Source organism: Castor canadensis, chromosome 1 (assembly GCF_047511655.1).
Source record: "Castor canadensis chromosome 1, mCasCan1.hap1v2, whole genome shotgun sequence".
NCBI classification, from domain to species: domain Eukaryota; kingdom Metazoa; phylum Chordata; class Mammalia; order Rodentia; family Castoridae; genus Castor; species Castor canadensis.
The window spans coordinates 26671125-26815303 of record NC_133386.1 but is presented as its reverse complement, the minus strand read 5'-3'; the positions used below and the strand labels follow the sequence as shown (position 1 = coordinate 26815303).

At 40.7% G+C, this 144179-nt stretch overlaps 1 protein-coding gene across 1 annotated transcript; it reads right to left on the bottom strand.

Moving 5' to 3' along the window:
• Positions 1 to 94131: 94131 nt before the first annotated feature.
• Olig3 (oligodendrocyte transcription factor 3) lies at positions 94132 to 94950 on the bottom strand. The gene has a single exon (XM_020180406.2). It carries the CDS (start codon positions 94948 to 94950, stop codon positions 94132 to 94134), a length of 819 nt encoding a protein of 272 aa, XP_020035995.1.
• Positions 94951 to 144179: the final 49229 nt, after the last annotated feature.

Here is a 144179-nt window from a genome sequence, read left to right as displayed (position 1 = left end):
GGTTCATCTGCTTTGTCAGCTCAGTGAATACTTCTATTAGAGCTCTATTTGTCAATTCTAATCATTATGTATGACCTTGTTACCATTCCTATTTAGTGGACTCCTAATTAATATTTGCTATCTTAGACTCTAGTGACTCTTGATATTCCAGCTTTCTGAATTTGAAGCATCTGACTGTGACATACTTTCTCTACAAATGGGGTTGATTACATGGATTTAATCTTTGGCTTAGATGTGACTTTCTTCCTGATATTGCAACAATCAATCGTAATCCATATTAATCATAGAGCACCCTTTTAGGGTTCATAGTCATCTCATGTGTGTTACTTCTATGAAGATAAATAGATCATGTCCTGATTTTGCCACAAAATAAGTGGCAAAGGCATGCCTCAAAGCTAGGCCCTTGACTCCAAATCTAACAGTTCTTCTACCAACTAGTGTGCTAATTAAGTGCACCAGATATGATTCATGCCTTCCACAATTCTGCAAAAAGGATGCCATGGTGAGTGTTACTGGTAGACAGAATTGCATAGCTTTGTCCCAGATGACTTATTAAAACTGATCCCAAGAGTGACTTCCAGGGCTATAAAGGGCCATGGTCCTTCAATTCTTGAATGATGGGACACTACTGATTGACACAAAGCAGCTCAGACCTCAGGAAGAGTGGGGGGAAGACAAGGCAAGTCACAATCCAAATTAGTGCAGCCGCTCTTGCAGCAAGAGGAACACAATGTGGTCTTTGACTAACCTTTCAATGCCCTGTGTAGCTGGAGCTCTGAGGGCGGTGCCGAGGTGACAGCCTGGAACATTGACTGACAAGCTGTGACCGACGTGTAAATCACCCTTTGACTGGAGGTCCCAATCTGGAAATGGCAGTGACATCTTTGGACTTGCCCTACCAGGTGTGCATGCACAAGTGGTCCGCCAGGTACCTTGCTCCACCTTTGCAGACAAGTGACACAATGCAAGCAGTGATTACATTTTTGGAGTTTATTCCCAAGACTGGCTGTTAGTTTGAACAACATTCATTTTAGCTGAAATTTAACCACACCTTTTTTCATGCCACATCTTTTATATCTAGAGGCTGGAATGCAGAGACTATATCCTATATCCCTTCAGGAAGCAGAGATTGAGAGGATCACAGTTCAAGGCCAGCCTGGGCAAACATTACTGAGACCTCCATCTCAACAAACAAGCGGGGTGTGATGGCGCATGCCTATTACCCTAACTATGCAGGAGGTGTTGGTAGGAGGATTGCAGTCCTAGGCTGCCCTATTTGAAAAATACTGGACAATAAGCACTAGGGGGTGTGGCTCAAGTGGTAGAATGCCTGTTAGATAAGTGCAGAGTTTAAACTCCAGTAACTATATTTTATATATATCTATGAGAGCTTGGTTTAGGCCTCAATAGAACTTCTGGCAACACAATCTTTACCAATGGCCTCATCCCTACTTGTTGTTTAAAACAAATGCCTTGGGAACAGTGCTGGGCCTTGCCTCCTGGCACTATCAGGCTGTCTGACCTTCTTGGCATGGTCTTCCTATTCTCTCTTCCTCTTCACAGGCCTCTATTTGACTGTGAGAGCACCGCTGTCTTCTTGCCATTCCCTTGAGCCAACAGCTTCCTCTGATTGTGGCCTATGAGTCCTCCTCCCACACTGGCCAGGCTGAAATTCCTCTCTGCAGTCACTTCCCTTGGGGCCATTTCTCCTCCCAACCTCATTCTGCATCTCAGTGGCCCTCGGGTGGTCTCTTCCTGATCAAGTTTGGCCAAGTCACAGAGTCCTGAGACATTCGATCTATTCGTGTACTTGTGAATTGGCCTTCCTTTGTCCTCTCAGGAATTTCTTTGGTTGTTACTACTGAGGGAAACTAAAAGCCAGCCACACTGCTTGGTAACTTAAAAGCAATTCTTGGAAACATTAACAAGGATGATGTCAAACTGTATGAAGCATTTTGTCTTTTCTCTTTTTATTCCTATCAACTGTACAAACAAGAGTTGTCGATATCAGTGACTCTTAAATGTGTATTTGAATTTCCTGACCATTCTTTATTCTGTAGGTCTAGTGTAGGGACTAGGACACATCTTGATGATGCCAATGCTGGTGCTCCCTGGGCCACACACTGGGCATCAGGGATCCATGTGTTACTTTATAGAGACTGGAAGAGTAGAGAATGAGAGTGGACCAATAGGATCAAGGTCATATGATTCAGATTTTTCTAATAATTTCTAAATATATGGCAAAATAGAGCTCACAGTACTGGAAATTCAACCATGTCTTAGGAATTGGTATTAATTTAGAATCAATAGAATATGCAAATAGATTAAAATAAATATAACCTAAATTTTCTAATTCTTGTTTTCCTTAGTTTGCAAATTGCAGATAATTAAGTATAGTTTGTGAACAAAGTACTAGGCTGTTCTCTAAAACTGACTGTTGGCTAGGTGTGGTGATGTATGACTGTGATAAGAGTACTTGGGAGGCTGAGGCAAGAGGATCACAACTCAAGGCCAGCTTGACTCAAAACAAACAAACAAAACAAAAATCTGATTGCTAACAGAATTCAGAATGAAACTGTGAAAGAACACAAGCTACACTGGAACAAAAGACAATGAATACAGCTATGGGACTTTCATTATAACCTGGAGGGGTCTCCCCCAAGACCACTCAGGCCAAGTCAGCCTGCTCTGCCCCAAGCATGGAAGGGCCTTTCACTGACAACAGGAGTGTTGTTTAGAACACTGAGACACATCTTCTATGAGAAACAATCTCTGAAGAAAGAGTTCCCATCGCTGCTTCTAAAAGCAGTGCTTAAGGAACATCATTGTACTACATCAAATTTTAACATTATGTCCAGTTTTCAGGCAGGTACAGAATGCTTTGGAATTCAAATTATTCAACAAATCTTTTTATGCCAGGCTGTTTGGCTTGGGGCCAGGAATATGGAGTGACCAAGACAGACATAATCCTTGCTTACATTTTGATTTCACTCTACGTTTCATTATTCTCCCCTAGTAAATATGTTTTTAAATAACTTTTAAGGCCTTCTCAACAAGCTCCTCATTTTTGAAGTACAAAATTGAATCTTTCCCCCTCCCCCAAGTTCTGGGGATGGAACCCAGGACCCCGAACATGCTAGGAAAGTGCTGTACCACTGAGCTACAACCCAGCTCACAGAACTGAATCTTAACCTCTAATTCAAACTTTTTTAAAATGTGAGAAATTGGAACATTTATAAATGTTGCTACCATTGAAAAGATCTTAAATCTTTCCCACACATTTGCATTGCAATTACTTGTTTACAAATCTGTTTTCTTAACTAAGCTGTAACTTACTCATAGAACCACCTCTATCCATTTAGTTGCCAAGCCAGAAATGGTGCCTGGCTAGATAGGGTAGGGCTGCTAAGCCGTGTTGATTGGATTTCACAAACTCCTTTCAAATTTTCCCTTTCCAAGTCCTTGAAAGTCTCATCAGGCACATGGCTCAAGTCATAGGGTGCCTGCCTAGCAAGTGTGAGACTCTGCGTTCAAATGCCAGTACAGCCAAAAAAAAAAAAAATCATCTTCTCAGAAGTTAGCATATCCTCCTCACTTGCCTCGGCTCTGAGCCTCCCGCTGACCTCTCATCTTTCACTTCCGATCTGAAATCTGCAGTGCCCAAGGGGACTGCTCTGAAATCTTCATCTCTCCTGGCTTCAGAGAACTTTCATTACTATCAGAATAAAATCAAAAGCAGTATACAAGTTCCACCAGCACGTAGGTGTGGACATGTTGCATTCCACAGACCTCATCTGACTTATTCTGTGCTTTAGTACGACGCATTAAAGGTTCTGCAATTAAACAGACTAGTCTAGTTTTGCTTAATCCAGCATGTCCCAAGTTCATTGAACTATGGAATGTCTTTTCTTCCTCCTAGAAATGCCTAGTAGCACCTTCAAAGGCAATCCTTCTCTAGGACATATTCCTATGAGTTCATTCACTTGGGAGTTAAGGCCAGCCAGGTGGGAATCAAACTCTTGAATTGGAACCTGTGGTGGCTGCTTTCCTCCTCAGAATGTCAGCACTCAGTGTTTGAATAACCATGGCTGATCAGACTTAAGATTTCACAGATGTAGGAGCCTTTTGAAATCAGCAGGTACAGCTGGGCACCAGTGGTGGCTTATACCTGTAATCCCAGCTACTCAGGAGGCAGAGATCAGGAGAGTTAAAATTAAAGGGCCAGTCAGGCAAACAGCTCTCAAGACCCCATCTCGAAAACACTCAACACAAAAGAACTGTTGGAGTGGCTCGAGAGGTTGCTAAATATCCTATGACACATAGAATGACTCCCCCAGCAACAAAAATACATCTGGTCCCAAATGCCAATAGTGCCAAAGTTGGGAAATTCAACTGCAGAGAACTGGATGAAGCAGTGGGAAATTTTATTCTTCATGAAAGCTCAATACAATCTTAGTAGAGCTTCTATTACTGCTGGCTTCCTATGTGAGCGCTTTCATTAAATGTGATCATTGACCAGAAGGAGTGCAACACTGTATGAAGTGTGCAAATGGGGCAAACCAGGAAGGAAATGCAAATCAAAACAACCCCAAGATTCCATCTTACCCCACTCAGGCTGGCAATCATCAAGAAAACAAACAACAAATGCTGGCGAGGATGCAGGGAGAAAAGGAACATTCACACACCGTTGGTGGGAATGTTAACTAGTGCAGCCACTACGGAAGTCAGCATGAAGGTTCCTCAGAACACCAATCAGAGACTGACCTTATGACCCTCTGCCATATCACTCTTGGGCATAAATGTGTAAATCAACATACGAGAGAGATATCTGTATACCTATGTTTATTGTAGCACTGTTCATAATAATCAAACTGTGGATTAAGCCTAGGTGCTCAACAACAGATGAATTAATAAAGAAAATGTAGTATATATACACAATGGAGTATTATTAAGCCATAAAGAAGAATGAAATTATGTAGTTTTCAGGAAATGGATGAAATTGAAGATCATGATGTTGAGTGAGATAAGCCAAGGTCAAAAGCCAAATATTGCCTGTTTTTGCTCATATGTGGAATCTAGGCCTAAAATGATGATGACATGATGAAGTGGGACATGAGTATAAAAGGAGAACTGTCTGGGTTGGGAATCAGTGGAAGGGGGAGGTAAGAAGAACTGGGAGGTAAAAAGCATTGAAGATATTAATGAAGCCCACCAAATACTGCTTGTCAAAGGCAGAACAGTGAGGAGAGGCTAAGGGAATCTAATGGAGGGGGTGAACTTGTTCAAAGTACACTGAAGCATGTGTGGAGTCATCACAATGAACCCTGCCTGAACTATGAATATATACTAATAAAAAATAGTTTTTTAAAAAAGTAGTTGGGTAAGAAAACACTCTACTTCGATTGTGTTTTTATTCACAGTAGGGTTAGCATAAGGTCTTGCATATAGATGAGTGAACAGGAAAAATAAAGAAAGGAAAAGAAAGAAATGAAATGAAGGCAAAAGTAGAGAAATCAGAAAGAAAAGATTTTTGAAAGAACTGAGCTAATGCACTGAGCTGATGGTCTTGGAAGGAAATAGGAGAGGATGGAGGGGATGAAAGGGGATGGAGGGGGATGAAAGGGGATGGAGGGGGATGGAGGGGAATGGAAGGGGATGGAGGGGAATGGAGGGGGATGGAGGGGAATGGAGGGGGATGGAAGAGGATGGAGGGAGATGGAGGGGGAAGGCAGAATGCACTAGAAACTGAGTGACACATATAGAAGAATGAAGAGCAAACCCTGGCATCCTGGAGGCCATCCATATGCAGATGCTCCAACAGCCCAGGGTTCCCCCTCCATTTTCCACAGCTATTTCTAAAGGACCCTCTTGGTGGCTGTCTCCAACAATGGTTTTTTTTCCTTTATTTTTTGAGTAAAATACATTTACTTTCTGGAAGGATGTCAAGTTGCTCTACACGGGGAATGGAAGGCAGGCTGATTGGAGCTACGACAGGGTCAGTGTCTGGACAGCAATCTGTCACGAAGCCTGACACAGACAGCCCTTGAGAGGCAGACAAAGACACTCAGCCATTATTTTCCAGAGGGAGCTTTTAAAGCACCTTGGGGCCAACACTCTGCACAGGCCCAGAACTTCGGTGTTGGGCCACCTGCTGGGAGCTGTGTGTCAGGCTGACCTCTCCCACCCAACATGAATAACGCCCATCCAAGAGGTAGTCCCCACATAAGGCCACAGTCTGCAAGTGGGCAAAGAAAGAGAAGAGATTTATGACTCTAGAATACCTCTCCCTTTTGAAAATGAAACGGCACATTTCAGGGGAGAGGGACTGGGCTAAAAGGACTTGTCCCCAGGCCTGACCAGTGTAGCATTCATTACTCTGTGCAAACACTTGGGTTGGTCCAGGCAGGCCTGCAGAGAAAAGAAAGGCCTGGGCTGCTCAGTCATGGCTCCCTTGGGACTTCTCTGGTCCAGTTTTTAAAAACCTTCACCAACGTAATTTTTTTTCCCAGAAGGCAGTGCGTGGTGGGGCCATCAGCACAGCAGGTGAAGAATGATAGTGGCCTGCAGAAATGTGTTATGTTCCACTCTACGTGCATTGAGATCTGGAAAGAACATAGTATCCATTAAAATGCTCCTTGAAATCAAAAGACAGCTAGGTTTTTGCATCTTTTGCAGTCATTTTGGTTCTTCCAACTTTGAAGAAATTGTTTAGAATCTTGGAAACCCTGATGATTCTTTTAATCACCGATAAAGCCATTTTGGGAAATAAGAAGCTGTCTTTGTGTGGGTCCTTCCTGGACACCTCTCTGCTTTTTGATGAATCACAGGAAAATAATGGTGTTTGGCCTTCAGAAAATCTCTCATACTTGAAGGATGGCATCTTTTTTGGAGTGTTGAGAGGCACAGAGGAACTGTGAGCAGAAAGACTCAGGTCCCATTTCTGAGTTCCACCATACACCGTGTCTGAGGCTGTACCAGGGTGATCGGTGCACAATGAAAACACAGACAAGGGAGATTTGCACAGCTTTTAACTTAGGTCAAAAAAACATGTAATTTGTTAAGTAAGAGGGCACTAACACGTGCCATGTCACGCTGGATTTTCTTGAAAAAAAAAAATAACAAAGTTAAACTTTCAGTCAACCTGAAAATATTAGCTTTTTATGGGGGCAGGGCGGAACGAATGGAACAGCAGAGACTTGGCCTTTTTTTTTTTTTATTGCCCATTTTCTGAGTCTTCTCAGAGAAAGAATGATAGGGGATGAGGCAGACAGGAAACAAGGACAGGAAAAAAAAATCCTTGGAGACTATTTATTAAATACAAAGTGCCAAAAGAAAACAGGCCACGATTAAGGGTGACCAAACTACACGGAAGGGAGTGGCGATTGATAAATTGTTTTTCTGAGGTTGAAATTTGAACTCTTTTAATTGAAGGGGAAATGTAAATGAGTCAGTAACATATGGCATATTGCAGACAGTGTAGACTGAAGCAGTATTTTATTGTTTTTAACTCTTAAGGGGCAAATACTTTTCAAGAAGTATAAATTACACAACTTTAGGAAAAAGTTTTAATTAGAGAATTGTCCTCTTTAAACCCTGTCACAACGGTGAGGCGGAGAAAAGGGCTGTGTACAGCATGGTAAGGTCAAAGATTAGGATCCAGTGGGCCAGATTTGTTTCTATTAACTTAACCTCACAACCGTGAGAAATTTTTTTTTCTGTGCTGGGATTAAAATCCAGTGCCCTGAACATGCTAGGCAAGCACTCTTATCACTGAGCTACACCCTCAACTCCCACGAGAGACTCGAGGACTTCCACACCTGGACCTGGTTGTTCAATGCTTATTACATACTCTTCTTGATTGAAATATTTTACTAAATGAAATTATACCATCAGCAGCAGTCGTGGCTCATGTGGTAGAGTGCCTGCCTAGCAAGCATGAGACCCTGTGTTCAAGTCTCAGGACTGTCAAAAATTATACATTAACTTTTCCCTCTTTTTAAATTATTTTGGCTTCTTTATCATTGACTCTGAGCTTTTTTTCCTTTCTCTGTGCATCTCCTCTCAGACCTTCAGCTAACAATCATGTGCTTTCCAAAACTGATGTTTAAATAACAACGATGAGGATGGTGGTGTTGAAGAAGATGGTGATGGCTATTTAATGTCTTTTTTTGAGGTCGGGAGATGCTGGTTTAAATCTAAAACAAACTAATTCTCTATCATTCATTCCTAAAATCACAGAAAAACCTGGTCTCCAAAAATGTCAGTTCTATTGTCTGGGTTTTATGGTGGAACAAACATGGTGTGTGGGGGGGGTGGAGCAGTGGACCCATTAATCATCTTACATTTTTGCCTGGACCAAGGTCCAGGGAGAGCTTCTTGTACTTCCCTGAGAGCCCACTCTCTTCCTGTCTCATGGTGTAGGCAGGAATGGGGCGTGCTGGCCCCCAGGGTCCACACAAAGAGCAATGGACAATGCAGAAGGTCGGCTCTTTCTGTGCAGACCTGCCTTTGTGCTCCGGGTGGGGCTCCATCCCCGCAGCCCAGAGCTCAGTGGATGCCAGGGAGATAGATGTGATGTGCTTGCCCCATCCAGGGCAGCAGCTGAGCGACATTCACACAGCCGGGCAGGTACAGCCCAGCCAGTAACAGATGAGAACCCCTGGAGAGCCCTTCACTATGAAGAATGAGAAATCAAAAGAAACCATATTGGACACAGATACAAAAGGAGTCCTTGCTCTTTTTCTCTCCTCCCTTGTCGCCTTTCTCCCCTTTGGTAGGAAACAGCCATGAATGTGGAAAGCTGTCTGCCCCTGGAAGAGCATGAGGGCACAGGGACTCCAGATGCTATTCTATGCAAATGCAGTTCCTTTAGGCTGGCTCCATTTGGGAGAGAAAGGGAAACTAAGGGATGAAAACCACTTTCTTCACAACGGTTTTCCCTGCTTCCCTCAGCAGAGCAGAAAAGCAATAAGCAGAACTGATTTGAGGTGTGGTGACTGCTGGCATCCGCATGGGTGTTTTGGGGGTGGGGGTGCAGAACCTTTGAGAACAAGGCTCAGAGTGAGTCAATGAAATGCCAGTGGAAACCCTTAAACCTCCTAGGTGTTTTCCTCAAATTTGGAGTAGGGGGCAAGGACAGTTGAAAATACTTGGATGCCAAAACTATGTAACTACTTTTAATGTAATATAACAAAATTGTGTATTTCAGTGTGAAGGACCCACCTCCCGTTTCCAGTTTGCTTTAAAAGTACTGCAATGTGCTTTTAAGTATTTCAGATGTTTTTTAAATGCTACCTTTTTCATGAGTAAAAGCCAATATAATCAGATGACTGAAAAAAATACAATGAGTGGTAACCCAGTGCCACAGTTCTAAGGCGGTAAGTTCTAAGGGTACAGTCAAGCTTGGGGGAGTGCAAACCCAGCTACAATCCTGTCTGAGGATTCCCGGAGAGTTCAAGTTGCTCACTCACACTGACAAATCAAAACTAGAAATGAAGGTCAGATAATATTCCAACTAGCTTGATATACACCAGAATGTGTAAGGAATAGTTTTAAAGTATCATGTGACTATCACATGTATTTCCTTCCTTATTACATATAAATATAACTAATATTCTAATTAAATGGGACACATCTGTAATTTATTTTAAAACTTAGGATGCTCACATAAATTTTTGACATTTCCAATAGCATTGATTACCTGCCATTCTATGGTGATGTTATTTAATAGGAGTCGTTTACTGCAGAAATACATTAATTTTTTAAAGGGAATAAAAGTTTCCTTTACACATAAGACACACACAGCCTGTATCTTGAAACAGTAGGCTAGTATGGAGTTGTGCTGAAGTTATTCACCGTGTCTTACTATGGATTGGACTACACTCTTAGCCACATGTATATATGGCTCTGAAGTTAGCACAACATATAACAGAGAGAGGGAGAGAGAGTTGTGTGTGTTTTCCTTCTTAGAGAAGAGATGGCTATAGTTAAGAGTACTTAAGACCAGGGTAAGGGAATCTACATTCAGGTCCTGGATCAATTAAATAATAATGGACCAATTAAAAAATGCAAAGTATAGAGCACATGTGATTCCTTCCACACTTTTGGCAGACATCAATAATCAATCATGACATTTTGTGTCTGACAACAGCCTCAGAATGCTTCTGAACAATACTGTAAAGAAACACTGCTCTTGATTCAAGCTTACACATAGGATGCCCCCTTATTTGCCAACCTTAGACTAGTTTCTTACTTGTTTGTACCTGAGTTTTCCTATCAGGAAAATGATCACAGACTAGAGTCCCACATATATATATAGGACTGTAAATTTTTAAATAGATGATATCAAGATGACACTAATCTCTTTTTGAAAGTAAAAGTAAGAATAATGTCAATATAGAAGAGCTGGGGTTAAGTCCCTCTAAAATGAATTATTTATAATGTCTGAGGACATTGTCATTATTCTATTATGCCTGCCTTACCTTAAGAAACTGGTGCTTATTATGTTATTGGTAATCAAATTGTAAAATAAATCAGAGATTTAGTGCAAGTGAAGACTTGTACTAGGTAAAGAATACTTCTGTAAATACTTTTATTTCAGGAAGACAAGCTAAATGTATCAAGTTTCTTATTCAATGTCCTTTCTAAGCAATATATTCCTCTGTAAATAAAAATATGAGTCCTGGGATATTGGCCCCAAGGGATACTCTTTGTTTCTCTTTTCAGGTTGTCTTTTGCCTTATTTCAGATCTTAGCTGAAGTGTTGATTATTCAAAGCTCTTTTCTCATTTCCTGATCCAAAGTAGACTGTCGACATGCCTATGATTTTATCTCTTTTCCTTTATAACATTTATCAACAAACCCTCTATCGTATCTCATCATATCTATCATTATCTATCATAGCTATCTAGTTATCTAGCCTGCTTATCCATCTGACTCTCTATCTAAACTTATTTAGTAGCTGCGTTCTCTGAAAGGTGGGGAATACCCCACCTCTCTCAAATCCTTTGTATATTCCATAACCCTTGGTTGTACGATAAAATCTCCTGTGGAGCTTTCAGAAATGCCTGCACAGAAAAAGTGTATCTTAGAGGGTGTTTATTATTCTGCTCAGACCACCATTTTTTAAAAAGCCACAAACTGGTGGTGACTTCACCAAAGGAAATTTATTTTCTCACAGTTTGGAGGCTGGAAATCTAGGATCAAGGTGCCATCAGAGTTGGTTTCTCTCTCCTTGGCTGGTAGGTGGCTGCCTTTCCACTGTGCCCTCCTATGGCCCACTCCCTGTGTAAGCTCGATGGTCTCTCTTATAAAGCCATAAATCCTATAGATTAGGGCCTCACCCTTATGACTTCATTTAGTTTTAATTACCTCCTTAAGGCCATGTTTCCAAATCTGGTCATATTGGGGGTTAGAACTTTAATATATAAATTGGAGAGAGGGGTAAATTCTTCCCCTAACTCATGAAACAGGCATCTGTGTGCTTTAACACTCTCTTCCAAAGTCCAGATAAGACTGAAAGCCCACAATTACGTAGGGGGAAACATCAATATAAATTTTTCACAATAAGCTGTAGTGGGTTTTTTTAATGTTAAAATATGCAATATAATTTTAACAGCTTATTTGTAACCTTTTTTAATAGCTGCACTATAAATTATGAAAATCACAGAAAATATTGTGACCTAATCCTGCACCATCAGAAAGGAGTCGGGGGTTATGGAGACAGATGGACTGACTGCAAACTGCTGCTACTGTAGTATGTACCACTTTCATCCACAGGCCTACAAACAGCCGAACTCTCAAACACTCCTCTTTTCAATGAGCCTAGCAGTTTGCCAGGGATGGGTACAAAAGCTGGGGAAAGGTTTTATGCTCAGTCACAATTGGGTCTAAGCTGGTGGGATCCTATCTCTGGAAAGTGTGTCTGGAGGCGATTAAAAACAAGAGGAAAGATTTAAAGCTTGATGGCTCCCGGATGTTAATTGGAAGGGAGCTTGGGAGTTAATGCAAATGCAGCCACCTGCCTGGAAGACATGTGTTTAGAGAAAGGATTTATGCAAACCATCTGATTGTCTTTTGCTCTGAATACCCACCGAATCTCCAAGCAAGGAACTGGTAAACCTGGGAGGACGGCCCAGAGCACAGCCACAGTACACTGCAGGAAGCAACTGTGGAGTTGGGGACACAGGTCTGAGTGAGAAGAGTTACTTGAGGCACTGCAGTGCCAGGTATTTTCTTTGTAACCACAACCAGCTTATCCTGCCTTTGAGTTTCCACCTCCTCCATTTGGAAATGAGTAACATGGTGAGGTCAGCTGCAAAGCCCTATGGCATCTCTCTGAGCCTCCAGTTTTCCTTCCTACAAGGAGGGTAGGATTTACCTGCCTTACCTACCTCACAGGAATATTAGGTATATTACTAGATCGTACCTATCTGGCCTGCTTGGAAACAACCTTAGAAAGACCACATTTTGTCAAGTTAGTCAGTAAGGATCATTTGTGATTAGATCAAAACCATAAACTGAGCATACACTCTGGCCTCAGCCGCCCTCCTGAAACACTAAAAATAATAGATTTAAGAGAAAAAAAAAGCTACCAGATTTGAGAAGTTAGAAGTGTTGTTTGAGGGAGTATCAAAAACTCTGAGGAGTCCCTAAAAATTGAGAAAATTAAAACTGAATTGGGTTTAAAGAGAAAGCCAAAAGCAATTATCTATCTATCTATCTAAATATTTATTATCTATCTATTTATCCATCATCTATCTATGTAAATATCTATTATCTAGCTAGCTATCTAAATATATATATCATCTATCTGTCTATCTATCTATCTATCTATCTAGCTAGCTAGCTAGCTATCTGTCTGTCTACCTATCTATAGACCTGATAGGATTGGTACATAGTGAAAGAGAAGTCTTGAGGTGCCCAAGCTTGGATCTTTCAGATATGGGGGCTGCATGGGACCCTTAGGTGGCTGGTTGGGCATCACACTATAAGCATCTGGGCAAACTGGCCTTTCTTTCCCTTCCTTCTTGTTTCAAATAGCATGCAGGAGGCATTTTCTGCAAGTGGGGTTGGTAGTTGTGAATACCTGAGCTGGAGGAGTGAGACTGGACAGGGTCCCAGGTGGTTGGTAAAACTCAAGAAGAAGAAACCCCCTACATCAACAGGACTAACCACCAGGCCAACCTTGCCCAAAGTACTGGAGACTGGCTGATATAAATGATATGACATTTGTAGATATAGTGTTGATAGAGGACTTCCAAGTACAGAATGGTTTTACTTTTTTCTTTCTTGATGGGACTGGGATTTGAACTCAGGGCTTTGTATTTACAAGGCAGGTGCTTTACTGCTTGAACCACACCTCAAGTTCATTTTGCTCTGGTTATTTTGGAGATGGAGTCTCTTGAACTATTTGCTAGGGCTGGCCTCCAACTGTGATCTTTTCAATCTCAGCCTCCCAAGTAGCTAAGATTACAGTCATGAGCCAAGAGCACCAGGCCTACAAAATGGTTTAAATAAACCCTATACCAGGCAAAAGAGGTAACAAGCTCAGCAAATAATAAGGCAAAGCAGACAGAATATTAGAATAAGATGATTACAATTCCCAAAGTTGACCTGAGAATATTTAGCATGAGTGAAATAATTTCGAATAGCAACAAAATGAAAACAAAAGATATGTTAGATATTTGGGAAGTTAAATATTTGATTGTTGAATCAAATAGCTTCTCTGTTGACTGTCAATGTCTCTTGACATTGCCTTGGCAATGAGTTTTTGGACACTATACCAAAACAAAAAACTGACAAATGGGATTACAGCAAACTGAAAAGTGTCTGCACCTCAGAGGAAATAGCCAACAAAATAAAAAAGCAACCTAGGAAATGGGAGAAAAATTTGCAAACCATACACCTGAATCTAAACTATCTCATAGAAGCAGAGAGTAGAATGGTGATGGTTAGGAGCTGAGAGAAGGGACAAAAATAAAAGTGGTATATCCACATAATGAAATATTATGATGTCAGTAAAATGTTTCTAGGGGAGTTCAAATGACATAGAAAAATGCTGATAAAATGTTAATCAAGGAAAACAGAATGTGCAGTATAATCCAATTAAGTAAAAATGAATAAATAAATCATTGTGAAATCATAGAAAAACAAGCAGACAGGAATATATATATATATGTATAAATATTAGTAATTTTCAAAAATCTCTAGGGTTTTCTTTTTAATAGGTTCTACCCCAGGACCTATTTGCCTGTAAAATTAGTGTCATTTGCAAAGCCTGAAATACTGGCTTCCAGCTCCATCGAGTGGCTTTCCTCTTTCCTCTGCTCCTATAGTCCATAACCAGCTACTCTGTTTTAAGAGCCCTGCAAAAGAGAATGGAGGACAAAATACTTTGGGCTGGGCATGGTGGCTCATAGCTACAAAATCCCAGCTACATGGGAGGCAGAGATCAGGATGATTGCAGTTTGTGGCCAGTCTGCGCACAAAGTTATCGAGACTTCATCTCAAAGATCACATTGGGCCATGCTATAATCCCAGTTACGTGGAAGGCATAGGTAGGAGGAACATGGTCCAAAACTGGCCCCCAACAACAACCCTAGAATGTAGCTGAAAAATAATTAAAGCAAAAGGGGCTGGAGGTCATGGCTTAAATAGTAGACAAATTGCCTAAGCCCCAGAACCATCAAAAAAGTGCTAAGACGGTTCCTTCCTTTTTTTTTTGCCTTGCGTGGAGTATCCAGAATCATGGTGGACTGGCTTCTGAAAGGCTATAGTTTGACTCAATAAAACCCTCCCTCAAATTTCTTCTGGATTGAGTAGTTCTCCCTTCTATTTCCCCATGTGGAGTGCCTTTTTGCACCTCCTATGTACCTGCATCCAGTTACCAATGCTCTGTCTTTCCCCGCCCCAGCACACACATAATGGGCAAATCCAGGGAGCTAAGCCCTTGCTCGTGTACTCCTTGCTTTCACTGAGGCACCTCTGATCTAATTTGGCCCCCTATCTTCGAAGGAGTTCATGTGGGATAGCACTTCTGTTATCCAACCGAAGGCAGCCTCTTTCCCTTTGCCTTATATGGCATCAAGGGTGGGTATCACCATGTGACCCTGCCGGAAGCCCCTAACCCTGGAGACTTATGTTGGATCACTGCCCCTCCCCCACATTGCTCCTATCAGCAACCCCAGCAATACATCCCATGTGAAGCAGGAACTCCTTGAATTTCTCCCCTTACATTCACTCTGACACAAGAATACAGAACAGAATTTAATTAACAGATATAATTACCAATGATGGCAAAGTCTTATGTCTCCATGTCACTCAGGGTACCTGTATCCTTATAAAAACCACAATTAGAAGACAGGAAAGAGAGGGACATGAGAGATTTTCTGATGTCGTTCTCTGGCTGGGGATCTGTTTGTTTTATTCCAAGCAGGTGTTTTTAGGGGTTTTTGTTTGTTTGTTTGTTTTTGGCAGCATGGAGTTTGAACTCAGGGCCTCACGCTTGATAGCAGGCACTCTTACCACTTGAGCCCTCTGCCACTCTGCCAGTCTTTTTTTTTTTTTTTTTTTTGTAATGGGTTTTTTTCAAGATAGGGTTTTGAGAGCTAAGTGCCTGGGGCTGGCTTCAAACCTCCACCCTCCTGATCTCTGTCTACTGAGTTGCTAAGGATTACAGGTGTGAGCCACCAGTGCCCAACGTGGTATTTTTCTTTTGACAATTGCTAACTCTTTGTCATTTGCTTTTGGTTGGAAAAACCTCTCATTTTTTTTCCACTGTCAACTTTTCCTGTTCTTATTTTAGTTGAATTGGTTTAAACTCCCTTCATTATCATATAACATATATGAGTTTATGGATTAATACGCTCGAAATCTTTCCACTACTATCAAATCTCTGTTTTTGAAAGGACTATGTGCTTTTCAGTAAAACCAAAGTTAAGCCAAATTCAACTTTAAAATGTCTAGAGTTCTCTTGGTGCCTCACTTCTCCGTCGATGCTGGCGAGGTTACTTTATTTTACTGGGTTTGCAGTGGGAATTAGGAGGAAATGTGACTCAGAGCCCCTGCTTGTGGTCTCACTGCCTTGTTCATCTCCTGGACCTTCAAGATGAGGAGGAGTCAAGGAAAGGATGGGTTAGAAAAGACACAAGAGACAAGGAGAGGAAAGACAAAAACAGAGAGAAACACAGAGAGGAAACAGAAGACAAATGGACAAGGAATACATAGCCCTCTGTTACAAGAGAATAACACATGGAGCCAAAAGACACAAAATTAGAAACTAAAACTTTTATTTCATTCTGTGTTCACTTGCTGGGACCTAAGCATAGACGTTTTTAATGGGGTGTGTGTGTGTGTGCCATTTTTAGTCAGGGTAGATAAGTCCTTGGAGCACTCAGCAGCAGGCTGTACAAATTGTCTTAACTGCCTTGAATGCTTTGAGCAAACTTGCCATTTTTATTCATGGGCCTCTGAGCCATGGCTCCCAGTGGATCCATGAAGATTAAATAAATTATGTCTCTGATCATTACTGAGTGTCACTCTTTTTCATGGCAAAGGTGGAGGCTGCAGTAATGCTGTGGACAGAGCCTCTACTTCTGTAGTGCACGAGAAAAGAGCTTGTCTTGACCCCTGCTTTGAGGCAAGGCAGTCGGTAGAGGATGAGGGTGGTGTCTGGGACCAATCTTGGTCCACAGCTGATGGGGCAGGGTCAGGGCGTGGGAAAGCAATCCCTACAGCTGAAAGAGTGGCTGGGAGAGCGAACGCTTCTTCTCCTGCAGCAACTAGGCCCCGCTTCAACTGCAAAGATGTGTGTGGAGGAGACTGAGGGAGCCCCTCGGCATTCCTACAAAATGAGAAGAACAATGTTCCTGGGAAAGCCGTGACACCTCTGCAAGGGCCCTAACTGCAGACCAATGTCCCCTGCACATCTGCCTCTTCCCCTCCAGGTGGTGATGACCTCAATCCCAGTCCAACACTCAGGGTCAGGAGGAAATGGGAAATCTGTTCCAAAGACTGCCACTTTCCCTTCCTTTCTCTCCCCACCTCTGCCCTCATCCCAGAGGTGATTCTCCTGTTAGATGTCAAGTTGATGATGCTAAATCCCAGATGTGTCATGCTCAGTTAGTGAATAACAGACTGTCAAATAGAGCAATAAATCTTCTTGCTCGGTGGTGGCCATGCAGAGCTGCCCCACCGTAGCACTCACATACCCCCTAATTCTGTGTGATGAGTGAGGCTGGTGGCAGCCCCGTGTTCTCTGGGGACCAGGATCAAGGTGCAAACATATTGAGATGGGATGATTGCTGAGTCCATCCTGCTTTTCCAGTGCCCGGCTCAGGACTGGAAATCCAAAGGCTCTCTGCCATATCAGCTCTGTTAATTATGTTGGCTCCGTGCCTCTTTGGAATCTCTCTCCTTCCTGACATTCTGACAACTTTTTCATAGCCTGACGTGGTGCTAGCAAACTGGTCATTTGGATTATCGTGTGAGGTTGTTTTCTGCGACAAGGATTCCTTCATTTTTGTTTTTCTGGTGGTAAGAACTGGAGGTTTTCTTTGATTCCCTTCTCAGGGATTCAACATGAGAGCATTCCTTTTCTCTTCTATTGAGTTTGATCCCTCAGCCAGTGCCCTACAGAGAAAGCCCTGCAGAAGCATTAGGAATGGAGCAGGATAGGTTCATGAGGTTGGCCAGAACCTCACAGCTTTAGTACATAGGTACATTTTCGTGGGCTAGTCCATCTCCAGCGAAGGGAGTGATATGCCGTATTTACCCCAAAAAGAATATAGCCTCAGTAATGACAGCATGACACTCCTGTGCCTCTTCAAGCTGCAAGAAATAGAGCTCTTACCCGAATGTTCTTAAGAGTGTGATATCTGCTATTCAATGGCCAAGGTAGGGGTTCTAGACAGTCTACTGACATTTGAGTCCTGCCTCTACTGTGCTCATCATCCTCAAAGAGTATGCATTCTTACAAGAGGACTTCCTGCAACAGGTCTGTATGCTTCAGTGCCCACAGCCTAATTAGAACGTACTACCAAAAGTCAAATCACATATCAAATGATATAATGCATATAAAGTGTTCATGTCCAGAATGTGAGAGGAGTTATTACTGTAATAACACTGGATTTCAGTGTTAGTGTCTAGTATTGCTCTCAGCTTATTTTGCCTTTGACACTCATTGACTACTTCTGGCTGTGTGTATGCATGAGATGGTTTGCAAAATCAGCATTTCTATCAAAGTTGTGAAATGTGCTCCTGGCATTTGACTGTGCTCCCTTTTGGAGAACTTGAATGCTTGCACATTCAGCATGGCTAGGCATGATTTAGCTGGAAGCAAGTGTGAAGAAACCCCTTTAGATCCTCATAGGATGTTTGCCATTTCTTTTTCTCCAGCCCCTACAAGAAGAGATGGGAAGGGGTGCGAAAGTAGAGCTCCTTAGAAATAGCACTAATATTTACCCCTCTAGTTAGTAACTTCGGGTATGGGTAGGGAATTCACATCTGACTAGCTTTTCTAGTTACTGATCTCATCATTTCTGTTGGTTCCACAGAAGCTGCTACAGATGAAGTAAAATGTACTTTAAGCTTTGCAGTTTGGTTTCCTGGCAAGTTACTGGTGACTCACTATGTACTTGGATCCAGAATATGTCCTGTTGGGGTAAAAATCTTCAGTTTTCATGTAGGAACTCTTGCCAATGTATATTCGCTATTAAATGTGTTGCTTTTGAAACCATAAACTACTTGCTCCATGCCAAATTTTACTTTCCCCCATAGTTCCTACATACGCCAGACTGTGTCTTCTGTGGGTTCCCTAGTGAGCTGATTACAGAAAGGAATCTGAGAATTTCATTTGAATGCAAAATCCCAAAGACATCATGTTCCTTGTGTTTTTCCTCAAGCCTAGATTCTCTTGCAGATTTTGGCTCTCTCTCTGTTCTGACAGTCTGTGGGAAATCAATTATTCAAAAAGATGCCTTATCTTGGGCATCACCATCTCTATTTGCCAAGAGGAATCCAATGCTGGAGCTTATCTGTGGGTCACTGATGACCACAGAATTATGTAATTCTCAAACCAAAACAGTTACCAATAAGATTTCATTTATAGGAGGCCTGAAACAGTGACAGGAAAGTTCTGATTCTCACAGCTGTGTAACTCTGGAAGCCACTTACATTCTCTGAATCTCAGTTTCCTCCTCTGTGAAATGAGAAAGTGGTATTAAATGATCTAAAAAGCAAACTTTCTGGGCATATAAGATTTACTCAATAATAGCTATTATTAGGCTATTTATTTCATGAACAACAGTTACTTTAGAGACCAAGAAAAAGTCTGCCAAGGCAATGACCTTGTTATTCAGTAGTTGAGGAACCAGGAATGAGTTGCTTGTTTCATGTTAAGAGCTTCATGCTGGAGCTGGCTGAGTGGCTCAAGTGGTAAAGCATCTGCTTAGCAAGTGTGAGGCCCTGAGTTCAAACCTCAGTACTGCCAAAAAAAAAGAGAGGTTTATGTTGAGTGAGTACTCTATAGTAGAACATATTTGATAAGGTGAAAAGGAATCAGGAAATGGAAAGGTTTCATTTGGCAATGTGCCTTTTTCAAAGTCAGCATCCTCAAATCTTTAGAAGCTCTTTCTTTGAGAAGTGGGACTTTTTCCTAGTACTCAATGTGTTATCTATTCCTTGCATTGGTCCTTCGGTATTCATAGGATCTTAATGTAATGATAAAATTTTGAAAGCAACATGGATGTCCACTAGCAAAAAGAATGAGCAGATAGATTATGGTTTATTGATATAGTGGAACACTGTAGTGCTGTTAAAAATGAACAAGTTATATATGTCACACAAAAGATGTGTTGAGTGACTAAAGGAAGTTGCAGAATGCTAAAGAAAAATACAGTTCATGTAAAGGTTAAAGATAAAAGGTTATATATTGTTTATGAATCGCATAATCATGACGTAAAGAAAGAATGTGCCTTGAAGCACTTAGTAAAAATATAAAAACATGTTGGAGAAGGACATTCATCAGCTTCAGGAGATAGGTTTCCTCTGCAGAGGGAGGAAAGCACGTCATAAGGAATGTCACTAATCCAGCCTGGATAGCATTTCCAGTATCTCATTTCATTAAAAACGAAGGTAGGATCTGCAGAGGATTGGCCCAGGACCCTTTGTCGATGCCAGATCTGTGGCTGCTCCAATACCTCATAAAAATGACCTGGCATTTGTGTCCAACACACATGCATCCTCCTGAAAACTTCATATCATCTCTAGATTATTACAATATCTCATGTAGGTAAATAGTTGTTATACTGTATTGTTTAGGGAATAACAACAAGAAAATGTCTGTAGATGTTCAGTACAGCAATTTTTAAAAATGCTTTCAATCTGAACTTGGTCCAATCCTTGAAGGTGGGAACCAGCAGGCACGAAGGACTGAATATAACTGTACAAACCAGGGACTTTCAATAAAGGAAGTATTTCTTATAATAGGTTTTAGGTAGTTTTTGTAGATTTGTTTAATAGGTGGAAATAATGCTCAATTTCTGCTAAAAGTTCTGGTTCAGCATGTTTTTGACCTTTAAATTCTGGTTTGGCTAATGTTTGCAGATTCATGTTCCCAATAGCGAAATAGATACTTAGGAAGCCCCCTCCCTGCCCCACACCCTAAGATGGGCAGCCAGCCTCCTTCCCAGCAAATCGATGGGACGTTTGCTCTGTTTTCACTCTTGTCCTCTCCTTCTTTCTTGATTCAACTGTGTTCTCAACACCTGGATTTCTCCTTGTGCTTGTCATTTTCAAATGAAGACAGACTTGGTTATGGTCTTGACACTTAGCTCCATTTCTAGAATCTTAACTGTCATTGGGGACATCCTTGTTTTTTTCCTTCTGGGGCAACATTTCCAGCTTCTAGCTCCAGAGTCACAGTCACAGATTCCTTAGGCCCCTTGACCTCCAATCCCCATTTCTACTAGACCAGGAAGGGAATAATTCCTGAAGAACAGGTTCAAAGACAAGAGTCACAGATATAAGAAGGGACTTAGACCAATTTACAACCTACTTGTAAAGAACATGAATTAGAAAATGATATTTGTTATGTTTTCTCACAGATCAGACATACTAATTTGCACTTTCTGCCTTTTAGGAAAAAGTAGAAGGCAGGGGACAGAAGTGACAGGAGAAACACTGATCACTTTTTGGTCAGAGAGACAGACAATCAAAAGCAAGAGAAAAGTCAGTTTCAAAGCCATTTAGTGTCAACTAACTATAGCACTGAAACCAAAGAAGAGTTCTGAAGGTAAAAGAATTTTTTTACAATGAGTTATTGTTAGATATTTGAGTTGAAAAGCAAAATTTTTAAAGAAAATCTAGGAAAAAAATGGTACCCAGGAATTTTTACTGCTATAAATTTTATTCTAAATCATGTGTTATCTTTTAGAATATATTAATTGGTGATTAGTTCATCTTTATATGCAGGTACTTAAATAAAGGTTTCTACTGATGGGAGCAAACTGCCCAACTCTGGTCCGCTGATTGATCATGTCTATGAATAATTTAGCAGTTCAGTCTATGAGGACATAATTAAGGTGTCAGTAGCTGCTTGGAAGTAGTGTACCCTAATTGTACATCGGTCTCGTTATAATCAGTACTCCTGTAAAATAAGAAACCCTCCATGCCTCTTTAGAACTAAGGCTGAAGAGCAAATGCCAGCCAGTGACAGCAACTAACCTGTGTTGATCAAGGCTCTCATCTGAGTTAATCGCCCATCTGACTGAGTGAGAGATAGCTTCATTTTGACATTGCCAGAAGACACAGCAAATATGCTATCCACAAATATTTCAAAAATAAATTAAGCAACCTATTTTTGACTTAATGGCATTCCTCTTGGGCTCTGAGTTGCCTTTCCTCTTTTCAGTAGCCACACATCTGTGAAGTCTTACCATGTTCCCCAGTTCTGCATCTGTGCCTTCACTAGGACCACCCCAGCCGCTGGTTGGAAATTCTTTACAGCTGCTCTCTTTGATTCTGCTTTTTAAAGAGTTGTATCTGTAGCTTTTTATACCCTTGAGAACCAAGACAAGTTGGGAATTTGGGAGGAATGAGAAGTCCAGACTCCAGTGAGCATGAATTGAGATTACCATCTCAACAATTTTATTTAATTTAAACCTCTAAATCCAGCAAAAGGGACTCTACTACTCTACCCTGCATGGAGGTGATATCTTGATGTTTGTCCTTTTTTCCCTACCCCATCTGAGAGCTCAGCCACTGCATGGTGGGAGATGACAAGTTTGCCCAGCATTGGGACGTGGTGAATTCTCACCCATGAATGATTTATGATAGATCCAGTGGGGTTTTTTTTTTAATGCCCAGTTTTGGGGCTGGCATATACATTATTAGCGTTAGATTTAATTTAGGTTTTAGCAAATTTGGAGGGCCAGAATCCTGTCAATTTATAATTCATGTAAGAATTCATGTAAGATTTGATGGCAAGTTTATAGTATTAAACTAAGAAAAGATTTTAGGGGAGTAGGAGCTACAAAGAGCAATGTAGAGTTCTTTTATTTAAATTTTTAAAATATATTAAAATTAGAATTATTTTCTCCTTCTGTGCATACTTGTTTCTTTTTCTCCCTTCCTTTCTGGGATTGAACAGAAGCACCTGGGATTGAACTCAGGACCTTATGCTTTCCAGGCAAGTGCTTTGTCATTTAAGCCACACCCCTTCCTTTTGCTTTCACTTTGTTTTTCAGGTAGTGTCTCACTCTTTTTCTGGGGCTGACCTTACACCACTATCCTCTTACTCCTGCCTCCTGAGTTGTTGGAACTGCAGGCATATGCCACCACACCTGGCTCTGTTTGTTTCTTTAGAGGGCAAAAATAACATCTCTATAGTCAATATTATTCTCCTACAAATTTAACTTGGAGCTATATAACACCCCACAAGTTATTCAATCCCAAATTCAGATTCCATTGCAGCCTTGATGCTTTCCCAGATTAATACAGCTTTATGGATTCTTATTTATTCAACATTGTAGCTTCTGGTCTATGGAAACACTGAGAAGCAAAAGCAGCACTCACTCTCCAGAAGTAGCAAGCTCAGATGGAGAAAGTTGTTTTTCACCATGCTGCACACAGGAAGAGACAAAGCAAGTCTCTTTCCCAAGTTTGATTGCAATCAGCATTCATAACCTTCTTTTCCTCCAAGTCTATTACTAGCTCTAAATATAGCAAAACTGGTTTGCTTGAATTTAATCTTCCCCTGGCCTTTTAAGCTATTAAGGCAGTTGGAATAAGAAAATTCATCCAACAATTGCATGTTAAAGTAAATAATTCGGGGAGGGGGGAACTTCCATTAAGAGGAAACTCATGGTGTATGACTGTAATCCCAGCAGTCAGGAGGCTGAGGCAGGAGGATCACTTGAACCCAAAAGTTCAAGACCATAGTGACATCCTGTCTCAAAAAAGTAAAGTTAATAAATAAAAATTAAATATTTTTTAAAGAGGAAACTCATTAAATAAAGCCTTATTCAATGCCAATAAAAAATATGACCTACCGTCCTATGTTTTGACATGGAAGTAACTGTAATGTATTTTTGACCTCTGACCTCTTCCTCTACCATGCTCTCATTACTCTTCTTGTGTTAGTCACACTACTGTCCTTCTGGTCCTTTACACATGCTATGCTGATTGCCACCTCAGGAAATGGAAAATGTCCCGGGGGATGTGGGAAGAGAGCAGACAAGGCAACACACAGATTTCCATGAAGGGAAAAGGAATGGGAAGATGATTCCTGGTTAAGTAGCTTCAGTAACTGGGTGTCTGGTGCTGTTGTTTACCATGATGGGAAAGAACAATGAGGAATTTAAAGTTGGACAGGTTAAATTACAATTGTCTGTGACAGACAGCCAAGTGGATCTGTCCAACAGGCAGATAGAGATACACAGCTAGAGTCCTGGGTTGGATAAGCATCACCAAAAGAAATGGGAGACAAAAGGCACATGAGAGAATAGATACCTAAGTCGAAAGTGCAATTGTTAAGCCAGGCATGGTGGTTCACTCTTGTAATCCAAGCTATTTGGGAGGCTGAGGTTAGGAGAATTGCATTTGAAGACCAACCTGGGCAAATAGTTTGAAAGACATCCCATCTCCAAAATAACCAGAGAAAAGTGGACTGGAGATGTGGTTCAAGCAGTAGAATGCTTTTTTTAATAAGCGTGAAGCTCTGAGTTCAAACCTGAATTCCACCCAACCCCCCAAAAAGTTCAATGGTTAGATGGACTTTAAAAATAAGTATTTATATGATTTTTTTCAAATCATCCAGAGCAAGAGACCTTATTAACATCTCATTTTTATTTGTCATATTCTACTAACTGCCAGCTCTCTGCTAATGTCCGATGAAGACTGGTCACCAAGTCCCACAGCCAACCAGTTCTGTTCATCTGGCTGTGCTGTAAACTCCAAGCTGAATCCTGAGGTCAGTGATGGACCTCAGCAACATACACTCTGTCACTCAAATCAAAAAATGGAAAGATTGCTGCAGCTTCTGAACACCAAATTACTAAAATCCTTTATGCTTGACCTTCCCCAGAGGGGTGAGTCAGTCACACATATGTTCTGAAGATTGGGGCCATAAAAAAGGGAGGGATCTCTAACCCCATGACCAAGGTCTCCTCAAGAGTTCAACTCAGAGGAGCCTTTCTGGGACCAGACTGTGGGAGGAAGAGAGCTTTACATCCCAGTCGAAATCTTTGATGGGTCAGAGGAGTGGCTGGTTGTGTATAAACAAGGAATGTGGCATAGTATTCGTTGCCTCAGTTTTTCTGGATTTTTAACAAATCCCAAATTGGGTACTCAGACAAAGCCCTGGTGACTTTTCCTTAGCCACACAACCTCTCCCCCTTTCCAGAAGAAGGTATTCCCCCTAACATACTTGGACCAGAAGAGGAATAAATGCCTGTACCCGGAAACTATTCCTTTATAAATAGGATCTTGGTGCCCAGAAGACGTGGGTGGGCATTTGTCTTCTATTTTTCCTCCCACTGGATCAACCTAGGATGAGAATCATAATAGATGAAAGACAAAATACATTGGTTTACAGTCAATTGTGATGCCAATCTGTTAGCATAAATAATGGCTACAGTGTGGTGGGAAAGCCATCTGTCATTTTATGGCAAACATATAGTTACTTTTAAGAAAAGAAGCTCAAAAAAGAGTAAATGTATCCCTAGGCTCTCAAGCTGAGAATGCAGTTGAAGGAGCATGGCTGAATTCTCACCCAGAGGATAAATCATTGTTGTCATGATTGCAGATTTTTGCTTGCTTTTTTCTTTTTAACATCATATAGAATTATTCAGTTTAGGTCTTATGCCCTTGTGACTCTTCTGGTTACACCAGGATATTTGAGCAACTATCATTTTTAGTGGTGCAGCATATGGCCAGGTACTTTGTTTGCTATTTGCACCTACAAATACGTGTGTTTGCCCTAACACACACACACACACACACACACACACACACACACACACGAATATTTTTGGGTCTAAGTCCAAACACTCTTTCTAAATTATGTGAGCCTAGAGAGTTGGAAACACAGCAGCAGCAAAAGGCTGGAGCTCACAGCAACTGCTTAAAGCTGCATATGACACAAAACTGGATTATAATGTCATTCACTAACTGACAGATCATTTAGTGCCTTGGAAGAGCCTGTTTTCACACTGCTGAAGCCCTCACAGGGGAATTCCGTGTGGGCTCCTTATTGTCAGAGCTATTTTTCACCCAATTTGTTTCCAAATGATGTCTAACCTGAGGTCTCCCCACTGAGAGAGGTTTAAGCCATGATTAATGAGGAGTGTTTGGCCAGGCCCACCTGGGAAATGGCCCATCTGCAAACTCAGGTAAGACGCAGGGCCTACAAGGCCTCAGCCTGTGAGCACAGGCAGCTCCCGTGGCTCAGGCCCCACACAGCGGCTGCTGGAAGGTGTTTGCTGTTGGCAGCATGGCATTGCCTCAGGCCCTGGAGAGCTACTCTGCTGTGTTTTCCTGAGATGTCATGGGGCAAGTACCCTCAGTCTTGGTATCAAAAGAGAAATTTCCTCTTCCTCAAGGTTGTTTACCTTCTACAAAGCTTTCCCACATATGTGTGGCAATGTACGTGTGTAGGCATGGACAGAGCTTTGTTTCAAAGGATGAGATGCAGAACAACAGGAGTTAGGTTTATACCCTGACCTATTTTTGACGTGGTACATGAACCTAGGAGAATCATTCTTTTTTATTTCATGCACCTAAAATAAACTCATCTTTGTAGATTCAAATGTATTTGATATTCTTATCCATAAGACACTTAAAAATGAATCATTTTCTCTGTAAATTAAATGCTGGAATGTATTACCAGGTAGTATCAATCTTCTAATAGTGTGAATAAGTAGGAATCTTTGGAAAGGGATATCCTTCATTAAAAGAATCAAATATTTAAAAATACACTGAATGTAAAGCCACATTTATTCTAAGACAAACTCTTATAAGCACAAATTGGAGAAAGAATTCCAGATTCTTTTAAAATACCTACCAGAAAAAATAATGAGGAGTGGGTAGAGTTCAGTCAGTCTGTGTAACCAAGTCTATTCTTCCCCTGATTTAAGATGCGGAGGCATAGCTCAAGTGGGAGAGTGCTTGTCCAGTATGTGTGAGGCCCTGGGCTCAATCCCTAGTACTGAAAAAAAGATGAACTTTCTAGGGACTGTCTCTCTCTAGACTGTCATTAACAATGATATCCCACAATTCCGCCTGTCAGGACTAAAACCTAACAGATCCTACTGTCTCCAAATAAAACAGATTGTTTGTTGGGAACATTTATGATCCATTAAGAGTGAGAGTTTTTCTGGCAAAACATTCCTTCCTGTAAACAATCAACATTCCCTGAATCTCTCCAGCTGACTTTGAATCCATCTCTTTTTCACTTGGCGTATGGCTTCATCCAAACCTACTTTGATGGCATTTTGTATCCAACTGTTGTGTAAAAAAATTGCTTTTCATTGAGTTGGTTCTATAATCAGACACCAAAATAATCTCACACTTTCTTTAACTACTTCTGCTGCCAGCAACATGTTTAGCATGATTTAGATGTCTATTATACGCATGAATGACTTGTCTACTTAATTTCATCAAAAAAATGAACCCTCGTAAGTGGCACAGATGCTGGTATGATGGTAATCAAATTAGTTTTTGGACAGGTTTATGGCCACTTGCTGTCAGTTAAGCTCTCTTTGGCTATCTTCACTCCTAATACAGCTTTGATGGTGATTAATGGCTCCATTAATACACAGTTTGTGTTTTGATAGACCCAACATTATGATTTTGTGGATGACCACAGATGACAATACACTTAGTAAGATTCAGGTGCACACAATATTAGCTATGCATCTAATGTTAGACTCTTACTTCTTCGGCTTAATGTAATCATATCCAGACACAATAAAAATGAACACTCTACTTGGGTCAAAACTTTTTTTAAAGTTTAAATCCATTTCTATGACCCTTGTCTTTTCACTTCTTTGTTGTAGAGATGCTGTCTCTCTGTCTCTCTCAATTATTCTTTCTAACTCTATGGTCTACCCATACAGCTTTCATTCCTAATCTTACATACTTCCAACTCTAAATTCTCTAAATCTTTGCTTTAAAACTTTTTTTCTGTTTTTGCTTTATTTTTTTCCATTTTCTGACTGCTTGAATAGTTTTTTTTTTTTAATCTCTAATTATATCCTTGGATCATTGTTGCCTTTAACTTTTTTTTCCTCTGGACAGTATACCTCATCCGACACATGGCTTTTCCATCCTCTTCCTTCTATTTTACAGAGAGCACATTTTAAGTTGAAGTCTCTTGTGAGTAGCGCAAGTTGATTTGCTTCATTCAACCGGGCTGCTAAAAGGGTGAGAACAAAATGCGAGCCTTGTAGGCTAAACTATGGTAAACACATTTGGATTGTTTACACAGCTTTTTTATGTTTAAACAAACGTGGTTTTTTATAATGAAATTGAGTTTCCTCCTGCCCACATTTGATTTTTATGTTCATCTGTGCACTTGCCTAAACCCCACCCACTTGCTGCTATGCAAATACAGATTATGCAAATTTTTGTTTTGAATTGAGTGAGCTGAGCAGATGCCCGTTTCAGTCTAAATAGTCTTCAAAAAAAAAAAACAAAACAGCTTGAATAGACAAGTATCATGATAAAAATACCTAAAAGGATGTAAAGATTAATGTTTATTTTCACACAAACAAAAATATGAAGGGTGTCTTTTTCACTCTTATGAGGACAATCTAAGGTCAATTTATAATAAGGCTAAATGCTGAAATTCAATTCCCCATTCAATAGCAAGTTTCCAGACTAGACCCAATCTACTGTGGTGGATCTTTGAACCTATTAATTTATTGTAATCCCCCCTTCACTTCAGCAAATATGATCCCAGCTGTCTAGTAAATTGCCTTTAGCTAACACTGGCATCTATGTTGGCTGCTTTTCTTTCTTTTTCTTCACTCTTTCAGTTGTTACACATAGATTTACTAGCACATAAGTAGCCTCATCCGTATAATGATGAATAAACCTCTTAAAATAAACTTACTTAATAAACCTTTTAAAATGCTTTAAAATATAGAAATTGTCTTTCATTCTATTTCAGACTAAAATTGATAATAATGGTAGAGTGTGTTCATTTACATCTATCTTATTAGAAAGAACACTGAGTTTTTTTTAAAGTTAAAGAAACCAAGCAAACGGGATAACTGGGCAAAGCAGAACTTTGCAAAAAGCTTGGAAGACTTAAGAGGTACACAGGAGAGAAATACACCTACACAGAAAGGAGTTTGTAACCTTACATATAGTACCAGTATTCTTCTGAATTTTGAGGATAGCATCTGACTGGTCTTTGAGGACCTCTGAGAGCATGATTGTTTGATTTGGTCAGTGTCACATGGTCAGAGGATTAAGACATTTAACACTCATCCAGAGTACATTTGGAAGAAACAATTCAGCATACTATGGCAAAATTTATTTACTGTATGCTACAAATAAAGCCTCTACCCTTCTTTCCATTTACTAAAGTCATTAGCAATTTAAAAAAAATCTGGATGACTGGGGGCCCTTGGAAACTCCCTGATACAGGACTATTTGAATGGCTCTATAGCAAAGGATTTGTACTTCTTATGTTTTCATGTACAGTCATGGACCATACTAGATGGTCAGTGAATGACCAAAAGGACATTGGAATATCAGAAAATACATCTGATGTACAAGGTAGAGTCTCTAGTGGGTAGAAGGTCCAGGAGTCAATATCACTAATAGTAGTACATGTTGGCAGCTAAAGACCCCTTAGGATGTTAATATTCTAAGATACAGTGTGGCCCCTGTCTTTGCTCACTGACACTCAGGAGCCTTGGGTCCTGAGGATATTTCTTCAGGTCTGGGGATATTTCCTAGTGCCTTTTTGGTCTGGAACCAAAAGTTCTTTGGAGAACTGTTGGTTTAAGAACTTTGGGCTGGTGGACTAGCTCAAGCAGGAGAGTGCCTGCCTAGCAAGAGTAAGGTCCTGAGTCCAAAGAACTTATTTATTTATGTGGCCTTGGTTTAACAACTTATGCATTTACCAAGTGATGCCTACTTCTTTTCTGGTTCCTTGAGGGTCCCTGTAAACATGTCTCAGGCTCATTGTTCATTCAGGTATCCATTCACTAATAACCAAGCACCAGGCCCTAAGTTGTAGACTGGGGACTTAAAAGGGAGGATGGCACAGTCCCTGGCCTACAAGAATTCAGTGTTGGAGAACACTCAGCAAACAAGCAAATTCTAGTAGAGTCGTTTTTATACTGGAGTTGTGTGCCAGGTGCTAGGATTAGGAAATAAGAAATAAATCCAACTCTCTTTGGGGGAATCAAGGCACTTTTCCTGGGGGAGGGTACCTTTGAGTAGAGAGTGAGTAGGCGTTCTCTAAGTAAGAAAGGCTATAAAGAGTTTACCCATTGCAACACCCTTCCCCATAAACACCTTCGAGGATACCAATTCATTCAAATAAACAGAGATTTGGGGTAAGTGAAGGACTTGATCCAATATTATCATGTTTCTTTACATTAAATGAAATGTTTAAAACCAACTTTTTCCAACCTGCACTAGTCTGGAGCTACCTTCCTGGTCTGTCTCTGGTCTGCTGTGTAAGCTGACAGCAAGGCTAGCAAATGGACCAGGGAAGTGCTTGTTCTACTAACACCCTGTCCAACCATGCATCATGTAATAAACTCAAGGATGGTAACTGTTGCTTAGATGTCTCATTTACCTGACAAATCCCTTTACAGTGCCTTAATGTGGACTTGTTGGTTTGATCTGGGGTTTATAGTGCTCCATGGTTAGAATAAGCCTATTAAAAGAATTGAACAGCAGTTCAGTAAATGATGTTTTAGTAGCCTGAAATTGAAGTGCATTGTCCAATTTTGTTTCTTTTCAATTGCACAGAAGGCAGAAGTAAATTAAACTCAGTGAAAATGAATTGGAAGTGCAGCAAAAAATTCCTTTCCATTTTAAAAGTGCTGTGGTTCCAAGTAAGCACTCTAATAACTTATAGGAAAATTCACACTAGAAGAGTCACTAGATTATGAATCAGTGGGTTATGAAGAAAACGTTCACTGCCTTCTTCTCTTAATGTTTACTTTATTTGGTGGGGAGTAACAGTCTCAGAAATGTTTCTCTTCATTAGATATTTGATCCTGTGGCGTTATATTTGGTCTTTGAGCTTGAATGTAGTGCTTTATTTCATTGATAATATGCTTTTCCTGTTGTACTCATTCTGATGTTCTTCTGAAGACAACTAAATCCAACCCAAATCTCTGTGAAAGTCAGTCTCTTTGTCAAAAGCTATAGAGTTCTTTCATAAGTGGCCAAACTGAGCAACATGTTCTCCCAGCTCACACGACACTGTGAGCTGGTGGTACAAGGAGTTTTTCTGACAAAAACAATGGGGTGACCAACCCTCATACTCAGAACCAAGCCACCCTTCATTGCCAACGCTACCTTTTTCTTTTTTCTTTGAATTCATAGCCTTGTTCTTGCTAAGCAAGCACTCTACCAAGTGTCACAACCTTTTCTTGCTTTTAGCTGTTTTTCAGATAGGGTCTTGGGCTTTAGCCTCAGCTAGCCTTGGGCAGTGATATTCCTACCTCTGCCTCCCATATAGCTGGGACTGCAGGTGTGAGCCTCTGCACTCCTGAGGCTGCCATCTTTCTACTGAAGGGCCTCTACTTCTGCTTCCTCCCTGAATAAAAGGAGAAACATCATAACTGATAACGTGTGTGTGTATATTAACTCAGCATATTTCATCAAAAGGTACAATTGTCAGGATTAAGATGACACACTACATTTTCTTTCCATATTCCCTTGCATGCGCACACACACACACGCACACACACACGGACTTGATACACTTCCTCATTTCTACTCTTTGTGCCCATCTACAAATAAAATATTTGCCTTGAAGTTTTATTAGTGTTTGCTAATTTATAGTCCATCAGGGCAATGAAAGGGTGCTGTGATGTGCTATTAACTGTTCTTTGACTAAATCTCAACCAACTCACTCACTTACGTTGTTTCTGGCTTTGATTGCCCTTTAGGGTTTTAGCCTGGACATCTTATTGAATTCTCCCTGTTAAAATCTGCAGTGCAGTGGGAGAATCTGTCAAGATACCATAAAATGAACCTTAGGCCAATTATTCTTAAGGAAGTTAGTTGGATAAGGGAGACAATATCAAGCAAGAATGAGAAAATTTTACCACTTATGACACCAATTCTGAAAATACTGTTGAAATGGCTCCACTATGAAGCGTCGAGAAACTGTCACGGTTGTAGTGTAATCCCATGCCTCCCAGGTGCTAAGGCAATCGTGAACAATGGACCAGATCACTGGAGGTCCAAGGCACAATATGCTTGTGTTTGGGGAGCTGTCTGAAGGTGCTGTACAAATGTGATGAAGCTGATTTAATAGTAACTTCCTAGAATAATCAGCAACCATCCAAAGATGGGTATCTAGCCTTCAGGACAACAAAGGCGACAAAGGGATCCTTTGGTTCCTAAGAGCATCTCATTATTTCTCAAAAGCATATGAGAGTAATGACAGAGTATGTGTGACACCATCATAACCTAAGATCAGAGGACAGAAAAGAGGGAATTTCCCTCATCAAGAAGGAAGAAATGGCTGGGTGCCAGTGGCTCATGCCTATAATCCTAGCTACTTGGGTGGCTGATATCAGAAGAATCACAGTTCCAGGCCAGCCTGAGCAAATAGTTTGTGAGACTCCATCTCCAAAATAGCCAGAGCAAAATGGACTGGATGTATGGCTCAAGCAATAGAGCATCTGCTTTGCACGCTCAAAACTCTAATTTCAAACCCCAGTCCCACCAAAGGAGGAGGAGGAGACAGAGAAGAAGACAAAGACGAAGACGAAAACGAAGAAATAATGAAGAATTCATGAGAAGCTAATGCCTGTACACATGCAAAGCTCCTCATGCATGTGGAGGTTCTTACCTGTGTGGCTCCCATAGGAATTCTAAGTGAAGTCAAGTGGAGTCATCATACTCCTGCATCCTTCCTTGACTGCCTATAGAATTGTTCTGCCTTGTTTACCAAACTCCATTTTAAAGACATTAGGATTATTATCTTTCCAAGAAGATTAATAGAGGAGTGAACAAGGCACCTCAAGATGGATCATGTAACAAGGGTGGGAGCTCAACCCAGCCAGAAGTCTGTCCTAAATCATAAGACAAGGAATACAGTATAGGCACAGGCTTTATCACCCAGGAACACCCGGAACACTGCAGAGAAATGCCACCAATACTTTGCCATTTGGAAAGGATCTAAAATAAACAGCAATAGTGAGTCAATTGAAAGATTCATTTTCTCGTAGTGTTTAAGGCCAGGGAGCATTTCTGTCACTGATATCCCACCTATGTTGGTAGCTGTGGGTCTGACTTAGTCCTATGGCTCCCCTTTCTTGGCTTTCTGTTCTTCTCTCTACATCCTCTCACCACCCTCCACATAGCCCTCTTCTTTCACCAGCAGGGTCCTCCATATTCCTCTGCCCATAAAAATCCCTCTGACTACTCAGGACCAAGTCAAAACCTCCTCCATTCTGTGAGGCCCTCCTTGACTTCATCTCATGACTGTAGCTTCAGAACTTGGGTGCCATGTTTTATCTGTGTTTTCATTTGATGTTAATTGTATACCCGTTGACTAGTTTTATGATTTCTGGAATGCTATAAATTTTATGCTCATTCTTTCCAACAATATGGAGACTTCTTTGAGATCAAGACTAAATCCTCTGTGATATCTATCCTTCCTTTGAGAAATGATTACTCCCTTCCCCACAGAACTTTCAGTCATGGCAAAGTCCTAACTACAGGTTGATTGGCATATCCTGTGGCCACATGTGTATAGTTCAATGGCCAAAAACATTTAATAACATTAGGAGGATAGTCTCTGGCAGCCTTTAAGGAAATTTGGCTGCCCAAAGAGATTGACTCAGATCCTAAACCTGTTCCTCCAACGATGTGCCAATTGTGTCAGAACTGATGTTCTATTTAATTCATTCTCTGTCACCCAAAATCACTTCTGCGTCTTGGATTTGGTTCAGTTTTATTAATCTGCCTTAGTAAGGATAACTTTAGGATGCATCAATGGATCTGGAAACTGATATTGAACTTCTCTAGGAAATTATTCTAAGGTAAAACTATGAATGCCATTCAAGACCCAGATGTAGACTGGTGCCTGGATTCCCTAAAGATGCAGTCAATAAGTCATGGCAGGGATTGCAGACAAGCTTCAGATCCAGCATGCTTATAAAGCTGGTGATTAGTCCGAAAGGCTTAATTTACACTCAGGGAAACCTTTATTCACTACAAGTTTCCCTTTTGGAGTATTGAACTAAACCTTTTACTTTGGCAGACCTTGCCAAACGATGCCCATATTAACCAAGAAATAAGACATAGAATTCACAGTCAGGCTGGTTAGTTTGGTAAAATGTCTTAGTAACAAAAGCACAGCAAGCAACAGACTGAAGCAAAGACATATCAATAACAGGGACTAGATTAGGAGTTACCAAAATGTCATGTGTGAAGGAAGTTGCAGATATAGTTAACCTAACAACATTCACGTGATGACTGCTCCTGTCCTCTCCTAACCTCAATGTGCCTGAGTAAGATCAGGAAACCCACGGAAGTGTTTTGCAAAGTACATATACGAAGAGAGTGTAGGTAGGGAGGGGCTCTCAGCAAGCACTGCTCCACCCACCTTACTGCACATGACATGATTTATAAAGCTTTAACAATTATGACTGATCTAAGTTCCCATCTTGGACAATAAAACAAGCAAAGCAAGCAGGTACCCATGAAGAACAGCAGCTGGGTGAGCAGCTCCTTGAGTCTCTAGTACATAGACACAAGACACAGAGTACGTTCTATGGAACCCAGTGACACACTTATGGATGGGAAGGAAGTTTTTAAAGGTGCTGAGTCAATGTGTACAGAGTACTGGTTTTGCTATTTCTTTTTTTTTTTTTTTTTTTTTTTTGCAGTACTGAGGTTTGAACTTAGGGTCTTATGCTTCTTAGGCAGGCACTCTACCACTTAAGCCACTCTACCAGCTGGCTCTACCATCTTACAGGTTTCCCATTTTCTGTTCACTTTCCTTCTTTTCCTCCTTCAGAATACTCTCTTCAGAGACTCACTTGGACCTTAATACTATTCCCTTCTTAAGAGTAGATACTCCTTTATTTCCTTCCAGGTGTTCTCAAGAAATTCATACATAATTTAATATTTGGAAAAAAAAGATGTATTTCTTCAAATTTATCAAATTTTATTTATTTTCTTAATATGAGACCATTACTTCATTATCCTCTCTTTCTTGCATTTGTTGAGTAAAGCATTTTGGCAAGATCTAAAATGGTCCCTTGACCAATGTACTTTAGGAGTCTCTGTGCATAGCATTTTATAGAACTTTTTATGAGTCTTAACTCTGAAATTTCCTTCCCTTATATTAAAATTATGTTAGGTAGCACACGAAGTTATCCATTGACTTTGTTGTTTTATGGTTTTCTTTACTAACACTAAAATCTGTATTCTTAATCATATAATTAAAACAGAAACTACCATTGTCATTATATATAAATAACTCTAAGAACTTCAATAAAAAGCTCTGGTTCCTTCAGAGCATGAATTAACCTGAGTTTTCATTATTTAATCTACTATTCATAAAAAATCATCTTTTACTTTTAAGTTCCTTTTCTTATTTTCCTTCAAGTTAGAAATAATATTTAATGCAGTAGTCTGTCAATGATGATTTGCTTCAAAGGCATCATTAATAACATCAATTTGATGTATATAAAAACAGTACACCTAAAACAAGTAATAAATTTAGAAAGTGACCCCATATTAAATTTGCTCATAATTAAAATATTGAACACTTTGCTTATATTATGTTTTTTGAGCTTTGAGTTAAGGACTTCCCTATTTCTATCTACATACAATAGTCATAACAACTGATTTTTTGGCACTTCTGGGGTTTGAATTCAGGGCTTCATGTTTATGAGCCACACACTTCTTGCTGTAGCTGAGAGGACAAGCATGCATTGCCACAAGCACCTTTTATTATTGAGACACGATCTTGTGGAATTTTTTGCCTGAGCTGGTTTGAAACCACGCATAGCTGGGATGGTAGGTGCAACAGGCGTGCACCACTGTACCCAGTTAAAACTGATTTACAAAAAACAAAACAAAACAAAACTATTTGCCTTAAACATGTCTTAGCAAGCTACCTGGCTTCACTGCTTTATTGTTTCTTAGGTTACTTGGTTTAAGAGACCTAAAGTTGGTCAGTTTTTTTTCTTAACTTTCAAAACTATCATTGGGAATTCTGTCACCTTGAAAGATTCTGGATACTTCTGGAAGTATTGCTGGTTTTTAAAATTTGTTTGTTTTCAGCTGGGCATGGTGGCACATGTCTGTAATTCTAGCACTTGGGGGGCTGAGGCAACATAGCAAGATATTTATTTTCCACGGAGGCTTCTAATCACCATCTTATTAATACTTGGGAATCTGAGTTCTTTCTACAGTCCTATAAAGCAGTCTCATCATTTTGACAGTCCAAGTATATGAGTGTTTTATCAATGTCAGTTTATTTGCAGCATAAATGATTCATAAATTGGTCTTGCAGATGGTGAATTCAGGAGACAGGAGAGCAGCCTCTATCACTCAGCCATCTCCTCCACTGGACCAAGCCTTAAAGCTGGGCTTCCATGCTGGCCGTGGCTGCTGGCCAACACAGGGGGTAAGGAAGCCAGGACCCTGGCAGGAGATGAAAACTCTTGGAGATTTTTCCCAGTGCCTGTTGAGGAAATCTACGTAGCAACATTTTCTTTCACCTTTAGCAAGGGTGCACATGTTTTATAATCTCCACTTGTGGAGTGGAGGCTTTATGCTTTGTCTTTTATAAAAGGCATTCCCTTCTAACATTTTTTTTACCGCCCTAATGTCTGAAAATGTACTTGAATAATGATGGTACTGGAATTAAAAAAAAAAAAAAAAACTTTTCTGTATTCTCTACCTGTTTTGTCCTAAATTTATACAGGGGAAAAGTAAAGAACGCTATTCCCAAAGGCCAAAACAGATCTCACGTTCATTATTATCTTTATTCTTCTCTTTTCAGACATGCAATTTAACACAGTACACATCGTGAGTAGCAATTGATATGAACAATTCATGATTTAGGTTAATCATGAAGGAGGTGCATGTGTGTAGCCTTGAGTCTTTACTGAGTTGTCTCTTTGTCCCAAAGATGATGATGTCTGCTGAGAAGCCAATTTCTAAAATATATTTCTATGGACTGTTGCTATCCAGAGCTGTACGTAAGCACAGGAAACCGTCAAAACATTTCTTAAAGTCCAGGAAAATCCCTCTCAAATTGCATCTAATGACAAAAGCTTTAACATCAGGTTCCCAAAGACTAGTTTTTGCTTCTTCCATTGTCAGCCCTGGTGGTTTCATCGCTAATATGTACGCAGCCTGGCAACAGCTCCAAGAGTGGGGGAGGGGCGCAAAAACTATAGCCCCTTGTTAGTTGCAGTCCAAACTTCAAAGGCTTTGAGAACATTGAGCAGACAGGTTTCAGCAGCCGATAAAGCAGCCAGGCAAACAAAAGGCAGCTTCCCTCTCACTGAGGTGTCTCCTGATCCAGGGAGATTTCAGTCCACTTTTTTTCTTTTATTTACGATGAAACTCCTGGCAATGAGAAAGACTCATTCTGCCCACGGTTGTGTGCCCCCTTGATTCAGCATCAGAGGGAGAGATGGGCATTTATGGCACCATAAATCAAGGGATAAACCATACATGAGCAGCTGGCACATGTGCTAATAACTATAATTATTAATCATGTCAATTTCACACCCTTCAAATTTATGCTATGTGCTTTCTGTAGGAAAGCCATCCCTGGCGCCTTGAGCTGTTTATGGTATGAAAATATGATGTGCTGATGGTCTTTGATAATTGTCCTATGACAGTATTGATCTGCCTACAATTGGGTTGTGGGGCATGGAAGCCCTGCAAAGTGGTTGTCCTTGTCTCCTGGTATATATCATTGTCACACATACCCCATTGTTAGTGAGTGGCGTGAATTACTTTCAGCATTTGGCCAAGTCTCTAGCTGCTAGGTCACCATTATTCTATCCTTATGTCACTGTGAGTACATTTTCTTTGATGTTTCCTTTGTACCTCTTCGAAGGCAAAAATCCTTTAACTTCAGAATGGTAGCCTACAGAAGGGTTTCAAAGAGAAAAGACTACAGGTTTGGGGTGGGTGGAAGCCAAAAAATGAAAAAAGAGGAAAAATGCAATTCCCCCAAAAAGATGTTATTTGACTTGACTTGGTTGCCCATCAAGCTTGTCTGCATTAAGGAGGTGTGGCAAACCAGGAACTGGAGAGTCCAGGAAGTTGACAAGTGCTGTGCTCATTAAATAGCTCCTTTCAAGACACCCCAAAGTTGCTGACACACGTCACATTATGAAGCTGTGCTATTGCACAGATGGTCAAGCTAAGAAATCAGCCTGGCCCTGGGCAAGCAGCTACCCAGGGTCAAAATGGCCAGTTTACTCCAAGTGATCCATCCTTTTGAAAGCCTCATATAGATCTTTGAAACCAGCACCTCCAAGAGCAAGAGCAGGCTGCACCTTGCTGTGGATTTGCATATTCATATGACCTTGCAGCCAGGGTGGGGAGGCCAGCAAAGCGCAGAGTGCACCGGCCTCTGCCCACTTGTCTGGAACTCTACACAGTGTCATTGGACAGTGTCAAACCCACTCCTGCTGTCTCTACAGCTGCTCGGTTCCAATGACCCCCGGAAGGTTCTCGGGATTGTTAGAAGGGATTTCTATTAATCAACTACAAACCGACTGTTACAATTTCACACTTTTTTTCCCATCATTTCACACATTTAATGAATTTGGGTGTCTTTTAAATTCAAAACATTTACAATTGGGCCAAAAAAAAAAAAAAACCCCACACAAAACCCCCTTTTCAACACAATAGGCAGCAGCAAGACAGCAAATGCCACTTTAAAGATCGCCTTCTTGAAACTGGCCATTTAACTGAAAGTGGTCGACATTTCGGAGACACTAAAATTGTCACCAGGCAGCAGCAGTCCCTGCAGCATTTTATTAAATTCTCAGTAAGGAAACATAGAACTTATCTGAAGCTGCCATTTGTTTGTTCCTGGTCTAGTGACTTCAGGGAGTCATTTTTTACGTCTGACTAGAGTTCCAAATCAAATCTTGCCTTACTCAAAAACAAACACAAAAGAAAACACAAAAGCTACCCCCAAAAGAGTGGCCTGGGAATCAGCATTTCACCAAGACACAGGTTCCCAGTTGTCTAGGAGAGTGATCTCAGTCAAATTGCTGAGATTTCGCCTCTCCCAGACCTCCCCGGGCTGTGGGTTCACAGGAGACAGTGGGCCCCGGAGCTTAGATTCATGTGTGGCTTATGAAGATGCCAACAAGAAAGGCCACTTGTCATAATAAGCCCTATTTCTAATCTCTAAATCATCTCCATGGCGAATGGAGTTTTTGTTTGTGTGAGGCTGTGAAGATACCTAACTCAACCAAGGTTTTGGTTTGTCTGGGACCTACTTTCTTCAGCTATGCAGTCACTTCTGCCCAGATACCAGACCTGGACTGTTCGCTAGCAACCCCTGCTGGTTGACACTGAAGGTAGGAAACTAACCCAGCAACATTAGTTCATTCTCACAATGGAGGTGGCGAAGCCTGTCAGGATTGTAGTGAGCAGGAACACGTGGAGAGGTTGATGATATGGCAGGCTAAGAGCATTTAGCGTTGGCTTCTTCTAAACTGCCAACAAAAGAAGAGTGCAATTAGATTGATGAAAATAATAGTCTGTGGAATTCTGTTCTGATTTAATATAAGTGTCATTAAATTTCATTATTGCTGACAAGCTACTGAATGCAATTTTCCACTTACAGTTTACTAATTTTATCTTCCTTCAGTCTTGTATTCTCTGTGCTTTTAAAGTTTGGCTCCTCTTCAGGCCCACATTATTACTTTCCTGAACGCTGATCACTTTGATCTTTGTGGGTCCTTATCTCCCTAACAATACCGAATATTATTACGTATTTTTTTCTCTTTGAGGTAAAATATCATCCATTTTGGTGTGCTCCTGAAAGTATCCTGCACCGTGGCTCCGTGCCCATTGAAGATGGTCCACAATGTTTAAGCATTTCCCAAGGGCCCTGAACACTTTCTTCTTCACGTTGCCTCCTGTTTGAAGATACTTTTAGCACTGCTTTACTTATTAACATGAACACTGGCTCTAAATTCTGCTGCTTTATGTTTCCTCATATGCCATAGTATGTAACTTTTCAGCAAGACATTGCTTACTGGTGAGGAAGCCCCCCAAGCAGCCAGTTCGTTTGCATACAGCTGGGTTTTGTCTTGGTGCTTGAAGATCGAGACTTCATTTCCTGCATCCATTCCACTGTACCTGGAGATATCCATGCCAAGCTGCCTATGTGTCACACTTACATTCATACGCATAACTTACTCTGAAAGAGTATTTTATTTCTCGTTTAATTTTCCTCCAGTTAAATTGCCACCTCCAGGACCTAAAGAAATTCAGAGATTTGATTTCCTGGGAAAATTTTCCAGAGGTAAATTAAGAAAGCAGCCTGGCTAGTTGTCTGAGCTGCTGTTTTCTATGAGGAAGGCTTGAGTTTAAAGGAATTGTACATCCAAGAGTCAGGATTAGATGCTTGCACCATTCAGCAAAAGCAAGCTCCCAAGGGTATGAGGACAGAACCAGTTGGCCCCTGGAGATGAGACCGCCAAATGCAAAAGGGGCTTTTTTCTTCTTCTTCTTTTTGTCCTTTTGAGGATGGCTCTCCCTGACAAGAAATATCAGAGAAAAGCACAGCTTCTTTCAGCTGTCCCCGTCTGTGGGTTTTCCCACACGAAACTATGCTCGAGCTGCTGCTCACACTTTGTTATTATGACAGGAAAAAAGTGAATTTCTAATGTGATACCTCTGCCAGCTGCAAGGAGCTTGTGGCTCTTCAGTGACACCCCGAGGGGACTGAGCCTGGGTTAGAGTGGAGGGCCTGTACAGGGAACACACCCGCTAGGTAAAAAAGCCCTTCTCCTCCAGTGTCAGCTCAGAGATTTTTCTTTTTCTTTTTTTCGAGACGGAGGGGCGGGTCTTGCTATATAGTTCATGCTGGCCTTAAACTTTCAAATTTGTGATCCTCCTGCCTTGGCCTCCAGAGTGCAGGTATTAGAGGTTGGCACCACTCTGGACAGCACAGAGATATTCTTAAGAACAAAGGCAAATTTACAAACATACATAGGAAGACAGGAAGGGACAATCTATCCTGCTGAGCCCCTGACTGTCACAAAGGTTATTTCATTAATCCTCATAATTCAAATAGCATTAGTCCCATGTTGGCAGTCAGAGAGACCAGGAATCCTGCCCAAGGTTGCACAGCTAGTAAGCTTCTGAGCTCTGGCAGTTCCCTTTTTGACACTTTTTAAAATTATGGACTGTATTGTAGCAAGTAGAGTTTACTACAGAATGTTCTGTCTGCTCCTGAAAGCATTGGTATTTTATAAACACCCACCAAGACCATGTATGTAGGGAGGCTGTCCAGAATTAGTGACCCATGGAAGCAAGCAGCTATATAGAAAACAGATGCAAAGAGAAGGAAAGAGGTAGAGATATTTCAGCCTTTGCTTTATCTCTGAGGAAACAGTTCAAACCTTCAACATTCCACATCTGAATGAGTGCCACAGCTTCCTAACTGTTGATTCTGGGTTACCTCAGTCCTCTTCTTCAGTCCATTCCAGGGGAATTTCTCAAACCTAAATCTGATCATCTCATTCCACCTCTTTGTTTACCAAATAATTCTACCAGTTTTTGTTATTACCCATGGCAAATTGCTCTTTGTCCCTCAAAACCCTTCTTGAGCCCCTATGCCCCACTCCAATTCCAGCCTACATTTTCCAGCTTCCCTTGTGGCTATGAGATCATATGACCAAAGTCTTACCAATGGAATGAGCTGAAGTGACACTTATAAGGAAATGTTGTCCTGACCTTTCTCTCCTTCCCCTGCTGTCAAAGCCTCCGGGGACTCTGGAGCAACAGGAAAACAGGAAGGAAGACAACCATTTCTGAATGATTATGTGGAGTAAATTCACCATGTTCCTCAGAGATGCTACTTGAATCAGAAATAATTTCTGTCTTCTTTAGGCTTCTACAGTGCTGAGACTCTTGGTATTTTAGCAGTTTAGTGGGCCTTCTCAATAGGATTCTTGTCTTCTTTTGATCTTATCGGTGGCCACACCTCTGAATGCTCCCACCCTCCAAGTATAAAACTTCTAATTCAATGATAAAACCACACATAAAAACACTTTCCAACCTTCCTAGAGAGGACACTGTGAACATCCATTCTCTCTTTTCCTGACAACGATATTTTAATGCCCCGTTTAAGGAACATAACTCGCCCCCATTCTTAGCCATGTGACTAGGATGGGGGTGACTCACCTCCACCCAAGTTTCTGATATAGTTCTTGATTGGCCAATGCCTTTGAGGTATCTCCCTCCTTTGAGGCTCAGAAAATGATACCACGAAGTATGGCACTTTGGCATGCTCAGTACTTCAAACTAAGGGAGATGGGAATCAGAAGGAAGAAGATCTCTCTGCCATTCCCTTGCCTTCCTCATTCCCCTCATTCTTCCCCAAAAGTAGGTTATACAAACCAGAGTTCCTCTTCCCCAAGGTGGGTCACAGAATCTAGAACTCCTCTTCCCCAAAGCAAACTCTAAAAAGTGGAAATGTTACCTCTGACCTTCTTCCCTGTAACCCCTGAAAAGCCCCATGTGAAAGATGTACAACTGTGTACCTGAAGGGGGGGACTGTCAGAGAGGTCAGAAAGAATCTGTACAACATAGGCCTTGCTGGTTCCCTCCTTATTTTGTTACCATTAGATCCTATCCTTTTATCCAATCACATTTCCATCTGATTGTTCATTCTTCATCAAACCTAAGCATGAAAATCATTTACCCTGGGCTTGGCGGTGTTGGGGGCAGTCTTCATTCCTGAAGGCTCTTGTGTCATAAAAACCTTATTAAATAAATTGGGTATACTTTTCCCTTGGTAAATTTATTTTTGTTGTTGTTGTAGAAGATCAGCCACGCCAGTATACTCCATTCACTACAGTGATAAATCCAGAGATGATTACATAACCTAGTTAGGCCCAATGGGTCCTAAGACTTCAGACACAGTTCCTCCAGAGTGGTGGATGCACACGTGAGGTGTGAGACTGCTTTGGTCACTTTGATACCATGAGTACAGCCAGTGTGAAGATGAAGGGATGCAGAGTGGAGAGACTCACGGAAAAGTGGAGATGGAATTTGGGTAAGACTATTTGAATCCTGAATCTACCATGTGCACCTAGACATACCTACTCATATTTTGATTTTCATCAACTTGAGTTGGGTAGTCTGTCACTTTTAGCATAAAGAATTCTAACACACACTGGAAATGACCTTCTCTTGGAACAGTTTGTTTTAAATGCTCTTCCCTGACAGCAAAACTCCTATGCATTCTTCAAGGTTTAGGTTATCTCTCACCTGCTCTGTGAAGACTTCCACAACTCACCAGCCCCACATCCTTTTGTCATCATTAGGTCAGTGCTAGTTGCTTCTCTCAGTGCTCCTGACATGCTTTGCATAGATTTTGTCATTTTTATCATATCATAATTATTCCTTAAAAGGTGTATCTCTCTGAGAGGACGTAGTGACTGAGCAATAAGATATGACTATTTTTTCCATAAATTCTAGTCTAGCAGAATACTTGGAATGTAAAATCAAAAGACCAAAATGCTGGTGATAGTGAAAATAAGCTTTGTTAAAACCACTATATATTTCACAGATTTACTGTGAAAATAACATATATTTTACTCATGTGTTCTCTTCTTATGTAGAAAATAGGTGGGTTGGTTCTGTATAAGGAGTGATCTAGGAGATAGTTTTAGGGAGTTGAGTTAAGCAGAAGAAATAAAAGCAGAGACTAACAAGAGCCATCCTGATGGAGAAATGCAGCACTTCCCTAAATACCATCTATTAGGGACAGCTGAGTACCTTCACGGGTTTTGCCTTATAATGGCAATGATTTCAAATTTATTTTTAAGTCTCCATCATAGGACTAGGTTTTGACATGCCCTGACTGTGTTTATATATTAAATTAAAGTAAATGTGCAGATTTCTTTCTTCTGCCTTCCCCTCAATGTTGGGCTTGCTGTACTTATTTCACACTGACCTCTCTATGGAATAGGAGCCATGGTAAGTCAGACTCCATTGAAATTTTACCAAATATACTCGGACGTGAGTAGGATCTTGTTCTCTTGTAATAATCTGTCATATAAAGTCTTACACTCCTCTCCCTAAGATTAGATAATCAATTCCCTGTTTAGAATGGAAGCTCTGTGAGGGTTTGGTTTGTTTAGCAATTATTCTAAGAACAGAGTCTATGCCTATCATACAGTACTTACTCAAAAGACATTTGCTAAATAAATTTCAGTGTTGGCATTGGGGAAGAAGGGAAAACTTGTTCTTAGTTACATTCTCTTATATTTTCTCCTCTCCTTGATCTGTTTATTAATACCATGTTAAGTATAGGAGATTTAAAAAATCTGTTATGACTTCAAAATTATTGAGGGAGTTTTTCATGAATTTGAAAGAAGTGAAACACCTACTATAAACAAGATGTCGAGCAGGCACTGGGAGAACTTCACATACAAAAAGACTTGGACCTTGTTTTGCTTTTCTGAAAGTTTTTTTATAGTCTAATAAAAGAGATAAACTATTCCTAAGTTACTTGAGTATGGGGTCTTTCGAATTATATGATAGAAAAAAAAGCAAATAATCCATGTTGTGACCTGGGAGGTGGCTATGGTGATGTGTACATATGCAAAGAGTCACAGCACCATACTCTTAAAATTATAAATTTTCTCTTACATTCAGGTATAATTGATATGGCTCAACTTAAAGAAAAAGATGCATTAATTCAAGATTAGAGGAAGAGAGAGTAAATGACAAAGTCATAACTAATTAGTACTTTGTCTAATTGGATAGCTAGTTGCCATGATTTAGTATAGATTTGCTTGATATTAAAGTCTTGACTTTAAACAGTATGCTTGACACGCATGAAAGTTCCTATCGTGTCTGCCTAAATTACCCAATATTTGATTTTGTATGATGACCCACCATAATTTTAGGCTTAGGGGAGTAAAATCACCAATATGCTTAGTAATTCTGAAGGTGGACGGTTTCCTACAACTCATGTATAGTCTCAGCAAAAAAGATCCACCCTAGAAAGCTAATACCTTGGAAGCTCAGAACATAACTCCCACCTGGGACTGATGGCCAGCTGTCAGGCCTGAGTGACCGACTACCCATTGGCTGAGTCCCTGCAGGTGGTGGTGACATTGATGGAGGATGATGGATGACTGTGACACAGCCCCATCCCACCCACTTACCCATATGCATGACAGAGGGGCTCAGCCTAAAGCCCTGGTGACTGCCTCCAAGTAGGCATTCAGATGTGTGAAAACAATGCATTCACATCTACTAGAGATTCAGCTAAAAACATGGAGGCATTTAACAACTTGCTAATGTGGAAATAATTTTCTTTTCTGACTTTTGAATTATAGGAATAAAGACAGGAGGGAAGCCATACAACTGGTAATGGTTCTGCTGAGAAAAGAAAAGTGGCTTTCAGGAAATGTGAAAGTGGCTTTCGGGAAATGTAAAAGAGGTGGGCACACCTCTGTCAAAAGTTGGTAGGAGTTTGTTGACACATCATGCCTTTACTTTTCTTCTGCTTTCTTTTTCTTCTCATCCCAACCCACCTAGTTTGCATATGAGTTTTTACTACCCAGTCCTTCCATCTGAGCTGAATTCTCTCTTCCTCTTTGGAGCACTGTTCTCTTCTTTCCTTCCTCCATATTCATTCCTTCCCCTGCTTCCCCTCTCTTCTTTGTCATCCCTTCTCTTAATCTCTCTCCTGTGAAAATGTTTTTCTTCCTTTTTTTCCTATTCCATTATCATTTTTGCAAGGATTTCAGGAGAAATGTGCATTTAGAAATACAAGTCAGGAAATTTGAAGAACAAAAGAACAAGGAAAACCAAGGAAGGATTTTTTTCAACCAAGGCCACCTTGGAAAAGGAGAGGGAAGAGGGAGAATTCCTTGTCCACTTAGGAGACCTTTGGGGCAGCCTCTAGAGATTGCAGTCATAGGATGACATGGAAGATAAGGTGATGCTTACATTAATGGTAGTATGTTCCATGGGAGAACCTGCATGTGACAGTGAGTCTCACCAATGAGAACCAATTTTCTGCTAAAGTTATGGCTAAATTTAGGCAAAATCTGATTTCTAAAAGCTGAGGCTTTATTACTTACAAGTACAGTACACACAGTGACAAAGCTAGGTGCTTCTTTGATGATGGCATCTAGAAATTAGTTTTGTTGACTAGAGATTACATGTTAGCAATAATAAAATCTGACTGTGACAAATCAACTGTATGAAAATGAACATTTCTTCCTAGATTGTTTCTGAACGTTGAACCTGTATAATCAACTGAAAAAAAAAATGCTTCCTTCAACTTTGTTTACAGTATTAATGCATTTGGCAAACTTCCCCTTAGAGAAACATTGGGTTAAATTTTATCCCAGGTACTATTTTGAGCAATCACTAACTCTGATTGGTGAGAGGCCCATATTAATGCCTTTATTATAGTTAAATAACTGTGGGTATAAATACTTCTGGACCAGCAATGATGTGACATCTCCGTAAGCTCTAAATCCCTGAGAAGCAAATGGAGCCATGTATTACAAACACGTGAGAACAAGTACTGTGCCTTTGGGCTTCTTGATTTTGATCAATCTGATGGTCACCTTTGAATTGTTGCCCTGTACAAATAGGACTTGGGTAACACTTTCAGAATAACTTACACAGAGCTACCAACTGGCTATGTTCTGAGGAGCATGGCTTTTGGTCTGAATCTTGGACAGCCACTTGTGACTGGCCCATGATTTATCTTCTGAGTCCTCATCTCCAGCTCACGTCATTGGGAGTCTGTAAAAGAAACACAGAATTACCAGAGCTTCTTGGACCATCAGACAAAGAAGAGATTGATAACTTGGAGGAGAATCTTGGAAACATTGGGAAGCTAATTTTGAAGCTTTTCCTATTGGTTGTAGGAGAGAAAAAATAGTATCTTTTCCTTACCCATCACAAGGTTCATGACTGACACCCCTATAACAAAAGACAGATTAAAGGGCAAAACCATTATGTATTTGATATAAATTTCACATAACATGGGAGCCTTCAGGAATGAAGGCCCAGAGATATAAGAAGAACTGTGCATTTTAATAGACATAGCACAGAAGTGTGGCCAGAGGACAAAGGGGCTGATCTGATGGTAATAAACTGGGGAGAACAGCAGGGCCTGTTTGCTCAGATTCTTCTTGGCCTCCAGGTCTGCTCTGGAATGAGGAACTGATGACTTCCTTCTCGGGGAGCTATGGGTAAGGTGGGAGGCCAGAGAAAAAGAAATACAGGGCTAGGGAGCTTCCTGTTTCTGTGGTTTTCTTTAGCTTCAAATGTTCAGTGTGCCAAGGTACCATATTTTAATATATCATAGTCTGAGCCTCCAGCATGGTAGAAGATGAGAATAGAAAACACAAAAAGGATGTGGTCTTTGCAAGAAGAAGAAACTCAGTGAGGCTTCTCCTGTTTTTTAACCTCCAAAAGCTCTTGAACAGATACAGAGAAATCTTTCAGTGTTCTTGGCTACTGAGGATCTTTTTAGTTTGGTCCACCCAGATCTACAGCATATAAAGACTCTTGGCACTATCCAAGATATTGGAATCATGACAACTGGAGCATTGGCATGAGAGCATAAACTCAGAGAGCTGCCAGCAGCAAGCCATGAGTTCAATGTCAGTTCTACCACTTACTGGCTCTGTGGCCTCAGACAAGTTACTTAACTTCTCTGTGCCTTAGTTTCCTCATCTTTAAAACAGAGTTATAAAAAATAAAGTGACATATTACCTGAGATTTGGTTAAAGATGGAGATGGGGTGGTAGCAGTAAATAGGTTAACCAAATTGGCCAAGAGTGGGGAATTATTGAGTTGGGTAGTGAGTATATGAAAGCTTATGATACTATTCTTACCACTTTGATGGAAATTTTCCACAGTGAAAAACTGGGAATTCTCTATAAAGAATTTTGAAAGTAGCAATAACTGTACCTACCTCATAAGATGGTCGTAAGAATGAAATGAATCAACATACGTAAGGCCTGTGCAACAGTATAGTAAACACTGAATAGGTGTCAGGAATTTACATTATTAGTGTCATTACTATCTAACCTAGGTGCACACTTAGCACCGAGGGGCTGTAATGGTAACTCGAATAACGTCAGATATAGTAGCTCACACCCCAGAGTCGTTTCTTTGTTTTCCTCTACTTTAGTTACCCAATGTGTTATTTAGTTCTGGTCCTGTTTGTCTCTTTCCCAAAGATTTTCAATAGCTTCTAAACTGTCTCCTTGGCTCTTGTCTTCCCTTCTACCTCTTCTAATGCAGCCAGAGGCAGGGCAGCATATGCCAAGTCACAGAGCTTCAGAGCAAGCCAAGAGGCAGGTGTCTTCGTGAAGGTTGGTATTGATGGAGCTTAGGATGTGTGGAGGGACAGGAAGCTGAGGAGACATCCTAGGTCAGATCCTAGGCTAGAAGGAGAGAGACTAGAAAGGTTTTGAAGGCTGTTTTGAAGGGTACAGTAATTTTCCACCAATGAGAGTATTTGATGAGAGACTGGTCTAGGTCAGTGGCAATGGGAAGGAAAAGAAACTGAGGGTGGTGGTGAGGGTTGGAAGTGTAGAGGAGAGAGAACTAAAATAAAGACAAAAAGGCAACTTCACCTGAGTGGAAGGGCTAAGAAAGAGACAGAGCACAAGATGACTTCCAAGTTTCAGGTCTAAATAAATGGGAGAATGGTGAAGGCCTCCATTTAGATAGAACCACAGTGTTGTATGCAGAAATTGGAAAGGTCAAGAGGAAAGATGGGGATTTTTTCTAATGAACTAAATGTCAGTACCTCAAGATGACCATGGAAAACTGTCAAGAAGGCCAATAAGAAAGGTGGATTTGGCCAGAATATATAAGGAACTCAAAAGATTCAGTAACAAGAAAAGGTTAAATATTCCAATTAAAAATGGAAAAAGATATGTTCATATCCTCAGCTATTTCTCAAAAAAAAAAAAAAGGAAACTCAATTGATCAATAACCTTATGAAAAAATGCTCAACGTCATTCACTGTCAGGAAAATGAAAACCAAAACCACAATAATACATCCAACCCACTCCAGTTATAATGGATAGCCATCAAGAAAATGGAACTCTTATACATTGTTGACAGCAGTGTAAATTAGACTAGCTACCATGGACAGTCATAGGTAAGTTCCTCAAAAAACTGAAAATAGATTTCTATACAATCCAGCTATCCCATTTATGGATCTATACCCCATAGAAATGAGCTTAGCATCTCCATCTCTAACACACACATGTTCACAGCTGCACTATTCGCAATAGCTGAGATATAGAATCAGCCTAGATGCTCATCAACAGGTAAGTGGATTAAAAATGTGGTACATATACACAATGGAATAGTCTTCAGCCAAAAAAAAAGAATGGTGTTGTACACTTGCTGCAAAGTGTATGGAAGTGGAGGGTTTTATGTTAAGTGAAATAACTCAGACACAGGAAGACAAATACCACAGATTCTCACTCGCAGTTAGATGTTGATATCATGGATCTGAATGAAGAATAGTGATTACTAGAGGCTGGGAAGGATGGAGGAGATAGGAGATAAAAGGAGGTTGGATAATGGGTACCAAAACACAGATAGAAGTAACAAGTTCTAGTGTTGTATGTATAAGGGGATGTATATGCGTCACGATGGCCTACCTGCTATATATTTTATGGATGACTAGAAGAGTTTGAAGCCACAAAATAAAAAGAAATAAGAAAGAGGTGGTAATGTTAATTACCCTCATTTGATCAGTAGATACTGTATGCATGTATTAGAATATCACGTGGTGCCTAAGTATGTATGATTATTGCAGGTTAACCATTGCACATTTATCACAGTGTACCTCATGAATATGTATAATTAAAATAACAATTAATACAATTTTTAAAAGAAATAATGCTTTAGTTTATGACTGGGGCCTCTGTTTATTCATTTTTAACACATAATGTGTTTATATATATATATAAAATCTTAAAGTTGAGTGAAATTTAGAATAAATGAAATAAAGAAAAATCAAAGATTTAATTAAAGTTCTCAATATATCAATGCTGAGTACAACTGAATCAAGACAGGAATTTAATTCTGGGAGATATACTTTTAGGTAATAAATCGACTTGTGTGTGTGTTCATGTGATCGACACATGCGGATTCCTCCCTTTCTCAGAAACTATTTCCCTATTTGTTAATGTAGCAGAAAGAAACCATGGTGTTGAAGAAGGAGGAGATGATCACATCCAGCCTCCTGGTTTGATTAATAAGCGACAGACTCGTGTCCCTGTTTTTAGGGCACCTTCCTCTCATGGCTATGGTCTCCGGAGAACTCTCGCCTACAAAGCGATAACATCTGGTGCCCATTATTTCCCCAGATCTGTTGTGATTAGCCCATATGATAAGCTGGCCAATTGCTGTGGGCAAAGGATTGCTGCAGTCCCCCCCCATCAGGACACTGGAGCTGTCACTTCTGGTTTGTGGCCCCTGCTAATTTGCCACCACAATTTCCAATATCTGCTAGAATTCCACAAGGAGATCTCAGTGCCTTGCAGGGGCAAGGGGCTGTGTGGCTATAGACATAAGGCTAGCCCTAATAATCAAAAAGAGAGGTTTATCAATTAGCTCAAGCAGCACTGCACAGAAAGACAGGTTGCCCATCCCCCACTTCTGTTCTGCCCTGCTGATGAAATGGTCCAGGAACACTTCAAATTTGCTGATGACAGAAACTGAGAAGCACCCAAAAGTTAAAACAAAAAACTCAGAAACTCTGCTATTTGAATAAAATGAATTATTTTCTGGCTTTTCAAATGCTTTCCATTCTTCCTCCTTTACTTTTTCTCTCAAGCTATGACACACAAGGATAATGGCTGGAAGATCTCTAGGAGGCAGAATGGCTTGTCATTTCAGATTGTGGAAGAAGATTCCAGCCCCTAAAAAGGGCAGTTACAGCACTTGATAGAACTCATCGTACTTTACTGCATTGCATGTCTTGTGAAAACTAACCTAAAGGACACTTTTGAGCAAGTTTTGCAAATTTATTTAAAATAACAATAGATTAACTATAAAAACAAAAAATGCCGTAAAAAACTGTAAATTTTACAGAACTGATAATCATTGGATAATGTTTTCACTGAAATGATTGTTAGTGTTGTCTTTAACTAAATTCTAAAGCTAAAATCTGAAACATTTTACCAAGCTCAGATTTGAAGAGACAGAGATGAATTATTTCTACGGTTTGCTTTTTTTGTAATCTTAGGAATCATTTAAAAATGATTTGGTTCAAATACTTCTAGAAGCATATACTTGTTTTGATGCTTTTGAAAAAATTCTGTCTAATGATTCAGAATATGCAATATTATAGTAAAATGTAACAATTTGCTACCACTTATTCAAATATATATATAGGTCTTAACTAATCACATGCCAAATGCTGTGATTAAATGTTATTGTAAATAGCTTTTGTTCACCTGCCAGTTAAATTTGCATGAGTAGTATGGCTCCCTGAATATCCCCTCTGCTATGTAGGTGTTCTGCCATTGTTCAAACCTGGACCTACAATGGAGAATGGAAAAAGGTTATCTTGGAACTAACATTAAAGATGTTAGATGCAACAAACTGTCAGGTGCTAAATTTCATGAGCAAAGCCAGATTTGTACAACCAGAATGATTCAGTAAGTGTAAAGATGGGTGAAATAAAATAGCGGGAGAAAGACAAAGGGAATGTCTAGCCTAAATTATCAAGTAATTTTGTCTCACTCTTTCCCCCATTGGTAGCAGTGTTGGGGAAAAAAAAAATGGGCATGGGTGCTGGTGGCTCATACCCATAATTCTAGCTACCCAGAAGGCAGTGATCAAGGAGGATCATAGTTCGAGGCCAGCTCAGGCAAACAGTTTGCCCTATCTGGAAAATACTCAACACACAACACACACAAAAAGGCTGGTGGAGTGGCTCAAGTGGTAGAGTGTCTGTGTAGCAAGCATGAGGCCCTGAGTTGAAAGCCCAGTACTGCCAAAAAAAAAAAAAAAAGAAGTGCTGGTTTAAGGACAAAAATACAATGTCTTCTGGTCTAACTTTGCTTGAATTCATATAGCCTTTTTCTTTTCCATTTTTTTTTACTAATGCATTTTTTTATTCTTGCTCATAATGCCCAGAGCACTTTTAACCATGGACTGCTGTCTGACCTTGATAGACATCCGTTCCTTTGATTTCTCTTTCCCCTCTCAATCTCTGGCCTTGCTCCAGGGCTCAGAGCTCCCTTCCCAACCAATGTCCAAGTCTACTGGAAGGGGCAATCAAGCCTGGTGGTGAAACTGAATTGTGGTACCTAACAACTTAGTCTCCAGTTGGATTTGACAAGTCCTGGATGGTATCTGTTAGTCATGTGCGAACCACTTTCTTTTAGTAAAGAACTTTCTTCTACTTCGCTTTAAAAGTTGGTGTCTTAATCAAGAGGTATCCTGTAGACAAGTCAACAAAGGGAACAGAATGAAAAATCTGTCACTAATGAAGTCTCCCAAGGCAGATTTACAAAGACAGACTGTATCCATCTCAACCTGAATTAAAGTCAAAGTCCAGCAACTATATGCCTTCCCCAGTCATGAATTTGAATAGTTGAAGTCCCAAAGTCTTCCCTCAATCATGAACCTCTTTCCATTATTTTTTCATTGCATTTTAATTTATCATTTCCTTCAAAGTAGAATTATCTGAAATAGTTTTTTCTTGTTGAGTTTGTCTTTAGCCTGGCTACATAGTGAGACCCTGTCTCAAAACACAAAACAAAACAAAAAAGTGTTTTGCCATTAATATGAGTAAATCAAAGTATAAACTGATCTACAGAAGGAGTAAATGATCAATAAAAATGTAATCAAAATGCTACATTTTTTCTTTATGTTTCTCTTATGTTAAAAATGATTGCACAATGCTGCATTTCAGATCGTCTATGCAGGTTACATTCATGTCTTTTTGTAGTAGCGTTCATTCAGCGTACAAGATCAGTGGCTCCTGCATAAGTTTAAAAATCCTAGGAATCAGAATATTCTGCAAACTTTCATTCACATAAATTAAATTCTGGGTGCAGTCATGTTGCCAAAAGTAGAAGGTGAGTATACTTTCTTGGATCTGAGTGGGTTTCTTTTAGGCTGTTGTCAAAAATATTTCTTTTGTAGAATTTCCCTTTTATTTAATACTCTCCTTTTATTCCATATATTTTTCCTTCCTTTCCTTAAAAGGAAACAATTAGTTTAGCAAATTTAAACATAATAAAAAATAAAGAAAACCTAGAAATTGTTTTCACAGTGATGCTAAATAACATTCCCCACTTTTCCAACAAAGGTGCTTTTCCAGATCCTCATTTATCTCAAGAAAACAAAGACCGACCTTCAGAACAATGAAGAATAAATCTGACTTGTGTTAGTGCCAGGGCAGTTTTGAGTGCATCTACAGCTTTGGTGTGATAAAAACATGGTCATTCTTCTGGTTCGAAATATTTTAAATGAATGAATAAACGGACTGTTTACAACAATTATTAAAGTCACGTGTATTTGGGTGCATGAATGGACTAAGTCTGCTAAATTCATTCTTCAAAGTGAGTTTCTTGCCTTCACATGTTATGGATCATAGTGTAAGGCAAGTCCCTTGGGCAAAGAGACATGGCCTTTGAGTCACAGCACAGCCACAGTAGTTCCACTTGAAAAGGTTTACAGAGGAGCCCTCTCCTCTGTGACAGGTCAGATCCTCTCCATTGACACTAATGGACCGTTTTATGCAAAACTATTCATTTTCTGGAAAGGACCATGTCTGACTGGTGGACCGATTCACAAAAATCACTTCATTAAAAGACTACTCTTCATGCACAGCCTTATTCCCTTCAGTGGGGTGGACATGGAGCCAGGCATGGGCTCATTTCCACAATGTGAGCCACGAGTTCCAGTCCCCACACTCAGACAATGACATCCTGTCACTGACACACAAGAGAACACAGACCTCATGGCTCCATTGGTCCTGGACTGCCTACTAAACACTGCACATGGTATTAGGGAAGCCAGCTCCCAGGAAAGTCCCTGAGAGCCCCTGTCCCCACACTAATGCTTGTTTTATTCTTTTTCATTCTCCATGGAGCAGCAAATGATGCAATTCATGGAGAACTATGGCCAATGGGACTCACATGTGCTCTTGAAAGGACTGTGAGAGCCCTGGTCAACCTGGGAAACCAACGCAGCTGAACATGCTATCAGTTTCTGAGGCTGTTTGCTCCCAGAAATCCTCTCATGGTCTCCCACAACATGACAGTCCAAAGACAGAACATTGTGAGAGGAAGAAGGCACGTTCATCTGGGAAAGGAGAAGGAACAGGGCTTATTGAGGTTAGTAAGGCCGGACGGACACAAGAAGCTGAGAAGCTGAAACATTGGTTAAAATATGGTGACAATTCTGGAAGGTTCTGGTACAATTTATATAAGCCCTTTGAAGTTTCTGCAGATAACATGATTTTTACCCTTGGGTCACTGCTTTCTGGAAATTGCCTGCTTGGTTTAAGTCAATGTGTCTCCTGCAAAATGCCAGCTTCTTATCTATCTGAATGGAAGTCACTTACACTCATTTTAACTTCTGCATGTGTCTGGTAATACCAGATTTCCTTGAATGCTCAGAGTCTAAACTTTCAACCTTTTCAAATACTAAAAAAAAATGAGTTCTTTGCCTTTAAGAGTGTGATGACCAGCGGGCCATGAAAGGTCCGTTTTGCTGTGATTTGCACAGCCCAGGACTGCTCAGAGCTCAGCTGCAGCAGGCTCATTTCCATAAGCATCACATGGTGTTACAGAAACCACATTTTGCCAAGCTGTCAACGATGCAGCCTTCTCTTTGCTAAACAGACTCCCATTAAAACTGTCTGCACAATTTGTCAGTTAAATGAGGTACAAGAGGGACGGTCTATTTGCCCCTAATTAGCTGCGCAGACTACCTTTGTCTGTTTGATTAAGCATTCACATTATCAATTTTGTTTAATCTGATTCATTTCACACACCTCCCCTGGGACCCAGCCCATACGGTTAACTAATCTGTGATATCATCTCTCATATCAGGCAGCTATCATCTCCCCCAAACACATTCTACCCACAGGCACCATGATCGTCATGCTCAACAGAGGGGAGTGGGTCTGGTGAGGGGCAGAAATTTAACTCAGGAACTGGAACTGAACCCTGACATGCTTAACTTAGAGTGCAAGTTCTTCCATGGCACCATCTGTCTGCCATTAGCCATCCACTCATTTGTTCACATTCACTCCTTCATTCTTTCAGGCACTAACCATATTGTCTGCCTACTACGCACTAGGGGCTATAGTGGGAGTTGGGAGGGACACAAACTGTAGAAGATAAGGCTCCAGCTCTCTGATTGCTTATTATCTCAGCCCAGGAGAGTGCTGTGAAAAACCAGCATAGAGCACACACCAGTCCCTTAGGCCAGTTGTCTAGGATCTGTCACACGGCCTATTCGGCTCAGTGACCAAACAACTCTCTAAAGAGCTTTTGGATAAAGGCATTATCTGAGGCTGGTCACAGTCTCACAAAACCATCTCCCCTCCCGTTCCCAGTTTGGAAAAGTGATCAGCAATCAGAAAGGAGAAGTTTTAGAAATTAGAACCAACAAATTACTTTATGATAGATAGCTCTGAAATTTCACTGCATTTAGTGATTAAGTTAAAGCTTAGCAAAGCCAAAGTGGTTCAAGTCAACATCTCAGACAGATGAACGTTACTTTCAACAACAGCAGAGAGAATATTAAACACTAGAGGAGCACAAATGAAACATTTGAGAGAAAATGTGATTGGTTAACGGAATGGAAAGTATGAAACCATTCTGGGAACTGGACCACTTGGAAAAAACACAGGTATTTATGACTCATGAGCTACTTGTATTCCCTAAAAACAGTGTTAAAACTGTTTGCTGATTAAGAGTTCAATCTTAGAAACATGTTCTCCCTGAAAATTGTGCATCCTGGCAGGTGACAAGCACTTGAGAGTGAAGGTTGGAGCTTCAGAGTAGCAGGGAAGCTTTGGAAGTTATCTAGGGCAACCCTCCACTGCATCTGGGGTCTTCCCTTGTAGACAAGGGAATTGTTGGGTCTGCATGAGTGCCATCACAAATGGGTCCCACTGCTGTGCACAGCTGCCTTTATCTGATTGGTCAATCCTGACAAGTACATGCTAAGTAAAATCTGTCCTCCCATCCCCAAAATGCATACTCCCTGACTCCAGGGAATGGATCATCTTTTCTTCATAATGTTGAAGACATCTTTAATGCTCAGCCCAACTTGCTTCTCCAAGCATAGCCCCCTCAGTTCCTTCAGCGGTTCTTCCTATGGTGGTTTCCAGTTCTTCTGCCCTCTCCTTTCTTCCTCTTCCAAACATTCTTTGATTAGCAACCTTTCTCTCAAAACAACATCCCCAGAACCGAGCCCTATCTCTACATATGTCTGGCCTATGGAAATTGGAGCAGGAATCTACCTGATTCTAAGAAAGTAATCTAAGGCCATGTTGACTCTCAATGGCCCCTTACTCCATGGATCCCTATTGGTCTAAAACCCTTAGGGTTTGTTTCCATGTTGCTTTTATTCAGATCACTGGGTTTGCTTTACTATACAACTTTATGTAAACTCCTACTACATACTCTCTTATTAACTAATATCAGTTCATCCTTTTAGTTTGTGTATTGAGATGGGTTCTGGCCTTTCAACTTTGTGTTGCCTCCCAATTTGATAAGGACAGTGTCACTGTCTTCATCTGAGTCACTGAGTAAAATAGTTCAAAGGGCAAAAATAAAAGTTGGTAAGGAAGTCACCAATGTTTCTAGAATAAAATAAATACAACTATTCCTAAGATATATGAGGTAATTATATATGTCAAACACTACACTAAGTATTTTAGATGTCTCCTGCCTTTTAATATCCACAAAACTCTATTCAGTGTCATTAGTACCAGATTATAGATGAGAAAATTGAGAGTGGGAACCTAAGAAAATGTCTGCCATAAAGAATAATAAATAATAGTTATAGACTGATAATACTTAATAATTAGGTTAGAGGGATGTAAGAGTGGGGCTCATTGTACAGCACATGCTTAGCCTGGGCGAGGCCCTGGGTTTAATTCCCAGTAACAAAAATAAATTATTATTATTATTACATGGATTTAAAATTTCAACCAAGGACTACCTGATATCTGAGTCCAATTTATCAATCACTTCACTGCATTCACTACCTTATATCTCTAAGAAAAAGGAATCAGCCAGGCACCAGTGGCTTACGCCTATAATTCTAGATAGTCACGAGGCAGAGATCAGGAGGATCATGGTTTGAGGCCACCCTAGGGGTGGGGAAGGAAGCAAGACCCTATCTCAAAAATATCCAACACAAAAAAAGGGCAGGTGGAGCGGCTCAAGGGATAGAAGCCCTGAGTTCAAACCCCAGTACTTCCAAAAAGAAAGAAAAAGGAATCAGACCATAGGCAAAGTCAGTTAACCTTTGCTATTGGTTGTTAGTTTCCCATACATCTCCCTCAACAAGAAGGGGTTGGGTCTGTCACACTCTTTTATTGGAGGCATACTATCATAGAGCTCTCTCCATTTTATTTATTTATTCTTTTGATACCACTTTCCTCTTCCATTCCTTCCCCAAAGGAAACCTTTCCAATGTGTTTTATCTGTATCCTTGTAAATATGTAGTGTTATTGTTTTGGTTGTGTTTATTTATATAAAATACAATGAGCTGTGGGCCGCTTTCTGTTTCTGATTCTTCCTGTGTGCTAAGTTTTTAGTCTATCTTGCTGGACAAACATCTAGCTTATTGCCTCTAACTGCTGCATAGCGTTCCATGATTTGCCTCAACCCTGTCTCACGTGTCTGTTCCTCAGTGACAAAGATCTGGATTGCTGCCCATTCATTGCCATCACAAACAAGGCCCAGGTGAACTCAGAGGACATTACACAAAGTGACACAAACCAGAAACAGAAAAATACTTGACCATCTCACTTACATGTGCAATCTGAAAAGCCAAATTCAGATGCAAAGAGAAAGATGGTGGTTGCCAGGGGCTGGAGTGGGGGAAACTGGGGATGTTGTAAAGGCAGGATGACTAATCTGGGACCCTGAGGTACAGTACAAGACTTCAGGTAATGCTGTGCTGTATACTTGAAATTTGCTAAGAGGGTAGATTATAAGTATTCTCAACACACACACACACACACACATACACACACACACACTCTCTCACATACACACATGCACACAAAGGGGCTGTGAGTTGATGGAGTAAATCATCCTGTAATATGGCTTAAATATAGACAATTTTTATTTGCCAATTATACCACAATAAAGTTGGAATAAAATAAAATAAAGACATGTAATTATGATGTATAGAACTCTAGTCTAATTAAATAAAATATAGAGATAAATGCAATGATTAAAAATTCTATCTTAAAAAATATATAACATATGCATTTTACTATAAGAAAAGTAAACTAAATAAAGTAGAATATGTAACAGTTTCCATATTTTGATACCAAATTTTTTTTCCCTTTTTTTTTGTGGTGCTGGGGATTAAACCCAGGGCATTGGTCATGATAGGCAAGTGCTCTGCCAATGAGCTATATCCCCAGTTCTTAATTTTTTTGAGACAGGGACTTATAATGTAGCCTAGACTGGCCTCGAACTCTTGATTCTCCTGCCTCATTCTCCTAAGTGCTAGGTGTACAAATGTGAGCCACAATGCCCAGTTCCCAAACAAAAGTATCATAAAATAATCAGAAAAATCTATAAGGAGATAAACCAAAATGTTAGTATGCTTTATATATTTTACATAATAGTTCTTTCACATTTAAAAAAATTAAGACCAAGGGACATCCAGTACACTAACCTTATCCTGAGAAATTCTCTGGGTTATAGCCAAGGAGCGGAAATTCTAAGATAGACAGCGAGTGCTCCATGGCTGCTCCAGGCAAGGCAGGATTTTTGCTTCCCTGCATATCCATTTTTCCAATCTGATGGTTGTGAAGGACTTTTTGCTCATGTATTTGACCAATTATTCATTGATTTGAGCATCTGCTAATGCACTTGGTAGTCATTTGAATTTCCCCTTCTGTAAAATGCCTTGTCACTGCATCTCAGTTCATTTTTCTATTTGGTTTCTTATACCCAAAGATGTAAAGTCTCACTTAGACAGCAAGAATAATTTTGTGAGATCTATTGCAAAGATGACTATAATTAAAAATAATGTATTTTATATCTCAAAATTGCTGAGAATAAATTTCTTATGTCTATGTGTAATGATAAGTATGTGAGGTAATGGTTAGGGTAGCTAGTTTGATTTAATCATTCCACACTGTATATGTACATTAAACATCACATTATATTCCACAAATGTTTGTAATATCAACTTAAATAATATTAATAATAAGTAAATTAAAATGTACATGAATGCTTATTATATTTTATTATTTTCTCTTTCTTGGTTATTTTTCTTAATACATATTTGTTCCATATGGTGAATAGAACCAAAAGATTCCATCCACCACCTCAATAGTAACGTCTCAAATCTATGATTGTCCCTACATCTTTACCTAGATGGTAGGTCCCAGAAATTCAGTGTATCTTATACTCAGCATTTTATTTTATTTTATTCTGCCATCCATCTTTCTATGTTCTGAGGATGTAACTTAATGGCTCTGTCTTCTACCCAGTTGTCCCATGAGGAACATCCTTGATTTCTTTGGCTGTAATGCCTCCCTAACTCATCACAAGTCAATTCAACCAACCCTCTCTCCACATCTCCAATGTTCATTACTCAGTGTTCTAGCTCTCAAATGAGCTCCAAATTGGTCTGTCTCAAGAATCCCCCTACTTCATACCTTCCTTACCCTGTCATCAAAGTGCATTATAAAAACCAAATGTGGATGGAGGGGATAAAGGAAGGTGAATACGGTTGACATACTTTATATACTTACATGAAATAGAATAATGAAACCTGAAAAAGAATAACAAAACCAAAACTAGTGTGGGGTTTCAGGTGGGGAAGATGAGTAAGTTCTGCAGATGTTTGGTGGTGCTGATGGTTGCACAAAAATGTGAGTATTCAATCCCACTGAACTTTCCACTTAAAAAAGTTTAAAATGAAAAGTTTTATGTTATACATACTTTACCACAATAAAAATGTCACTCTCAAGATTATATGCCTCCTTTATAAACTCCACTGATTTAGTACTATGTACTATAGAAGTAAGCTCAGATGTCTTCGCAATCTGACCACAACCGTCCTCTCCAGGCCATGCTAGTCATTACATTCCATATATAAGCACACAGTCTTATTTTCCAAATGGTCCAATTGTACTTTTCCAAATATTTTTTCATGACCTTTCATAGTCTATCCATCTCTCCACCTCACCCTCTGGTAACCAGTCATCTGTTTTCTGTTCTTACAGTTTTGTCTGTTCTAGAAATTCATATAAATGGATGACAGAACATGTGGTTTCTGTGTCTGACTTCTTTTATATAGAACATGCTCCTTTATATTTCTGAGTAGTGTTCCATTATGCAAATATATAATAATGTATCACAATTTGTGCATTCACCACTTTGTTGTTTCCAGTTGGAGGATATTATGAATAAAGCTACTATGAACATTTGCATTCTAATCTTTGTGTGGATGCATGCTCTTGCTAAGATTGGGTAAGTAACCTTTGAGCAGAATTGCTGGGTCATATGCAAATACATGTATTTAACAAGATTAGAAACTACCAAACTGTTTTCCAGTGGTTGTACTATTTTACATTTCTGTAAGCAATAGATGAGAGTTCCAGTTATTTCCATCCACACCAATGCTTAATAAGTATTATCAGAAATATTCATTTGTCCTTTGAATGAATTCTAATTTTCTTTTGCAATCCTCTAGCTTTTATTCATTTTGTCCATTTTTTACTCTATTTTCTCTAGTAGATTAATTGTAACTATTTTTTAGTTCTTTGCTATTGCCAACATCTTGATCATCTCTGAGTCTGCTTCTATTGACTATTTTATGTCTTCATTATGGGGAAATGTTTCTGGGTTTTTTGTATTTTTATATTTTTAAAAATTGTATGGCAGGCAATTTGGGTGATACCCAGTAGAGACTACAGTTTATTATATTCCCCACTAAATAATGCTAGATTTCTTTTCTTCTGATAGACTATTAAATTACTGTTTTATTATTTTGATCTGTCTAATTTCATTGCTAGTCTTTACTAGGGTGGGTCTATTTTGACTTTTCTTTATCCTAGGGTGCAACCCTTACTCTTAATATAGGGTGTTTACTTAGGTCTATCTCTTCTGACTGAGGCCCCTAAAAATTTCTGCAAAGCACTCCAGCCTCCCACAGTCATACTTTGCTAAGTTTCCAGAATCTTTCTATGGCAAATGTAGCTTAGTACATTTTTGAGACTCCTTATCTGTAGCTCCCTCCTCCATTCCTCTCTCCTAAATCCAAGCTGCCTGCAACCTTGAGTTCTGCTCTGTTTCTTCCACCCAGTGAGACTCTCACTGTGCTTGGAGTTTGTTGCCCACACTACAGTTTGGAATATGTTCTTGGGGAGAAAGCTAGGGTGAATGCCTCAGTGATTTCTTTTCTCAAAGATTGAAACCCTGAGTTAGTTACTTGCAGACAATCTATATGCAAGAATTTTGAGATAATTTATGTTAACTTTAAGAAAATCTGACATTATGATAACCAGCTTTGATCAAGTGGGGAATATTTTAACAAGGTAAGTGAACTTAACATTAGAAAATCTGTAATAGATTAAAGGAGAAAAGCCATATGATTATTTCCATAGATGAAGGGAAAACTATTTAATAAATACTGCATATCTGTTTATAATTAAAAAATCAAACAAATGTTTTTCCAGATGATAAAATTCTCAAAGCATTCAGTATTAGAAGGCAGGTAGAGTGCCTGCCAGCAAGCGTGAAGCCCTGAGTTCAAACCCCAGTAGTAACACACACACACACACACACACACACACACACAAAAGAAAACCTGTCAAAATGTTAACAATGGTTTCCTCCAGAATCTTGCCTGATATCTCTGCTTTCTTTTAAAGAGATTTCTATGCTGCTTAATTTTTGAGACACATTGATTAGCTTCATATGAAGAATTTTACAAACACTATACAAAATTAATTTTTACTATCATACTTTTATGTCGACTGTTTAGAGCTGTCAGAGAGTAAAATGTAGACATGTACCTAAAAGTCAATGTCAGTATCTATTACACTGCCAAAGCTTCTAATTGGTGAAAAAAAATCCATCAGAATAACTTCACATCATAAACTCTAACTATTGACTTACTGATTTAGTATTTAAATCCAAGCAGTGTTATGAATCTCTTTGAATATTAAAGAATCATCTAATTATCTATACATTGTCTCAAAAATCTAAATGACGTAAATGAAAATAGGTTTTTCATCCCTTGGTCAAAATGACTGAAAGGCTTAGTTAAGAGACTTTAGCTATTAGTTGTTTAAGAAGAATGTTTTGTGATCATTTAAACGCACCAAGTGGATTTTATCCCCATATTTACTTGACTTTCAGTGTTTTCCTGATATCTACTTGTATGCTTTAATTTTTAATTTTAGCATTTTAAGATCTCTTATTTCCCAATAAACAACCTGACTGGTTTACATTTAAGACACCACCAGTTCAAAGCTCTGACCTCATGAATCACTTGACTATTCTTCCTGGAACTAAATTTCTGTGATTTAACATTATGTGGAATGCTTAACACAGCCAAGAACATCTGGCTTATGGTCTTCATAAAATAAGCCTTAAGTTGTGTATAGATTTTTAGTAGATGCCCAGAAAAATCTATCTTCATGTGGACCCTTTTTCCATCCCACTTATTTAAAAAAATGAAATAATTGTGGGTATAAGATTAAATTAATTTTAAAATTAGTACAAAAATGTCTATATGTTACAAAGGTCTAAGTCAGATGAATGTAAATGGATCCTTATATAAAGTTCGTGAACTTCATGGCAGTGGCTTATGCAAATCATTCTCTCATTAACAAGGTTAAGTTTTTCAATAGCTCTTTCTGCTCTGCTTTGGGAATCATTCTTACTCATTAGTTTTTTCATTTGATGCTATGAAGTATCAATACTTATTTATGCTCAGTGGCTTTGCCATTAGTTTTGTATCAATCTAATTAGTATCCTTATAAGTAGTTGTGTTAATTAAGAAGGATATCAAATCTCAAAGATGGAAATTTTGTTCTCCTTCATAGTGTTTGGCTTGAGATTGTACTTACCAGTACAAGAATATAAATTAATCTTGCAAAGGAAAGCAACTATTGGGAGGTAGCTACGTTCCCTGTCCCTTGGTGAGGGAAATGATCTTGTAGAAGAAACATTAATTTATTTTGTGTGGAGATATGTACAATGAGGGAAATTGTGGTACATTTTTGATTTATATAAAAGATGTATTTGAGGGCTGGGTGTGGTAGCTCCCCCCTGTATCCCAGATACTCAGGAGATGAAGACTGAAAGGATAGGGTTTTGAGGCCAATCCTTGTAAAAAGTTAAGCAAGAACCCTATCTCAACCAGTAAAAACCTGGGTTCAGTGATGCACACCTGTGATTCCAGCTATTCAGGGAGTGTAAATAGGACTGCCATTTAGCATGGTCTAAACATGAAACCCTATTGAAAAATAACTAAAAGCAAAAAGGGCTGAGGGCATGGCTCAAGTAGTAGACTGTCTAGCAAGTGCAAGTCCCTGAGTTCAAACCCCAGTACCAACAAAAATAAATAAATTAACAAAAAACCAAATAAAAGATGTACAGAGTTACCGCTGTAAAGGACAGATATGGTTTTTTAATCACAAATAATGCATGATGTATATTTTTCAATGAAATTAATTAAATGGTTTCTGGATCTCCCCATTTGCTTTTTGCTGTTCATTCATTATTTTATTTTTTCATTTATTGCTAGATGATTACTTGATTCATTCATTCATTCACTTGGTGAATCAATGTACACAGAATATTTACTAGGGAGATGATATTTTCAAATAACTGAGATCATGTTCATTGAGCCAGATGGCCTGGCTTCAATACTACCTCTGCTACTTAATATTTTGTGCCACAAGTTCTTCATTTGCAAAATGAGGATAAAATGGGGAAAATCATAGTAATACTACCAACGAGTTCAAATATCCCTATTTCTATCATTGTCATTGTTAGCCTGTCATGTTGTAAAAAGTTAATAAACGTAGCCATTGTAACATGTCATAGACTCAGACAATACTTAATACTCAGTAAATAAGTAATAAAAACTTTAAAACTACTTTTCAGCTGTGTTATACACTGAACGCTTTCTAAGTATTTTTACTGGCATTATTACTCCTTCTCGTGCTCTATCCCCATGTAAATCTACCTCTCTACTCACGGTATGCGTGGGTTTGGTTTACATGAAAGTTTAGTCATAATTCTTTTCTCCTAAATTATGAGTTCCTTTAGTTTCTTTGTTCTTGGGTTAGTGAGGTAAGTGCCTCACTTCTCTCCATTATTTGAATGAGTAAATGAAAAATTATTTGCCTGGCTACAAGTGTAGGCTGTTGAAAGTTTGGTCTCCTGATAGAGCAGAACTTCTTAACCACAAACAGGTGTAAGAGGCAAAAGAAATATCCCGTGCCACAAAAGAAACCACATACAGGCTTGTATCCCTATATTGTATGAACGAATATGCTTCTGTGTGTAATTCATTAAATTTCAGGCAGTAGTGATTCAGGCTGTGACAAAATATATAAATTGTGTGCTGAATGTTAATTAGGAGACTCGTGAATGGCTTTTTCAGTGAAAGAGCTCTCCATCTATGATCCAATATGATACCCCAAAACATCCTCCAGCATATCCCCGGGCTGCTTCTTATTTCTTATTTTCTATATTGGATTTGAGCTTGCTGGGCAAACACTCTACCACGTGAACCACACTTCTTTTCAGAAGAATAGAATCAGGGTTCTCCAGAGAAACAGAACCAGTAGGATTATCTATCTATCTATCTATCATCTGTGAGAGAAAGGGAGAAAGAGATAGAGAGAGAAAAAGAGAGAGAGAATAAGGTATTGGCTCACATGATTATGGAGGCTGAGAAACCCACCATCTTCAAGCTGAAGACCCAGGCAGGAGAAGAGCGAAGGCCTGAGAACCAGAAGCACTGATAATATAAGCACCAGTTCAGGGGCAGGAAAAGAGCAGTGTCTCAGCTTAAGCAGCCATGGAGAGAGCAAATTGTCCCTTCTCCGCCTTTTTGTTCAGTTGCCGCCCTCAGTGCATTGGAGGATGCCAGCCCACCATCAGCTGCATTCATTCTTCCAATTCAAATGTTAATTTCATCTAGATACACCCCCATAGACACACCCAGAAATAATGTGTAGCCAAATATTTTGGCATTTGGTAGTCCAGTCAAGTTGATACATAAATTTAACCACCATGGGTAGTAATGATATTATTTCAGCATTAACAATTATCTGAGCTTCTCAGTAAAAACTGTTCAGGATCTCAGATCCTGAGCACTTTTTATTTTCATAATATCCTGATGGAAAAGACAGGGTCATTTACTTTGAGATGTCAGGAAATGACTGAAGAACTATCCAGGTGCAAAGGCACACACCTATAATCCCAACACTTGGGAGACTGAGGCAGGAGGATCATGAGTTCAAGGCCACCTTGGGCTACATAGTGAGTTTGAGGCCAACCTAGACTACAGAGCGATTTCCTGTATCAAAAACCAAAACAACAAAAAATAATTTAAAAGGAGTGTTTTTTTCCGCCAAATATATGCATTAAGAAGACTATTCTTACAAGAGCAGACCAATTACCAGGAGGACCAATTAATTAGGAGATCACCGAGGCAAGAAATGTTTGGGCCATCGTCTAAGTAGAGGTTGGCACACTTTCCTGTAAAGGGCCAGACAACAAGAATCTAAATCTTCCAGATTCTGCATGCTGTAAGTTTCCATTGCCACTACTTAACTCTTGTCATTGTTCTGTGAAAGCAGCCACGACAGCACATAAAGGATGAGCATGGCTGTGTTTCAACAAAACTGTATTTATAGAGTCTGAAATTTGAATTTCATATAATTTTCATGCATCACAAAATGTTATTTCAATTTTTTTCCACCATTTGAAATGTGAAAACCAACTCTTGGCTTTTAAGCCATATAACAGTAAGCATCCCCCTGATCTGAAATAGCAGCAGAGGCACTAAAGAAGTGAGAAAAGAATTCTCGATGTTTTGGAGATAGGATATAGGCTCTGGTGACTTACTGAATCCTGGAGGCTGAGAGAAGTGTGATTGGCCTTGGATGAGTCCCAGCCGTGTGGCCTGGTTAATTGATAACGTGATTCATTGAGGCAGAAACCAATGCTAGAGCCAAGGGAGCTAGAAACTAGGCTGAGACTCGCCTAGTTGATATATCAGTAGGATGTCCGATGGGAGACAGCTGAGGTTCTTCACCTTTTGAGCGCTGGCAGTAAAATAAAAAAAAAGGAAAGCCTTGAAAGCAGACTTTAAATTGTGCATCATTTTACTAGAATGACTCACAAATATGTAGGTACAATCTAAAAGATTATTTTATTTACTTATTGGTGGTACTGGGGTTTGAACTAAGGCCCTTGTGCTTGTTAGGCAGGCGCTTTATCACTTAAGCCACACCTGGAGCTCTTTGTGCATTTTTGTCTAGGGTCTCAGGTTTATGCTCAGGCTAGCCTGGCCCTCCATCCTCCTTTGTATGCTTCTATGTAGCTGAGATGACAGGAACACGCCACTACCTCCAGTTTTTATTGGTTAAGATGGAGTCTCATGAAATTATTGCTTTGAGCTGGGCTTGAATTTTGATCCTCCTGATCTCTGCCTTCTGAGTAGCTGGGATTATAGGCATGCATGAGTCACTGGGCCTGGCCTAGAAGATTAGTTTTTACAATTCTTCTGATAACAAATTGAACATATCCATGTGTGAGTCTAATGAAATATTAAAAACTAAATCACAGTATTTGAAGGCAAAAACAAACAATGCTAAATAGCAAATAATACATCAGGACAAACCAGGGAGGACAAAGCAGTACAGACCAAGAGTGGAGCCCAAAGGATTGATATGAGTCACCAAATCAGCGTTTGCTGAGTAACCAAGAGAAGCAGACGGACATGAATCAAGCTCTTAAGAACACAGATTGTCAGGGATCAGAGCTATCACAAGCCTCTCCCAGGCTGCTTGCTCACAGAGCAAGGCCTGGTAATAGCTGGCCTCTGGTTCTCAGGGGGAATGAGATGATGTCAGTTAACTCAGCACTTACTAGGTTAAACCATCCTTGTATGCCTGGGAAAAATCCACATTGCTGTCTTTGTTTCTATGAAACATAAATGAACATTTTATATCATAATCTAGATATCTGTGATTGAGTAGAAGAAAGCATGATAGCTAGCTAGTTATATCAGTGGTGTATATGCATAGTTGCTCTTTCATAAGCATGAATCAACTGTGCATTTAAAATATCTGGGAAAAAAATTACACCTGAGCTGAGTACCTACAGGCTTTTTTTCTTGTCATCACTCCCTAAACAGTACAATACAACACTATTTACATAGTATTAAATTGCATTAGGAGTTATAAGTCGCCTAGAGATGGTTTAGGGTTTATGGGATAATGTTCTATGCACAGGTTCTATGCACAGACTCTGCCATTTGATGCATGGCACCTGGTCACTCCCAGATTTTGGTACCCTTGCGATTCTTGGAACCATAGATATCAAGCCACAAGCATATGTGTTATTTGAATATTTGGAACAATCCACCAGTAAAATTATTCTGATTGGATTCTTTTTATGATATGTTTAAGCTATTGATTGAATAGCTTGATTAAATTCAATTGATTGAATTGAAAAGTTATACTTTTTGAGTCAGTTTTGGGAATATGTAATTTCTGCAAAATTAACTATTTTATAAAAGTTTTGAAGTTTATTCTCATAATATGTTCTACATCATTTTCAAATTATATTTTAATCTCATATTCGGTTGGGATTCCCTCCCTCCCCCACCCCTGCTTTTTTTTTGAGGCAGAGTCTCGTTATGTAGATGAAGCTGTCCTAGAACTTGAGATTTTCCTGCTTGGGTTTTTTTTTTTTTTTTGTGGTTGTTGTTATTGGAGTTCATCAAACTTCTTGGACCCATGATTTTATATGCTGCATCAAATTTGAATATTTTTAGCCATTATTTCTTCAAATATTTTATTAGTGCTCTCTGTCTTTCATCTCTTTTAAGAACTCTAATTACATGTATAGTTCACTACTTGAAAGGGTCCCACATTTTACTGATATTTTGCTCAATTTTTTTCAGTCTTTTTTTGTTTCATTTTTGAAATATTAGAAAAAGTCATTCCAACAGGAGTTAAATGATACTTGATAGAAACCTGGACATCTTGAAGGAATGAAAAACACCAGAAATGATTTCTACAAGGTTAAATAAATTTTTTCTTATTATTTAACCCTATTAAAAAGATATTCGACCATTTAAAACAAATTGTGGAGTTGTTAACATAGAAATAAAAAGTGAGACAATGGTTCCAATGACTAAGGAGAAATAAATGGAGGTATTTCATATGTTTCTTATCCTTGATGTGTGAGACTACAATATCACTTAGATTGTGATAAATGAAAGATTTTATTGTAAATTCTGGAATAACCACTGAAGTAACACAGCAAAGAGTTATAAGTACTAAGACAACAAAGGAGATAAAATAGAATTGTTTAAGGCATCCAATCCAAAAGAAAGCAGAAAAAAGAAAAAAAATGGAGCAAAGAACATATAGGACAAATGAAAAACAAATAGTAAGGTGGAAGATATAAATCAAACCACATTAAAATTCACATTAAATATGCTTGGCCTATGTACCCCAATTAAAGAAGGCAAAGATTATCAAGTAGGATTTTTTAAAAATTAACATCCAATTATATATCTTATATAAGAAACTGATTTATAATAATAATATGTAAGTAGGTTAACAATAAACTATGGAAAATGTAGACTATGATGGCACTAACCAAAATGAAGCTAGTGTAGCTATATTGCTCTCAGGGAAAGTACAGAACAGAGAGTTATTTCATAATGACAAAGGAGTCGATCAAGCAAAGACATAACAAATCTGAACGTCTGTGCTCATGAAAACAGCTTCAACACACACACACACACACACACAAAACAAAATTGTGTAAAATTTCAAGAAAAAAGACAAATGCATAATTATAGTTGGACACTTCTTTCAATAATTAATAGACCAAATAGAATATGAGCAAAGCAAAAAACCAATTTGACCTAATTGACTTTTATAGAACTTTGCACCCAACAACAGCAAAACTCACATTCTTTTCTCATTAATAAACGAATACTTACGCACTGGGGATATAGTTCAGGGCTAGAGCACTTCCCTAGCAAGTATGTGGCCCTGAGTTTGATCTCAGTGCCACACACACACACACAAAGATTATTCATTCCATGCATGTCAATCAGTGTCTTCTCCAACTATTCCACAATGTGTTAAATGAGCTCATGAGCAAAAGTGTCATGGCGATAGGGATGGAAACTATATATCTGCTCAACACAAAGACTGCCTCACTGAGGCTGACCTTGGTAAGAACATCCTGTGTAGCAACTGGCCAGCAGAAGCTCACACTGAACCCTCAACCCAGCACCATGCTGCAGACATGTTAGCTCAGTCTGAAGGTAGACTGAGCATTTTAGACCCCTTTCTTCATGGAAGGGCTGGTGATTTTTCTTCCCAAGTACTTAACGTGAGTATGCATTTTCCTTCCCTTCACTTAAGCCTTCTGCCAACAATATCACTTCTAGGATTCAATAAATTGCCATTTTTACAAACCATATCTGTATCTCACTGAATATTGCTTCTGAATAAGAAAATATTCTTAAAGAAAAAGATGTGGGCTAATGCCTGTGGGATTTTCTTGTATTTACCCTATTATGTAGAACAACTGGCTTTATTAAGCAATGGACTGCCCTATTGAAGATTCAGTATTAGAACATTTGAGTCAGCACTTAGCAAAGTAGTGCTAAGTGGAGTAAATAACACGAATGAATGAGTAATATACAGTGCTGTTTTTCAAATAGCCAGAATTCCTCAGTTGTGGAGGGTGAAAATTTCATCAAAATGTAAAAATGGGAGTGGCTTTCTCATTATTGTACCCAAGAATTCACTTTTTGCAAGCCCCCCCACCCTAATCTTTGTAGTGTATTCTAAAAAGCTTCAGCTTCTAAGGAAGAAATATTAATGGTCTCACTGAATTACAAGTTGTGGATGGGTTTTAGACATTCACACAGAAAAAATACTCAGAAAAAAAGGAGTTTGTGAGTTGGTTATGATAATTAGTTCAGGCTCTCAAGAGTAAACAAAATTGATGCTCACTAGTACATACAAGAAGGAGAATGTTGTAATTCAAAGATGCTCCCAATAATAAAAAATTAATGGAAAATGCCAGAAATGTTAGTACTGTATAGGCAGAACCACTCTGAGGGGTTCTGTGTCAGGTATGAAGGATGGAGTCATCACACCAGGGAAAGAATCTTGCCCCCAGGAAAACGTATTTACTGTACACAAAAACTATGGAATAGTTGAAGAAAGAAGTTTAGATACTAACTAAGGCTTTTGATCTTTTGCAGAAATTAGCACTGTGGTATCCAACAGTATTTACTTTTTCCTTGCTGTATCATGATTATACATTCACTAATTCATGAATTTATTATTCAGAAATATAGTGCACGTATTCATTAATTTTCCTTCCTTTCCTTTTCTTTCACTTTTTGTTCTTTTTTATCTCTTTCAATGTTAATATCCATGAAGTATGTGTGTGCACATTTTTCATAGGTTGGCAAGTCAGAAATTGGAATGCATCTTAAAAACTAATGGCATATGGCACTATGACCACATTTCTTTTTTTCTTTTATGTGGAACAATATTGATAATGATGAACCTTACAAATGATGTCTCAGATTTGTTCAATACATAGGACGTGTTGGCAATGGTCAACTTTATAATTTAGTATTAAAAATTATAGAAAAGCAAGGTAAAATTGTTGCTATAGTTGAGAAATAAGCATCACCAGAAGTATGAAATGCAGCCAGGAAGTGAGACTGGGCTGTCCATTTGAGAGACTGTGAGAGTATTCTCTTGCTTGAGGATAGCTGTGTTATGTTAACTGCTATACTGTTTGGAAGGCTGAATTTGGAAACAATCCATAGGTGGACTATACTAAACATCAGTTATATTCACCTGTCTAAAATCATTTGCCTTTCCAGTCATGGTGAATCTTGCCTTCTTCAGGTGAAGCACTAAAATTACATACTCCAGACACTTGAGAGGTGACAGGTGACTGGCTTCTACCACATAGATGCATCCAAGAAACAAGGAAGTTGGAGGAGAGGAAAGAAAAATTAAACAATTCACGTGTTTAGGGAGAAATACAGTTACTAGTAGTAAAGCTGATGTCATTGTCGAAGCCATACTAAGGAATGTAAATCCCATTTCTTCAGATGTAGGATCATGTCAATCCCTTATTTGGAATTTACACTATCAAGGTATATGATAGAGATTATCCCAAGCTGGGAGTTGATGAGATGGAAGCAGCAGACAGTTGGTACAGTGATGAGTGAGGGGAAAATCTAAAGTATTTGTTTATGGGATATAGGATAGAGGTGTGGGTTAGAAAATCAGAAAGAAATGAAATAGCAAGTTGCTTAGAAAAGCTTAGGAAACTAAGCAAATATGTAAGAGGAAAAAATACATAGAACAAAATACATATACGCACAGAGAAACACGAATACTGCACAGTTTTTATTTTTTACTTCTCAGTGGGTGCTGACAGCCAACAACTCAGGGACACTTTTGCCCTGGGAATGAAAAGAAATCTAATGGGAACATCTCCCCTCTTCTCTCTTATTGTTTCTGAAGGAAAATTTTGCCCCACTGTTTACTCATGTCTTTAAACAACAAAATTTAAATTAAACAGTCTCTGGAGTACAGAGACTTTGGCTAAGAGATTCCTAGAAAAGGCCCTAAAGCCCATTCTCCCAGCTTTCTCAGTGTTTACACTGAACTTGGCATTGTATAATAGTTGAAGCAGAAAAATTGTTTGAGTCAACAGAATGTCTCCCCAAATAAGGTCAGGACAAAGTAAAAGAATACATACCACCTTCATTGGTATGTATCCTAATCTGCTTTCATTCAATTAAAGTGTAGCCAATTAAACACAAAGATACCTCTCCCATTGAAGTTGGGATCTATGTCTTCTTCCTTCACACTGAAGTGGGTCCTGTCCTGCTTTGACCAATAAAATATAGTGAACATAACTCTGGGCCTCTTAGGAGCTTAGAGAAAGTTCCTTAGGAACTCAGCTTCCCTTCCTCTCTCTTAGAAACTGTGCTCTTAGCCTACTGAACCTCCATGTCAGAAGTCCTAGGACTCTGCTACAGAAACCATGTGATGTAACCAAAATCATGAATATTATTAAAGGCAAGTCACCAAATTTGGGAGTAGTGTTTTACACAGTCATAGATCATCAGAATAACAATGATGACTGAAAAGATCCATGTGAATATTATTTTTTTATAAATCTACTATACTTTCTCCTTAATTGACTTCATAATTTTAGAGCTGCCTTCTGTTCTTTTTTTGTAGAGTACTTCTTTAAGACTTGTCATTTTAGCCCCTCTGTGAAGGAACTAATGACCTGGAAATATAAGCTGTGCTTGGGAGTTCCACACGTAAAGAATCAGTAAAATGAATAATTTTTGTTAAAAAAAATACAAAATAAAAATCTTCCTCTTATCTCTTGTTCTTACTCCTATTTTATGTACTCAGTAAAGCATCTATATTTCTGTGTTTTATAGTTATTGGATAGACTATTTTTTGCATATTTTTAAAAATATGAGGTGACTGAACAATGGCTGCCTTCCAAGTACAGTCCACCTAATGTCTACTGGGCAGAGTGGGTGGTGCTATTTGTAGACCCGTAAAGCATTTGGGATCCTCCTGGGTGAAATGTGGTGTTCGAATTATAAGACCATTATCATTAACAATTGGCAGAAGGCTCCTCTCATTTCTCCTGGAGAGATTACAGGGGTTGAAGGATGTTCCCCTTAATCACCACACTGACCTCACCTGACAGAAGCTCAGACTGTTGAAAGGGAGCCCACTACTCATTCTCTGAGATCCATGAATCCCTTTGCTGTGAGCAGCAGGGGCTCAGTGTAGGGTGAAGAAATTAAATTCCTTTGCCAGACAAAATGGTTATGGCAGTTGTTGGTCATTACCCAGAATATTGCTTCAGGGGAATTAAATATAAGAAATGTCATCAAAAGAATGATGTCACAACTTCAGTTGTGAGTTTAATTAATCTGCACAAAATTGTGTCTGAGTTTACATATATAGCTACACAACAGAAATCAGCTTTTAGTTAGTTAGCAAATAATAACAACCCTAAATAATAGAATCCCGGTTGTGTGCTAGGCACTCTGTATACCTTTTCTCACTTAATCATGGTAGTAGTTCTATAAATTGGTATTTTTCATTATGCAGATAGGTAAGCTGAAGCTAAGAGAGGTTTAGCAACTTGCCCAGGATTACACAATTGAGAAATGGCATGGGCTGGAGTGTAGTTTAGTGGTAAAATGTTTGCCTCACATGTGGAAGGCCCTGGGTTCAATCCCAGCATTGCAAAAGCAAAGAGACAGACGAACAAACAAAAAAAGAAAAAAAAGAAATGACATAATTAAGACGCAACAATTTCCTGGTACAAAAGTTACTGTTGTTTTCATATCTAAATACTGAATTGATAATGCAGGCTTAGAATTTAGATTCATCTGCTTAAAAAAGTCAAACAAGCAGTTAAACATAACCAAAGAATTGGAAGGAAAATATTTTGCTGGAAGGGTGACTCTAAAAGGGTTAGCTGCTAGTAAGGAGATAGATAGTGATCCAGTACTGAAATAAATACTTGAAAAACACAAGCACAATAAAAATAAAACCTACTGTACGATGCTTATTGTTGTCCAGAACTCTTTAAGGTACTTACATGTTAACATATTGCATCTTCCACACTGACTCTGTGAAACAGGGATTAATAGCCTCATTTTACAAAGAAAGAAACTGAGACACTGAAAGGACAAGTAATGTGCCCAGTAGACACAGCTGTGAAGTGGCGAAGTGAGGCTTTACTTAAGTCAGGAACCTAGTCTGTCATCCAGCCCTTTAATCTCAAATATATTGGCCAGAGTTGGAATCCCAGTCTTAGCGTTTTGTAACTTTCTGACTCCAAAGATGATACTCGATTTTTCAAAGCTCTATTTTCCTTATCCATAAAATAAGTATGATGATAACTAACTTACAACATTGCTGGGCAGATTGCACATTTGATACATCAACAGCACCAGCACAAAGCCTGGTCCATAATAAGGTTTTCAACAAATGTTAGTTCCTTCCAAATTCCTGCTATTTCTCCCCCTCCTTTCTCATTCTAGTTCTTTCCTCTCCTCTCATCCTCTCCCCCTTTGGTTCATTAATGGCTTCCCCATGTACTTCAGGCAGTTTGCATCCACCAAAGCATTAGGGCTGGCATCCTGCCTTCCAGCTGGAGATGGTGCCAAGAGTCGCAAGGATGGTACTTGGAACCTTTACTACTTGAGGGTGTTTTCTGCCCCCTCCACATCCACAGCAATGCTACTGAAGGCCATTTAGGGATGATGCCTGATTGAGGCCCTGGGGTGAGGAAATATCTGCTGCTCTAAAGATCAAAACTGGTCCAATGGCAAGTTCAAGTAAGTCCCTGCAGGAACCACTGGTACTGGAACTGGGGTCTCTCCAAGACAGTCTATTTGGTGGCAACACCATTGTCATAAAGTCTGCTTTTGGATTTGTCTACGTGAAACTCATAGAACCAGAGCTGAGGAAACATCAGCTGCGCTGACTCGGTCCTTATTTCTTTCATATCCCCCTTGTCAACACTTTGAAAGTGAGATGGCTAATTTTGTGCCTGACAAGAAAGGACGGATCATTTTCTCAGATGCTGTTACCAGCAGAGTCAGGGCTGGTACACTCTCTGAGGGAGTCCCTGAACCACAGGTTACTGGCAGGCAGACAAACACTCGCTGACAGCCATTTGTGACCAACTATGAAACGCCATCTGCTGTGGTTGGGGGAGGAACGGTTCCAGCAAGTGAGAGCCATTGTGGAACCCTTTTCCTGTTTTAACTCAGGGCCACCTTTAGGTTGTCCCAAAAGAAAGCCAATTCTCTACTCCTAGCTAGTATATGTCATCAAGATTCATATGGATATAAATTTTAGAACGTTGGTACTTTTTTAGGAGTAAAAAGATTCAACTCCATCTTTCTATTAAAAATGCAAACATTGAACCACAGAATCCTGCCAAACAATATTGTGAGGCAAACACAGTCCAGAAGAGAATAAAGTTCCTTTAGAGATTTGAGCCAACGTGTGCTTGGACATCATCAAAAGGACAACAGATGTATGTCAAGAAAAGGAGTTATTTATCCTGAATAATGGAAGCTTATTCAGAAGCAGAAGAGGCTTTACTGGGAGGGGAGGCTTCAGGTCTTTAAGACACTTAGAAGAAAGGCATCTTCTTGCTCATTAACTTTTAGCAAGGCACATGGCCAATGGTGTATGCCAGTCCTCTCTGCTTGGAAGTCTGGATTTTCATTTTTAGGAGTCTTAATAGTCCTGTCTCATGATTAAGTAATGAGAGCTGTGGCATCAAAGTATCTCCAGTTCTGCTGATCTTGCAGTCCTCATAGTCCTGGGGAAGATCATAAAACAAAAATGTTTTAAAGCCACAAATACAAGCAAGTGTAGACAAATGGATACATCTCTTACACACACGCTTCACAGCAGAAACACGCTAGAATCACTGATTCTGCTTAGGGGACTTGGTGGGGCTTACAGAGTTTGCTAGAGGGAAATACTTTATACAGATGATATCTGAGCTCTGTAATCTAGTTCCCAATTGAAAAGCCAGTCCTTCATCACTAGGCCTCAAACTTATCGCAATGTCATGCTTATCTTTTCAAAGTTCTTAAGATAGATGAGACTGCGGATATGTGTCTTTGCATTTTAATCCCGCATAACAGAAAAGGAGCTACTGTTCTGAGGCCGAAATCCAATAACCCCGAATGAGCGAGGACTCCAGATCGTTCTGGAAATCTGTGCCTCGGAGGGAGGGGAGGGGTGGAGGGGGCAGCCCAGGCGTTGATGAATCCCATTACACCAAAGCGTGGATAGGACTCGCTCCTGGGAACATGACACATCAGTGAGAGAGGATGAGGAGAAAAGATTTAAATGTGCTTTCACTTATGGCTGTGCAATATGAAAAACAAATCTAAACATTTGTCTGTCGAATCAGGTGATGATTGGCTGTCTGCTGTCTCAGGGGGAGCAGGGAAATGGTCTATGCACCTGCCACCTAATTCAGTTTAAAACCTGACACATTTACCAAGAGTGGGCTGGCATAATGAAGTTCATTCAGGCTGTCAGTAGAGTCAATAACTTATCCCCAACTGCTTTTGTTTCAGCCCAGGCAGCGCCTCTGATCGGGCTGAGGTACTTATTCAAGTAAAATTTATTTTCAATTGCTGGCTATAATGCCACAGGCACAAGCCTGGCTTTGACAGGACCTTTTTGCTCAAGGCTGCACTATTGTTAAAGGTTGTGGCTATTGTCTGGGGTCTTTGATCTGTCAACGCTCCTTAACAAGCTGGTAAAAAACTGTTTCAGATAACAGGTGTGTCCTTTGAGGGCACAGGGACATTTTTCAGCTCCTTTAAAGGATTGGATTGAGAAGTGACTGAAATTTACAACCGGGTGGTGGTGATCTCTGGAAAGCACTTTTAAAACAAGGAAGTGAGGCTCAATGTCTTCACTTCCGTGCATCTCCACGACAAGCAATCTTTTTGAAGGAGAGACATGTTTGGTTTTGTGTTTTTTAAATCAAGTCGAGTGTTAAATTATTTGTATGTAGATTGGTATGGAATTGGCACTGCACAAGAGAGCTGGGAGAGAAGACTGCAGGTTGGCTGATGCTCTGCCAATTCCCTCCAAAAATTCGGGAAGTTGTCTATTTACCAGAAAAGGACACCCGCAGACAGACGCTTGACCACATATTCCTTCACCCAGCCATACTGTAAGAAAAATTAAAATTAGATGTTACAGAACTTCTCTCTGGAGGCCAAATTAGCTCTCTCTGTTAGTTTCAGAATTGCCCCCATATTCTTTTGAGCGGAAATACACTCTCATCTGCCTTTTTCAAGACTGTCATAAACTGTCGGACTCCCTCCTCTTCAATGGCAGTAATTTTGTTTTGGCTCACGATTAATGGGGCTAAAAAGAGGTGGGGCTTAAACCAGAGGACACAGTTGGGTCATTTATGCTATTCTTCTGCATAAAGCTGCTCCAAGTTCACCAAATCCTCTTTGGGAAAGAGTAGACATTAGAGTGAGCTTTAACTCTGCTACAAACTAGGGCAAAATGCCTTCGACCAAGTTCCTAACTTTCTAAATATTTCTATATTGGTTTAGAAATCAGAAGGTTAAGGAGCCCAACAGTATCTTTTTAGTTCAAAACCATCTCATGAGGATGGAATCAATAAAATTAACCTAAAATAATTATTCATTAATTTTCTTCCTAAAAAGTTAAGTCTTGTGCAGCAATCATGCTGAAGTTTCTTCAATAATCTCTAAAAGAGGAGATTAAAAGAATAAGGTAGGAAAATTTAAAACAAACAAACTTTTCAAAAGTGTTTCTTAATACCCGCACCCCAAAACAAAGCAGGAAGAACACAGATGACATGATTACTAGAGGTGAAAAATCCCTTGTTACATACAAGAAAGTCCTATGACATGTAAATGTTTAACGTGTTACAGAGACATCCTCCAGCAATGGGAAGGGAAGAGACATCAATAGGTCATTTGGGGACACATAATTATTCATGCAGAGAAAAAACTCAATTTAGGTATCCACCCTGCACCATACTAGAAGACAATCCCCAAGTGGAGACTCTAGTAGCTCAAATGTGAGTGGAGGCTGTTTAAATTTGGACAATTTATTTGTTTCTAAGTGTCATCCACAGCTATTGCTCACTCATAAAATGGGAGCACTCAAGATAGTGTTTTATGATTCGATCTAATAATTTTTTAACCTGGGCCAGGTAGTGCAGGCTGGTCTCACTCAAACACTTAATCATTCTGCCTCAGCCTCCCAAATACTGGGATTATAAGTGTGTACCACCGTGCTTAACTTATTATATATTTTTTTAAAAAATCAGTTTGGCCCCTGGTTAGTCCTAGTATCATTCACATTATATAAACCGATACAAAAGATCAACAAATATCAATTTTCTGGGTACAGGAGATCTTGCTAGGGCATGAAAGTTATCAGAAATTAACAAATTCCTGCATATAACTCCATATAACTATAAATCCTCTAGGATTAAAGAAAGTAACCCAAAATGAAAGACAATAAACTAGGAAAGATATTTAAGGAGAAAAGATTTATCACCTTTTACATGGACATCTTGTAAGTAAAAATAGGGTTCCAACAAAAAGATTGGTAAAAACCATAGTCAATAATCATGAAAGACATTTGTTTTTTCTTTTGTGGCACTGGAGTTAAATTTAGGACCTTGTGCTTGCTAGGCAGGTGTTCTGCCAAATTTGAGCCAGGGGCGCTCTATTTTGCTTTAGTTATTTTTCAGATACAATTGCCTGGGGTGGCCTGGACTTCAATCCTCCCACTCACGCTTCCCACATAGCTGGGATTCCAAATATGCACCACCACCCCCAGCTTATTTGTTAAAATGGTATTTCCCTAACTTTTTGCGTGGGAAGCCTTGCACCTCAGTCCTCCGGATCTCCACTTTCTGAGGACCTGGGATGGCAGATGTGCACTAACATCCAGCTGGGAAATACTATTTTTTGATAATCATAACACCAGAGTATTACTCCTGCAAGGCCCAGGAACCCTGTTGATGTTGCTTACTGTGTGTCTCCAGAAGGCAGGCAAAATCTAACGTGCAGGAGGTGCCTCCCAAATCTTCACCATTTAATAAAAAAGTACTTTTCTTTGCTATCAAAGAAATATAGCTTCACCTTCTAGAACTATCCTTCTGTCATTTGCTGCTTTCATCAGTCGATGGGTAGGTAGCTAGCTTTCCACTTGCTCTATTCTGATGCTCTCATTTCACAGAGATGGAAACAACTCAGAACAGTTAAGCATGTCAACTCAGGTCACACGACTCAGTTGTGGAAGAACTAACACTTAGAACCTTATCTTCTGGCCCCAACTCTCACTCCCTCTGCTAGTAAATCCTTTCCCTGTGTTTCTGTTGTTCAGGGCTCCAATCCTGCACTTAAGGAGGTATAAAAAAGAATAAAAAGTCACTGTCCTTGGGATTAAATTCTGAATTGTGTAATCAGTTGTTTCAACATCTTCCAGGGGATAGTGCTTCATGATAGAAGGGGAGGGGTTGGGGATTGCGTCTGTCTTTAGGGATCATCCAGTATGAATTGGGGTTCCAAAGAGAAACAGAAGCAATAGGAAAGGCAGGGAGGGTGCGTGAAGACATTTATTTTAAGGCAATGGCTCCCATGATTGTAGGGCCCACAAATTTGGAATCTGGAGGACAGGCCAGCAGGCTGGGAATTCAGGCTGGATTTCCACATTGCAGTCTTGAAACAGAATTTCTTCTTTTCTAAGAAACACCAGGTTATGCAATTAAGGCCTTCGACTGATTTAATGCCCCCCTCATATTGTGGAGAGAAATAATCTTTACTTAAAATCAAGTGACTTAAAATAGTAATCACATCTCCAAGATATCTTCATATTTAGATAATGTTTGACCGAATGACTAGGCATCAGAGTCTAGTCAAGTTGACTCATAAAACTATTATGCCATATATGCTACCCCATATGTGCTAAATCCCACAGCCTGGATTTCTCTGGCCTATGTTGGTCCTTCAAGTCATAGCTCCCATATCATCTGTCTGTGTAGCCCTGCCCAACTTCCCCGGCTAAATTTAATTGACAAAATCAAACTCCAGTTGTCATGCTGGTTGATATTCTTCAAAACTCTTATTACCTTGTTCATCTTGTATGGTCCACCAGTCACCTTCCTAAGATGAGAATAGGGGACCTTATCTATCTTAGTAATCACCTTATCCCCAGAAGCAATTTAGTTTAATGATTAAGAGCATGGACATTGGAGATGGGCTGCCTGAGTTTGAATCCTAGCCGTGACACTCAAAACCTGTGTGACCTTGGGAAAGCTATCTAATGTCTCTGAGCCTTGGTTTTCTTATCCTTACAACTGGAATAATAATAATAGGATTTAACTCATAGGATTGGGTTGCAAGGATTCCATAAGTTAATAGTTGTAAAAGCAAGTAGAACAGGTCATGGCACAAGGTTAAATGCTATGTGTGCAATCTATTTATCATTATAGTAGGAACTTAGAAAACCCATGTTGGGAAAGCTGAATGAGTGGATTGCCAGGTCACTGGACGATTTACTCTTGCTAATCTCTGTACCACCTTAGTTTGCTTGTTCTACTCTACCTCTGCTCAGACATAGGAATTCTATCCTCCAGCTGTACCAAAATACCCTTCAAAACCCTCTGCTCTCTTTGCCCTGTTGTCCTACTTCTTGGCCTGCCCAGCAGTCAGCTTGACATAACTCCCTATTTCTGTAGTTGTTCCAGTCTTCCTGCATGCTGGTTTGTTCTCCTTCCGTACTGAACTCTTGGAGCTTACTGAGGTGCCCAGAGTAAGGCAAGATTTATTGAATGGGTGAGTGATTGGGAACAAAAAATCCCCAAGACATCTGATGACCCTCTAGAAGCAAGATGTCACTTTGGAGACAATGGACTCTGCTAGGGAGAAATGGACAGGGTCAGCTTCATGTAGGTTATTACCGACAAGAGGACAGGGAGAGCGAGGCCAAAGAATAGATCAAAAGGCTATTCATGGTAGACAGCACAGAGTTCAAAATTTGGCTACACCATTTACAGTTGTGTGTCCTTTCCAGGTTACTCTAATCCTCTCGCTCCATTGCAAGTTACTTGGGGAAAGGTAGGTACTATCAAAAGAACACATAGACCAGGAGTAGCCTGGGTAATAAAACTGTTTATTATCTGATTAAGTTATAAACTGACTTTCCACTCCAAAATGTACCTAGAACTGTATTGATAAATGCCCCTATTCCAGTGGTTTTTAAAAAGGAAAACATTTATCCTGACTGTGATTTTGTATTTATAGCTATTAAATCTCAAAGCTGGAAGGGAAACCTCAGGCTATCTTTGTGACTGGCCATCCAGAGGTTGACTGTCCTTTGTAACATTTTTAAAATGTTCTTTATGCATTTATGATGTTCTAGGCTCTCCAAGGCGTGAGCAGGGTCATCCCAGGCCAGCCCTAGGTTGTTCACATTCCAGTGGGAGAGAAATGGTTCCAGAGTTCTTTGGGTTTCAGGAGCACAGGGGAGGTGGGGGAAGAGCCACTGGCCCAGTGGAGGTGAAAGTAAGCTGGGAAGTGAAGACTAAGAATAGGCTAGGCAAGGGAGAGGGGCTGGACTAGACAAGTCTTTCTCACAATGAGGCAACATATGCACAGGTCTGGAAACAGGTACTTATGCTTGAAAGACTCCCATTTAGATCTGAACCCATCCGCGAAAGTGTTCTTCCAAGACAATCAAGAAGTTCCTTCTTTTTATTACCTTTTGTTTTTGGTTGGACTGGGGTTTGAACTCAGAGCTTTGTGCTTGCAAAGCAGGTGCTCTACCACTTGAGCCACACCTCCAGCCCAAGAAGTTCCTTCCTGTCCAGAAGGTATATAAGAATGTAGAAGATACAACATAATAAAATATAACAATGAGCAGATCTCTGGAGGTTTATGATTATGGAAAAACTTGCTTTGAAGCTCAGGTTAATGTGGTATTAAACTGCTTCAAGTCAGGAGGTCCAGAGTTTGGGGATTCCCATTATGGTTATTAACTCGGAGCTGAAGAAGAGTGAGCAGATAAGACTTTGATAGCATCTGCAGCTGGCCTGCACACAACACATCTCTTTTCCCACTGCTCCGCAACATAAAGGAACAGGTGATGACAGTCTTGTAGTAATATCAGCACTGCAATTTTTTAAAAGCATTATTCCATTTAGCTTAGAATGTATTCAGTTTGGTAACAAACATCGTCCTATCCCCTCACCCAAGAAAAGTAAATGTGTGTCCTCCCTGGGCTCACTTTACCAGATATCAAGATAGAACACTAAGTTCTATCTTAATAGAACAATATGCTGGCACTGGGCCTTGACACAGACTAGCAGACCAACAGCACAGAATAGAGACTCGAGAAACAGACCCATGAATATCAGAGTTTGACACACGATCAAGACGCCACCACAAATCACAGGAATCCTGTAGCAGACCATGTTGGGAAAATTGGTGTACTACGAAGAGAACACGTGCAGCACAAAATTAACAGATTTAGGCTGCGTGAAGACAGTTGGCACAACTAAAACTTTAGCATCTAAACTGTCTTAGTCCATTTTGTGCTGTTATACCAGAACACTGCAGACTTGGAAATTTATACTGAACAGAAATGTATTTGGCTCACGGTTCTGAAGGCTGAAAAGTCTAAGATGCAGGGACCACAACTGGTGAGGGTCTTTTCATTTTGTCATAACGTTGTGGGAGACATCACCTGGTGAGAAAGTGTGCATGAAAGTTTGCAGGGAAAGGGGCTGAACTCACTCGTTCATCAGGATCCCATTCCCAAAATAACTCACCCGCTCCTGCAAAAACAGAACTCATCCACTCAGGTGGGCACAGCCCTCATGACCTAATTAACGACCTTTTACAGTCTTGCACTGGGGATTGACACATGAACTTTGGGAGGGACATGTTGGACCCACAGCATAAGGAATACAAAAAGCTACAGAAAAATAAACAGAAAGACACATAACCTGATAGAAAAATGAGCAAAGGATTTTGGTTCTCTATCTTAGAGATCTTCCTGAGCAGACACAGGAAGAAACACACACACACACACACACACACACACACACATAGAAAGACAGCGAGAGAGAGAGAGAGAGAGAGAGAGAGAGAGAGAGAGAGAGAGAGAGAAAGAGGTGTTCATGGCAGTGTTACCCTAGCAGAGCACTGGAAGGAGGTCAGTTCCATTGCTACAGAAGCGATCATTAAAAGGTGATAGACACACAGTATGGAGTAGTCTGCAGATGTTGAAAGCTGGGAACAGGATTAAGAACTGGTAAAGTAGGCATTTTTTTTGTTGTTGTTGTTTTTGAGACAGGATCTTGCTATGTAGCACAGGCTAGCCTTAAACTTGTGATCCTACTGCCTCAGCCTCAAAGTGAACAGATTTTGAAAGCATAATAATGGGTAGAGTGGGAAAAAAGCAGGAGATAGAAGGATTATAACACAACCCCAATATAAATTAAAAATAAATATACACACAAAATGACACTGCTTATTTTGTAAGGATTCCTATTCAGCAATTTATGGACATATGTGCATGTGTGTGTGTGTGTGTGTGCTTGTGTGTGCGTGCATATCAAATGCATTTGAAGCATGTCTGTGTAGGAGAGGAGAATAGAATAGGCAGTGGCCTTGTCCCAAATGATGAGGACCGTGTGCCAAAAGCTAACGGGTGGAGTCTTTCCAACCCTCTTTTGGAGAGGATGTTTCACAGATCTCTTGCATTTCACGTGTCACCGTCAGACAAACTTTGCTCTGAAGCTACGCATTTAGGGGTGTTTGTACGGAGATCAACCTTGGAGGATGGAGACAGTACCTCTGTCCAGAGTCAAAGACAGGTTTGTTTGCTTATCAGTATAGTAGGGATAGTATCTCACTTCAAATAAAAGCCCATGGTGAAAGAATGGAGGTTTTGTGCGGTCCACTGTGTGTGCAGCATGCACCCTGCATTGTTCTTATGGGTTAAGGGACAAGGAGGCCCAAGATGGACGTGAAGTTCATACTTTCTGTGTTGTGGGAAACTCGTCCTTTGTTTCTGATGTCTTCTGCCAATATCCGTGAAACGATGTCAGTCTGTCTTAAGAGCTTCCAAATGTGGCAAAAAGCCAGAATTGTATTTGTAACAAGTTCCCAGATGATGTTGGTGCTGCTGTCTCAGGGAACACAGCTGATAGCCCTGGATCTGAGTCATAGCGGACCCTGAGAAAGCTCCTTGACTTTCTGTGCCTCAGTTTCTTCATCTAAAAAAATGGAAATAATAATAAAGTTGCCTTCCCAGGCTTGTATTGGGAATTAAATGGGTTCATATGGCCAAGTGTTTAAAACCATGACTAGTGCTGACAAATTAAGCATTCTGTGTTTTCCACAATTATCAATATAAATATTTTCCTTAAGTTGGTGCCAGCTAGTAAAACAAGAATAGCATCTACTGAATGCCCCATCACCTAGGAAAGCAGGCTCATGCCATGCTGCTTTTGAAACCTAAAGCTCTTTTGAATAGCATTGGTTCTGGGCCACACTTCTGTGTGATTCATTTTTTTTTTTTCTGTAACATAACACAGGCTGAGAGTGAAGCTATTGACTAGACACCAAAATTGTTTCAAAGAGCAGGCAGGTTATATGTGGGAAGAGACTAAGGTGTGTCAACCCCATGCACCTCAAAACAGTAAAGTGACCAGCAGAGTGGAGTGACCCCTTGAAATGGAGAATAAAGTTGAGGTAGGAAGCAGAAGGAAAAGGAATGTAAAAAAAATGATAAGGGCATTGTGACCCCAAAGATAGAAGCAAGGACAGAGGAGGAAGAGCCAGGTGAAAGAGAAATCACCCATAATCTTTCATCTCCCAGAAGTAAACAAGCATGCTACCTTATCTAAGTATCATCTTAATGGTCAGAACCTTTATAGGTGAGAAAAAGCCTGGTCAAAGTGACTCGATGTCATGTTACTAGCGGAACTGTTTTCCATTTTATAAAGTGGCCACCATGTTTCTTACCCAACCTACTCAGCTTGATAAATCTGTCTCAATGAACGGCTAAAGAAAAGATGGTGTAAAAAAAGAAAAAGTAAAATAAAAAAGAAAATATGATATATATATGTCTATATATATATACTATCGAATATTATTCAACCATAAAGAAGGATGAAAATATGCCATTTGAAAGAAAACAGATGGAATGGAGATTATTATGCTAAGTGAAATAAGCCAGATTCAGAAAGGCAAATATTTCTTTTTCTCTAATAGGTAGATCTAAATTTGAAAAAGAAAAAAAGGACATGAGCATAAAAGGGTGACTACGTTGGTGGTGGAGTGGGGGGAGCCAATAGGAGAGAGGAGGGAGAAAAGAGAAGATGGAAGTGTATTATATGCTCATATGAAAAAGGTTGCAATGGAACCTACTTTAGAAGTCTGTAAGGAGTTTTAAGAGGGAGGATTGTGAGGAAGGGAAATGAGAAAGAGTGAAGGGTGAATATATCAAAGCACATTATATGTGTATATATATATATATATATATATACACACACACACACACACACACACACAAGTATGGAAATAGAGTGAAAAGCCTCACTTTGTACAATTATATGTTAATAAAAATAATAAAAAGAAAAAAAAGATATCAGTCAAAAGAAAAAAATAAATCTGTTTCATCCCTGCTCTGCAAATTCTAAAATTCCATCTCTCACTTCTAATCCTTTCCTTTCTTAATTTTTTTTTTTTTGAGACAGAACATAACCCAGCAGGTTGGCCTTAAATCCTAGATCCTCCTGCCTAAGCCTCCTGAGTGCTAGGGCTATAGGTGTGAGCCACCACACCTATCTAATCTTTTCGTTTCAATTCTTTAGTGAAGAAGAAAATTGGTATTTTCCCTGAACCTAATTCTAGTATCACCACACTCTAGGACACCTGTTTACACCATAATGAACCTAGTGTATTTGGATGAATAGCCCTCATATAAAATGTCAAAGGAAGGTAATTACAGAAAAAGGAAGAATCTATAATGACCAAGTAGACCATTTTAAGACAAGCATTTTGCCTTTCGTTGCTGCCTTACCAGAGGTTTAGTGTCTGCACTACACAGTGAGATTCACGGAACTCCACTTTAGAAGAGCAGTAGTCACCACCCCTTCCTCCTCCTCTGACCCCTCCAGCACTGCCAGCATTAGCTGCTTCCAGGATAAACTAGCATCTGACCGAGCTTAAATAAAACTGTTGCGTCCAAAAATTAAGTCTCCTCATTTTGAATATCTTCCAAAATTTTTTCTTTGTCAGTGTGGTCCCTCCTTTATAAATGCCTCATAGAGAACTAGTATTATTATGAAAACTGTGGTAGATTGTTTTTCGTATTTTGTATTAGAAACCTGCTTCTTTGCATAACGATGAAAGTTACAGGTCCTAAAATCAACACACTTTCTGGGTCCAAGAGATCAAATGTCAAATTAAGAAAGGTAGAAACTGAAAAACCTTCCAAATCAAAATACTTTTTTGGGAAAAAGGAGATCCTTGCAAAGAAGAGAGAAGAAACAAATGCACCTGTACATGTTCTGTCGGTATACTTTCTAAAATTGTTATTTATTTGATCTTGAAGCCTAACTTTTAATAATATAACTTAGTAAAAATGGGAAAGCAAATTTCCTACTCTGCTTCTGTTTTTCCCACAGACTATTTAGCAGGGAAGAATGGCTTCTAATTTTTTCATACTTTTTCAGAATGGTTTGCCACCATTCTGAGTGAAGCACACTTAAGGACTCAATTTAACCTGGATCACGTTCGAGGCAGCCTCCATGTTGTCAGTGCCTGTGCTCCGAGCTCATAACACTGGTCCAGCCCAGTGGCAAGGAAGGCAAAGGTTAGCTTTAATGTACACACAACCTTTTCGAGCCACTTTAAGAAGTGATGAAGAGGGTGTGAGGCAAATTGTGAGGCTTGACAGACTCATCCTGCTGCTGTTTTGTTTATGAAAGGAGCTAATTTCATGTCCACGCCTTTATCACTTTCATAATACCAAAGCCTGTGGATGCCAGATTTCACCTTTCTGTAACACAGTTTACTTAAATAAGCCCACAATGGTCAGGTGTATACCAAATCAAAACCAATGTTTTCTAGGTTAGTGTGGAACACGTTTATGTGTATCTTTTCCATAAAGAGGTGCTTTGAAAATTGAATTTTTCCAGCTGTCTCTGATGCTAAGTGACAGCATTGGACGGTTGTTGAGTTTTGCTTGGGGTCAGAACTTTTCAAGTTTTTATTTTAGAAATGTATTCAGTTGCATCGTGCACTTGTTACCAACAGTTGTAAAAAGACACAGAAACTCTCAAAAATCTGTCTTGGATGCAGATCACTAATAGAGAAACAAATGAAAAAAATGAACAAGTGGAAAATGTACTAACTAATGAAATGAATTGTAACTAGTACAAAAGAATGGATAAAGGAATTATAATCAAAGCCTCAAATGAAAGAGAAGAAAATTCAACACAGAAGGACAAGGGGATGGAGAAGTCAGATGAGCTTTTTTAACTTTTGTGAAGAACCCCTGGCCTCAAGCTTTAAAGATTATGAAGATCCAAAGGCACTCCCCTCCCTCCCTCGGGTCTCCTCAGAGGATCCAGCAAAGATCCCACAATTGTAGGCTGAATCTTTGAGTTCTAGGTAGGATTATTTATCAGGGATTTTGTTTTGTCTGGGTTTTCAATGGGCCGGCCCCAGCTGTACATTTGGGGACAGACCACTGCTTCAATCAACAGAGGGTTTGCAGGGATCCCTTGGGAAGCTTTCCTCCCCCTGCAGGGTTGGAGTAATTAACAGACCATTAAGTCACTTCTGCTTTATGGAGGGGGATACCGTGCAGGTCATTGCTTTGAAAACTTTTGTTCTGGAAGGAAATTACAGGATTGTTTTATGCGTAGAACACAGCCTGGCAAACTCGAGTCCAGAGAGAGTAGCTCAGGGAACTGGCAGTCAAGACGTATAATGACTGATCTCATTTTTAAAAAGATTTCCTCCAATCTTCTCCCTCCTTTTATTTATTTTTTTCTTTAAAAAGCCAGCTAAAAGAAAAACGATTTGCTCATTTGGTAATAACTAATGAGCACATGAATTACGGAGGTGCCCAGACCGAAGTTTATCTCTGTGTCTATAAATCTTTTAACAACCGCGAGGAAACTCAGCACTACCACCATTGCTTCTGTTTATTTCCATATTAATCAAGGCATCTGCTCCTGTCCTTTCTACCGAGTGCAAGAACGGCAGTGAGATTTCTAGCATCTGAAAAAGCCCATAGAAGGACGTGCTTGAGGTACAAGTGTGGTGGTTTTTACCATCGGACTTAAGGGAGTTAGATGACTCGGTCTTTCCCCTGAGGCCCCCAAGGCCCTGAGGATGGGGGCTACCGCTTATGTATTTGGTGTCTTACTTCTCTTGCATGTTTTAGTATCTTTTTCTCTCTGGTGCACCTCAAGTGCGTGCCACAGAGGAAGACTTTAGAAAATATTGGTTGCTGAAGTCCCAAAGAAACGTCAAGGCTCACTGGCATTGCAGAGGCACCTCAAAGTTTGTGTCTAGGTCCAAAAGATGCTATAAATTTCCTTGTCCTTTCCTGGGGTAGATACAAGACTGTAGGCTAAATAATCAGGAGGAGAAAAGAAGAGTCCATTAAATGTGCAGGCGCCCACCTCTATTTCTTTTTTGAAATAAAAGATCCTGCTTTGGCAGAAGTGAGTTCTAAGCCCCGCAGCAGGCAGAGAGGGTCCTCCAGATCCGGCTTCTGGAGTTTTCCAGGCCTAAGGGAGGTGAGGGGTGTTTTTAGGCCCAGATCCTACACTCTCTGGGCTCCCTTCCAACCCAGGCGGGACAGGACCCTAAACCCATAAAGCCTTCTGCGTTGCGAGAACCCCAACCACTTTGCTTCCACCCTGACCCCAGTATCAGCAGTAAAGTCAGGGGCCTGTTTGAGCCCCTAGATCTGCACACCTTGTCTTGTGCCCTCCCTGGGGTTTGGATCCCAGCAGACCCAAGCCCCCAGCGTCCGCTCCCTGGGCGTGTTAAACTTCGTTTGGAAAGTACCTGGCTGAGAGACAAGAATCTACACTTGGCCACTGGAAACTCAGCCAGTCCGGGGCTTGGGTTAGAAGCCGAGGCTCCGCGCGCCCGGGGCACTGGTCCCCATCAGCCGCTAGTCCTCGATGAGGTCCCCAGCAAGTGAGGGCACCAGCAGCCGAGGCCATCCAGGGGGACTCTCTCTCTTCTTAGCAAACTTTACAAACCCTTGAGTGTCTATCTGGGATTGGGGGGCGGGGGTGGCTAGGGTGGCTGGTGGAGGCGCGGGGAACCGAGAGAAAAGAGCGCCTGCCGCGCGTGGCCAGAGTGTGGATCTGGTTTTTGCTAGCGTTTTTCTTCCCTCCCAGTTCCCACAAATGCTTAAGGGTTTCCAGGTCCCTTGCAGGCGCTGGCGGCAGTCAGGATGGGCTTCGCTCAGTGGTACCCTGGCCTAGTTCATCCTTCTGTCTGCCGCGCCTCTCTGCGTCTTGCGCGGCCCAGGACAGCGAGGAGCCGGGGTACTGGCGCCGAGACCCGCGCTTCCCACGGGACTCAGCCCCAGCCTGCGATCCCCAGCCCCGCGGAGCCGGAGACCGGGCTAGCTGCTTCCCGCCGCGGGTGGCCAGAGAGGCGGGAAGGAGGTCGCGGACGCCGCGGGCTCCCGGGCTCTCTGCACCCTCGCAGCCCCGCGGCCGCAGGGTCCCGGGGAAGGCGTCACTAAAACCCCGACACTTGGCACGTCCGCGCCGGGCCTGCGGAGTCTGACTCCTCCCAGCCGCTAATCTTGGCGCTGGGGACCCGAGTGGCACAGACTACAAAGAGTGGGAGGGGACAGGCACTCCCCCGCAGGTGTTACTAGACACGGGCTGGGCAGGTGGGAGTACCTCCCGCTACCTAGGGCCCCTTCCGTGGTCTCCATCTTTTGAAGGACACTTTCAGAGCTTATTTCCTTTCTAAAACGAGGACACTGGACCTGGCGGGGACCCAAATCCCGCAAGGCCCTTGCGGGTGTCAGGCTCGGACGCCTTCTCTTCACAGCTCTCCTTTCCTGGGAGAGGTGACTGTGGAGTGCTTTCCGACCTGAGGGCGCAGGCAGACAGCCACAGGGCAGGTGCCCACTAAGAAGTCCCTGTAAGCCAGGGGCTGACTCCCCCTGCCCTGTCAGTCCAGAAACAGCCCCCAAACTGTGAGGCTGATCATTCGTGACTGTGTCTGGCCAGATCCCCAGGGCCGGCAGTGGGGAGGAGGCCTGGAACCCACCCTCAACGCTAGCTGTGTGAGCAGTCATCCCTGCGCCCCAGCAGAGGTGGCAGAATGAGAGAGAGGTCCCGAAATCTCTGAAAAGGACCTGGGAGGCCCAGTAAATCTTATGGTCTGAGAGAGGTGTTCAACGGATACACCGCCCTCTCGGAAGGCGACAACACCTTGCTGGACTCAGCAGCTGGAAGAAAGTTTCGAGGGGACGTGGGACTTCCTGCTGACGGTGTTAGGAAACCTCAGGCCGAGTCTCCCTGCCCTTTTGTGGATGTAAGCCCAAGGCCCCAGAGTCAGGGACGCTTCCTAGAGAACCAGGTAAACCCAGCCAACGCCAGCCTCACTTTCCTTCCCCTCAAGTGTGACTTTCCTCCGCCCTTAAGTTCAATTACCCGCCTGGGAAGGTGCGAAGGAGGCTTCTAACGTAGGTTTATCTTGCTGTATCTCTGTCCATAGGCTTTATCTACCTTTTTAAGTAAAAATCAATGTTTAATCTGGAAGGAAATTATCTTTGTCATATGTATGTATAGATTTTTTATTAAAAACCTGCTTTAAACTTGCCAATTTTCGAGAAAGTGGTAAACTTACAAGGGAAACAAAACAAACATACCTCTGGTGGAAAACTATTTTCACCTTCTATCTAATATTGTTTCTGGCATGGATAATTGGAGAATTAGATAATTAGAGAATTTAACTGGAAAAGCAACGAAAGTAGGGGTCTACTTGCAGACTCACACTCCCAGGAGACCAGCCTGGACACCACAGCAACACCTCCTCCCTGGAGAAACCAGTAGTGATTTTTTTTTTCCTTCCCTATAAGTTGGGGAAACCCAGAAGGCCCCTGAGTTGCCTTCCTCCCTGTTCCTGCCTTGTTACAGAAATCCTGCCTCCTGGTCTCCAGAGGAAAGGAATGAATTTTTGTAACCCAGGAAAGAGCTTGGGAAGCATTTGAAGGATCTTCTCAATGTTGGTTGGAAGGAGTGTGTATTTCATTCTAGTCAGTGAATTTGGGTAAAGAGCCCTGGGATTAAGGTTCCTTTTAGTCACACACACACACACACACACACACACACACACACACACCTTACAGCTCTCTACAATGACCATTGCTGGGCAATACAAGGAATTCCTGCCCCAGCAGTGCACCACCATAGCCAGCACTTCCCTGGCTGCCTTAGAGTGTGGCCTCACTCCTTTTCAGCCCCCAGGTTTATCCAAGCTCCAGAGGAAGCTCACCCTGGGGCAGTTGGAAGGCCCCAGTCTTCCCCAGGACCAGGCTTTTGGAAACAAGACTCAAAAGAAGCTAGTGGCTCTAGAGGGAAAAGTCATTTCCCTGAGTAATGAACCTTCCCCTCCCCTCCCCTTTCTAAATAATAAACTCTAGGGAAAGGCTGGAGGGCTGCTGCCTCGTGTTGGTTTCAACACTTGGGAAACTGATGATTATTCTGCCATTTGTCTGCTCAAAGCCAGTGGAAACAAGCCCCCTCCATTGCAGACCCTCATTTCTGTCTTTCTTCTTCGCTGGGGGCCCAGGGGTAGTGGGAGAGTAAAAATAATAATAATAGTAAGAGGATGGAGGAGAGTGAGTTGGATAGAAGGGAGCCCCCACAAAGGTGCCTCACAGAGAAGGGCAGCACAGGGCAGGAACTGACCCTGGGACCCAGCCAGGGAAGGGCAAATGTTTCCTGGCTCTCTTCTAGCTGGATCCTGAAAACAGAGCCTGAGCCAGAGAGCCAGAATTGCTGCTTCTAGTTGAGAAGCAAGTTCTGAGGTGGTATACTTCACTAGGCATCTGTTTTCCTAGGTGAGAAAGAAGAGGCTTGGTGCTATTGCAGCTATCACCAGAGCTCCATTTTATTTGTCCTCTTTAACAAAAATCAAAACCCTCTGCTGGATTATGCTTGAAACTATTTGAGAGTGTTAGGGGGCAGGGGAACTAGGGAATGGGAGTGAAGAGAGAAAAGGAATTGATTAAAATGACTCCTGTTTTAGCTAACATTTAAGCTAAAGATGACTAAAGTTCTTGACTGATCAGACCAGCAATCTTCCACAGAAGAAAGATGGGAGAATTCCCCCACTACAAATCTGTGCGGTGTTGAGGCTTGGGAGGTCCTTTGCCTCCCCCACTCCCCCCGGAGCTCACCTTTCAAAGCAGAGTGGCCTTCACTTTCTCTGCAGGGCATACTCGGAGGGAGGCAGGGTCCGGTGAGTATTTAATTATTTTCTAGGGCCACTCTTTGTTGGCTTTTTAAACATATACTGGATTTTAAAGATAAAAGAAGTTAACTTACTGCTTCATTCTTGTCTTTTGCCAACACAGCCTGCATGGTCAACACTCCACCTCTCATTTCCTGCCACTCTGAACTTCCACATAACTTTTTTTTTTTATCTCAGTTGCTGAGTTTATGAGGCTCTGATTACTGCAGAAAAATAAGCACAAGACTAGGAATTTGGACAATGCCCCAGTCGAAGGACATTTAATCACTTTAACTAGCACCAATTACCCATCCTCTTTATTTGTAAATGACCAGAAAAACTCTTCACATTCTCCCCTGATCCAAATCCCTCACCCACACTCAGACACCTGAGTGTGGATCCATGTTTCCTATCCCACTCTCTCTGTTTTATAAGATTTTAGGCAAAGGCAAAACCAGGATTTAAAGGTTCTTTTTTATTTGAAATATCATCCAGAAACACTGGTTATTAATAAATATATCATAGTTATCAAGAATATATAAAAAATAAAGACAGGTATTGTCTTTGAAGCCCTAACAAAATATTTCACGCAAATGTTCAGGAAAATAAAAACGGCAACTCCTCCCCAAACCACGATAAGTTTTCAAAGCTGATAATAGAGAGAGCCAACCCCGCATGCAGAGTAACTGAGCAAGGGGGGTGGGGCAGGCTACTACAGGGAGCTCAAGCTTTTGCAATTCCGGCCCCTAGCACAGCCAGGAAGGTTTGGAATGAAGTCTAAAGGGCGTAGGGTAGGGAAGAAGCGCGTGTGCGTGGGTGTGCATCTTTGCACTCTGCCCCCCTTCTCATTTCATACAACCACAGACAGACATATGGAGTACTTGGGAGAATTCACTAATAAATCCTTGTTACAAGGAAAATGGCACCTCGGCCTGTACAACATGTTTACACAAGATTCATTTAGAAGCGCGCATGCATTCTTTTGACCTATACTGCGTGGAAAGGAAAACCCACATAGGAGGTGTCATGCCCTGGACTGGAGTTGAAATTCTCAAATTCTCATTCTCTCTCTCTCTCCATTGTCTCTAGAAAAACTATGTGGAAGACAGAGACAATCATACTTGCATTCATCTCCATAAATATTTACATTTGTTTTGCACAAAAGGGATGCCCATCTTTTCCCAAGTTGAGAACACAGAACCGGAGAAAGCCAACTCAAAGTTCCTTCGCAAGTTTTTAACTACACTGATTCCACCTTTATACAACGAATGCAGTTTTGACAAGAGCATATGGCAGTGAGAAATACTGGCGCGGCATGGGAAAAAAGCATGCATGCAAAACACGATGTCTGGTTCGAGTCTCCTCGCTACCACGGAGAAACTGCAGTTTGATTTTGGTCCTTTCCCTCCCGGGGGTCAAGTAGAATCTGAGATCTCTCAGATGGCATGGGAGGCCACCAGACCCCCGCGCCCAACCTCCCGCAGGCCCTGCGCCCAGCCTCGCTCTTCCTTCCCGGCCCGGCCCCGCGGCCCCTCCCGCCTCTCTCCCTTATCCTCCGCAGCCAGGCGGGCCCGCTGCTCACTTGAGCAAGTCCTTGGACTCGGCAGACAGCCGGGCCATGTTGGCTGTGGAGAGGGCGGACAGATGCGGAGGCGGCGGCATCTGGCAGATGGTGCAGGGGCAGGGCAGCCCGGCCCAGTGCTGGAAGCTGCTGCCCAGCTGCAGCGCGGGCGGCGTGGAGGGCGCCTTGAGCAGCGAATGGGGAGGCCGAATGGTGCCGATCGCGGGCAGCGAGGCCGCGGACAGCGGCGACGAGGCGTTGCCGGATGAGAGCGCACCGCCCAGGATGGGGTGCACTGGGTGCACGGTGTTGGCCGCGTGCGCCGGATGGCCCGCTGAGTGCCCCACCGTCCCACAATGGAAAGCCGAGTGGTGGCCCCCATAGATCTCGCCAACCAACCTCTTCATTTCCTCCAGGGAGCTGGTGAGCATCAGGATGTAGTTTCTGGCTAGCAGGAGAGTGGCGATCTTGGAGAGCTTGCGCACCGAGGGCCCGTGCGCATAGGGCATGACCTCGCGCAGCCCGTCCATGGCGAGATTCAGGTCGTGCATCCGCTTGCGCTCGCGTCCGTTGATCTTCAGCCGCAACTGCTGTAGGTCCTGCTCCGACAGCTGCTTCTTGATTTTGTACTTGCTGCTCTCTCCCGCGGCCTTGGCGCTGGCCCGCGAGAGGCTTTCCCCAGGCATCTTCTGCACCATATCGCCCTGGGTGGACGACACTGAGTTGAGCCGGCTCTCCTGGTGGTGGTGGTGGCGGTGGTGGTGGTCCCTCAGGTACATCTCATCCATGTCCGGAGACGAAGCTCTGCTAGAGACAGAGCTCGAATCAGAATTCATTTTATTACAGGGGATGCGGCCCTACTGTGGGGGAGGCTTTAAGCGGGAAATTAAGGAGAATCTTGAATCTAAAAAAAAAATCCGCACAGCCCAGAAGCCCACTTCACAGTTGCAAGACGTGAGAAGAAAAGCCGAGGCACTGCCTTGCCCCGCCTCTCTCCCTCCCCGCTCCCCTCTCTCTGCTAAGGCTTTTTCCTGGACAGCTAGTTGGTGTGTGCTTGAACTAACCTCACGCTGAAAAAGAGGGGCTTTTATAGAGCTGCGACGGAGAAAAGAGACAAAAGGAGCCCTCCTATCTATCCTGGGCTGGTTAGGATGACGTCCCATCATTCAGGGCGGTACGCTTTGCTGTCCTATTTAGCAAGGATTCCTATTCATATTCATTGTGGGGCCGCCCTGGGACACCTCTGCTCCGAACCGCTAGGAGCCCCCAGGCACAAAACCCTATGATTGACACACTCACCGTTCCAGCTCACGCCTGCCCGGTCCCCCCACCCCCACCCCCAACTTCCCAGTTTCTGTAACCGTATCTTGAGCTGGAGGAACCGAAGGAAGGGAAGAGAAGTGAGACAGATGGTCGGCCCAGCTTCATCTGGGTTTGGAGAGACTGGAAACGTTCTCTTTCCTTCCTTTCATAGTTGCTCCCAAGTTTGGGAACATGTGGGTGAAACCAGGTCTCAACGGAAAGGTGTGGAAGACAGAAGAGAGGATGGAGGGCAGGTTCAGCCAGAGGGAGTTGGGGAAGGGAAAGATTGCATGTTAAGGTTCTCTGTCTGAAGTTTTTCTTCATTGGGACCCCTTTCCTAAACACGGGCATTTAAATAATTTTGTTTATTGGGTCCTCTGGTGAGGTTTCAAAGCCGTGGAGAGGGGTCTCTCACTTTCTATATTTTCTGTTGCATTTTCAAAAGTAGATTGTCGAAAGAAGGTCAGTTTTATGCAATTCTCTAACTTCTTGGATCTGGAACGGAGGAGAAACACGTTATAAGAAAAGCAACTTTGGAAGAGAAGGGGAGCAAAAGGAACGGAGTGAGTAGGGATGGAGTTAGGGATTGGAAAAATTCTCAAGAACTGAGGAGAGATGCTTTAGGCTCAGGCTTCCAGGACCCTGGCGTTAGTGGAAGATGCTACGCGGGGCCGCCAGTAGCCGCCGTGTGGCGCGCTGAGAGCGTCCGTAGCCCCGCATCAGCCCGGCCGCGCAGGAGGGTCCACCAGGCTGGGGCCGCCAGCGGACCAGAGGAAGCAGGAGCTCAGGATCGAATAACAACGTGTGTGCGGGGGGGGGGGGGGCGTGTGTGTTTGGGGGCACTGCTCTCCAGAGCAGCGTGGCAGGATAAAGAGGAGGCCTGGAGTTTAGAGGGTTTGTGTGAGCGAATGCAGTGGTAGACACAGATTTTCCTTTCCCCTTACTGTGTTTTGTTGATCAAAACTTTAGCTATATAGCGAGAGAGGCAGGAAGGCAGAAATCCTTCCTCATGGATGGGTGGCCTGGAGTGGCCTCTAGAAGAACCTGGGTACTGCATCGCTCCAGATTCTATGATGTGGCAGTGCTTGGGTGTGCAGTGCAAAATGGAATTTACCCCTGAACCTCGGGTCTCCTCGCCCCATAGCCAAAGCGAGGAAGAGGACGCCCTACTGTCCACTGACACAAATCGAGCGGTCAGTGGAAGATACATGTATGCGAGGCTGTGCCCGTTGACACACAGTCACTCGGCGAAAGTCATCCTGGCACTGTTAGCTTGGTTGGGAGACACAACACTGGAGTGACCCCTTTTCTACACTGAACTTTGCTTCCCTGTAAAAGAAAGAAAATGGCCAACAGTCCCTCGTCAAGGCGGGGGACATTCATGTCCTCAAAGACTGGACAAAATTGTCTTCTTCCACTGCCTTCGCCTCGGTAGAAGGGAAGTTTCTCAAAACCAAGAATCCGGGAGAGTGTGGAAACGCGCTTTGAGCCGCTAAGCAAAAGGCAAGTTTCTTCATTCATCAGACTCTACCATTTCAGCTAAGATTAGTGACATCCCACGTGCCGCTGGGAGAAAAGGGCTTCCAGAAGACCTGTCGCCCAGGTGATGGACTGAATGAAGTTGGGGTCAGCAACTTAGTCCCATCACAGCCCTTGGTGACTTGGCTGGGGCAAGGGGAGCACTCTACTGGAGAAAGGCGCAGGGGGGCCAGGGCACTGCCCCTGTCCATGGGGAACTCGGGAGCCACTATTCTGAACCTTGGGTATCCACATCTTTTCCATGCCCAAACTGAAATGCTGCGTCTAAATTTTTATTTCAAAGTAGCAAAATCTAGTTTTAAGTGAAGGAGCCATACTGCTGCAAGGTATCACTCTGTAAAAAGTCCAGTGTTCTTAGTGGCCAGTTCGAAATCAAGCTTTTAAGTGTCTTCCAGTTAGTCACGAAGGTGGCATGGAGGAAAAAAAGAGGTGAGGAGGGGTGCGGGGGGCATCGACCTGGAAATACAAGCTGAACAACTCGCCACACTGGAAAGACAGAGGCTGGGTTCTGGAAGGAACCATTACTCTCTTTAGCTCTGCCCGGCCTTTCCTAAGAGAAGGACATACGCGGGCCGCGACCAGCTGGGCACGGGGTCCCATCAGCCCAGGAGGAGCCTTTACCTAAACAGACCAAGACCGCCTCCCCACCCCGCCCACTATCCCTCCCGACCCTGGCCTAAAATTTTTAGCTCTAGTAACAAGAATGCTTGAATGGGAAGATCTGCAGGATCCAGCCCCGGACTCCCTGGGTTCAGGAGTCCTGCCTTTCCCGGTCACCTTCTTCTATCCCCAAGGCCGCGATATGTGAATGTCGGGTAGCCCAAGGTCCAAGACCTCGATGAAATATGCACATTGAGTGAGGACTTTTAGGATTCCCAGGTCCTCCGAGGATACTGGTTCTCCATCCGTTGGAGGGCTTAACAACCAGAATGAGGGGCTACAAGGGCCACAACTTGGTTCGCTATAAAATGGTTGATACTCGCCATGTGCCTGGCCTCGCTGAGTCCCTTAGATCCCGAGGGCTCACGGTCAAGCCCAGCTCAGGCCCCTCGCACAAGCCCTGCACACAAGAAGAAGCAAGCCCCCCCGCCGTCCCCCCGGGAGTGTGTGAAGGGAGATCAGGGACCCACTGCTGGGACAAGGATGCCCCAACCCAAAATGGCCTGAGCCAGAGACGCGCGGTGATTTTGGCCCTGGCCGGAGGCGCATCCCGAGGCCGAGACAGACTAGGAGCTGCTTGGAGCCAGCCCGCGGCGGCGCGGAGCTGAGCTCTCCAGGGCCACACCCCGTGTCCCTGCTGCAGGGAGGGCGGTGGCGCAGAGGCCGGGCGGGGGTCTTCCTCTCACAACAGGTGCGTCCCAGGCGGGCGGGGTGCTCCCCCGCTAGCCTGTCCCTCGCCTAGGAATTAGTTTCCTAGTCTTCTAGGACAATTGAAAGCAGCCGTTCGCGGGGCGGGGAGGGAGGGGAACCCCGACTGATATAACGGCCCAGCTGTCCCCTAAGCGTCCTGGGTACACAGTTTCAGCTCTCTAGCCCAAGACTTGGCGACTGCGACTTCCCAGGGACCTCCAATCTTGTTTGGATCTTCCCAACTGCTCCCTCTGCACTGCAGATCACCAGGGATTGTCCCTTACCCTATATCCAAAGCGTGCTGTTTGGTGCCCGACGCCCGACGCCCACCGCTCCGCAGCTCCAGCCACCGAGTTCCTCTCCAGCATCTGTCCGCGTTTGCCTGAGGCCGCGGCGATTTTGCGGCAGGAGAGAACCCCCACCCCGCCCCCACCCCCTGCAAGAGTCCAGCGCAAATGTTGTTACGGCTGACCTGCTGGAGGCTACTGTGAGGAGCAGGTCAATCAGCCACCGTCCAGGGGCTCCTTTTGCTCTTCAAGCTGCAAACTTGACCGGCAGAAACTTTGGCTGAGACCTGAAAGGCAGAAGGCTGTCCCTTGGGTTTTGCCTTTCAACCCAGAACAAAACAGAAGAAAAAGGGAAACCCAGTTGTTTCTAAATAGTCCTATCATGTGCAAACAAGGAACAGACTAAAAATTGGTGGGCCACACGGAGGAACTTCTCAAAAAATATTTTCTTTATCGAAGTCAAGAACTAACTTTATAATAGCAGGGGTCCCCGTCATTCGGACTGTTTAGTTGATCCAAAAAGTCGGAACAAAATAAATGAACGAAAAACTCGAGTTTTAACGAATTAAAATCAGCACAAATCACAGTCAAGCAGCAATGATCTTCTTGCAGAAACGCATCGGGGTGATGGAATGTGGCTGGAGTATAGCACTCTCAAGATACCTGAATCACAATCCCAACCATTACATAGGAATCTGGACAGACTGACTAAAGCCTTTAGCTCCTGGGTTTCTCTATATTTTTAATAACATCTTGAAAATGTACTGATCGCCCCAGCTTTTCCTATCCTCTTGTTTGAAATCTGATTTTCAGAAAAGGAAAACAGAAATTTCAAGACAGCAAAATTTTATGAGGCAGTAGTAACTGCTCTTCCAAATGTTGGATGTGGAATTGGAGGGTGTGAGGACTTCCCAGAATAGCACAAAATGATGAGGTGCTAATTATGTGGATATAGACAAGTTAATTCCCCAGGCTGAATTAGAAGTTTGATTTTAATGATGCATAAGCAGTGAGGCTGGCTAGAACTTACAGAGTCGTTACAATTATTTAAAGACTTGCTAAAGGAGCTGTGAACTTCTGGGCTTTGTTTAAAAGATTTTCTTCAATTAATGAGCATACATTCTTTTTTAATTATTCTTCTTTCGTTCTAGAAACATCTGCTCAATTGTCAATACCTCGACTGACTTTTTCCCTTGTAGAAAGCACATAAATTGAAAACATTTTTTTGCCTCAAGATGAGACAGTTTAGATTGATTTAAATATCACTGATGATCAATCACATAAATTAATGATTTCTATTAAAATTTGCATACTTCTATACACATTCTTGTCATGTGCTGACACTTTGGCTTTGTGGCTCCCTTTATTTTAATACTTTAAGACCCACTAAGCAGATGATTTCTTAATATTATTTTATTGCTATCAATTTACTTCTTTTATGAATTATTACAGATGCTGTGTAAAGAGGTGATATCAATATAAAAGTAGCACAGAAAACTAAATCCTGATTTTTGGTTTTGGAGGTTACTGGCTTATCTCCTTGGTATATTCTGCTGGAAGATAGTTGAATTAAACACACATTTCTGTATTCTTTGCTGACGTGCTTAAAGAGTTTAGTATTATATACGACACAATGATCTTACATAGCACACCTATTTTCCCATTTGTGCTCAGTGATATTCATGTCTACACACAAAAGAACATAAATAAATAGATAACAAAACACAAAGAGATTAGAATATAAGAATTAGTGAATAGAGGAGCAGAGAAGTAAAGAGATGTTGACATTTATGACAACAATGTATTACACTGGCCTTTTATTATAGGTATGTATACTTCTAAGTTCTGAAACTTACACATGCATTTGCATAATGTCAACTGCATTGAAGTATTTATGGGAAGTATTTGAGTTTTAAATTAAAATAAACATTATTTTTCAGATGTCTTTAGTAAAGACAGAGGAAGAAGCATATTAGATGCTCGTTTGTAGGTAGAGTGGATCTGACATGTTCTTATATTGGTTTCACTCCTAACAAATAATAGATTTATGAACATTATTTTGAGAACATTATAATTGAAGGTTCTGCTAATGAATCTTGAAAAGTCAAAAAACTCAGTTTTTAAAACCAACTTTGCAATGGCTGATTGATTTTACGTAGAATCTGTGATATAGACCAGGTCTGCCCTGCTTTATCATTTCTAACAAATAAAAATGCAATGAATCTTCTTTTCTTGTTAGTACATTGAATTTTGCTATGTGCAGATATTTTTGTTTGCATAATGACAGCAGTAAAGTACATAAATCCAAATTATCACCATTTATAATACTGACTGAATTTTCAGCTTTATGTTTATTTCATGTTATAATATATAATAAAATTAAAGCAATTACCCAGGTAACTAAAGTTTTAAGACCTGTTGTTCTTGGGGGGGGATGTGGAAAGAGAGTAAAGAGGAAATTTCTACTTATTTATCATTCTGTATTTTACTTGCATATCAGGCTAAATCTCCCATTTAACATTTGACATAGCACTCGCAACAGGACTATCAGGAGGTGGCAGTAAAACCCTCTTATACTTTTGGAATATGTTAACAACATTAAAAGGATAATGGAAATTACTATCACTTTATAACATTACATCATTTAAAGTATTGATGAAAGAAAGTTAATAATTTTCCAGGTCTGTATTTTCCTTTAGTAACTTTGATTATCTATCCTGTAATCCTTGATAATAAGAAATAGCAGAGTGTTTGACTATTTATGACTACAGAAGTACTTTAATTAGATACTTTAAAAGAACTTTGTGTTTTTTCTCTTTTTCGTTATGGTAAATGTAATAACTTTGAGTAGACGTTCAGATAAATAAAACTTTATAATGAAGAGGAAAAGAAAGAGAGGGTATTGAAAGATCTTATGTACGTACACTAGCTAATAATACATAAGCTTAATCCTATGCTTAAGTGCAATTTGTGGCGTTGTTTGCATCAAAGCACCCCCCCAAATATTGTTCACTTTATAAATTCATGGAAATAATGATATTGGTTCTAGTATCTTACTAGAAGCACTCATTTGTGGCCATTTCCCAAAGTCAAAGGTGTATAGCCAGTTTGCCAACCTGGTTTAAATGCCCTGAAGATGCTGCCTGCTCCCAATCTTGTTCGCTGGTCAAAACATCGTGTAGTATGTTCAGCTACTCAAATTTCCTGAGAACAAGCTGTGAGAAGAATGAAAACACTGCATAACCCTCAGCGATGCTACTTCTGAGTATTGCAATGGTTCAGAAGCCGTGGCAAAGAAGAATGGAAAATGAGAATACTTTCAAGCTGAAACCCTACTAAAAATGGAATTTTTCAAAGCTAATATTATAGATAGCCTAACGTTGCCGACAGTGTCCTCAAATAAATTATATTGCTAAGTTTCAACTTATGCTAAAGGACAGCTCCATTGTTCAACGTGTGGCAATGCATTTATTTAAATACAGTTCTGAAAATTTATAATTAGAAAAAGATAATTCTCATGTAGTTCATATGAATTTCTCAGCCTATTTTTAAATTCTTTCCAGAGTTAAAATTATCTTTTTCTGGGAAGAGTTTCTGAACAAGTTATTTGTATACAAGGAAATCAGGTATAATTATGTATATAATTTTCAAGTTACTCACTAAAATTGTCCTATTTCTTCATTTTGTCAATGTTTATCTCCCTTGAAAGCAAAGCAGAAGATAACCACTCTAAAAGTGATGTATTATTTATCTAATAAATCCATTAGATTTATTAATGGAATTAATTATATAAAATAGGAAAGAATGCCTCGGGGAGAGCTATGCCAAGAACAGACACACATGGAAAAATGTTGCTAAGGCTGTGTGTGGCAGGAGAGGGGTGGGTCAGGATTCTATAACCAAGTAAACTTAAGAGTGTTAAGGAGCTGTAGCAACGAAATGGGCTATGTGCCTTTGTGTTGAAAATCTTTGGGGACACAGGTCTGGAAGAACAAGGACAGTTGCTCTCCATGTTTGTAGTGCCCCTTATGTAGCTGTTCAAGAAAGATGCCAGCTCACTGGGAAAAAATTAGCATCAGTACAAAAATGCTTCTTTAATAAGTTGTTTTCTGGCCAAAGACTGCAAAAACCCTGAAATCATTGGAAAGATGGACTCTTGGTGAGAGAGAAACTATTTTTTATTTTTATTTTTCATAACTCCTGTTGGAAAGATAGTGATGCCACTTGCCCTGCTTGGAGGTGTCCTTCCTGTGGAGATGGAGGCAAGTATTACAGGAGGAAAGACCTCATAGCCCATGGGATTTCTTGGATAGGACTGCTGCTCACCAGCTAGGCACACTGAGACAAGTTTCTTTACCATTTCCCAAACCTTGTTCTGTCATCTGAACAAAGCAGTGATCCTCATGGCTCTGCCATTGGGAGGATTAAGTGTCAGTGTTTGCAAACCTTTTAAAATCATGTGCAGACCCATCCGGATGAGTCAGACTTAAGTTTCAAGAACCATACTGTAAAACATTTAATAATAAATAAATAAATAAATAAATGCATTTATGAGCTTGAGATAGAGATGGGTTTCTTAAATTAGACAAAAACAGCTATCAGCAGGGCTGTAGTGGTACATGCCTGCAATCCCAAGAGATGGAGGCCAGTTTGGGCTATAGAGTGACTTCCAGACCGGCCTGTCTCAAAAATGAACAATTAAAAAAACAAGACAAACAAAACACAAAAATAGATCTGTCTATAAAAGAAGACAGTTAATAATATGACACATTAAAATGAACTTTTCATCAAAACTCCCTGAAAAAAACATGAAATGACTTTTTTTTTTTTTTGAGACATGGTGTCTTGGAACTCACCATACAGCTCAGGCTGGTCTTAAACTTTCAGTCCTCCTGCCTTAACCTCCTCAGTGACAGGATTGCAGAAGTGTACCACCATGCCCAACTATTTTTTAAACTGGAGGGGGAATAAAAACAAACCTTTGCAACATAAGGAACCAACAAAACTTAAGTATTTTGCATATATGAAGAACTCTGAGAAGTCAATATAAAAAGGATAATAGAAAAATGAGCAAAAGATATGAACAGAAATATCACAGGAAAGGAAATACATATGCCAATAAACATAGAAAAAAGAGTTTCAGTTTTCACTAAGTAAGAAAATACGAAGACCAGGAGGACATAGTACAGTGTATTCAAATGGTGAATATTAAGAAAACTGATAATACCAATAAGGAGGGCTCTGTAGTCCAACAGCACCTCATACGCATTTTTGGTGGGAGTAAGAACAGGCTTAGCCACTGGAAAACAGCTAAACATCATCTTGTCCAGTCAAGCATTCCCACACCCTACGACCCAGCAATGCTACTCCTGGGTCATAAACCTCCATCCCAAACTCTTGAGTCTCTACCTTCATAAACATTGCAATAGAATATCCATAGTATCACTGTTCACAATAGCAAACAATTACTACTGGGAAAACAGATACAATTGGGTACATGCACAGACTTTTTCAGCAGATTAAAAGAGTGAACTATAGCTGCAGGCAACATAAAATTAAGATGAATAATGAAGAGCTCCAAAAGACAACATGGAAAATGACCACAATTTTATGAAGTTAAAAGAAATGAAAACAAAACAATATTCTTATAAGGAGTGCATAGAGAAGTGAAAGCAATATTGAAAAAAGAGAAAAGAAAGTAAGTAAGAGAAGAATCAACTCAAATTCCAGATGTAGAAACTTCAGGTGAAGGAGGAAAGAATCTGGGAAGGGACCACACAGAATCATAGAAATTATTGTCAACGTTTCAGTTTCTGTATTGGTGTATTGGTCAACTTTCATTATTATAATGAAATACCTAACACAGTTTTCATATTTTAAAAAAGAGGTTCATTTAATTCATAGTTTTGGAGGTTTGAAGTCCAAATGGCATAGTGCAGGCTCTGGGGTGAAGGCTCTCCCTTGGCCTACATGATCTCATGGTGGATAACAATGACAGGAGATTATATCAGAGCAAGTGGTTACATCTTGAGCCTGGAAGCAGAGTGAGAGAGACCACACTGCCAAAGACTTAAGCACCTCCCACTAGGCAATACCCACTTTCAAGGTCTTAAGCACCTCCCACTAGACTAATACTAGTCTTAAACCCTCTACCACTGTGCAATCCCATCAGCTGGTGGCAAGCCTTCAATCACATGGAGCCTGGGAGGGCCACTCCAACCATATTCAAAGTAAAGAAACAGAGAAGAATGTTCACAGGGGTTTCTTATATTATTTAAAATAAACACCTACAAGCATGCAGGGATCCATGAAGATAGTGTGTTATGAACAAAGAATTATAATTAATCCAGTTCTCTGCATCTGTGGCCCAAAAAACAAACAAAAAGCAAAACAAAACAAATAATGAACTGTACTCCAAAATAGATATATTGATACCTATTAAGAATATGCAAACTAATATTCATAGCTTCATGCAATGGAACTCATTCTTTCATTTCCATCCCCTTGCCTCCTAACACAGCTCCTCTATAGGCAAGTTTCCTTGCCCTTCACACATCTTGCCTACACATTCCATGCTTTTGAGTAGTTTCTTCTGGGCATAGTTTTTCTATTTATTTTCACCCCCTCAGATTCAATCCTTATTTTCAAATTCTAAAATTCTACCTCCTTCAGGAAACCTTCTCCAGTGACTTTAAATCGCTACAACACTAAACTTCTATGCCACACAATCTAGTTCTTAATCAAATATATCATTCTTTTAGCATTAATCAATGTTGCCTATGTTGCATGGCACAGGACTTCTGGTTACGACTGACATAATTTACACCTGTTTACTAAGACTATAGCTACCAAGACTCTAGAGAGGGTATAGACAGATACACAAATCTCTATAGTACTAGATTCTAGACATGTTTGCTAGAACTTTTGCAGAGAAATTGAGGGCGACTTCACAGAATTAGAGGCATCTCAGATAGACCTTGAAGGGTAGGTGGGATCTCCAAAGGTAAAAATATCAGGAGAAGGCATCCTGGTAAAGATAATGAAAAGCTAATGTTTACCAAGTATTTACTGTGCCAGGCTTAGCTTATGCTGAGTCTCTCAGAATTTGCATCAGTGATGCATGGTTTAATTGTGTGTAATTCATTCCCAAAATAGCAATGTCTTAAAAGTTTTTCTTTTACACAAAATCTGGAAAACTGCAGTCTAGACTCAAATGATAACCCAGCTTTACAGTATCCTCAAGAACCTGGCTTCTCTTAGCTTATTCTAACACCTCTAGTACAGATCCTGGTGTTCTTGGTTCAAGATGGCGGTAATCACGTCTGCATTCCAGGAAGCGTGATAGAGAAATAGGCAAAGAAGAAAGGGACAAAGATCAGACATGTATCCGTGAGAATTCAGTGTTGGCAACAGAAACCATTCTAGCTTCAGTATTTTAAGCAAGAAAGGGATTAATATAGGAAATTGCCTGCTTAAAAGATCTTTGGAAGGGCCTACTGAGTGCATATAGGCCGGGTCTCCAGAACAAATTGCATATAAACCGCCAGTGTGCGACTACCTCTGGGGCTGCGAAAGGAGTTACAAATTCAAGAAGGCAGATCATAAATCAATCCAGGAGTTAGGAAGCTGGAGGCAAGAATAAATTGCCATAATTGACTCTCAGTACCCAGAGCAAGAGCACAACTGGGATACTGTTGAAGAGATGTGGCAGCATTTCTATGACATTGATTCCCAAGAGATATAATTTTTCTTTTTGGCAGTACTGGGACTTGAATTCAGGCCTACACCTTGAGCCACTCCACCAGTCCTTTTTTGTGAAGGGTTTTTTTGAGATAGGGTCTCTCTAACTATTTGCCCAGGATTGGCTTCAAACTGTGGTCCTCCTGATCTCTGCCTCCTGAGTAGCTAGGATCACAGGCAAGAGCCATTGGCTCTTGGCTTCAAGAGATATAATTGTTAAAGGAAGCAGGAAAATGATTTCTGCTTTGCTTCTACTTCCCAAAGGTTGCATGAATACTTCTAATTGAAAGAATCTAATTTGCATACACTTGTAAGATAATTGAGGAAATAAAGAATTAACTTTCATTCTCTCTAATTAGAAAGAGGATAGAATGAAAGTTGAAAAAGCCTATCTATACTGCCCACCAGAGTTAACTCCTTTGGTTACTTAACATCCGTGTACATATACCCTTCTACCCATCACAATAAAAGCATATTCACAGTCAACACAATACAATTACTGCTCAGATGAATAAATGAACAACAAAAATGTGCTCACTCTCTCTCCTCAAGAGGAAACCAACCAATATCTACCATTCATTATATGCATCACTTGGTAATTTTCCATTTAGTCAGGTCGATTTGATATCCAGCAACCTGTAGATTAAGTTTTTAATTTAAATACACTAAGACAGCTTTATGTGAAATAGTAGGGGAAAGTGGAAGAGAAAGAAGGCAATTGATTAGTATGTACTGATATAAACATAAAAGAGATTGATTTTGCAGATAGGTTTTAGAATTTCTCTTTATCATTCTCCCTACTCTTTTTGTCTCTTGCAAACATCACAGCTGCCCACAGTTAATTAATATTCCCCATGATCCTCCATCCACTTTTACTGTTGACTATGGGAACAGTGTTAGGTACCCATAAGATCTGAATTACAGACAAACTCTTCCTATTCCCTATTATTTTGCAGAAAAATTATTTCCTCTTGAAAGTCACGGCAAAAATAATTCAGTCAACATGTTTTTTCCTCTTGTCTCTTGATTGAGTAGTGTGAAGAACCCAAAATGGTAAGGTGGTAGTCTCAACTTCCAGTTCTTTAGAAATAGTATGTCATCTTGCAGGAGCATTCCTGCCTTGGTAGCTAGTGTACTTACTGGAGCAGAGCACAAAGTGATAAGGAGTTCTTGCCTTGTTAAAGGGTTGTTATAAAAGCCCGAGTCTCGTTCCACCCAATCTCTCTCTGGGTTCCTGTTTGGTGATGTAATCACGTGCTCCCTTATTGCCATCTACCATGATATAACACAGCCAGGAGGGTTTCACCAGAGCCAAGCACATGCCAGCACCATGCTCTTGAACCCCAAAATCTGTGGGTTAAATAAACTGATGTATCACCAAGAGACTGAATGCAAATAAAGCTGAGAATATCTCATGAACTGGAGAGGGACAACCATAGAAAGAAACAGAAAGGAGACAGAGAAGGAGCAGCCACAAGGTTGGAGAAAAGCCAGCAATGGTGTTGCTCTGGAGGCCAAGTGAAAACAGGGCTTTAGGGAGAGGGCAGTTACTAGCAGCATCAGAATCTTTGGATAGTTCTGGTAAGAGGAGACTTGAAAATTAGCCATTGTAGCTCTGTCATCAATGTGGACATTATTGACAACCTGGAAGAGCAGTTTTGATGGTGTAATGAGGCAGTAGTCAGATTGGAATAAGTTTAAGAAAAAAAAATAAGAAAGAAGAAAAGGAGAATGTAACTATAAAAACTATTAGATAGTTTTGCTGAAAAGAGTATCAGGAAAATGGAGTAATTCCTGCTGAATATATATATATATATTGCTTTGAGACAGAGTTTCCCCCATGAAGTCCATGCTGGCTTAGAACTCAGGGTATTCCTGCCTCAGTCTCCCAAGTGCTGGAATTACAAGTGTGTGTCACCACACCCAGCTTTAAAGCAGTATGTTTTTTAAGATGGGAGAAATTACAGCACAGTGATATACCTATGGGAAAGACCTCATAGTGAGATGAGAACTGATGATGCAGGGGAGAGAGGGGAAAATTACTGGGTACAAAACTTTGAACAGGGGAGAAGGGATGGCCACTGTACACAAGTGGAGAAGACACAGAAATGGTAACAAGAAGGAAGGCAGAACATACACACACAGATGCAAGGAGGTAGGTAGAGGTGACGATAGATGCTTCTGGAAGATTTATTTTATAAATTCTATTTCTTTAGTCAAGTAAGAAGTAAAGTCACAGCTGAAAGTGAGAATTGTGAATTGAGATGTTGGGGATTTGGAGAGAGGAGTTCATCTTTTAGAAAAGGGGAAAGTGAGAATCGTGTACATTTATCGTATGCCTGTGAGTACATAATAACAGATCGGTTGCTACAAGACACAGAAGGATGAGGTGCTGGGTGCTGCCTGCCACACGGACACTACCAGGTGCCTGGACAAGTCATGTCTTGCCTTCTTCCTTGGAAGCAGATTCCTAGTTTTGTGAACTTGACAAGGTTTTCGCACCTTGTTCTCAAATGGGAAACTGTTTCCATTTTTGTAAATACTAATTTTCTCTACCAGGCACAGACGTGACTATATGGTCCATTTCTGGCCATTCAGAATAAGAAAAAGACTACTGGAGGCTTCTGGGAAAGTCCTTTCCTCTCTACTTAAGGACATCCTTTTTACTCCTTCATTTTGCTTCCTGAGAATGATAATGTCTAGAATTGTGGCTGCTAAAATGAAGTTGCAGAACAATGAAAGCCAAGTTACTGGCAGAGCAGAAGGGAAGAAAGGAGAAAGCTTTGGATAAACCACTAGACCACACCTGGACCAACTTCCTAACAACCTTTTTCTTGAGTCTAATAGATAGTCTCTGTTAAATCCGCTTACTGGGATATTTTCTTACTTGTAGTCATATGCATTTTGACTGATATTCCTCTACACCAAGCTGATAACCAACACTTTTTATTTAAAGTTTGTTATAGTTTGAATCTTGATTGGTTCCCCAAAGGCCCATCTGCTGAAACCTTGGTCCCCAGCCCAGGGTGCTATTGGGAAGTGGGGAGCCTTTAGCAGGTATGGCCTAAGTGGAAGGAAGTTAGGTCACTGAAGGGAATACCCTTGAAGGGGATTTTGGGACCCCAGCCACTTCCAGTCTCTATTTTGCTTCCCAGCTGCCATGAGGTGAACAGCGTTCTCTGTCGTGTACTTCCACCATGATGTGCTGTGCTGCCACAGGCCCAAAGCAACACAGCTGAGACCACAGACTGAAACTTTTGAATCCATGAGCCAGAAGAGATGATTCTTTTTTGTAAGTTGATAGTCTCAGGTACTATGTCACAGTGACAGAGAGCTAACTAACACAGCACTATAATATGCTCAATATGTGGTCATGGAAAGAGAAGACTCAGTTCTTCACTTGGGCCAAAATAAGTCTGTGCATTTAAAAATATTATAGAGATTTCAATTCTGAGTATATAGTCAAAAGAATTGAAAGTAGAGATACCCTGCACCCATGTTCATTGCAGCATTTTTCAGAATAGACAAAAGGTAGAAGCAACCCAAGTGCCTTTCTGCAAAGGAACAGAATAAGCAAAATATGGTGTATACACACAATGGAATGTACTCAGCATTAAAAAGGAAGGAAATTCTGACACATGCTACAACATAGAGGAATCCTGAGGTCATTATACTAATGTAAACAGGCCAGTCACAAAAAGACAAATACTAGATATCTAGCTCTGCTTACATGAGACATCTAGAGAAGTCAAAGTCAGAAATGGAAAGTAGAATGGTGGTCACCAAGAGCTCAGAGGAAGGAGAAATGGGGAGTTGTTAGTTGGGTATCCGGTTTCAGTTTTGCAAACCAAAAGGTATTGGAGATTGGTTACATAATAATGTGAGTGTACTTGGCATTGCAGAACTGTGCACTAGAAAATAGTTGAGACCGCAAATTTTCTGTTATATGTATTTCACTGCAATTAAAAATAGCTGAGAGACAGATGAGCATGGTAGCTCATGCCTGAAATCCCAGCCACTTGATTGACAGTCCGTGATGGGGTTTAAACTCAGAGCGTCAAACTTGCTAGGCAGGTACTCTAGCACTTGAGCCACTCCACCAGTTCAATACCAGCTACTTGGGAGTTGAAGATCAGAAGGATTGCCGTTGGAAGCCAGCCCAATAACTTGACAAAAAGTTATCAAGACCTCATCTCTCATCTCACTAAATAAGCCAGGTGTGGTGAAATGAGCCTGTGATCCAAGCTAGGTAAGGAGCAAAGTCAGGAGGATATGGTTTAAAGATGGCCATCTGCCTAAAAAATAACTAAAGCAAAAGAACAAAACAAAACAAAACATGAGCAGGGGTTGCTGGGGAGTGAGTGGCTCAAGTGGTGGAGTGCCTGCCTAGCAAGATGAGGCCCTGAGGTCCTGAGTTCAAACTTCAGTACCACCAATCCCCCCCGCAAAATAATACCCCAAATCTGAGAAACAAGGAAAAGATAACATAAATAAGACTGTAAGCCTTATTAGGAAATACAGTATCAATGAAAACCAAACACACTAGGGGGAGATTTTTATCACGATAGGTTTTCAGTGTGCATTTTTTTGTTTTTAAGTTATTGGATTGTGTGATGTAATCAGACAACCTCAACAAGGAAGCTAAGGTGAAACAGGTCGATCGGAAAGTCCACTGGCCTACAAGGTATTGCCACTGGAGCCAGGAGGAGGGATTTCAATTATGTCACATTTGTACCATATATAAACTGACTTTTAGGAAATAAATATGGGGAGAAGACAGTTTTTATCCATTAGGAAACTCATGGTAGATGCTCTACAGCATGTTCTTTGGCAACACACTAATGCTCACTTCATAGCTACAGGCACCTTATGTTTGCTGAATGGCTACTATGGCTCTTCTTATGATGTATTTCCAATCCCAGAAACAGCTTGCCCAGGTGTCCTGTATTTTCTGTATTTTAAAGATGGAGAAACTGAGACTCCATAAGATTATGTATCATATCTTACAACACATGGAAGTAAATGGGGTTAGGGTTTAGGTCATGCTCGCTCCAAGGTTATGCTTTCCCTTCCATACAATTCTGAAGGATTGTCACCAAAGGACAATCCTTACAGGGAGAGGCAACCTGTACTTACACCCCTGACTGGGAGTAAAGAGTTGGTGCTTTTCTTTGCCCTACCAAAAAGATTTCCAGAGAGACCTGGTAACACAAGAGACTTAGATAACATCCAGCTTCACAACATATATCCCAAATGACCACAGTAGATAAAAAATTACTCATCATACCAAGAATCACGAAAATTGAAGGAGAAAACACATTCTGCAGATGCCAACTCCCACATGACATAGCTGCTAGAATTACCTGACAAGGATTTTAGAGCAGCCATAAAAAAATGCTTCAATGAGCAGTTAGGAACACACTTGAAGCCAAAAAAAAGGAATAAAATATCTCTTTAAAGAATCAAAATGGTCATTTTGGGAAGTGAAAAATATGATAACCAAAATAAAAATCTTAGTAGATGGGTTCAATAGAAGAAAGGAAATGACAGGAAAAGAAGCAGTGAACTTGAAGATAAAACCAGTAGAATTTGACCAATCTGAGCAACAGAGAAAACAGTTTTAAAAAATGATTATAGGGATGAAGTGTGATTTGCCACCAAATGAACATTTTGGTATTTGAGAACACGTCTTATAGGGATGGTACCTCAGAGATGCACTAGTTAATTTATTAGGGTGACTTGATTTGTGAAGATGGGTCTGCTCTGTGAAGACACAAGTGGCTTTCTCTCAAAATGATTATGAAGAAGAACACAGATTTTTTTTTTTTCAGTACTAGTTCAGGGCCTTCACCTTGAACCACTTCACTAGTCCTATTTTTGTGGAGGGCTTTTTGAGATAGGGTCTTGCAAACTATTTGTTTGGGCTGACTTTGAACCACAGTCCTCCTGCTCTCTGCCTCCTGAGTAGCTAGGATTACAGGCATGAGCCACCAGGGCCTGACAGAACACAGAATGTTTAAGCTCCAAAATACTTTAAAGAAGTATGTGAAAGTACTTTGTAAATTTGTCAGTCATCAGAATGGAAGCTAGTAGTATTTTGGCTCAATTCCTTTATTATATATGGAGAATTTCAGCCCAAGAGAAAATAAGTGATTCACTTAAGGTGAACATCTGGTTAATGAATGATTTGGTACTGTGCTCCAGGTCCAACAACAGCTAGTGTAAATCTTTTTCCCATCAATAAAAGGAATTGAAAAGGAGAGCTTTATCCATAAGAAAACAGATATAATGTTTAGTACCACCTTTTCACTAAAAGTAACACCCCATAGTTTATGAGAAATTATTTGAAAAAAAAAAGCAAAATACATCAGAATAGAGCCTTATAATCAATATTTCCCACTGATAAGTAAAATTAAAAAGACATTAAAAACTTTCCTTAAGCAAGGCGCTGGTGGCTCATGCCTGTAATCCTAGCTACTCAGGAGGCAGAGATCAGGAGGATTACAGTTTTTGAAGCCAGCTTGGGCAAATAGTTTGTGAGACCCTGTCTGGAAAAAAAAAAAAATCAAAAAAAGAAAAAAGAAAGAAAAAGGGCTAGTGGAGTGGCTCAAGTGGTAGAGTACATCCCTAGCAAGTTCTGAATTCAAGCCCCAAAACTAACCCCCCACACCCTAAGAAGCTCCATTTGCCTTATATGGTACTTGGTGGGCATTGTGGAATCCAGGCTGATGTTGCAGTATAACCCAAAAGGGTGACTGCGATTTCCATGGATTCATAGGACTAGGAAATTGAGAGAGAAGAGAACGGATGGTTCCATGACCTGGAAATTGAAGCGAAGGTAAAAGAATACTTCCTTCTGCTTCCCCAGAAACCGTAAGAAGCAGCTTCCTGGTTTCAACAACTGCTTTCCAGATTTCAGTGTAGCTCTACCACATTTTCCTGCATTTTGCATTACTCACCGTGCACCTTAACAGCCTCCTCCCACCTGAAGTAAAAACAAGTCAAACCTCTGTTCTAAGTCAGTGCTGATGAGACTGATTCATAGGTAACCCAGTGAATATTTTGCGAGGAGGACCCTGAAAGAATGAAGATCTTGTATAAAATAGTAAATCACAAACGGGAAAGGAACTTACTAGAAATGTGGGTTCTGTTGTGTGCCATTTGACACAGTAGCAACCACCCAAAGGCAGAAGCTTGTGATTGTGGGGCCTGGGAGCCCTGCTATTTGTTTCCCAAGATTAGAGGCCGTGGTATGTTGGGCTGGATTAAACCAGAAGAGGAATCTGTTTATCCCCTCGGCTTTAAACACTAATAAAAAGCACTGTTCCTCTCTTGAAGGTGCTGAAATGCAAAGCAAGCTCCCTGTTCCTTTTCTCTCTCTTGGTGGCATTTGAAAGTGTAAAGCTTTGAATACCAATTGCTTGAACTGGACATATGTGAACCCCTTCTAATCCTACTAATCCTGTCACCAAGTGCTTCTTTGTATGTGGAGGCAGCACACATAGATCTAAGTAAAAGTGCCTATAATCCTGGAAATGTGGAAAAATGTCCCAGTGTGAGAGATGCCAGAGGGAGAGCTCCCTGGCAGAGGGACCTGCTGAAGAAACTATTGTGTCCCTTCAAGGAAGAAGAGGGGGGACCCGGGCCTAAGAGAAGATATGGAGGCGGCCTCTCACCTTTTCTGAACTCCTGGGAGGAGAGCAAACCCACCCAGCTGGAGTTCTCCCTTGCAAACAGCCTTGTGCACTTGAGTAAACTCACAGCACTGAGACGTTTTCCAAAGGCTGGGAAATTCACCTAGCGGCTGCTTTCAGCAGATTGGGCCCAGCAGGCCAGGCCCCCAAAACGACATGAGGGCTTCATTATGATCCAGAATTTCCTTTAAATCAGGCGGCAGGCTGCTTAGAGATTTCTGAGCTGTTGCTCTCAACTCAGACGGGAAGGGGAGGGGGTGATGGAAATTTCAGTTGAAAACCCAAGAAATAAGAATAACCCTATAGATTCCATCTCGTCAAGATTTTAAAAATTTAAAGCTGGAGACACATGTTCAGTTTCTAAATGACTCCATTTTCTTGAGGCCACTTGTGATTCTCCTCTGTCATCCTGGTCACAATTGTCAGCAAGGAGGCACCTCAGCTTTGAACTTTCTAAAGGAAATGTGACTGCGTTCTCATTCCTGGGAAGAATGTGGGAATCCAGTCATTCAAAAATAATAACTTTTGCAAATAGACTGTTTTAAAGTTGGTGGAATATCTAATTACTGATTTTTGAACCACGCTCTATGGACGGAATACTGATGACCAGTAAAAGGGCTGCTTTTTTCTTTAAATTGGAATTTCTAATTTTACAAACTTTGCAAGAAAGATGATGCAGCTATTGCAATCTCTACCTGATAGAAAAGCTATCATAATTATCAAATTGTGTTAAAATTCATTCATCTGAATAGATACCTTGCTTTTCCATCCCAACCGAGCCGAAAATAGTTTAAAAGTACCATCAGCATAATACCACATCCTGGAAGTTACTCCAACTGAAAACCCGTATCATGAGAGGCAATTGAGACTTGTATTTTTTTTCTACTTTTTGATTCATTTTTGTTGTTTGATATTTTAAAAAATTATTAATTGCTGTTAAAAACTATGGGGAAATTTTAATTTAGCCAGGTGTAGTGGTAAACGCCTCAGTCCAAGGCAGGAGGATGGCGAGTTTGAAGCTAGCTCAGGAAAAGTTAGTGAGACCCTATTTCAGACACAAAATTGAAAAAGGGGGTTCTTGGGGTGTAGCTCAAGTGGTATAGTGCTGGCCTACCAAGCGCAAGACCGTGGGTTCCATTACCAGCACCTAAAAAAATCAAAATGAAACAAACAAACAAATAACAACAAAACAACTGCAGGAAAAAGTTCAGGCAAATAAGAACTATTTTAAAACCTAGAAACCAGTAGGAAAATGCCATTATTATACTAGACTTAATATCAAATGAGAAGATAAGTGGTACCATAAATGAGATCAAAAAATATATGATATATATATATATATTCAAGCTACAAAAATGACCAATTTCTTCCACAACTGAGAGAGAAGTTGAAACAGTTTTGAATTGACAAAAGAGCTTTGATGATGTAAAGAAAAAACAAAAAGCTTCCCCAAACACACTGATTTTAAAGATTTTAATTATTTTACTTAACATAACGTACTGTGGATCAAGTACTATTTATTCTATGGAACTTACAAGTATTGGCTCACGGGAGCATTGCAGTAGCCCTACAGGGAGGGGCTGTAAAACTTTGTGTTTTCCCTCATCTGGGAAATGGGAGTTAACTGACCCCACACACGTGGTCCCTGAACCACACTACCAGTCACCTGGTGAGCTGGATCCAGGCTCCTGGCCAGTTTCCCAGCTGCCTTTGCTACCCACTCACCTGTTCTGAATGCACTGATAGGCTGCTGTATCTCAAACTTACATTAATAGAAATAGACAAACAAAGAAAACATGTACTTTTACTTTTAAGGGCCTTTGTTGCAAGATAAGGAAAAACAAAATCAAGAAAATGATGGGATGGATCTTCAGGTAACAAATTCCATCACAAAAGTCAGACTCAGCGAGGTAAGTAAGTATCTGCGTGATTTGCAGAACTGAGTCCTCTAAGAAAGCCACTAATGAGATGCACGAATCCAATTCTTCTTTATGTCCTAGAAGCCTAAGAGATATTTCTCAAATGTTTATTTAAAAAGATCTCCACAAAGTGAAGTAGAAAATTGGGACTCATTAGATTCGTGACCTTGGAAGAGCTGTTCTAGGTTTAGGCCTCAGTTTCTCTGTCTCCAAAATAATTTTGAAGGTCCTGTATCAAAATATCTGATTCTCTAACATTCACAACTTCAGACAAAAGCAAGGTAACCCAAGTGGTACATAAAGAATGGGCTTAGGAAGTTGGCAGAGTATAAGTGAGATATGATTGACACTGGGATTCAATCGCTCTAGTTTCATATTATTTGTCCTCCCCTCTTCCCAGCTCACCTTTCCCTAAGCCATTGCTTAGTAAGCAGCCCCACACCTGGGCCCCTCACACCTCTCCTGTTTTGTACCAACGTTTTGCCACGTCAGTGCTGGAAGTGGCTTTACATATGCATAGGCCTGAAAACTGGTGGGGCCTGATGGCATGGGAGCCAGTGCATATTTGCACACTGTGCACTTCAACTTCTTGGCATACGATTTTGAGGTACATTCTATGCAGCTCTTTAGGAATCCTGTACCCTAGTACTGGGATTCAGGACACACTACTCCAAAATATGACTGCAGACAAGCTCAAAATATATTTCCTTGGTATATTGACTATTTTGCATTGTTATTTTAAGGAACTACAGGCACAGGAATAAATCTGAAAAGTTACCCTTTTGTAAACAAAATTTATAATTATAAAGGAAATTTTCATTAAAAAAAATTCTGAACCAGGAAGAGAGTTGATCTAAGACAAATTTCATTACCCAAGAGACTGTCATCTGCATAACCAGGCAACCTTTATTCACTGTCCACATCCAGCCTCCACCTTCCCACAATTTGTCCCTGTCATTCCCAGAAGCCCCATGCCCCCCTTACTTTCTGTAGTACCGGGTGATATGTAAGCCTCAACAATCTGACCATTTAGAGTCTCACATTTTTGTGTTTCTTTCTGTTGACCTGTTTTAGGTCAACTTAATCTAGACTAGCCAAAGAATCCAGAACGGTAGAAAGAAAGTCAGTTTTGACTTACACTGGTTTTCCTTATTCTGTTTTATTCTTTTCATTCTTTTTCCCCCCCATTTCTTGGGGAAAGCTCTTACCTTAGGTCTATTTTCTAGGACAAACACAGCTAAGATACTTCTTAAAACAAACACATTAAGACTCTATTAACAGGCCATTCCCCAGGTAAAACTCCATGCTGGGCTTTGCCACCACATCTGAAAAGGCATTTAAGGCCCACCTGGCAGGAGAGGAAGCATCCAGAATGCTGAAACACAGAGACCTCCTGTATCATGGAACCCAGAAAGTTGAGCCTGTAGAACTTCAGAAAGCATGATGTGTGTCATGGAATGTTAGAAGAATCTTTCTATGGAGGGGAGGAACTTTGGAAAAGCAAGTTTAGGAGTATTTGTAACAGAAACTTAAAAAAGAAAAGGGACAAATTGTCAGTCAGGGCGTTTCCCAATCAGAAAGAACAGAGCCCCTCTGGCAGGGAGTCCTCAAAGAAAATTTAATTCTCAGGATAAAGCGTGCAGGTGCTTGGATTAGAAACCAAACTTTGTGGATGTACTCTTGCCTGGGTTCTAACATCCTTTCACAGGACACACAGGAAGTATGTAACATTGCTAAAAACTGAGATAGCATGTGAGAAAAACCCTGACCATGAAACAAAATGGGATAAATGAAACTTTTCAGACATGTGCTAAATTCACACTTGCAACAAACAACAGAAATGGCAAGAACTGTCAAACTTAATCCATCAAGGAGAGGATTTTTGGAGTAAGTAGGACTGATCCCCACCCACGGCACTTGGTGGAGTTTCCAGTAGAATTCTAGAACACAGAGTGGTTACTGTGAGAGTCAAAGAGCAGAAGGTGCTCTCTGAGCTCCACCTTCTGACTTCCAACTTTCCATCAACTCTGAGTGGACAAGGAACCCTGCTTATGACTTAATGGTGACAGACTTTAAGTAGCAGTTTACTCTGCCTTCATGTTAAAATAAATGTAATAATGCTACTTTAAAAATATTTCTTGCATAAACCACTGTTTAACTAGGCAGCCTTGGAAAAATGTATCAAGCAGGAAAGTAATATTACTTTTTTTTTAATCATCACCTTAGTTGTTGATTCCTATGTGTTAAAACTGAAACGGTCTTCCTGCTACAGTGTCTAATGAATCCCAAGATCGAACAAGATCTTGCTAATTACTAAGTTAATAAGGACAAGTTCACAGGCAGAGTTATGTTTATAATTACATGTTTCAAAGCATCTTGAAGCAAAATAAAAACCCAATTTGTGTCTCTAATACTATAAACTTGGCCTTTCTTACTGCAGAACATATCAGGGAAGCAAATTTTGTGTGCCGTGTGCTATAAAACAATGTGCAATTTAGTCAACATGATTCTAAAGCAAATTACACAGTTACGGAAAATTATTTAAAGCAGAAAACTCATCTCATCATTAGCTATGTAAAATGTATTTAAAGGAAGAAAAATACGATATTTAGGGAAAGAAATAGAATTAAAAGACAATGGGCATTAATTCTCTCTCATCAGTATAGGCAGGAAATGGGCTCACAAGGAATTTGAAGCTCTTCCGCCCCAGTGGCTCCTCACCTATATTTTCTTTTGGTTGTGCCTGTAAGAATGGGGGACACTGATCCCTATCCAAGAAGCTGAGTTTTTTTTTTTTTTTTTTCCTAAGCAAAACCTCACCAACAATCTTAGAATGGTTTAACAGTCCTTATTGGTGTTGGCATTTCTCAATGCTAATGAACAATTCACTTTGCCACTTCAGACAAACACAGTCTGGTGGTGTTATTTGGCATCCTTCACACGTGCTAATGATTGTGATTGACTCTCTTTGGCTTTTCTCTCCTGGAGTCAAATCCATGATGTGAGGAGTGTGTGTGTGTGGGGGGGGGGGGGGGCGCTGAAAAGTCAGTAAGTAGCCCATGATAGGTACAATTTAGCAGATGACTTTTCAGCCTGGGACTTAAGCCTACTGCTTCTTGGACACCAACCACTCAACACAGAACATTGTGTTGGAACCAAGCAAACTTTGACTACCTCCATCGAGCTGCCATCTTTTCTTTGTGCAAGAATTTACCAGGCATGCATTTGTGTGTGGTGTTGTGTTAAATACATTACTAGGCAAGATAAACAGACAAAATCCTTGACCTTTTGACATTTCATGGCTTTATTAAGAGGGGGGCAGCAGAGATAAACATGTTAGATTAAGCAGGAGTCTGCCTAGATCATTCTAGTTCATTCTAGTTCCTGGGCTTTGCAGACAAAGTCTCAGGGAAACACTTGCCACTTCACAGAGCCCTTGAAGATAAGCAAGGAAGCCTATGTCTCCCTCTCCTCTGTTTTCTAGGTGAGGAAATGAAGAGTTTGATGAGTTTTTTTCAATTGCATTTTGTTACTTCCAAGGACCCTAGGCTCTAAAGCCATAGTTTTATCTAGATAAATACAGAAGCCAAAGGCTATATGAGGTTTATTTAAGGGTGAAGTTGTTTAATTATTAGTTTTGCCTTAAAGACTGCACTGTGTTGAACTTTTTACTTTCCCAGAGCTACACCCCCGCTCCTGAACTTTTATTTTTCTGTCTGAGAAGAAACATTGGCAAGAATTGACACTTACAGAAGACACACTTCAATGGTGTGTCTTTTGTTCTTTGTGGACAGGAAATTATTCTGGTGAAATTTCAGCTCTGGAAAGTTCAGCTGATCCACCCATCCTCCCCTCAGGCTGGTGTGAGGGGGGATGGCTCTGTGTTCTCAGAAGGAGAGGAGCCAGCAGGAGGTTAATCCCCTAACAAACATATCCTCTCCCAGTCTGGTAATGCTTTGGAATGGGGTAAGAAGTTCCTTTTGAAGCTCCTCTCCAGTCTGTAGAAGGCAGGTTCTCTGCTTTGTGCTGGGGAATGCCTCTAGCCCAGAAAATACTCTATGAACCTAGTGCATTTCAGGACTGGTTCTTACCAGATAATATGAGAATGTCATTTATGCCTGTGTTGACAACAGCCTGAAATCTGGGTTTTTATATATATCCCCCTCCTTTTGGAAAGTTAGTTTTTAAAGGGACCAGTTTAAAAAATACTGATGTTTTGCTTAAGTAAGATTAAGTTATATTAATCAAATAATTAAATGAATAATAGTGAGAAGTGACTTGTGGGGACAGATTTTTTTCTAATCAAGTATGTCAAATTGTTGATCTTTTCTAATTTTGTCACAGATAGTACTTAGACTGGGACAATTGAGAGTGAAAACCTCATAATATTTTGAAATTAATAAATGTGGTTATCAATGGACTATCATCAATTATTTTAAAGTAGGCCAGTAAATTCTGCTGACATTTTCCAAAGTTTGATCATAACATTTCAACTGGAAAAAAGTAAAAGATGCTTTATCCTTAACTCATTTCCTTATTAATAGCATTTATTTGTAGTGGTGTTCAGGTATTCATGTAATATAAACTCTGTAGCAGTTCATTTATTGTCATAAACAGGATGGTGACAGTGACTTTTGTGGCACTGGATGTGTGAGGGATCTTTATGGAATGAAGAGTCATTTACTGTTGTGTAAACTGGACTGTGAATTCTTCTAGGTTTTAGTGTCTTCATAGTGTCATTATAGATTTGAATACACTGTTAGGACACAGCGAGTATAGGATGATGGCAATTATTTTTCATCAATTTGGTTTCAGATAATTTTCATCAATTTGGTTCCAGGGCCATGGTTTCCCTGGAAGTTTAGGCAAATTACTTGGTTCAGAGATAGAAATGTGCCCAACTTGTCACAAATAAAACAGATTAAACTCTCTATTCCAGCATCAATAGAGCACTAGCCCTTAAATCTTGACTGTTATAAACCTTGATTGTGCTTTGGTTCTAAAAGATAATTGAGGAGCAGGGTGCCAGAGTCTCAAGCCTGTAATCCTAGCTACTCAGGAGGAAGAGATGAAGAGAATCATGGTTTGAAGCCAGCCTGGGCAAATAGTTCGGGAGACCCTATATTAAAAAAACATCACAAAAAAGGACTGGTGGAGTGGCTCAAGGTGTAAGCCCTGAGTTCAAACCCCAGTACTGCAAAAATATAAAAAGAAAAAAAATAATTGAGGGCAGTGATAGAGGGCTTGCCCAGCATGTATGTGTAAGGCCCTGGGTTCCATCTAGCACTGCAAAAATAAATAAAAAAGTAAAATTCAGAGGAAATAGCAATAATATTCCTTTCTTCCAGAGTAGTCTTCAGACTTTTTCTTCACTAAGAAAAAGACACAGCAATATTTTGTATTTATATAATGCCCCTAAAGGTGGTGTGTGTGTGTGTGTGTGTGTGTGTGTGTGTGTGTGTGTGTGTGTGTTTGAGACAGGGTTTCACTTATGTAGCCTAGGCTGGCCTAGAACTCAGGGTCCTCCTGTCTTTGCCTCTTCTGTGCTGGGATTACCAGGTTATGCCACCATGCTGGTTCTCCTTAAATTCTTTATGAATACACTGAGCCTTCCTTCACAAGTGAGACAGCAGAGATTCAGAGAGATGTTTACTGAAGTTTTCAAAACTGGTGGATTAAAGGGAGTTGTTTGCTTTTCTTTGGACTGTAGTTTTCAAACTGAGGCATTTGCTGTTGGTGGTGGAAAGCCAGCAGAATTAAAGCCAGAAGAATTAAAGGGATTCTAATTTTCTTCCCTTGAAGAGGGACTCCAGAAGCTTCTCAGACTATGACTCCAAGTCAGCAGTCTCAGTCGACCCTTTGCTCTACTGCAGAATTAGTGTTATTTTCTGATTGTTGGTTCACTTTATAGATAAAAGTAGTTAAACTGAGGAAGCAAGTTAAGTGTCAGTAACTGATCACGTAAGATACTATGTATTGTAGGATAGCCTACCGCTAAGTGAGATTTTCGCTGGCCAGGTCACAAGAGTCAACAGGAAGAGACAACTCTTCCTGTCATTGGGCTTGGAGTTTCAATTGCTGTGATCCCAGAAATAAATTTTGTTTTCAAACAGAATTCCCAAATGGAAATAGTAGTTCCAGATGAAAGCATGCTTACTAACTGGCCTGTCATGAAACAGGGTTCCAGGACTTACCGTTAGAAAGCGTTTAACTTTTTTTTTTCTTTTCTCTCTCTCTTGTTTTTTTTTTTTTTTTTGGTGGTAATGGAATTGGAACTCAGGGCTTCATGCTTGCTAGACAGACGCTCTACTGCTTGAGCCACGCCGCCAGCTAGCCCTAGAAAATGTTAAAATTTCAGAAGCTGGTGTTCAAGGACTTCCCAGAGCTAATTGTAGATGCTCTGAAAGAATCCAAATTTTAAGCTGTTGAGAGGGATATGGGGCACCTGGGCCCCATGTGTTCTGCCACACTCGGGAAAACACTCATTCAGATGCATACTGGCCAGAGCTGGTGTTGAGTCTATGCACACGCTTAGAAGGCTCCAGAATGAATTTGTCATCTGTGTTCTGGAGTTGCCAGTCTCTGCTGTAACTTCTGGTTTGGTGACACCATAACCCTGCACCCCCACATTGGTCTTACTGCTTAGAGTCCTTCTCTAAATCAAATTGGTGTTGGAGTAGTTATCTTTTTCTTTTCTTCTTTCCTTCTTCCTTCCCCTTTGCTCCCTTTCCCTTCCTTCCTTCCTCCTGCCTTCCCTCCTTCCTTCCTTCCCTCTTTCCTTTTCCCCTCTACTCCCTTTCAGCTCTGATGCACCCAGCTTTAATTTTTTTTGTGTGCTTGTGCCCCACCCCAACAAGCTCCAAGAATGTGAAAGAAACAGCTCAGTGGTTGTTGCTGTGTAGGACTCCCCCACACCCTACTCCTTTGGTCATTCCTTTTGCCCAAGGAATTGGAAAAGGGAGGGAGGGAAGGAAAGGTGGGAAGGGGAGAGGAAAAGAGAGAAGGAGAAGGAGAGGGAGGGAGAGAGGGAAGGAGGGAGGGGGAAAGAGAGAGAGAGAGAGAGAGAGAGAGAGAGAGAGAGACTTCTTAGAGCTCTGAAAGGGGTACAGGGCATAAAGGCAGTCTCCCAGCCCTAGGTGGAGGCTGGCTTGATTGCGTGCCTCTGGAGGGAGGGTGTTTCATTAATTACACCACATTAACTTTGTGCCCTGGGTAAAAGGTAGCAAATAAAACTGCAGATGTTTCTGTGGCCTGGTAGAATGAGACCTGCTCCCGATCTTGTCAAAAGAACATTTTGAACCAAAAGGGCTTCATGGGAGCCAAAGAAAGTTTTGTGGTCTAGTGCTGCAGTTTGGCCTTTTAATCATTAAACCCTTTTACAGTGGGGAAATGCACACCATTGTCCTAGCCAAGCAGGCATCCAACCTGCCAAGAGGGAGAAGAGCTAAAAGAAGGGGACAGGCTAGGGCCCGGGGGAATTCAAAGGTGACAACAGCGGTGTGTGACCAAGGGTGACCAACTCAGGTGAGCCTGTCCACAGTGCTTTGGCTGCATTCTGTCATTCATTCTGGTGAATGAATTTTAAAAAGTATTTTACACACGGTGGCTCCCCTTTTGTGTTCACACTTGCCTTTATGGCTTGGTTTAAGTTTTGCTGTCCTTTAAGTGAAGGTTAGGTAGCAAAGCTGACTGGAAATGATACTCTATTCTCAGTCACTTTTGCTAGCATTGCCTCAAAAAAGGGACTTCTGTCCTTCCTGCCCTGCAGTTAGTCTATAGGTAGTCTATGCTAGGAGGTGGAATCTGTCCCTTCCTCTCTTCCTTCTCCCCTCCATATCCCCCTCCCCTCCTTCTCTGCCTCCTTTCTTCTTTTTTTCTCTCTCCCTTTCCCTTCCCTTCTCTCTTTAGATACCGGGATTGAACTGAGGGCCTCACACTTGCTAGACAGTGCTCTACCTCTTGTGCCACAACTTCAACCCTCTTTGCTTTAGTTTGCTTTTCAAATAGGGTCTCACACTTTTGCTGAGGCTTCTGGCCTTGAGCCTACTATCTCCATATCTTGAGTACCTGGGATTACAGGCTTGAGCTGTCTCACCCAGCCCTTCTTTTTCCTTCTATGGCAGTAAAATACACATGACATGAAGCTTACCATTTTAAATGTGTAACAGTGGTATGAAGTACATTCACATTGTTGGACCATCACCACAATCCACCCACAGAACTTTATCATCTTCTCCAGCTCTACCCATTCCCCCCTTGGCCCCACCCCATGGGCAACCATCCTACTTTCTGTATGTATTGTAGGGGTGGAAAGTTGTGATCCCTTCCTTATCCATCTGTGTGAGATACACAGACACTCCTTAAAATGAAAATCAAGAAAAGTCTGATAAATTTATGTAATCGACACAGGGACCTTAAGAAATAAAACCCCAAAGACCCAGAGAAAACTGTCTATTTTTATGCTTAAGCTCAATGAAGAGTGGACAGGTGTGTAGAAATGTGGTTGGAAAAAGGGTGACATCTAATGGTAACAGACTGAGGGGAACCCAGCACAGCCTGTCTGTTTGGTTTCTCGCTTCTAACATTTGCCTAACACTTCCTCTTCCTGTGTTTGTGGCAGGACCCCTGTAGAATAAGAGTGCTCAAGGGAGAAGGCAGTGAGTCACCTTTCTAGGTTAATGGATTGCTTTGAAGAAGAAGAAGAAGAGTTTAATTCCTGTGATCTGCTTTTGAGAAGAGAAATTTTGGTTTCTATGAATTGCTTTCGGGAGAAGAAGGGGTAGAAGACAGAGGCAGGAGATGAGAAAGATCTTACAGGCTTCCCTCAAAGGGCTCAATGTGCCACACTGGGAAGCATTGTGTTCTGAGCCCCAACACTGTGAGTTACTGTGCACTCTAGGGATCTTATATAAACAGAGTCCAAATGGCCATCTTTAGTGACTGTTTTATTTCACTTTGCACAATGTAAAATTATTTATTTATTTCACTTTGCATAGATTCACCCATGCCGAAGCATGTGTCAGAATTTCTTCCTTTTTAAAGCTGGAGAATATTCCAGAGCATGTACAGACCAGGTTTTGTCTATGCAGAATTAATAATGTCATCTGTTTGGGGACACCTAGGTTACGTCCAACTCTTACAGTGTGACTAATGCTGCTGTGAACAGGGCTTTACAAGTTTTTTTTTGTTTTAATTTGATTTTTTATAAAAATATTAAAGCAAAAAGTTTGGTCCCAAATTAGTTCATGATATAAGTGACATTTTGGAGTAAATACTCTCAAAGTAAATATTAACTCTTTCTTACAGTCCTAATAAATTGCACGAAGTATTCCTTTTTGGGGGAGAAGGGGAAGATACTAGGTTTGAACTCAGGGCCTAAGGTGCTCTACTGCTTGAGTCACATCTGCAGCCCTTTCTTCCTTTTGTCATTTTTCAGATAAGTGCTCATGTATTTGCCTGGGGCTGGCCTCAGACTGTGATCCTGCTACCTGTGCCTCCCATATAGCTAGGATTACAGGAACACACCACCACACCCAGCTATTTGTTGAGATGGGGATCTCACTAACTTTTGCCTGGTCTGACCTTGAATCACACTTCTCCTGATCTGTCTCTTAAGTAGCTGGGACTACAGACATGAGCTGCCATTCATAATTTGCACTGACTGCATAAATTAATCTTTCACTTTATTGAATGATATCTTTCAAGTTATATGAAGAAAGACACTACAACTACTAAGGTAGTCAGCATTAGGAAAGTTAGTTTCACAAGCAATATAAGTTTTGTACATATGTAGAATTTTCATAACTAATAAAGGTTATATTTCTTTTTCACGAATCTATAAAAATGAACATTAAGCTATTGAAATCTACCTTTATGTGCATTCCTTTGAAAGCTAGTCCATTGAAAGCTAGTGACACTATCGAAATTTATTAGGGTCCAGAGGGTTGGGCCTCAACTTGATATCACTTATGCCATCTTAAACTCTGTTTACCATAGAGTTGTTTGGCTCCAGTAGAGTCAGGTTCCCCACGGGAAACACCTTGTTTCCTGGCATCTGTGCTAGGACACAAGACCTCATTCCTTGAGTGCCCCTAGCAACGGACAATAGACAAGCCACAGTGGGAAAAAAAAAAAATTCCCCACCCCTTACCAGGTCCTTCCTCTCCTATAAATCCCCCAGTGTGTAAGCGGCAGTGGGCTCTAGTGTCTGCTGAGACCCCCTCCGCAGGTTTCTTTTCCTAAATAAACCTGTGCTAACATTGAGCCTTCTCCTCATCTATCTCTGTGTGCTGTTTCAATCTAACAGAGATCCGCATCAACACAATTACAATTCAGTGGGAAAGTCATTTCAAGTAACTCAGATAATTAAAGAGAAATTGTTTAAGTATTCTAGCAAAATTCAGGAGATGGTCATTGCCCTGGTACCATTACTTATATTATATGGCCTTAAAGTCATGTTGCTTCATTAGGATTCTCAGATTGGGGAAAAGTCAAAAAGCATAAAAATAAATCAGGATTTTGATAATTCTTAATATTGAATGCGTCTTACCTTATTTGTTTGCCATGTCTGGCTTCTCTTTTCTTATGGTTTTATTCAATTTTCTTGTCTTGGGAAGGTGCCATCTGAGCACAGGGTCTTGATCAGGTTTCATCTGGTTCTGGTTCCTGTCACCTGAGACACAGAGGGAGGGAGGGGGAAAGAGGATGAATGGAACTAGGCTACTGGCTTTCCCCATCACCCCCCCAGCCCTAAGACCAGACACAGAAAGAGTTTTTGTTTTGTTTTGTATTTTTTGATGGGAAGAGTCCCTATTTACAGGATCCACACAGGACACAAGGACAGTGTCCCAATATCCATTTGCTCAAATTTTGTCTTCACATGGTCTTCTTTTTGATTGCATTTCCACTTATTCAAAACAATGAATCAAACAAGCCCCCTGCTCTCCTAGCAAGCAAACACCAACTTGTTTAACTCCAGCAAGTATTATTTCCTACTTTTTTTTTTCTCTGAATGGTCGTCACAATGGTCAAGTAAAGGATTCTCTGCACCTACTAGCAAGTTTTACCCCTTCTCTGATGGACTACTTCCTCTTTCAGATCTCTTCCTAAGTTGCAGATTATCAGTTTAGATTTTGGTGATTTTTTAAGATGGTTTTTTTCTAGATTTAAAAACATGAGAACTGCTAAACATGGTGCTTCCTGATTGCAATCCCAGCTATTCTGGAGGCAGAGGAGAAAGAATCTCTGTGTAGCCCAGCTCTTGGCAAAGTCCAAGTGAGACCCTATCTAAAAAGTAAACTAAAACAAAAGGGCTGGGGGAGTGGCTCAAATGGTAAAACACCTGCTTAGCAAGCAAGAGGCCTTGAGTTCAAACCAGTACACACACGCACACACACACACACACACACACACACACACACACAAACCAAAATAACAATCAAAAACATCTGTAACCTCCATCCTTGAACGCTTCCATAGATGGAAAAGTTTATTGCTAATGAGACTGTCACAACTTACCGGGATAGATTTTTGGAAACTTCTGTCTCACTATTTTGTTTGATTTCTGATGGTACATTTTTCCAAGGGCTTTAAATTTTTGTTTTAACTTTTTGTTCATAGCATTGATTTTGTAAGAGGAAGTTATGGAGATCTGGCTCACTTTGCCCTCCTAAACACAAGTAAGGGCACCTTTCTGAATTGAGTACCTATGTTTATTTCATTTCTTACTCTTAAAATGTCATTGTGTGTTTGTACACGATTCTACTGTATTGTAAGTTCTTGTGGGTAAGAACCCTTTCTTGTTGGTTTGTTAATTTGAGGCAGAGTCTCGCTGTATAGCCCAGGCTGGCCTCCAACTTGCCTTCTTGAGGCCAAGCACTTTTATCTTACCCATTTGTATGCCCATTTTGTGACATTCAGCACATTGCTTTGAATAGTTCAAATGTTTCTGTTTTCAATTTTCTTAGAAAAGGTATACTTGTAGTGGAATTCTAATATTTCATAGCTGAAAGGTATAACTTACTATGTTTTTTGTTCTAAAGAAAGTAAAACATGCACACTTTATTTTATATCTTACTAATGCTGATTAAATTAAGGAGAATTCAAGAAAAAAAGCAAAGCCTTAGACTTGTAGGTAGAGTACTATTTCCACTAAAACATACTCCAGCAATATTTTCTGCTATTTTAATTACCTGAAGTCTAAATAATACTCACCAGAACTGTGATCATAAAACATTCTGTTTATCTACTTACATGAGAAGTAGAGAAGTTATTGAGGATATTTGTGCAGAGGATGGAACTGAACTGGGACATGAGTTTCTACAGGTTGGCAGGCACATGCTTGTCAGCGGTAATAAAATGTGAGCTCTGTGACCATACGACACACAGGTGTATATGTAGAAATCAGTGTAAGTACTTTTGAAAGAAAATCATTGCCTTCATTTGTGCTACCATGGCATCTCTGTACTAACAAAGGACCCTACAACCCAAAAGCTTTGGAGAACCTATGTACATTGTAGGTTTTCAAATCTAAGACTAAATGAAAGCAGAGCTATGTTAGACTGAGCCCAAAGGAGAGACATCAAACTGAAGCAGGTTGAACAAGAGAATCAAGGTCCAGGGCAGTCAGATGTCAAGGCCAACTGGGCTCAGGAAGAAAGTGGCAAGGGGAAAACTGGAAAGCACATCAATAAATTGGAGCCTAGGGTTCTGCCTACTAGGAAACCACACAACAAGGAAAGAATGACTGTCTAAGTTGCAAAAGGAAGCATTGTTAAGAGAGTTCATTGTGGATGAATTTTCTCTTGTGTTACACAAACCTAGATGGCATAGGTCAGCCCCTTGAGGTGACCTCTTGATTCAACTGAACGCCACAGCGAACAGGAGATGAATGGAACTGCTGTCTGTGCATGCAGCTTACCGTGCTCCAGTAAGGGTCTCTTTTTGTAAGTAGGAGGAGTAGGCTCAAAATAATGATAACAAGTATAGTATATAAATGTGTACACCAGCAACATACTGTATGATTGTATGCAGTGTATGCAATTATATTGCTATGTTTTATATGACTGGAGGCACCATAAGTTTGTTTAGACCGGCATCACCACAAATGCTTGAGTAACACGGTGTGCTATGACCCAACAGCAGCAATTGCATTGCTAGGCAATAGGAATTTTTCAGCTCTACTGTAATCTTTTGGGATCACCATTGTATATGCTGTTCATCCTTAGCTGAAATGTCTCAGGACTCTATGAAAAAATAGGTGCCACTGAAGTAGGAATTTTTCTCTTCACCCTAGACCTTTCTCCTGAACTTTGAGTTCATATACCCAGCTCCCTGCTCAACATCTGTAACTGGGTTTTTTCATAGGAATCTCAAATTCATCATGTCCAGTGGAACACTTCATTTCCCCTAAGTCCGTCTCCCATCTTCCTTCTCCTGGCTACATCACATCTGAGGATCAGCCAAGAAAGTAACACCTTAGGAAGGTTTGAGGAATACAAAGTGTAGGACACACATAATCAGGAGAACCTGAGAAGTAAGAATGAGAGAGAAATCCTGACCAAATAGTGTTCACAGAATTGGTTAGCCACAGAGTGGTTGACAGGACTCAACATCTTCTAAGTGGGAAAGACTTTAGAATAATGTCAGAAACATGTGACAGTGACTGAGATTTCTTGCCTATTCTGTGTTCTCACCAGGGACCAGGTAAGCTAGACTTGACTGGGGACCTCTCAGCCACACTGAGGAGCCTTACTTCCAGCTAATAACTCTGTTCTCACAGGAGCCTTTTGTGAACCTATTTGAAAATAACTAAAGCAAAAGGGACTGGAGGTAAGACCCTGAATTCAAACCCCAGTACTGGAAAAAAAAAAATCTGACAATACCTATGTGGAGCAGATATAAGGCATCGGTCTCTACATAATCTTGGTAAGTGTGTGAATTATATAAGCAATTTGAAAGCTTTTGCCAACATTTTGTAAAGTCCTTTGAGTCTGCACTTCCTTTCCTAACAGTGTCAGGCACACCAAACATGTAGAAAATGCTGTTAGCACTTTTCATAGTGGCAAAGCAAATAGGTGTTTTTTAGTTAGCTTATTGTTGTACTGAGGGTACATTGTGACATTTACTAAACTTCTTACAATATGTCATAATTTAATTCACACCCTCCATCATTCTCCTTTATCCCCCATCCCCCCATTCCTGGAATGGTTTCGACAGTTCTCATTTTTCCACTTTCATCCATGAGTTCATATTTCCCTCCTTCGCCCTTTCCTTATCTCCTCCCCTCCCCCCAACCCCAGACAGGACCTGCTTTACCTTCCTGTTCTCCATTTTTTCAAAAAGGCATTTTTGCTTGTATAAGATAGCTATACAGGGTGTTACCTTGTGACATTTCCATGTACATATGTATTACAACCAGAATTGGTTCATCCCCTCCATTTTTCTCCTTTCTACCTTAGTCCCCTTCTTATGGTGATTTCAACAGGTTTAAAAATTCTATTTTCATTCTTGTATAGAGAGTACATCAACCATGTTCACCTTCTTAACTTCCTTCTTTTACCTTCCCTCTCCTATAGCATGACCTGTTTTTCATAATATAAACAAATAGATTATATGAATTAATGTGGCATATTTATACAATATATTATATAAGTCCAATGAATGCATGACCATGTAGCTGCAATTAAGTATAAATGTTAGCAAGACAGCACTGAATGAAAGAGTAGGTTTTCAGAAATGACATGCAAAGTTATAAAGTTAAGAAAAAACAAACAATATGCTTTTTAGAAATACAGATAGATGTGATAAGAGGAGTAAACTCACCCAGTATGATTCAAGATAGTAGTTGACATGGCTTGAGGAGGCAGGAGGACAGGATGGAGAAGATCTGATCTGGTATATGGTAGTTTTTGACAAAATTGGTTTTGGTGTTGTGTTAGATTCATGGTGTGGGAATTCTTTTGCCTTTTCTTTTCATGTGTTATTCAGTTAAGAGACAGGTTTCTCTCCAATAAGTACACATACCAACAACATAAAAATTTTGCTTCCCCCATATTACATAAAAAGTTTGAAGAACCATACAAAATTTTAAAAGAACAAAAACTAATACAAAATAAAACAGTCAACAAAAACACTCCATCAAATCGTGCTGTTTTAAAGCATTCTTACTTCCTATTCTTTTGAAAGAAGGAAAATTACAACATTAGTTAAAAACTATTCTGTTTATACTGGGTGGTGTTTCAAACAGTCATGGTTTTACCAAGCCTTTGGGAATGTGTCCTCTCTTTGCAGCACGAGGGTATGTCAAGCATAATGTCTCTTAGACCTGTACGAATTTGAACAAAAAGATGAAATCCCTTGGCTTGTTGCACTTTATTCTCTTGTCACAGTTAAAGCAATATTTATTTTCCTCCTTGCTTCTTGCAGGCCCGTAGTAAATCAAAAAAGTAAACTCTCAGGTTCATTGTGTAAGGGGCTTACTTCTAGGCCTCTCCAGTTGCCACAGTAACTAATTAGAAATTTGCATCTCTAAGAGAATTATTTAATGCCCATGTGGAAGGCCTTTCTTCTTTGGGGCTTGGCCTATTGCTAAGAAGCTTCTGGTAGACATTGGGCCTCGAGGTCATACACTGTACAAGCTCTGAACGTAGGTGGCCCTGGTTCCCCCTTGTTGTCTGGATGATTCATACCCAGTGAAGAAAGTGTCTTGCCAGGTCTTTGTTGAATGGCGGGCATCTGAAAGGCTGCACTTGATTCATTTAGTTGCCATTTGTTTTAACCTGTAACTTCATCCCCATCGCTCATTAGCTAACTCTTGTGTAATTGAGTCATGTGTGTTAAACTGGTAGAGTTGAGTTATGCCAACCAGCCTTGGGAGTATTCCCTCATTGAAATGGTTGTGAAACCTAAGAAGACAATGTTGTCAAAATGCACAATGCTTTGCAGATGTGGACACTGTGATAGTAATAGGAAAGTGGGCAATGTTCCTGAAGAGCTGTTTGTTTCCCAGGGTTTAACCTGACATTTCTCCAGTGCAGGAAGAAGGGAGATGCCTCCCCCAAAAGACAAAGAAAAGGGCTGGGGAAGGGCTGGTCTTCTTTGGCAACTTGTTCTGAACTGAGAGGACAGGACTCACACTGCCTTAGGAGCTGCCCTCCCGGGCTGCCAGCACCTAGGGGAGACAAGATCCAGGGCACGAAAGAGGAGTGATGTGTTTAGCCTTAGCAATCCTGAACTCATTGCACCTCTCAAAGTAAGGTAGCTGAATTTGCTGTAGTCAAGAATAGATTCAGACTCTCCATAGTCACCGAAGAGCCAAAAGATGAAAATGACCTCTGCTCATTGAGGGGTCAATGGGTCAACAAAATTTGGTGTGTATACCCAATGGACTATCTCTCAGCCTTAAAACAGGTGGGGAATTCTGACATGCTAAAATAGGATGAAACTTGGAGACATTATAGGATATGAAACAAGGCCCTCACAAAAGGACAAATACTGTGTGATTCTTCTTATATGAGTCGTAGTGATAGAAAATAAAATGGTGGCTGCCAGGGGCTGGAGAGAGAGGGGAGTGGAAATCGTTTGGTGCAGGTTGGTTGCATAACAATGCATAGAACTTAACACTACGCACTGAACACTTGCAACAATTAAAATGGTGAATTTTTCATTCTCTGTGTTAAAAAAGTTGGATCCATTGGAAAGGTGGGTATAGTCACCGCCCCCCACCCCCGCCACACATACACTTTTGATGCTGCAAATAGTTTTATTTTCATTTGGTCCAAGGCTTTAGAGGGGCTCCAGGGTGGTTGAAAAGCTGCCCAGAGGCTGGAGGGAGGCTCAGATTGAAGTCCTGATGTCAGGAGATGCAGAAGAGTCCCTCAAAGACTGTTGGGCTTGGGGTCCTCCTGGTTGTGACTGGGTGTGAGCCTCTTAAGGAGATTCTCACCCAGCCTGGCCTGGGGGCTCACCAGCCTGCCAAGACTAGTCAGGTGGCCATCCATCTGCTTGGTGAGCTTCACCTCCTTATCTAGGAGGTGCTTCTCCAGAACAGACACAGGGATATCCTCTAATGGCTTCCAAAAAGAAACAGAGTAGGTTTGTGCACTGCGAAAAAAGCAGGGTAGAGTCCCTGTGATTGGTGCAGAAGCATACTCTGTGGGTCCCCTACTGTCATTGCCCAGCTGCAGGACCTGCACATCTGGGGAAGGAACATTTTAAGCAAAGTCTTGAGAATGTTCTGGAAGTAGGAGTCTTAATCCTCTAGTGATTGTTTTTTTAAAAAGTTTTGATCAGATAAAGTATTTGTATCTTTTCTTTTAAATGGTGAGTAAAAAATACTATTAGAGCAGTTTTCTGCAATGGCTACTTGTGTCTTGCCACTGTTTCTTAGGCTCAGGAGGCCCATTTCCTGTTAAGAAACTTGAAAAATGTAGCCCGCCATGGTTGGGAATGCCTGTCATCCCGGCACTCAGGAGGTGGAGGCAGGTGGACTGCGAATTTGAGGCCAGCTTGGGCTACATGATGAGATGCTGTCCAAAAAAAAAATGGAAAGAAGAGGGCTGGTGGAGTGACTCAAGCAATAAGAATGCCTGCCTCGAAAGCATGAAGCCCTGAGTTCAAACCCCACTGCTGTCAAAAAAAAAAAAAAAAAGGAGAGAAAGAGAGAGGGAGGGAGAGAGAGAGAGAGAAGATTGGGAGGAAGGAAGGAAGGGAAAACTTGAATTATCTGCAGATTTTAGACGTAAAACCATGTTACAGTCTCAGTACTGACTGCTGAAGTTAGGACAACTCTCTAGTCCCAATGGATTTTTCTTCAAGTTCAGAGCTGTGAATATCTTCCTAACAAATTTTCAGCCTTAGGGACTAACATAGTGCTCAGCACATTGAAATTATACTTTAAAACTCAGTTTATTTTACTTTATCTAGCCAGAATTCCATTTATTTTTAATTGAATTCTTGCCATGAGTCTACATTTCAAATAAATCTCTGTTGAATACCATTCACCTCACCATTTCACTTTTGTACTCATTTCCAGCCACTCAAGCAATTTGATTGAATAATTAATTTATTGAGTTTATTGGCACCTTTTTTGAAAGCATGCAATGACTCAAGGAAAAGTAGATATGAATACTGTCTATGTCTACACAATAACTTTTTGAGTCGTATAATTTTTATGAAGGCTGCTTTTAAGATGTGGCCCTCCATTCAATACTCAGTGAAAATATCCCAGTTTCACAGCTGACCATTTGGTTTCAATCAGCATCCCTAACCAAGGGCTCATAAACCAAAGGCTACCCACTCATGGGTAGGCTCAAACTCATCTTTTTAACACCTATGTGGTAGACGACGCCCTTCAGGTAGGAGAAGGAAACACACAGATGTAACCGATGATCAGGAATGATAGATAAGGGCTGGGGGTGGGGCTCGATAGAACTCTTGCTCAACATGCATGAACCCTGGTTTATTATTCCTCAGCTGGGGGCGGGGTAGGGTGGGAAGACTGACAAGCCTGGATTGTCTAACGCAGACTCATAAAAAAGATAAAATTCACTGCTACAAATAAAATCAACAAAAATGAAATAAATAAAATGTTTTCTAGAAATCATTCATTCTCCTTGGGTGCCTTCCCCATGGCACTCCCGATGCCCACCCATGTTCCTTTCTCTGTGATGAATGTGTGGGCACTTTTCCTCTTACGACGATTTTTTCCTCTTAGATCATTCGCCATGCTTTATTTCACATTCCTGTTCTGTGCTGTTTAGTTTTTTGTTGTACCATTCACAGGACTTGACCCAATACCTTGCAAAGAGAAGATGCTTGATATGTGTCTGTTGGATTATGTTTGTGCATAAACCTGAAAATATTTTTTTTTACTGAGTATTTGGTATTTGATGAACTAAGTTATGAGAACATTGCTAGACTGAGAACAATACATCTGTAACTGTCTTTCCTGAGAATTACTTAGATTTAGTTTCCAGAAAATAAGGCCATACAAAACTTTTCATGAATTTAATGTTTAGCAAGGCTGGCCAATGTGTCTAGATTTCAAAGCAATAAAGTGTTTGGAAAATGGATTTGATAAAAGAGAGGAACATTCCAGCTTGGCATTTACTGACGAGCAAAGAAAAACAGAGCAAATTAAGCATGGGATCTATGCAAAAAAAAAAGCAGTGTCTTTTATATTACTACAGAAAATTTCTGATGTAAAAGAGAATATTGTTCTGCCAGTGACTGTGGGAAATAGGCATTCTTGTACACTACTGAGAGGAGAATAAAAGGCACAAACCTTAAGGCAAAATATTATCTATCAAAATTACCAGAGCACATACCCTTGCTCACATTCAATGTACAAAGGACCACATTACTTTGTTAGTTCTAATGGCAAAAGCTGAAAATAATCCAAAAGTTTATCAGTAGGGGATTAGTTAAGTGTGTTACCTACATGCATATATTGGAATACTATGCAGCTGTTAAAAAGTGATGACATTATTTACTATTGACGTGGTGATCTACAAGGTTTATTGTTATGTTAAGCAACAGAATCTCCCAGTGTGGAACAGTACACATTTACACTACCATTTGTGCAAAAAGAATGACAGAAAATTGTATACTGATTTGTCAAATATGCATAAAGTATTTCTTAAAGAAAACAGAAGGAACTGGATGCATTGACTACCTCTGGAGATGTGAGTGACTGGGAAGCAGGGAAGGAGGGAGACGTTTATTCAATTAATTTAAAAAAGTAATTTATTGAGGTAAAGTTCATATAACAGAATCAATCATTGTAAAGTGAACAGTCCAAAGGCATTTATTATGCTCTCAGTGTGTGCAGCAACTCCCACTGCCCACTTCCATGGCATTTCCATCACTCCCGAATAAAAACTCATGCATTAAATAATTTTCCCCTATTGTTTTTTCCTAGCCCTTGGCAGCCTCTAATCTCTGCCCATCTTGATGGCTTGTCTAGATTTTGGATATTTCACATTAACACATCATGTAATCTATGACCTTTAGTGTTTCTATCTCACAGTATGATTTTTTAAGGTTATTTATTTACTTATATTTTCTTTTGTAATGCTGGGGATTTATATTTCTGAAGGTGAACTATGTTAAAAATATTAAATATTCAAAAACTCAAAAAATTAAAAATAAAACTATTCTCTTGCTGAACACTAAGGAGGCCTTTAACCTAGTTCATAAATAGATACTCTGAACAAACATGATTTATGAAGAGAAAAACACCCTTTCCCTGTGATCTCATGTATCTTTTCCTCTTAGCATTTCCATAGCGTGTGATTTTATTCTCAGTTTTCAAGTGATGGAACTGAGGCTTGGAGAGGCTGCAGTGGTGAGGCCCAGAACCCCAGAACCCATCCCCTTTCCCCTTCCTGTCCTTTCTGTTGGTTTCCACAGCCTGGGGTAGTTCACAGGGCAAAGTTTGATTCTTGGCCTTTCTTGGCATCAGATCCAGAGGGCAGTTCTGAGACCCTCTTCCACCAGAAGACATTTGATAAATTTTTCATATTCAGGCTTCTACAAAGAAACAGAATCTACAGCAAAAATCATTAGTGAATTTCCATTGAGGTAGAATCTGATCAAAGTTCTTTATATGCATGTATGAAAATAGGATAATGGAACCCATTAAAACTGTAAGAAAGAATAATAGAGGGGGTGAATTTGATCAAAATACATTATATGCACAATGAAATTTCTTTATAAACTAAATATTTGCTAGTTTAAAAACTAAAGGATCAGTTTAGTGTATGTGAGACCACTAACACCAGAGGGACAATGCATAAAGCAGATTTTAAAAGAAATTTATGACAGAAGTTTTACATCTGTTACAGGAAAAATAATTAGGAACAAATTTTTCCTCCCTTCTCTGCAGTGGTCTTTATGTGAGCATTACATACAGTGGTTCTCAAATTGAAATACATTTGTATTTTTTGAAATGCTAGCAACATTAGAGTTTCATTTTGCTTCTGCTGAGATCAAGTTCTGCATCTGAAGTAACTTAAAACATTGGACAAGCACAAAGTTAGTTCTCAAGATAAAAACATAAACAGAATTAGAAAAACATAGACCCCTTCTAAGTAATTGTCATGACTCACGAATCCAGAAAAATCTCAGATCTTAGATTTCTCTTTGATACTCTTAAAAGAATATAGAGAAAATTTTGAAGATAATTTGGTTATCCAGATTGTAATATTCCATTTTCCTTTCAACGTTTCCCGTTGAGCCACAAAATTCTTCAAAATTCCAGTTTCTAAGATCCTGTTATCTGTAATCAACACTGCTGGGGAAACCTGTAAGCAAAACCTGCCCCTTGGGTTTCAGCACTCCAGTGATCATCCGGGTATTTCCTTTCTAATGCTGAGAATTCTGGCTTGGTTTTTCCAACTTTACTCTCTCCTCCTATGACGACTTTCTTTTTAAAAACTTCAGGAACCCTAATTAACCTATAGAGGCATTGCAATTTCAACGTGAGACAAATATAAAAAAATAAACAACCATAGTGATGAGAAAAAAAAGCAAACTCCAGTGCCATCCACTTTGTGGTTACAGAAGAAATTATACTGCTCCTCCTTATAAATAAGGGGATTGCAATCCCCTTCCTTTTTCTGAAGGGGAGGGGGTGCTTATTGATGCTGCATCTGTTTTGTTGGAGCATCAGCTAATGGAGAAAGTTAATTGTGTTGGTTGTAAGGCCACCTGTCACACACATGCCTCATTTCCATACTAATGGCCCAGCAGTGCAGGCCGTGAGCGCTCTGCAGTAACAGCTCCTGCCTCTTTGGAAACATGGGCCAAATGTGCCTATGCAGCAACTGTAGGCCTGCACACCACGCAGATGCGCTAGGATTGTATCCACGAGGCTCAGATTAACCCCTACTAGTGGCTCCAAACTGGATGCACAGTGAAGGTGCGGCTCCAGGTAAGGCCCCAGGCCACGGTGAACTTGCTGGGAGAAGGGTTTTGGGGCTTCAGAGTTTTACAGAATAATTCTCTCTATGGTTAGTCCAGCCCACATGGAGTGTGCGTGCTGTGTTTGGGGGTGGAGGCGGGAAGAGCTGATGTCATCCATACTCAATTTCTTCAAGAACAGCATCTATAAATTATTTCACTATAGTATTGAGGCTTCTTTTCCTTGCATTTTTGAATCTATATGTACTGCCCTCATTTAAGTCAAAGGTCAGTTTTAGAGACCCAAGGAATAAGATTTCCAGTTCTGCCACCTAAATTTCCCAAAACTTGAGTCCTGACTGTAAAGGATCATACAGCGAGCTGTACTTCATTCAACAGTACTTTTTACAAATGGTTTGACTCTCAGGCATGGTTGAGGACCCAATGCTCCTGAGGTGAGGTTGATGAATATTTTAGTGGAAAACTATTAAATGCAATTTGAGAGGCTTGCCTATCCCCTCAACAAGGCAAGTCAATAAAATTGAGAGCTGTTTCTTCCCAGCTTCTAACCCTGAGGATGTAGAAAAATTTCAGGTTCAGTTTCTTAGGGATGCTTTTGCATATGGCTTTCTGTGACCTTACACAGCCATCGTAAAGGGATTTGGGGCTAAGCGCCAAATGCTCGGTACTGACAGCTCTTAAAGAGATGGGAAACACATGGGCCAGGCTGCTTGCATTTTTTAATGGCCAATTTTGGTGGAATTGATGATTATTTTAGGCTGAGCTCTTTCTATTCTTATATCAACATAAATTTTGAATGGATCACAGTCATTTGGAGAAGCAGTTGGAAGTAGTAGCTCTGGTCACATAGCAAATAGAATGTCCTAGGCTGTGACATATGCTCTGGGGTATGACCAGTCAATACCACTCTGCCAGATAAGAGAGTGGTGTCTTCTGGAAGAGCCTAAGAAGCCCAAGAAGCTGGGAGGCTGTAGAGTTTAAGTGCATCCCTACCCCAAGGGGCAAATGATACTGGAAATGCTAGGGGAAATTTTCCTGACCAATCTCTGGCAGGTATGAATTCACCAACATGCAACAGGGTGTTTGCACAGTCATAAAAAGAAAGGAGATTTTGGTCACAAGGAGAGCCCAGTACAGATTCAGTAGAAGAGCTCAGTGGCTGGAGCCACTATAAATCCAGGTTCTTCAACTATTGCCAGGCCACTGATGTCCAGAAATCTTCTGCATGTCCTGCACTGACAGCTCTCCCACTCCCTGCTATAGCTGTTTCCAGAGTTCATTGCTTCCCTCAAGCTCCCTGTTCAGAAGAAAACTTCATCTGCCAATAAACTTTGTTCTATCTTTTGGCTCCAAGCTAAAACAGTCTTATCCACACTCACAGTTCTCTCATATCAGTGTTAAAAAAAAAATACAACCTCCTTCCTTCCTCTGCTCCTTCTCCTCCTCTTCCTCTCTTGTGCATATGTGCACACACAATTGTGCATGTATGACAGATCTGCCTAGGGGCACATATAAGTGCTCTTGGGAAGGGACAAATCTGGTAAATTGTGGTCTCCTAAAAATTGACAAGAAATACGTGAGTTTTAGCAATTATAGTTGCTTCACAAATGCCCCATCAAGAATTGTCCGAACACAGAAGAAGGATATGCAGTCAGCAAGGCAGGGAAGACTTCTTGGAGAATGTAAAAATTGGGTTGAGTACTTACTGAATGTTGGAGGAGGAGGAGGAGGAGAAGAAATTAAGATAGAAGAAGAAGTGTAGAAGAATAAAATCTGTGTACATGGAAGGTTTTAACTTGTCTTAGGATCTGAAAACACTTGGATTTGCTGGTAGAGAAGAAAGCCTGTGTGGGAAAGTAGAGGTCTGAGAGGTCAGCAGCAGCCAGTCATGAAGTGCCTCATGTAATCAACCAATGAGCTTGAATCCACCTTATACAGTTTGCAGAGACACTGAGGGATTTTAAGTAGGGCAATGAAGTGGTAGCAGTGTGGAGAATGAGGAGGGAACAAAGCTGTGTTAGGGGCTGAGTCATTGCAGCATCCAAGTGAGTTTTGGGGAGTGGCTGTGGGAGAAGAGGAGAGGAAACCAACAGAAATCAGTGGAATTATCAGACCCAGGTGACCAGATTCTGGAGGAGGAGGATAGGAAGAGGATTAAAGTGACTGCCAAGTTGTGGACTTGGGCCACTGAGCAGTTTTGAGACTCCAGGAGGCAGAACAAATGATAAGGAAAGATGGTTAATTCCTTTTGGACCGTATTGAACTTGAAGGACATGTAGGTCAATCTGTCCATCAAACCAACTGCTCTATGAGCAGAGTGGGCTGGCATGGGAATTATCCGGAATGGCGATGATGGAAGTCATTATGGATGGGGTCACTGACAGCAAGCCCTTAAGGGGCCCTGAGGGCTAAGGACAGCTCTGGATGGCATGATGGTGAAGGAGGAAGAGGTGAAGGAGAACTGGGAGGAACACTGAAAAGGCCCCAGGAAAATCAGGAAAGAGGAGTTTCATGGAAGCAAAGGGGGAAAGAGAATTTTAATAGTCAAATAGCAATCGAGAGTGTCAAACATTATAGGACATCTAAGTAGAATAAAAACCAGAGGGTGACCTCAGCATCTGTCAACATGTAAGCCAGTGAGCAGGGGCAGTCCTCAGAGGCCACATGGTGGAGCATGGGAGGTAAAGACAGGAAATCACCATCCCCACCCTGTGGAGTCTATACCAGTGCCTGGCACCTATTGGTTACTCAATAAATGACTGTTATATAAGTGACTGAACAGTCACTTTCACTGGAATCATCATCCTCTCACTCTGCTAACATCCCCAAATCTTTTTTTTTTGTTGTTGTTAATTTTTAGTAAATAACTTTTTGAGAATTTTGCTTTTTAAGTAGTTTGGAGCTATGGTGTTCAGTGTAGTAGGCATTAATCTTATGTGGCTATTGAACTTTTTTTTTTGGTGTTTGGGTTTTGGGGTACTGGGATTTGAACTCAGGGCCTCATGCTGCCTAGGTAGGTGCTCTACTGCTTGAACCTCTCCACTAGCCCTTTTTTGTGTTGGGTTTTTTTAAAAAATAGGGTCTCATGAATTATTTGCCCAGGCTGGCTTTGAACAGTGGATATTCTGACCTCTGGCTCTTGTGTAGTGAGGATTACAGGCATGAGCCACCCACACCTGGCAGCATCCCCAAATCTTGATGGTTCTTCACAGTATCTCTGCTACTCATCCCCCCATTTTAGCTCTGCTGCTGACTCCCTCATTTTCATTTTCTCTTGTATCACTTATCCCTGCAATCCCTTAACAGGGTTTCCTGTCCTTAAGATTATTGCCAACCTGGTGCTGGTGGCTCATGCCTGTAATCCTAGCTACTGAGGAGGCAGAGATCAGGAGGATAGTGGTTCAAAGCCAACCTGGGCAAATAGTTCCAAGAGACTCTATCTCGAAAAACCCTTCACAAAAAAAGGCTGGTGGAGTGGGTCAAGCTGTAGGCCCTGAGTTACCACTATCTTTGTGTCAAAATTCGTCACTGTGCCAAATTTTTGTTTATTGTTTATTATTTGTAATGTTGGGGATCAAACTCTGGGCCTTGCATATGTAAGGAAGCACTCTTTCACTGAGTTATACTCTCAATTTTTATTTATTAAAAGAAGTTTCAGTGTTAGGTTATTTAGACAAGACAGTGGGAGGGGAGCATAATGATCAGAAATAATAGAGCAGTCCAGCATTAACACCACTGGGTTGCTGTTTGGGTCAGGAGACATAAACCTATGCCCGTGAAAAAGGAACCATGACCGATGGTTGAGTGAACTGACTGACCTCTAGCATCCAGGAAGTGTGGACCAGCTATTAGAAAACCTTCTAAGGCCCCTCTGCTGTTCAGGGAATTAACTCGATCTGTCTGAGTTTGACATTCCGTGCCTTCAAAGTTAGCTCAGAAGAGACAGTGAAGACCTGTAAGTCCAGCACCTGGGAGGCTGAAGCAGGAGGATTGTGAGTTCAAGGTCAGCCTGGAGAATATATTGAGACCCTGTCTTAAAAAAAAAAAAAAGAAAAGAAAAGAACTTAACCCAATTTATCTATCCAAAGATTTTTCTTTTATTTTCATTGATGTATATTAAATTTTACATGGTAAGGTGTTTCATCATGACATTTCCATATAAGCATATAATTTACTTTGATCATATTTACCCCTCTATTATTCTTGTTTATTCCTCTCTCTCCCTTTCTTTTTTCCCTCCACCTCCCTACTAGTTTCCCTTGTGCTTTCATGACCTTGGTTGTTTTGTTTTCTTCTAGCTTCTACAAGTGATAGAAAACATGGGATACTTGTCTTTGTGGGACTAGCTTATTTCACTTAATATGATGATCTCCAGTTCCATCCATTTTCCAGGAAATGACATAATTTCATTCATTTTAATGGCTGAGTAAAACTCCATTGTATATATACCACATTTTCTTTATCCATTCATCCAATTAGCAACTAGGCTGATTCCATAATTTGTCTATTGCAAACAATATCAGGAAAAACATAGATATACAGGTATCTCTATAGTAAGCTGACTGATTCTTTTAGGTATATACCCAGAAATGGTATGACTAGGTCATAGGGAGTTTTATTTTTAACTTCTTTTTAAGTTCTAATTTTAAGTTCTTTTTTTCTATTTACAGCCCCAAACCAAGGCTGCTGTCAAATTACACCATTTTCAGAGCATACCCAATGCATTACAAACCATTTATTAAGGCTTATTAAAAGTCCAAAAATATCTTTCTGTTTCATTTGAAAACTTGATCTACTCTCAAAAGCATGGCTCAAATGCATGTTTTCTCACAAGGCCTTCCTTGATTCCTTTGAACTTACAGACATTTTATTTGCCACTTTTTATTCCCCATCTACTTTTGCACTGAATTTTAGTTGCTTTTGAGTGTGTGATTTTTCTTTTTTAGAATGTAAACTTCTTAAGTATATGGAAACAACTTTATTAAGCAGGATTTTCAACACTTACAAAAGGAGTGGAGGCAGAAATGAAGGTTCCTTTGATGAAAACTAGATTTCAGGGCTAGCTTGGTATTCTTAAAATAAAAATAAAAAGTTTATGTTCTGCTACTTACTATGTAGTGCCTTGATCCTCAGCAGTGAGACAGGATAAACACAGCCATTCGGCTTACCTTGTGTCTTGTTGAGAATGGCATGAGGCACCAATACATGGGGGTGCTTTATCAACTAGATGCTCACTGTTCAAATGCACATGGTAGCCAGAAATGTATTTTCTCACATGGTAATGCCTAGCTGACCTTGAGATCCTCCTGCCTCGATCTCCACAGTAACTTGGATTACAAGCTTGTGTCTCCATACCTGGATGGAGTGTATTTTAATGATTTACAAGTAAAAAACAGTCCTACCTAAAGGAGACAAATGCCTAGTTAAAAACTAAAGGAGTAAGGATCTAAGTGGAGGTTCTAATCTTTTGGACAGGAAGTTGGTTAGATACAGAAGTGACTCATAAAAATCTCCTATTGTCAAACTTTCCCTTGAGCCATTTCTTAGATCATCCAAGACTTACGTGGAGACTTGTTCCAGAGGGAGGCCAGCAATGCAGCAGCCTGACTCCCTGTTCTGCTGTCCCATGACAGAATGGCAGAACACCAGTGATTCTTGCCTATGCCCCTTTGGTTATATGGGATGGGTTTGTGAAGTTGATGGAAGCTTTATTGATATTTAACAGATGAAGGCTGTTGTGGTCCCCCTCTAAAGAGACAGTATGGATCCTCCCCAAATTTAGTTCAGCTAGAAAGACCAATGAGGCCACACACACACAGAAGAGCCATGGAAAGGTTAATGACTCACTAATGAGGCTTTCTGAAGGGAGCAGGGCAGATTCCCCAGTAGGTTCAAAAGTGGCTTGAGAGAGCAGTGAAGGACACCTGCTGGGGTTTATTGTGGCTGAGGGTTGGTAGAGGAAGGGCTCCTGGTCAAACCAGGGCTTGTGTGATTTGAACAAGGAAGGGAGCACCCAAATGGGGAAGACAGACAGGAGGCAAGAGAGGAAAGGGCAGATTAGGGCTTGAAAGTTATTTGCAGATATCAAAAGGGAAGTTACCATGTTAAGTGAAAATAAGCCAGCTGAGACAAACATTGCATATTGTCTCTTACTTGCAGAACTTACTCCTTAAAAATGAATGACAGGAATGCAAACCCAGTTCTGTTTGCAGTTGGCTACCAGCGATGGGGGGGGGGAACAAAAAGGGTGTAGAGAGGGTGAATATAGTTAAAGTATTTTACACACATGTATGAGAATAGAAAAATGAAA

What these genes read in the sequence shown, in the direction of transcription:
- Olig3 (XM_020180406.2), bottom strand. Translation starts at nt 94,950, where the DNA reads ATGAATTCTGATTCGAGCTCTGTCTCTAGCAGAGCTTCGTCTCCGGAC.